Source organism: Psittacula echo (genome assembly GCF_963264785.1).
Source record: "Psittacula echo genome assembly, chromosome: 22".
NCBI classification, from domain to species: Eukaryota; Metazoa; Chordata; class Aves; order Psittaciformes; family Psittacidae; genus Psittacula; species Psittacula echo.
The window spans coordinates 5,397,211-5,528,641 of record NC_137758.1 but is presented as its reverse complement, the minus strand read 5'-3'; the positions used below and the strand labels follow the sequence as shown (position 1 = coordinate 5,528,641).

The following is a 131,431-nucleotide window of genomic DNA, read 5'->3' as shown; positions in this document are numbered from 1 at the left end:
AATAAGGCACTATAAATATCAGTGTCCCTCTCAGAAGCAAGGGGGGTGCTGCTTTCAGCAAGATGCCTTGCAGCAAACCTAAGGCTTGAACTTGCACAGAACTCCCCTCTGATCAGTGATGGGCTCCCATTATCCACAGCACTGCCTCTTCGGATGTGACATTTTCCTCCAGCTTCCCCAGCCCGATTCAAACCCCAGCCACAGAAAGGGAGAATTTACATCTCCAATTCCTAGGCAATACAGTCCATTAGGTTTAACAAGTCAATGAACTTCACATGTAACCTACAGCAAGCATCAGCTCTGTGGCTATTCACTTCAACTGATTACCTCGCTCACTATATCTAGGAGCCCCTGGCGTGGTCATGGCAACTGGTTTTGCTTAAATGCAGCTGAACAGTGAAGTTAATTTTAGATGAGGTGAGGAGGAAGCTGGTGCACCAGGAAGCTCCGCAACTCAATTCCTCTTCTCAGCTTCTCTAATGGAAATGGCTCTGCCCTCCAGCTCCTTTGCTGTGCCCTTGTAGTCATGCACCAGGCTCCCAGTGTTTGCACATCCCTGTTGGGAATGGCACGCTTCAGGCATCCCTGCACCAGAGCAGCCACGTGCAAGTCCATCACTCATCCATAAGCCCTCCAAGGCACCAGCACATCACTGGTTGGATTCCTCTCCTGCAGCCAGCCCTCCTCAGAGCTTCTCTGCTCAGCTTAGTACACAGGCAGGGGGGAAAGCAGATGGTGAGGCTCCTCGCATCCCAGGGTAGGTCCCTAACCCAGGTAGGCTGGCTTGCCCTTCCCTTCCAGCACTGCATACAGCACTGACATTGTTTCCTCCTGGTGTATAATAAAGGTGTCAAAAATGTTTTTAAAAGCCCAGGCCTGGGTGGTCATGCCCCAGCTCAGTGCACCCACCTACATATATTATAGAATCATAGAATCCTTTATGTTTAAAGAGACCTTTAAGATGAAGTCCATCTGTTAACTGATGTGAATATTCATATCTTAGCCAGGAAAGCCCATAAATAAGCTAGAAGTGACCTTACACTTAATTAGTACTTTGGACTCAGGAAGTGTATTTGGTTGCTCTCAAGAGAATGAAGTAAGTGGTAAATGGGCAGTTCTTGGAAGCAAACCTGCTTATTACTCAGGTCCTTCCTCCAGCGCAGCAAGCAGAACAAGGCAGCTTCCAAGCCCAGTTTTCCAGGTCTTATCCCCACCAAGCCCCTGCAACGCCGAGGCCAGGTTAGCAGAGCTTCCTTGGCTCTTTTGGGCTTTCTGCCTTCTTCACTGCCTGCTCCTGCGATGTTTCTGGCTCCCTGTGCTCACCCACACCGCGCCATCCAAGGAGCACCCACACAGTCAGCCCTGGGACCCTGCTGCACAAACATCTCCTCCCTGGGCTGCTCTTTTCATCATCTCAGCTCTTTCCCCCCACGTAACCACACAGAACCCAAAGGAGGGGCAGCTGCTGCAGGCTCCAGCCGGCGCTCAGTCCCTGCACTGTGCGCTCTGAGCTCCTTCAGCACCCAACACAGGCACTTGCTGCAAGTGCTGATTCCAGCAGCACCCACCCTACAGCCTGGCTTTCTAAGAGCAAGGTATCTCCTCCAGCAGGCACCCTGCAGACCCATGGGTGGGCAAACAGATGTGCATCACCTTGGTGACGTGCAGAATAGAGCTACACATGTGGTATATGCAGACAGTCATGCGTTAGAGTGTTTGTTATACAGCTACGCACTGTTAATCATCACTATTAATACATACATAGATACACTCACATAAAGCAATACTGAAATAAAACCAAGACCAAAGCCTGCCTTGCTTTAGTTCCAAACTGCTGCCTAGCATAAAACCCATACCTGCCTGCACTTAGCAGTGTGCATTTACTTCTAAAGCTCAGTATCTACTCAGTCAGCAGCCCTGCCATGCCTGTCGCCCACCACGACCATGCTCAGCTTTGCTTTTGGTTCTCAGCTTTTCCCAGCTCCAGGGCTCTGAGATGGGCTGAACCAAGCCCTGGTCCTTGCTGCTGACAGGAGCCCATTACAGAGCCCATCCAGGCCAGGCCCTCAGAAGAGGAGAAATAACCAGGATCTCTCCAGTAATTCCAGCTAATGCCAAAAAGCAGGAGCAGAGAAGCAGCAGCTGCTACAGACTCTTCCAGGAGACAGTTAAAATACAGAGAAACCCATTGAGATTGATTAACCAACGTTGTGATTTGTAATTTTGCTTAATGCCATTAAAGAAAAGCATTGACCATTTGCTCGGCAGAAAGACTGGCAGAGCACCAGGCTTTTGCGTAATGAATTCAGAGGATTAATCCTATTAGTCTCCCTCCCTTCCCCCGCTCCTCAACTTGTCTGAAGATGAAGCACAGATGCAAAACAACCCAAGCAAACACATTGGCTGGGCTGCATCTGATATCTCCTGACCTTTGTGCTGGCCCTGTGCGATGGCAGAATGACTCAGGAGGTGAGGAGAACAATGCTGATGTTACCACAGAGCCGAGGAGACTGTTCCAATGCCTCCAGCAGCTGAACCACACAGAACAATAGGGAAAAACCTGGTGTGGCTGAGGAGGCACAGGGATATTATTAGCAGGTTACACGCGGTGTGTGTGTGTGAGTGGGGCTGCACCCCATTGCATGGCACTGTAATGCCCTCGATGGCTCACATGCGTTGGTGTGGTCCGGGGGTTCAGCATCATTGCAGAGGGCACCTGCAGCCCAGTGCTCTCCATGGAGGGTGTCACCACCCAGAGCTCACCCTGACCAAGCAATAACAACAGGGGATGTGCAGAAGAAGGGCTGAGGACCCCTCTTGCCTTCCCTCCACACCTGAAATGCCAGCACAGAGCAGGGTTGGATGGGAACAGCTCTGGACAGACCTTTCTGCACCCACCAAGGCAGCAGTGGCCCAGTGCTGCTGCCGGGGGACAGACCTGGAGACCCTCTGAGCAGCACCCCAGAGCATGCTCCCTGCTGCCCTGGTCCTGCAGCAAGAGGTGCTCATGGGTTAGGTCTCACACCAGCTCCCATTTTGGAGCCATCAGAAAGGCTAAACCAACTTCCAGAGCTTCCCTTATCTCTGTTATGCCGGGGAGGAAATCACTCTCCTATCCCCAGCTCCCTGGCCCTCCAGCTACATGGACAGCATTGCTAATGCTCTTTCCCCACGAGCAGGGGGAGGATGTTAGCTGCTTCCCTTTGTGGTGCAGCTTGTCACCTATAGACAGCATCACGTTAGCTTCACATCGTTACATGTGACAAACCTCTGCATTAAGAGCCATAAATATTTATATAGCATGAACAGAGACAACAGAGCTGACACCACGAAGCTTGGAATATCACTTACAACTTCCCCAGTAACACTTGTGTGGCCCCCATTGGGCACCTCCTCCCCAGCAGAGCAGGAACATGCACCTCCAGGCACCGAGGGTGACAGATCTCAGCTAGAACTGACTGTACAGTCCTTCCCTTCTCCTCCAAGGACATCCCACACAGTCAGGCACCAGCTCCAACCAAGTAAGTGGAGAGCTGAGGAAATCAGGACCACCTACTACAGACACACAAACCCAACTGCACTGGTGCACTGCAGGCATTGACTGCCTGCTGTTAGCCATAAGGATGCCTTTCTGCTCATTGCTTCACCTTCCTTAGTGGCGTCCCAAAGTCAGACTTCACAGCAGTACCTGGTGGCTACCGGTTGCTCCCAAATCCAGCCAGACATGCTGAGATGAGCCCTTTTGGGAGCTGCACCTCCCCAAAAGCTCCTGCCTGTGCATGGGCAACAGTGCTGCACCCTCCCTCCCTCCCATCTAAAGGCTTTCCCTCCTTACCACATCACACACTTCCAGAGAGCAGCTCAGGATCACCACTGCAGCTCCCACCCTCAGTCTTCTGCAAGAGCTGGGACCAAGCAACACCAAGAGCTGTGGGTACCACCATTGCTGGCATGCTCAGGAGGGGGAACACGGGCCCCAGCACTTCCCCAGTGCTGCACTGAGGCTCTGGCGGTCCAGCAGCAGCATTAAGGGAAGCAGCTCCTCCTGTGCAGCAGCTTTATTTGCAGAGCAGCTCTCCCACAGGTGCTGAGCGTCTTCATTTCCAACACTTCTCAGGTGTTGGATGTCAATCTTGATGAAAGCAGAGCTCAGACTTTGTGTTCTTTTCCATTAATAGTTTACTAATGAACTTCTTGGCGCATGTGTGCGAACAAACAGCCAAATTCAAAGCAACTTTCAGAGACGGTTCCGGAGCGTGCATTCAGAGCTCACTGCCACGAGCATTCAAGGAGCCATCCCGCTGAGGAGCAGGGGCACAGGAGGAGTTACCAATCCCCAGCTCACCGAGGCAGTTCATGCTGCACATCTCCCGTCTGCTGCTTGTGCATTAGCCCCTGTTTAAGCTCTTCCACAATTGATTTTTAAGAGAAGACCTGGCCAGGAAGCTCAGAACCTGCTCAAAAGCAACTTTCAAGCCAAGGTTTGTCCAGAAAATGATTTCCTGTGAGGCATTTACCCTGTTGGCACAGGGTGCCCAGAGAAGCTGTGGCTGCCCCATCCCTGTCAGTGTTCAAGGCCAGGTTGAACACAGGGGCTTGGAGCAAGCTGCTCCAGTGGAAGGGGTTGGAACTGCATGAGCTTTAAGGTCCCTTCCAACCCAAACCGTTCCATGGTTCTATGAGGAGCAAACATCAGATCCTTCCCTCCAACCTTCCCCAGCTTCTTTATCATGTAACCTCAGGGCAGTGATGGTTGCAGTGTCCAGGGAACCCTTGCCACTGGCCCATCCCATCACTGATCCGTGGCGGCTGCCGATGCATCCAGAGGAGTGAGCAAGCACAGAGCATGTGAAGTAATGAACATTGCTCCTCGCACCTGCCTCAAGGCTGTTTACACAGCTCCCATTAATTTCTGGTAACCTGTAATTATTTTAGTTGATTCTTTCTGTATTTCATGCTCTGTTTGCTTCCAGTCACAGGGATGTGAGCAGCGCTGCTCACTGCTGAGGGGATGCTGGGGCTCTGCAGAAGAGCAGATCCCAGAACCAGTGGTCACCCAGATGCTCTCCAGCCACCCCATGAGCAGTGGCCACTCACTCCCCTGCCCTTCAAGCAGGGCAGCAGAATTGTGGCTTCAATGGCCAGATTCCTTCCTCCTCTTTATCTCACATATGTTTTTATTTCAGTGGGCTTTAATTTTCCCCCTTCTTTCCTCCCTAAAGCAATCAAATGGCACCTTTGCATGGGAAATCAGTGCTTTCTCCCCACACCATCATGTAAAACCAGTGCAGCCCAGAACATTCCCCACACTGTTGAGAACAGAACCAGAATGCATCCCCTGAGCAATCCCAGTTGGCCATTATTCAAGCCCCATTAGCAGTTTGTTCTTGCACAGCCCATGCTGGAGCTTGGCTCTCACCTGGGAGCAGTGGGGAAATCCTGGCCGCGATGGATGCTCTCCTGATTTGGAGATAGGTAAACCTTAGATGTATTCATTTTCCTGACCCATTTAGTGGGCTACCTTTCTAATTTCCTGTGCCTTTTACCTCTTGCTTTCCTGGGAATGCTCTGCTGGTGCTGCAAAGGAAAGGAGTTATTATTCAGAAAAGAAGTGGGAGAGATGCTATAAATGTAAAGCGCAGGAGCAAGCTTTAATCATCCTCATCATTAGTTAATTGCCGTAGACTGAGTCCATTCCAAGGAGAACACAGAGTGTTAAATATAGATGTAGAGCCGGGATCTATTTTTGTGATCGGATCCTGCTGCTGCTCTTCCCAAGGATGTCAACACCGGGGACTGTCAGAAGAGCGTCAGCCGCAGTCAGTGGGACGTGGGCTCCTACCCAGAGCGGGTGGGAATGTGCTCGGCTCCAATGGTGCCTGACAGATGAATGCAAGGAGGATCCCGCTGGATTCCGCACTCAGCTTTTGGGGAAAACCTGTGGAACACCTCGTTCTGACAGCGCCTTGGCCAAAGTCACGTCAGGGGATCAGGAGCTGAGCCAAGATCATCTGAATCCTGCCCAGTGCTTTACCCGTCAGTTGGCTTCCTCCCCATAGAGAACCATTTGAATCTATTCCCTGGGCCTCAGACTCCCAGAAGCCCTTGCTCTCCCCATTGCACGCTCCCCAGCTTCAGAGCCCTTTTTGTCCCCCCTGTGCACCTTTGATCCGTGTCCTCTCTGTGCTTTCTCTCCTCCTCTCTCCTTCCTCCCATTCAATGCACTCCACTGAACGTTTCCTTCTCACTTAGCGTGGTGGCACCCGTGAGGAGCAGCTGCCCGTGGAGGGTTTGAAAGGTGCTGAGTGGCTCCGTCCTCAGTTACTGTCCAGAGACTTCTCTGGTCCAGCACTTGTAAGAACACTTTCCCATTAACTCCTCCTTTGCAGAAGGCTTTGCAGCAGCGCTGAGGATGGAGCAAGATGCTTTTGCTCCAGCCCAGGCGCAGGGTGGTGCAGAGCAGGGCCCTGTTTCTCCCTCCAACCACCAGATTAGCAGAGGCTGCTGGAGCTGAATCCCTTGGCAGCGCAGGCAGCCGGGCTCGTGGCTCCAAGAGATAAACCCCAAACTAATGCTTTTTCCCATGGCTGGCAGGGAGGGGGGTGCTGGGCTCCCCTTATCTCATAGCCATAGAGAGGGCAGCATTGCCCTTCCTGTGCCATCCTGCTTGGCTCTGAGCCTTGCTCCAGTGTCTGGCCGCGTCTGGGGACAGGGTTGGGACAGAGGAACAAGCGCTGCCTGCGCCTCAGTGTAAGGGAGTGGGACAGGGCAGGAGTCAGCAAGCATGCTCATCCTGTAGCGGGGACCCTCCTCATGGTCCTTGGGGCCCAGAGTGCAAGTCTCTGAGCACTCCAGCGCGTCCCAGCAGTGATGGAATCCCTGTGCTCACCCAGGTTTTAAACCACACGGGATGGATGCGTGTCCATGCAGAGCTGTGTGCATGTCACAGCGGGTGACACCAGCCACGGTCACACAGCGTGCGGCACAGCCAGAGCCAGGGGACGTTTGTGCCTGGTCCCCACGCAAGTGAGCTGAGGGTGCTTGGTCAAACCCGAGTGTGCAATTGTTTGTGGTTGTCCGAGCGTGTCCAAGCAAGCCCGTCCTTGAACAGGGACTGGGGAGAGGAGGATTAAATGCCAAGTGCTCTGCGGAGCTCTGCCGCGGGCTAATGCCTGATGTATTGAGCCTGTCGGGCTATTGACAGATACCTGGGCTCTGACTTTGCTGCTCGCTGGCAGCGCTCCTGCACTCCCAATTCTGCTTCACTGAGCTTCATCGTGTCCTGGGCTGAGACCTCAGGGATGCTGCGTGTGCGCGAGCACACACGTGTTCATGCGTGTGCAGGCAGGCGCATCCCCCCAGTGCGAGTGCGTGCACGCCTGGATGCTGGGCACTGCTCATGGTGTTTCTGTGTTAACGTACAGCGATGCTGCTGCGAGCGTGGCTCTGCTCAGCAGGACCACGTCTTCATGTATGGGCTCTGAGCGCAGCTGCTTCCACTTGGAGCAGGGACCCTGGGGCGGTGAGCCCTGGGTAGGGGAAGCCTGGTTAAGCCAATGCCTGGAATAGCTGAGCAAGTCCCCATCAGGAACAGCAGAGCTCACCCGGGGATGCCCAGGGAAATCAAACCCTGCTCCAAGCAACACAGGAAGGGCAGTGGAGTCCTTGGGAGATGAGGTCCAAGCAGGAGAACTTGAGTCTAGGAGCTGAGGAAAGGGGTTTGCACATGGATGTCCTCTCCTCCTGTACCCTGAAACCTGATGCATTTGGTGCATCACCAACAAACCCAGCTGAATGAAGGCATTGCCATGGCACTTTCTTGACCTCTCATCATCCAATGAGCCTGGTGATCATCTGAGATACAAAGCCCCTTTGAGCGAAGCACTGCTCAGGACCTGCCAGCTTGGAGCTTGTTTCCAAACCATTTCCATTTAGAAGCACAAGAGCTCCTTCTAAACCACCTTGAGCCCCTTGTCTCTGGCCACCTTTCCTTCGCTTGCTCCCTCCCATCATTTCCCTTTGGAAAATAGCCCATCTCTTCCTTAAATAATGGCATTTCTTTGTACAACTGCAGGAGCTTTAATGCTTCATACTCACTTCTTTCGGCAAAATCAAATCAATTTACCCACAGGCTCCTGATTTCCTTGAGGTTTTGGGGTTTTTGCTAGCATTGTCCTTAATGTTTCTTATGATTCTTTGATCTGACAATCAAAGGGATCCCTTCAGCTGCTCACACACACACCAGGATGTCGGCAAACACACGATCCATAAAATATACAGCATCCTTACACAGGGATTTACATAACACTGACACTGAAGGCATCAAAAAGAATCATTTATCAGATTTAGGAGCAATTACAGCAATGGCTCTTATGGAGGGGGAGGAGGCTGGAAGCTGACAGCAGGTGACATGAGCTGGTAAATGCTCTCTAACAGCTCCAGAAGTGACACTCGTTCTGTTTTACACCTTGCCAAGAAGTTCCCAGCTACCAGCAACTCCAAACCTCCCCACGGCCCCTTGTTTTCCATAGCCTGAGTGACAGCAGGTTTGCAGATAGACAAGAGCTGGGGCTCTGCATTAAGCATCTTTAATCTCTGCAAGCGCCGGCGAGCCCCAGAGAGGGAGGACGTGGGCTGGCTCTTTGCAAAGGATCTTGCAGCTGGATATGGCTCCAAGCATGTGTGATGCTCCAGTGCTCCAGCAAGCGAGCGAGGGAGGTGGCGTGAAATGCCATGGATTAGGGCAGCATTCAATCATCTCTCCTGCATCTGGGAAATAGCATTCCCAGCAGACAGCCACCAGCAGCAATTCAGGTCCCACAGGGAAATCTAGGGCCCAATCCACATCTAACCCCAAAACTAACTGCATAAAGAAGGCCAAACCTGTATTGCATGTGCCAGATTTAACAGCATGGCCTTATAGTGCCAGGTAATTATAGATCTGTGGGAGATTTGGGGCTACCGCGCGTCTGGGAAGGCAAGCAGCAAATGAACCAGCCCAAACTCAACAGTTTGGGGTAGAGTTCACACTTGTGAGCTCTTCTCTTTGGTGAAGGTCTCCTGTCGGGAGCTGAGCAGGGGACTCACAGACATGGCTCTGGTTGTACATCCTCTCTCCTATGCGCCCCGTGGTGCCAGAGCCGAGCACCCTCAGCACAGCAGCAGGATCCACTCCTGCTCAGCCCAAACAAAACTGAGGATAAATAATCCCAGAATTTGTAGATGCTTGGTTGCCATGGCAACCGCGCTGCCTCCTCCTCCTCCCTCGCTGCCTGCCAGCCTTGGAGCTGGCTCCAGCTCCCCCAGCTCCCATCTGCTTTCCAGGGCTGCAATCTCGCCCCTTCCCCTGGATCAGCTCTGGCTCCGTGTCCAGCTCATGCTGTCACTGGGGTTGGTCCTTGGCACTGGGCACTGACACATCCAAGGATGCATCCCATGCTCTTGGGCAGCTCTAAGGCAGCTGCGATTGTCACCATCACCCCATGCTCTTCCCTGTGCTCAGCCCATCTATTACCCGGAGCTGGGAGCAGAGTGGGGGCAAAGGGCTCATTCTGCCCAGCCTGGGTAGGAATCAGCCCCTTGAGACATGTGAAAGCAGCACAAATATGATCTAGTGCACCAAAAAAATCTCAGCTCCCAGGTTTCCTCTTCCCTCTTTGCACATGCGGAATGTGCATCATCCTCTTAATTCTGATGGGTTTTGCCTTCCAGCCATGCTTAAGCCAGCTCACAACAGGCAGGGAGAGCGATTGCTCCCACTCCACTTCGCTGGCATGAATGGAAATTGAGATCAAAGATGTCGGGGGGTGAGCCCTGGTCCTGGGAGAACCTCAATGCAGCTCGGAGGTGATGCTCAGGTCCAGTCCTGTCCCCAGCAAGGGCATTCAGGGCTGTGCCTGGCTCAGGAGGCAGCTGAAGCAGGGTCATGCTCTGCTGCTCCTCCGGGAGGGTCTGAGCCAGCTCCAGTCTGGCTGTGGCATCACTGCCTCTGGGAAGAGCTGCTGTGAATCCCTCCTCAAAGGCAGCGCCGGTGCTCCGGGGTTTCGCTGCACGCTTGGGTCCTGCTCAGTGCAAGCCAGGTATTATTTATAAGAACAGAAAACAGCAGAAACAGGGAGAGGGGAAATCCCAGAAGGCTCCTGAATGTTCAGGCTGCGCGGGAGCAAGCAGCCGCTTGGATCAGATCTCAGCCTCCTGCCCCTCGGAGGACAGGGGGCATCGGTGCAGGGAGCTGAGCCTCAGCGGCACCGCACTAACAGAGATCCACAGCCCAGTCCCACCCATCACACCCTGCTGCCCATCCCTGGCAGTGTTCAAGGCCAGGTTGGACACAGGGGCTTGGAGCAAGCTGCTCCAGTGGAAGGGGTCCCTGCCCGTGGCAGGGGTTGGAGCTGGAGAAGCTTTAAGGTCCCTTCCAACCCAAACCATTCTACGATTCTCTACTACTCCCTCTCACACAGGGGCCGTGGTGAGGCAGAGGACGAGGACGGACAAGGGCTGCTCATAGATGAGTCATTTGCAGTGATTAAAAAGGGCTCTTGTTCTATTATAAAGGAGCGGTGGAAGGATGCCAGTGAACATAACCTCTGTGAGTGCTGGAGGAATCATTCTAGGGAGGAATTAGCAGCACAATATTAGTTGCAAGCAAAGAACTTAATTAGCCGATTCAGCAGAGATTCCAATTTAAAAACAACCCAGGATGGGAGGAAGCCTTGTGCTCCCCTCTGGCTATTCTGGGGATGGGGCAATGCAAGGGGAGCAGCATCTCTGCATGGGGCTCATGGTAAGCCTGATACAAGCCAGGGAAGAGCTGGGAGGCTGAGACTGGTGGGAACGGGGAAGCTGAGGACCATGACCGGAGCCCAGGGGCATGGCTAATGAGGGATCTGTTTCAGTGAAGGAGGCAGTGCTGTGGGGTCACGATGCAGCAAACCCAGCACTGAGCCTGTGGGGTCCTGCTTGCAAGGGGCCAGGCAATGGCCCCAGCATCACCCAGCTTTAACACCCTCTGGGCTGTTCAGAGGCACCCCCAGCTCCATCCCTGCTCCTCTTCTCTCTTCTTCCAGCAGCAAACGCAGTGGCCAAATGTCCATCTCCTGCCACATGCTGGGTCCAGTGCTCAGCCCCCAGGGCTGATGCCAGCAGCCTGTGAGGAGTAAGCATGGCCTGGGGATGGGGATGGGGATGGGGCAGGTCATTTCCCCTGGAATCCCCACTTTCATGTCCCTGCAGAACCTTGGGAAAACCCAACAGCAGGACACAGCTCGGTTTTCAGTCTGGAAGGCGGGAAGGAAGCAGCACCCTGTGAGGAGCAAGCAAAGCCTTGTGGAACCTGCCCTCGAATGGAAAGGGGAGACAAAGGGACGCGGGGGAAAGCTCCGTGTGTGTGTGCTTGTGTGCATGCATGCGAGTGTGCGCGCATGTGCATGTCTGCAGGCATGTGAGCGCAGGAGCACACGTGCCTGCAGGTGAACACACGTGTGCGCTGAGCGTGTGCGCGTGTGAGCTCATACATGACCCATGCATGTGTCAGCAGCGCCCATGTGTGCACAAGGGGAGAGAAGGTGGCTCCCATCGCCATGGAAACAGTAACAAATAACACAATACATGGGGACACGGCACTGCCTCTGCCTCGTGCTGGAATCCTCCCGCTGAGCAGCATCAAAATGCAGCCGGGAGCAGCGGGGTCCCTGGACCACACAAACCATCACTTGTGTTCTTCCCTCTTGCTCATCCGCTCTCATTTCTGCTGGGTTTCATGGATCATAGAATCATGGAATGGTTTGGGTTGAAGGGACCTTAAAACTCCTCCAGTTCCAAGCCCCTGCCACAGGCAGAGACATCTTCCATTAGAGCAGCTTGCTCCAAGCCCCATCCCTACAGGCCCTTGTCCAAAGGAGTTTCTCTCCTCTAGGTGGGATTTGCTGCTAGTTGGGGCTGATGTCCCCAGGTAGGGGGCTCTAGCATGATCCTGCATTGGGTGGGAGCTGGGCATGGAGAAGGGTCCCCACTCCTATATCCCTGCAGAATGTTGGGAAAGCAAACTGAAAGCACACAGTTAACTTTGCAGTCCAGAAGGAAGCAGCTCTCAAAGCACCATCTTCCCAGCACATCCCTTCTACCTTTCAATACTGATTCTACACCTGGGAGGAGGCAGTGGAAGAGGTAGCTGGACCTGGGAGATGAGAACACGCAGACACCAAAGGTGTTAATGATGCGCTAATGAATGCAACAAGTTCAGCTGCAATGGGCTGATGCTGCAGCCTTTTAATTACATTCTTGTTTGGCAATAAAAGAAACAAATCTGACTCTTAGAGCAGCACATAGCACTCGAGTTCCTATTTGCTGCACTGGGTCCTCCTTTCCTTACCAGCGAACACTGTTCTCTGTAGGAAGTTTATTTCCCCTTGGACCAATCTCCTGCCTGCAAATTGGAGAGTGGGAGGGGGTGAAGCCAGCGAGGAGAGGGAGGGAGTCACATCAAATCCCTGCCATGCAAGGCACATTCCACATAAAGGCCACCTCATTCAGCCACTGTGTTCATTCAATGGGGACTCCATCAGGTTCGCTTCCCCCTGTAACTCGCTTCCCAGGGTGGCTGTAAAGATGAATAAGATAAAGGGAGCTGCTTCTCCTGTGCTCCTGGGGCTGGCAGAGGGAGTCAGTCTTTCCTGGGCTTTAACTATGGCTGTTTCTGCATCTTTATAGCATGGCCCCTGATTTACAATCGACTTTTATAGTGGCTGTAAACCAGCCCCAAAGCAGAGAAAGAAAGGAAGCAGAAGAACATTTCCCCTTCCCACCTGACGTGGGGTGTGAGCAGCCAAGAGGGCAGGCTGGGGCTGCTGCTTGGCTGTAAATGGGGAGTGGGGTTGACCAGGGCTCTGTGTTCCTGCCTGTGGGAAAGGATGGGGCTTGGCACTGATCTCTTGAAGGAGGCTCGAGGCTGGGGGTGAATGTTCTTTAATCAGCCTGGAATGAGCTCCTGTGGGTAAGGACAAGGACAGCCCCATAACCCAGGACACCCACCTCTGCCTTGGAAAGGAGTCCTGAAGAGTCCGATTTCCTTTGCTGCTGCAGACTCCTGGTGTGACCTTGACTTGGCTGTATAGACCCAGCGCTCCAAATGTATTTAGATACCAAAATCAATGGGGGCTCGGAGGTGCATGCTCAAATGTCTTTATCGATCTGGCCCTTACTGTGCCTCCTTTCCCTGGCTCTAGAGCAAGCTTGGCCTCCTGTCCATGGCTGAGCAGTGCAGGGGTTTGCTGCACCCCAGAGCCAGCACCCCAGCACTGACTGATCCATGGCTTTGGGCTTGTCCCCTTAGCCTGTGGCATCTGTGCTCCCCCTGGCTGGGAGGAGATGGGGGTGTTTGTGGGCAGTGTTTAATAGGCATGGATTGATCTCAAATGATTTGGATATTGTCCCAAAACAAGTACTAAAAAGACACTATAAAACATATTAAAAGATTATTAGGGACATAATAGTAATAATAGCGTGTTAATGGTGCTTGATACCACAGGGCAACGTGCTGCTCCATGGAGGAGTCACTGGTCTGGATCAAGTGAGGTCAGCATTCACACACCTTCCACTGGAGCAGCTTGCTCCAAGCCCCTGTGTCCAACCTGCCCTTGAACACTGCCAGGGATGGGGCAGCCACAGCTTCTCTGGGCACCCTGGGCCAGCGCCTCAGCACCCTCACAGGGAAGCTCCAGGGCTCAGGCTGTGTGGGCTGGGTTTCACTTGGCATTGCTGCCAAAGGAGAAGGCTCATTGATCCAGCAGCAGAGACCAGCAGAGCCCTGGGCATCGGGGGTAATGTGCAGCTGCCCTGCCTCGGGCAGCAGGGATGCTGTAATAACTCAGGAGCAGCCAGAGCCAGCCTGAGTTATGGCTCTGTCCTGCACCAGCGATAACTCACTGCCTGCTGCTAGGATGTGATTGGGTTTATTCTGCACAGGAGAGATGCGGGGGGGGGGAAGGGGTGTCTCCTCTTTGGCTCCGGAGAAGGGGCTGCAGCAGCTTTTCCCAACACCTCCGGGGTTTATGACTCCATCGCGCTGCCTGAGGGAGCTGCTGTTATGTCCTTAAATCATTAAAGAATAATAAGAACCGTGACACCAAAACCAATTCCCATCTATGAATGATGCCGACGGGAGCTGCTCCTGCTCCCACTGGGAGCTACCAGAGTCAGGCTTGGCTCGGCGGATGCCTGGGAGGAAACTGCTGCTGGGAATGTATCCCACCTAAAGCAGCCCTGCCACGGGGCACCAGGGACTGGGGGAACCCTCCAATTGTCCCCAGGCAGGTCAGAGCAGGGTCCTACCTGCCCCTGGCACAGGGGGCTGTGGAGACCCTGGGATGCTGCCTTGGCCCCAGGAGTTGCAGTGATGGGAAACCTCATTCCTCCTTAGCCCAGCTCTTTGCTCCAGGTGCAAGACATGAGAGCTGGAGGGGTGGGATGGGAGCAGCCCAATGAGGTGAAACAGGCCCTGGGATAAGGTGCTGGAGACGGCAAAGGGGAGATGCTTTGATGACTGGGTGTGTGTGAGCAGGCTAGGCTTGAAGGAAGGAGAAACTCCATGAGCTGTGGTGATGCCCTCCCAATCTAGTGCTTCTCCATAGCCCTGCCTAAGGGCTGCTCCCCAAGGAGTTCATGTTGTGTCTTGAAGGGTAAGAAGGTGAATGTGAAGCTCCTCCCAAGGCTCCGTGTGTTAACTGCTGCAGGTAAAACATCACCTGAGCCTGCAAGGAGCCGCTCCTGCAGGGGAAGTTTTTACCCCTCACACCATGGGGATACTGTTCCAGGTGACCTCAAGTGCAGAAGAGGCCCAAGAACTGCTGAAGCAGCAGAGACAATGAAGGAGTGCTCCCTCGGCTAAAATCCCCTACAATTAGAACCTGGATCAGGCTGTACTCATCTGCCCGAAGACAGCATCTCGAGGGTGATGTGCATTACTCATCATCTGCAGGAGCTGCCCTAGTGCGCAGGAGGAGCCTGTTTACGAGCAAGGTGTTAGACACAGGAGGCTCAGGGCCACCCGAGGCCTGCCTCTCCCTCCCGGTAGCATGGTACCCATGTGTGGAGTAGGGGGATGCCTGTCTCTGTCTCCTTGTCTCTTCCCTTGCTGGCAGTGGATGTGTTTACATCAATGCCTCTCCTCCTGCACCTAAAACAAAGGGGGAAAGCGGCTTAAACCATGACACTGTCCTGTGTCACCAGGAGTGAGGTGACTTTAGTGTCCCCTTCCTGCATGTGGTCATAGAATCCCAGGGAAGAGCTTCTACCTAAGATCCCATCCCAATCTCCCCTCTGGCGGGTTAAAGCCATTCCCCTTGTCCTGTCCCTACAGGTCCTTGTCCAAAGCCCCTCTCCAGGTTTCCTGTAGCCCCTTTATGCATTCACTGAGTAAGGGACCTGCCTGAGGCCACAGGGAGTCTGTGGCAGAGGAAAAACTCAATTAGTGCTAAGAACAAACAAGCACCTTTGAACCCCCTGTAGTTGGAATGAGAAGTGATTAAATGACCTGGGCTTAACAGCCTTGTTCAAGCTTCCACCAAGCCTTGGATGAAAGCCCTGAGCAGTTCATCTGGGTTCAGCTGTTTCTATGGAGTTCTCTTGTTATTCCAGCCCGGAGCGAGGTCTCTGCAGCACCGTCTGCTCTGATCGATGGTGCTCTGGCAGCTGGGGAGGGAGCTGCTGCTCCTGCCCCGTCTCCTCCGGGCCCATGCTTGGGGGTGATGGGTGCCCTGGAACAGTGCCCAGGAGCCGCAGGGCTCTGCACAGGGACCCAGCCAAGGGCAGGAGCATCCTGCAGCCACGTGGCTGGGGCTGGCAAAGCTTTCCCTGCTCCTCCCTGAGCTGAATCCTTCCTCTTGTGGCTGAGCCAGGAGACTGAGCCCTGGGGCAGACAGGTTGAGAGCGGCCATCAAGTACCCAGTGATTACCTGTGCCCTTGGAGCAGCCGTACTGGATGCAGCAGCCTGGGAGGGCTCGAGGTGCCTCCTGCGCTGCGGGAGGTGCAGCTTTGCCCTACTGCTCACACAGGCTGTGCGGGTGATGCTGCTTGCACACAGGGATGCAGCACTGGGATGGCCACCAAGTAGTTTGCAGTGGTTTGGGGTGGCTGGGGGCCTGCTCAGCCCCTGGGCCTTGAGTTTGGGGTGGGGGGGAATGTGATGTGTACAAGGCACTTGCCCAGAAGCAACCCCAGCCCCTGTCCCCTCTAAGTACCCCTGGTTCTGGAGCAGCAGGATGTGGGCATCAGTTTCTCCAGCTGCCCTGGAGCTCCATCGCATGAGAAGTGCCTTTCATTGGGTTCTTACGGGGCTCCTGCAGAAGGAAGAGGCATGACCCTGCACTCCCCAAGACTTGGATAAAGCCTCACATTTCACCCTGTGCTGTTTGAAAAGCCAGGAGGGGATCTTCCAGCTGAGCCCCCTCTCTGACTCAGTTTATGCTGCGAAGTGAGGCTAACATTAGGCATGTGTTCCCAGTCAGTATCTGCATAAACGCTTTGCCGAATGGGGGCCAATACGCCAGAACATCACCCATTTGGTTTGGGCTCATGGGCAGGGATTTTATGTTATTGAAGTCCTGCCAATTAAATCAGGTCACTCCAATCTCTCCTTTCTGCCTCTCTGGCTCTCTCACATGTTTGTGTCTGTTCTCCATCCCTGCGCTCCAGCCCACCGCCACAGGCAACTGCTCTGGGAATGAGCCAGAGCCCAGCTCTGCTCCTGAGCATGAAATGGGGATTCAATGGCCACTGTGGTGGGGGCATCCACAGAGCTCTGGCACTGCTGGATGGGGCTGGGAAAAGCATTTCTGGGGAGAAAGTGCTGGAAAGCAAAGGGAAGCTGGGCTGCACCCACCCCAAATCCTGCCTTGGTCAGAGCCTCACAACCATGCCTGACTAAGCCACCTCTCCCTGCATCACACTGAGTGCCAAGGTGGATGGAGTCTCCATCCCTCACCTCTCAAGGTGAGTCACAGGAAATCCAGGCCCACAGATCTCTCCCTCTGAGACACAGCAAAACAGGAGGCAGCTTTTCCCCGGTGTTTTTCAAGGTTAAGAGCCTCTGAGCACCCCTTTCTAGGGAAGGTGACCCAGGGGCAGCATGCCTGACCTAGGAACCCAGCCATCCCAAGGTGCTGCAATACCCATGGGGCATCTGTTCTGTCAGCTCGGGTGCGCTGGGGACGGGGTAGGTGCGAGAGATCCCCAGGACCACACACAGCCAGATCTTTCCAAGGCAAAGCAAGTCCTTTGGGTGCTGGTGGGCACCCACAAGCCCACCCTGCTGAGTCTCCCACTTCCCTCCAGACCATGCAGCATCGTGGAAGAGCAGCTTGTGGGGAGAGAACCCGAGGATGTGCTGCAGGTGCCGAGGGCTGTGAGCTCAGCCCTTGCCAGACCTTTTCCTATCTGGAGCTCGGCAGCATCACCCCGAGGGGCCGGGGGTGCCGGGGGACCCCTTGGGTGCTGGGCAGAGCCGCAGGGGTTAAGGGCGCAGCCGGCAGGAGCGGATTCAGGTGGGAGGCTCGTTGTGGCGACAGGAGCCGAGTGAGGAGGAGGAGGAGGAGGGCTGGGAAAGGGAGGGGAGAGGAGGAGGAGGAAGAGGAGGGGGCAGCGTTTGCAGGCAGCGGCTGCAAAGGAGCCGGGCGAGGGGAGAGGGAGGTCTCTCCCTGCTGCCTCCGGAGCTGAGGGCAGCCGCAGGGGTGGCCTCCAGTCCTTTGCTCCCCACCACAAAGGGACAAGGACGGACCCCCCCCAAACCGGCCTCGGGCAGGTCCAGCGCACCCCGGCCCTTTGTCTGCCGGGGGGCGCTCTGCGCGACCCAGATGTGCGGGCAGCTGAGGCCGATGCCACCGGCGCCGGGGGACGGGAGGAGAGCCCAAGGGTAAGTGGGGCTCTAGCCCCAGTGAGCGCTGTTTGGGGGGCGGTGGTGACTTTTGGGGGGAGGGCTCTGCGACACGGAGCCGCTGCTCGGCAGTTTGCGGGGTCGGGGTTTTGTTTGGGTTCATTTTCCCCTTCTCCTCCCAGAGGAAGGGGGTGAGAAATGGTGCGTGTGGGATGTAAGAGACGGGAAAGCGGGTACAAAGGGGAAATGCGCCCCGCACCCGTGTGCGCTCCGGGAGGGAGGCAGCCGGGAAGAGCTGGATTCCCTTGGCATGGACGGATGCGCGGTCCTGGAAACTCTTCTGGGATCGAGTCGATCCCCACCGAGGCACCGATGGGAACGTGGGGTGACCGTGACGATGCCGGAGGGGGGAGATTGAGAAGGAAGCGGCTGGGAGCAGCGCCGCGTGCTTTAACCCCTCCGGGGAAGTGTGGAACGAGCGAAGTTGAGTGCAGAGAAGAGGCTGCGTTAAATGAACCAGCCTGGTCCTTTGGTCTTCCCCCTCCTCCGAAGGGTGATGGCAAAGCAAGCCCCGGGAGCAGCCGTGTCGTTGTAATGTGCTGGTTCTGATCCCCAACCCTTTCGGACCCCCTCCTCCATGGTTGCACCCACCTGCACCCCTGGAATCCCTCATCCATCCACTGTGGGTGCGTGGCTGTGCCCCTGGGAGAGATGAGGATCAGGGCAGGACCCCTGTGCACCCTTGTGCTGACCCTGTCTGGGAAGGCTCTGTGTGTGGCTGTCCTCGCCTCTCCCTGATGTTTGGGCAGGCACCGGCTCTCCTTGCATCCTCTTGCTTCACTCCAGAGCCTGGAAAAAGGGATTTGAGGGCTCTCAGCAATGCCCTTTGCCACCCAGGGCTTGTCCCGGCCTGGCAGTGAGACCCCAGAGGGAAAAGGAAAAAGGGAAAAGGACCCTTGGAGCAGTGTTTCCCAGGAGGCTTTTGCTGGGAGTTGAAGGCAGATGCTGCTGTCAGCTTTGGGCATGAGGATCTTGTTCCTCAAGCCATGACCTAGCAAGGCTGGGAGGTCAGAACCATACACAGACGCTGCCTGTCTCACCCACCTCATGTTGCTGTGTCGGTGCTGAGCCAGGACCCAGCCCTGCCGTTGCTTTGGGGGTGAGCATCCCTGCTCCCGCGGCACGGATGCGGGCAGAGCTCATAGCAAGGCTGAGAAGCAAACATCTTGCTTCTGTCTCTCAAAGCCCGAGTGCGGCGCAGCCCTCGGGTGATGGGATGGCTTGCATGGGTGGCTCCATGCAAGTTTCCCAGTGCGCTGACTGCTCCCTGCGATGGGGCTTTACCTCTTGCAGGTGCCCATCAGTCCCTGGTTCATGTCTGGGATGTGGGGCACTGTCACCCAACTCCCACCCTGGCTCTTTGTGTCCCTGGTCCTGCTGGCCCAGCCTCTCTGCTGCGTACACAGCTCTCCTTTCCCCCTCTATAAGCATTAGGGGCTGGTTTGGCAGGTTGTGGCTGTGCAGGGCAGGGCTGAAGCCCACATCTGGGGGCGAATCCCTGCTCCTCGGCCATTTTAAACCCCTTCCTTTGGGTGGGACCTTTCTCATCTTCTGCAGTGTAAAACCGGGAGCTCAGCATCAGCTGCCAGGGCTGAGCTGTGCCAACACCCATCGCAGAGCCTGCCAGCTCCCGCTGGTGCAGTGGAAGGGGGTGGTGGGTTAGGCAGGACCCGAAGCTAAACTCATCCCACCGCATGAGGGGTGCTGGAACACCAGGAATCCTCTTTCCCCACAGCGCTGCACATTAAGCTCTGTAATTGCCTCCGCAGGGAGCCGGGGCAGCCCCTCTGCTCAGTGCTTCAAAGGCGGTGCTGGGGAGGCTCCGATTCCCAATGGGGCTCCAGCAGCTCGCGCCAGATGTGGCTGCTCCTGCTTTGAAGAGCGGCAGAAGGATCGGCCCTGCTCCTCGCTGGAGCTCATTGCTGCCATTTAGGGATGTGATCCTGAATTTCCTGGCTAGAACACAGGGATGGAGGAAGGTCCAGAGCTCGCTCCAGGGGGGCACCTGAAAGGTGGAGACTCCACCACCCCACCAGCACCAAACACAGGGAATGTGAGCACAGGGCTCTCTTGCTTGCTTTATTCCCAGCAGAGGATGTATCACTTAAACCACCTTCAGGGCTGGTGCTGGTCACTAAATGCCTCCTCCTTTCTGTCCTAAAAGCTGCCCATGGGATAACATTCCTGTTGGCACGTGGCTTATTTCCTAAAGAGCAGAGATGCCAGCCCCGGACCCCTGTGATCCCCTCTGTGCACACAGCAACTCACCACCCCCCTCCCTTCTTGCTCTCATGTCATTTTGGCCAGGAAACACCTTAAGGGGCTGTTTCACTGCCCTCCACCCAAGACAAAGTGCGAGGCCTCCGGCCCTGACCCCTGGCTGCTCTTCCTTTGTTCTGCATGGGGCGGAGGGCACCCCACGGCTCTGGTTTTTCTCCTGAAAATGGAATTGTTGTTTCCCTCCGCTGTGCTCTGCATCAAAAGCTGCGGCTCTGCCCATCCCTGGCTGGGGAAAGCCACCAGACAGGGAATCAGAGCTGCTGCTGAGCTCAGTGCTGTCTGCTGCTTGCTGGGAGAAGAGCATCAGGAGAAACATCACAATGAGGTGAGCTGAAAACTTCTCCTTGAGATGGGAGCTGGGCGCTGTTCGTACGGCCCCGCGCCAGGCTCTGCCTTTGAGCTCAGGCTTTGGTTGCTGATGCTTTTGAGTTATGAACCCAGGACATCCCCCCTTTGCCCTTCTGCCCACGGCCCCCTCCATCCATTCCCACATGCGTCCCTTCCAGCATCCCTCTGTGCTGGATCAGCTGAAATGCCCGACTGTTCCAGGACATCAGCCAGCTCATAGGTGGTGAGGGATATGTGCAGGTTTAGTGGCTGTTGACGGCAGAGAGTATTTTGTGATAAATATATTTATAGTGGGTTTTGTAAGAGGCTGTTCCAGTGAGTGGGTTTTAGGAAGGCGATAAATGGCTGAGAAAACAGCTCTGCTTGCACCTCGGAGCAGGAGGGAGAGCCCCAGCCCCGCTGCCTTCCCCCTGCCATTTTCCACTGTGGTGGTGAGCACCTGGGGCTCTTGGATGTGGGAAATGAGGTCCCACAAACGGCGCCATCCCCATCAGGGAGGGATGGGGGCACAAGTAACCCCCCTGTCCCCTCGAAGCGTGGAGCCCTTGCGGTGGGTGCTCCCCAGGAACTGTTTGCAAACACGCTGCCGAGCAGGAATTGTGTCGGCTCTGCTTGGCGCCTAACGCTGAATAACAAACAAAAAACCGGGAAAACTGGGATCCGTTCCCAGACAATTCACAAAGGGCTTTAATTGGGACTTAAGTGGTGCCTAAGTCTGGTGCTGGCTCTGTGCACGGGGGGTGCTTTTAACCCAGCCAGGGAAAAGGGACAAACTTAGTCAATAAATTACTTCTGATAAATTATTCACTGGCTCTACTTGGAATTAATGCCAGCTCCCCCCTCCAGCAGCAAAGAATGGCTCCAATGGCTCCTGACCCCATCCAGGCTCCCATCAGCTTTCAGAGCCTATCCCAGGTGCTATCAGAAAACCCTATTTTGTGGCATTTACAACCAGCCATAAAACAAATCACTCCAAGATTAAACTCGTGTGTGAGGTCGAGCTTTGTCCTTCCTGCTGGCCAAAGCTGAGCCTGGGTTTGGGTTCTGGTTTTGCCACTGGGTCCTGTGACACTTCCTGCTTGCTTGGACTGTAAAAGCCTTCATCAGCGAGGAATCTGTAACCAGCTACAGGGGGTTCCCATTTGAACCAGCTTTTCCCAAAGGCAGAGATGAACCAACTCCAGCTCCCTCCTTTGGGGAAAGAAAGGAAGAAAGCAGCTTTGCCCCAGAGCCCATCTCTGCTCTGTCCTGTGTTCCAGCAGGACCTTGTGGCTACAGATCAACAGCCTGGGAATACAGGGGGGGAAATTCAAAGGAGAAAAACCACCTGAAAAGGAAAAACTGGGGGGTTTCCCTATGTGTGCAACATGAAAATGAACCCATTTAGTGTGTGCTGGACCCAGCATTTCCATTGGGGGTTGGTCAGTTGTTATAGTAAGATTATCACATTTAATCAAACCGTTTGGTTGTTCAAACCAGTGTCTGGCAGCGCATAGTCCCATCCTTCCCCTTGACTGGAAAAGCCCATTTGGACTTTGGACTCGTTGTTCCAAAGAGGATCTGCAGCATTTGATCCGGCTTCGCAAATCGCCGCCGTCGATCAGAAGCTGCATTTCACAGTGGAGCTTCTTATTCCCATGGAAAATCCTTCTGAGTCCTGTTTCTGAGTCACTTTCCCAACCTCCCACGTGCTGCCACAGTGCTGGGGCCGGGCACGTTGTCCCGGCACTGCACTGGCGCAGGGCTCTGTGCAGCTCCAGCTCGCCCGCGCCAAGCTGCAGCCCATGGCTGCTCTGCTTCCCACCCTGCGGCAGGGCTCAACCCCGCAGCCAGCCCTTGGAAGCACCAAGGAGCAGGTCCAGGGTGGGCTCCATGGCGATGCTGCTCGGTTGGAGCACTGCGCCCGAGTCCTGCTCTGTGCTGGAAGAGTTGTTGTTCTTCCCTGCCCGTGAAGCTGTTGCTGGATAAGGCAGAAGGGTTTCAGTGATGCTCCAGCTTCGTGGCTCTTGAATGCTGTTGACTCCCTCTGTGCTGCTTAAACATCTCTGGGAAGCCGCAGACCCCCTTGTCCCCCCTTCCCTGGCTGCTGTTGTCCTCCCTGGCTCAGCAGCCCCATGCTGTGCTTTGCTTTAGTTCCTTTTTCTAAGGATGAGAAGCAGGGATGGGGCAGGGCGTGAGGCCAAAGGCAGTAGCGGGTGTGCAAGGAAGGGGCGATGGGCTCTGTCCTCATGGAGCAGCCTCTCCCGGCACATGGCGTGGGCTGATACAGATGCTTGATGCCATCTGATTTTTCCTGGTGTCCTTGGTGCGGATGCTCTCCTTGGGCAGCACCTGGGAATAACTGCGGAACTGAGTGGTTCCTAAAGCAGGGAGGGGTGAGTTTGCAGCCAGGGTTGATTGGGCTGAGTCCTCCCTGTGCTGAGTTTCACTGAGGAGCAGCTCAGTGTCCCACCAGCGTGGCTGGAAACAGGACATGGAAGTGGCATCTCAGACCCCACCGATCGGGGTGTTCACACAACCCCTCTTGCTCCTCACAGGGCTGTTGTTCTCTGTTTCTCTGGCTCCTGCCCCCTAAAAGCCGTTGCTTCCCAGACCCCACGACCCTCCCTGGCCTTCCATCCGCCTTCCAGGGAAAAACCAAGCCATGACTTAGCAAAGCACCAGGGATGCTGTTCCCGAAGCTGGATTCATCACAGGGGCACACCCCACTCGCTGCTGAAGGCCCCACACACCCCACCGTGCTGAGGCACAGGCAGCCACTCATTCCCCTCTTGCCCTCGGGGCTGCAGGCAGCCAGGAATTGCCTCTCCCTAGCCCGTGCTGCTGCAGGGTTGCCCCACGGTGCTGCTCGCTGCTCTCTGCAGCAGCCCGGGATGACTAAGAGGCAATGAGCCACTCATCCCCATCGGAAGAGAGCTAATTCTGGGAATAAGCGGGAAGAAAGCTCCCGGGGGGAGAGGCTGGGTGTGAATTCAGGACAAGTGGGTGACATTTCCGCCAGTCACATGCAGCTGCGGGAGGGGGGACACGCGTGGGACCGTCGAGGGCTGTGATTCCCGGCTGATGGAGAGCAGCATCTTCTGCTCTGCCCATGCTCAGAGCTTGTCTCCTCCTGTGACAGGCGGCAAGCACAGAGACCATGTTTTCCTGTTGCATGGCAGCCCTGGGAACTGGGGGCTTTGGAATTAGCATGGGAAAGGGAAGCAAAGAGACTCGAGGGTCACTTCTTGGCTCAAAGCTCTGGCTCCAGCGCAGCAATGCCAGGGTCTGGGTCGCCCCAGCTCCTCACAGCATTGGTCCTGCAGGATAATTCCCTCTCCACCAGTAATTCCCTTCTCCCTTCCTCTGCCCCCAGGCTTCCAGCAGCCACTGAGATGATTTTAATTAAAATAAATCCATGTGGGGTTTGCCAGGAATAAGCCCAATTCCTCACCCGTGAAGGGTTCTTCCATCCCTTGGAGCACCCTGCTCTAGTGGAAGGTGCCTGTGGCAGGGGTTGGAACTGGATGAGCTTTAAGGTCCCTTCCAATCCAAACCATTCCATGTTTCATTCTGGGGAGGGACCTTTAGCAGCCGCCAAGGGCCCTGAGGTTCACCTATGGGCAGTGGGACCCTAATGCAGGAAACTTGGAGATTTGAGGGCTGGGCGCTGGGTCCTTCCCATGGCTGGGTGCAATGAGAGATGTGCAGCCCCTTTGGCTCATGGTGCCGGAAGGACCATCGTGGTTTGGGAGGAATAAACCATCCCCATCCCATTGTAAACCACCTCTGTGGTCTCTGCTGGTGCCAAAGCCTCACTGCTCCCCAGGGAGGGGCTCAGCAACCCCAGGCCCCATAAGGGCAGTGCCATGGAGCCACCCCAACTTCCCAAGCCCTTCCTAGCTGGGGTTCTCTGGGCATACCCAGGGCTTTGCCTCCATCCCCATTGAGCGGCTCCACGCCTGAGGAGGGGGTGCAGCATCCCCAAAGCCGTGCTGGCAGTTGCTATGGCAACTGTACATTTTTCTTATGATTCCTAATGACTTTTTGCCATTTGCACCAATCTCCAGCTGCTTTTCTGACTGCTGGAGGTTGACTCCTCTCCCTTCAGCCCTAAGAGCAGGCACATCCTAAGTGGGGCCAGAGCCTGGGCTGGGCTGGGGGTGCCACTGTGGTGCCTCCGGCTTCAGGAACAGCATCCCTGGTGCTTCACAGGGAAGATGTCCCCTGGTGAACATCTGAGCTCTGCCTGGGTGAACCCCAGCACAGGGTCTTTTTGCCTTCACCCAAGGGCCAGGTCCTGGTTGCTGGACCTGGGCTTTGGCCCTGGGCTTTCCTCTGTGTGCTGCACAGGAGAAAAAGCATGGAGGGTAAACAGAGACCCAGGGGACAGAGCTACTGGCATGGCCAGGACCAGCTTCATGTCCACCCCTTTAATGTCACGCATGTCCTCCTTCTGGCTGTCGTGTCCTAATAAGCTGCTGAAACATTGAGTTTGCAGTTACTGCTGAATTGTTTAACCCTGAGCAGGAATCAGCGTGCGCTGAAGCTCCCATAAAAGCATGGGAAGTCTTGGGAGCTCTCGGGGTCCGTGACAAGCTGTTGCAGCACAGGGGCTGGGGCCTGTCCCCTTTGTCTGATGGGTTGTCACCAGCCTGGATCTGCTCTTGTCCTTGCTTTGTTATTGCTGGATCTTCTCTCCTCTTCCCCCTGGCCTGCAGGCACTGAGCTCGGCTGCTGGATGCAACACAGGGAAGGGAGAACTGAGCTGTCCCTGGGCTGTCCCTGGGCATCTGCAGCCCGGAGGGGTTTGGTGGAATCTTAAGGCAGCTCTAGGGTCATCCTGGCAACAGAGCACAGCTCCTCGGGATGTGGTCTGTGGCAGGAAGCAGGATGGGATCCAGGTCTCTGTCGGGCAGGCTCAGCTCCTCCGAAGCATCCTGCATCCACAGATGCCATCGGGATGCTCTGTTGTGTCACTCCATGGGGTCCTCAAGCCCTCAGGAGGTGCTTTATAACTCCAGCCCCTTATCACAGCTATGTGGCCTAAGGAGGCCTGAATGTGTCAGCAGGATAACAGGGTGAGATCCCCTGCAATTAGGAATTACCCTGATTTCACAGTGCTCAGAAGCTGCCGCACCCATCCTGACCTTCCTTCTGCTAGAGACCAAAGGGAGCAGGGCTGGGCTCTCCCCCTGTTGCATGTGTGATGTGACTACATTCTGCCCCCATCCACTGCTGCTGCAGTCACCTGCCCATCACTTTGGTGGCACCAAACCCTGCCCGTGCCCCTGCCCATCCCAGCCACCAGTGGGTGTCCCTGCAGGATGTCCCAGGCTCCCTTCACCCCTGGAAGAGCACTTTAAGCCATGAATGGACTGGAAAGATGGAGCTGAGCCCCCCAGTGCCAGTCCCTGGTTCCCCAGCACTGTCTGTGCAGCGTTCCCTGCCTGCAGCAGGATTGCTGAGCTGGAGGAATACTGTTTCCAACAGCAGGCACCTCTAGAGAAATAACAGGAGAGATCCCACCGTGGATTAGGGTTTAATTACACCCAGGAATTCATTCCCTTTCTAAAGCTTTGTTTAATAACCTGTTCCTCCCCACACCCCCTCCCCTGCTGAAGGAAGTGTAAAGAGCTGTGATTTATCCCTCTGAAGGGACTAACATCAAAACACTGGGATGGCAAAATGTTTCTTCCTAGCATATCCCAGGGGGACATTCTGGAGCAGCTCCTGCCACCCCTGTGCTCCAGCCCCAGCACCCTGGGCTGCTGTGAGCCGCCTTCCCCAGCGCTCCCATTGTCTCACTGGGAGTTAGTGCCTTATTCCAGGGATTTTGCCCAACAGAAGAACACGGATGTGCCCTCCCTGATCTCTCTCCCCTCTGCCTGTAGCCCTGGTTGGCTTTACAGCTGGTCTGTGCAGCACCATGCGGGTACCAGAGCTCAAAATCCTTTGACATTGCCTAGAGCATCCCCACACAGAGGATGCTGCCCTCAGCCTTGGGGTGGGTAAATGAAGGGAGGAGGTTTCGGAGGCTGTTCTGCAAAAGAGCCAGCCTTAATGTCCACCCCCAGGCTGTGTCAAGGGGTATCCATCCTCCCTGTTAGCGTGTGGGTCTGCCAGGAAATGTCACCGGGGATGATGCAGCACAGGCAGCATCTAGCCATTGGTCTGCCTGATTTAGGGCCTGAGATGCCCACAGGCTGGGATGAGGCCCAAGCCTTTGTGCTGGACAGGATGAGGACACTGGAGTGTCCAAGCAGCCAGGAGCAACACAGAGATGGACAAGTTTCTCTGGGCTTTAACATCTTGAGACAGGAAGGCTCCAAGAGCCTGCTGCAGCTCTAGGCATGCTCCTTGTTTGTCTGATTGGAGAGATGAAGAAATGAATGGAAGAGATCTGAGCATCCCTCTTCACCCGCAGCTCGTCTGCAGGACTGGCTTTTCAAGAGGACTCAGTGTCCAGAGCTTCGGAGCTGTCTGCATCCTCTAGATGAGCACATGGGAGACGATTCCTTTGCAACCCCTGTCCCAAATGGTTAACAAGGAGCTGTTTCCCTGCGGCGGCGGTGTTCCCTCCCACCGCAACAATCTGCAGGGTCTTTCCCTGTCTCTGCAACGTGCAACAGAGGGAAATGGTTTGTCATGGCAATATAGATCATCATTTCCTGGCGTGCACCTGTGTCTCCAGCACACACAGCGCTGCAAGGCACAAACACACAATTGCAGGGATTATGAGCTGCTATTGCTGTCGTGTTGCAGCTCAACAGGCGTGTATAGCCACAGGAGCTACCACATCCCAGCCCCTGGCAGCCGCCTCGCTCCGTGCTCTGGGCCAACGGGAGCTGCTTGTGGCTCAAATCAGCCCAGGGATAAGGATCCCTGGCTCCTGGGGACCCATCTGCAGGGACAGGAGCTGCAGCCTGTGGGAGATGCTCTAGAGCTGCATCGTTGTTTGTGTGGGATGCAGAGGGGCCAGGCGGGGAGCAGGGGCAGCAGCAGGGCTGTGATGGTGGTACTGTGGTGGGGAACCAGGCTGAGATGTCCCCTGCTCCCACAGAGATGCTCATGAACCTCACAGCTAATCAGCAACATGGGGAGATGGGGAAGGGGAAGGCCCCTCTGCTGGGCAGTGATGGGGAGGGGATCGCTGAGGGCACATCACAGCAGATGAGTTCCTGCGGGAGAGCCACGCTGCAGCCTGCAGGACACGGGGCTGGTGCGAGCCTGGGCTCTGCAGCCCCCCGCAGAGCTGGTGCCCACACAGTGATCGCCGTGGCACACAGGAGCCTGCCAGGAACCCAGCGGGTGGGAAGCTGGAGCGAAGGCAGGAGCAGGAGGTCTCAGTTTCCGCTGAAACCCGGCACCTTCCCCCTCTCTGGCAGCCCCATTAGCAGCTATAAATACACCCGAGCGCTCACAACACCCTTTCCCGAGCACCCAGGGGATGAGAACCAAGAAGGATGCTCTGAAGAGGGAGGTTGATTGATGGGAGCTGGGCTTGATGCAGCGCGCTCGGTGCCGGATGGATGCCGGAGCCGCGACGGCTGCAGCACTCACCCGCCCCGGTGTGAAGGGAGCTCTCCCCAGCTGGGGGGTGCAGGCAAGGCCCCTGTGCCACCATGCAGGATGAGGACCATGGGTGCTGTGGAGGCAGCAGGTCCAGCACTGCTGTGCCATAGAGCAGGGAGTTAACACAGGGTGAGCCCAATGAGGGGCTCTGGGGATCTGGCAGCCCCTGGGCTGGTGATGCCCGGCAGTGCAGCCCGCATTCCTGACTGGAGCTCCCCTTCCTCAGCAAGGTCCAAAGCCAACCCACCTGGGACTTGGAACAATGAATTCCCCCGCTGTGCGCACGATCAGGTTCAGAGGAAAACAATTAACCGGTCACAAATTGTAATTGTCATCTTGCTTCTGATTTTAATTTGCCCTAATGAAGGCTAAGTGATTCAGTCTCATCTTGCTCTTCCTTCCCGGGCCCCATGGCCCTCAGGCATCCCTGCCAGCAGCAGGACCCTCCCTGGGCTGGAGAGTGCTGGGGGAGGCCGAGGAAAGCCATTAATCCCTATTGAGGGCTGCTTGGTTTCAGATCTCATGGCCAATAAAAGTTGTATTTAAGGGAACTGGCTGCCTGTGTCCATGCTTTCTGATTTGTCACAGCCTGTTTGCCTTTCACGCTTGCCCTTTGAAGCAGGGACTCTCATTTAATCTTCATCTAAACCAACGTGGTTTTGTTCCCCCTCCCTGGCTTTAACTCCCCGCTGCTTGTAGGTGTCTGCCTGCCCCCTGCTCTCCCCACCCCATCCCCACCTCCCCGGCACATCGTCACCCGCAGCACCTCTTACATCTCGCTGTGGTCTCTAATGAATTCACAGCCTCACCGAATTGCCTTTCACTTTAATACTTCATTGAGATTGAAGAAGGTGGTTGCTGGGGCTCGAACACTAAGTGGGGCTCTGGCAGAGCTCAGGTCGGAAGCTGCCTGATGCCAGAGGAGCAAAACCATCCAAGTTTGGTGAACTTTGCGTAGCTCCCGAGCCTCGCAGCCTCCCTTCCTCTCTTCCTCAGCAGGAAGCGGATGCAGGAGCTGTCACTGGGATACAGCAGCCCCAGGCGCTGGATCTGTTCACACATCGCATCCTTCATCACCGAGAAACCCGGCCCCGGCCGCCTCCTGCTCTGCAGTTTCTGTGCATCACTGAGTGCAGGGCAAAGCAACAGGCAGGGAGCAGGTTCTGCACCGGGGTCTGCACAGCTCCCCCCCAACCGGCACCAAGGGCAGGGTAATTCTAACACAAGCACTAAGGGGAGGGCTCCTTCACCCTGATGGAGAGCCTGAGCCTCCTCTGGGGTGAAGCACTGCAGCTCTGTAATAGCAGCAATTAAAACTGCAGAGGGAACGAGGTGCTGGCAGGCGGTGATTACCCGGACTGGAGCAGGAGCTCTGATAGCTTTGTTTTAAAGAGGAATGGACTTTCTGAGACCCTTGGATGGACGGAAACCTGGTTTCAGGACTTCTCCAAACCCCATGAGGTTGAGTGGCCTCGAGCCCCACGCTGGGACATGGCCGCTCTGCTGCCTCACCCCGTGAAAAGCAGCAGGCGGGGAGCTGAGAGCAGGAGCAGGACACGTCCCTCCTGTGGTGCTGTCCCCAGAGCTGGATGCAGGATGGGCAGGGCCTCCCCTCCCTCACGCTCTGGGGATGCAGCCCCGCATCCCCCCTAGGCTGCCCCAAGCAGCGGTGCCCACCTGGCGCAGGCAGCTCGAGGTCACCAGCGCTGGCCCCGCTGTCACTGGATGGGGACTGGCAGCTCCGGGAGCTGTCACTCAGCGCTGGGGCTGGGCAGCAATCACGTAATGATGGGGCCTCAGTCAGGGCCAGGAGGAGCTCGTTAGAGCCTATTAAATTGGTCAGGTCCTGTGCGGTGCTGAGTGATGGTGCTTGCCTGGGGGGGTTGAAGCTCTGCTCATTAAGCCCCAGGTTAATCGTTGCAGGTGTTTTGCAGGCAGAGGAAGGGTTTGGCAGCTCTGGGTGAGCTGGGACTTCCCTTTGCTGTTCTGAGAGCTCTTCCCTGCAGTGGGCTCATTCTGGGGAGTCTTGGGGCTGTAAATCTGCACCCTCAGAGGAGCCTGGCCCCACCTGTGTCCCCTCAGCAGCGTCTGTTCGAGCTCTTCTCTCCTGTCCCTACCCTGCTTGGTGCAAATACCCTGGAGGTGGCTGCAGAGGAGGCACAGGAAAGGTAAAGTCCTTTATTGTGCTCTGTGCTGTGCAGAGGAACACTTGCTGTGGTGCTGCTGCTGCTGCTGTGGGTTCCTGCTTGGAAATGGTTCTTGCCTTTCCCTTCTCTCTTAGTGCACAGGCACACGCTCGCCTGCAGCCTGTGTCGGGCTTATCTGGCTTTTTACAGCCCTTCTATATACCCATAATGACACATCTGAAAGCTGCTCTGAAAACAGCCCCTCTCCCTCCTCCCGCGCTGGAAAGGGATCAAGATCCACTCGGAGCTCAGTCATGCGGAGAGCAGCTTCTGTGCCTGGTTGGAAGGCAGTGTTCTGTCAGCTCCTTCCGAGACAAGGCGATGGCAGCTCATCTGTGTCCTGTCCCCCCTGCCTGCCCATGCAGCTCCCAGGTACCCTGACTGCAGCAGCACCCACCCAGGGATCCACCCCCCCGGGGATGCACCCACCGGCTGCATGTGCGCTCCTGCCCACCTCTGCCATGGGGGATGCTGCATCTCCAGGCTCTGGGTTGGGTCTGGAAAGGGAATCTGGGCCGTGCCTCAGCAAATCTTTGCTTCTAGAGAGAGGCCACAGCCACTTTCCCTCCCATCCTATGCACTCGGCCGTCACTGTGCCAAGTTGTCCTGCTGCCAAGCTGGGAACCCTTAAGTAGGTGGGACAGGGGCAGCAAATGTTCCCAATCCTCTTCCTGCTCCTATCTGGGGTTTATCATTATTATTTCAGTTTAGCTCCCCTTTGAATGACAACTCTCTCAAAACAGCTCATTTGGAAATGTCAGGTCCGTTCTTGCTAAGTCATCAGTCACTGTGATCGGTGCTGACAGATGCCCTGCAACAGTGCTGCGGTATCTAATATACTGAGCTGCAGTCCTTTGTAATATCACATTAGTTTATTTATACAGCATGGCATGAAATCTCTCCTTTAGCAAAGGGGGAGGGAGGGGGGGATTAACCCTTCCAGTGAGGTTTCCATCTCTGCGTGTTCCACATGGGAAACCAGGGTTTAGTGTGGCATTTCCATCACTTAAAGCTCCTCATCCCACTGGAGTTGAAGCAACTGCAAGATCCCGGATCATGATCTTCTGTAGTAGCATTGGCCTGGTGAGAACGGCCACTGGACTTCGCTCCTGACTCATGTACCTGTGCACAAGTGGGATGTGCTGCATCCTGGCAGCCAGCAGTGAACATCCTGGGCACCTCCATTGCCTTCCCTCCACACTTGGACTATATGGCAGGGGCAGGGGTGGTGCTTTAAGCTCCCCCTTCATCTTCCCTTGTATTTATGCAGTGCTTGGCCCCATGCAGGTCACGGCTCCTTGGCATCCTGCCTCCTCTTGCTCCTGGGTAGCTGCCGTGGTTGCCAGGAGCAGCATGGCAAAGCCCACTCTGAGAGCTGCTTCCCTGCAGCCCCTCATCTGCATCACAGAGCCTTTGTTTGCTCTCATTAACGTGTCTGCGAAGTGCCTGATGTGTGAAATATCCTCGTTATTGGCTGGAATTGGCAGAGCCATCTGGGAATCGCATCTGCTCTGCTCCACAGGCCGGGGCACTCCCCACGAGCCTCTGCTGGTCTTGCTCAGTTTCTGGCTTGCAGCGAGCAAAGGGCTCGGGCTCAGCTCCTGGACATGCTCCTGTAGCCAGAAACTATGAGTGGGTCGAGCCACGGTGTCACCCATGGGTGCCTCCATCCCTGCGGTCCCACCAGGCAAAGCAGGCAGAGATTTCTGCTGGAGCAGGGCTGGGGCTGGTGCCTCCAGGGCTGGGGATTCCCGGGATTCTCCTGCCTCCAGGGCAGTTCTGAACTATGGGAGCTGTTCCCAGAGGGCGGAGGAGCTCAGCAGTGCTGGGATGCTTCCCCCACCACCAAGAGCAATGCCCTCGCCCCCAGCATGGGCCACACTGAAAGGGTTTGGCTTGGAAAGCACCAGCAGAGCCCATTTTCCACAGGGGACTTTGCACCAGGTTGTGCTCTCTGTGGCATTGATCTCATTTGAATCTGCCCAGCTTTGGCACTGCTGCTTCGTGTCCCTGCTGCTTTGCACCAGCCAGGATGTGGCTCTGGCCACCTCCATCCTGCCGGGAGATGCCCACGGTGCTGCATGTGTGGGTTGGGAATGTGGGGCTCTCCCAGTGCAGCATTCCCTGTGCTTGCTCAGTATCTGTGCTGGTGGAGGGACCAGACCCGGTCCTGGGCGGCAGGTCCGTGGTGAGCTCATTAGGAAAGAGCTGGAGGTGTTTTCCAGACACTTCAAAAGCTCACCTGAATTATTAAACACTTTGCTCTGCAGCCAGTGGGGAGGAGGAACCGGGAGAGCTCATTACCGGGCTGGGAATGGCTCTCAGCCACAGCATGGTGGTGCCAGCACAGATCCCACTGTTGGGCACGCTGCTCTGGGCAAGGGAGATGTGTTCTGTGCCGCTGACCTGGGCTGCGTGGAGCTGAGCCTGGCCAGGAAGGTCCTAGGAGGTGGTGCCTGTGAGCTGGTGGTGGCTGCAGAGCTGGGAGGTGGGAATGAAGCACAGCAGATGAAGGTGTTGAATGGGTTTGGGATGCTTGGGGCATCCTGCCTTGCTGGGACCCCTCTGTGAGTGCTGGGGCTGGCACATGGAGCTCCCCACCTGCCTGGCTGGGACCTCGCTGATCACAGACAGCGTTTTCTAAAGCCTCTAGGTGCTTAAGGAGGCACATGCGATTTGAAAGCCTGCACTAAGCTCTTGGAGGCTCAGCAATGGCTTTTGCAGCTGAAGAGCTCTAAATTGGTTGTTCCCACTCAGGAAGAAGATGCTGGAGATAGCTCTGGAAGCAGTGGCTCGGTCGGGAAGGGCACTTGGCAGGCGGGGGATTATCAGGGAATAGATAAAGCAGCGGGGCAAAGGCAGTGATGGGAGCAGAGCCTCCAGGCTCTACTGCCATGGTTTGGGGGTCACACGGGGAGCTGGCTCCCACCCCAGCACAGTCCCTGCCACTGTGCGCAGCCACAGTCCCAGCGCTGCTCCCCAGTGAGAGCCTTGGCATCAACTGCTGCTTGCCAGGGAGGAAGGGAAGGGGCAGGGAAGAAGATGAGGAGCAGGGAAGAGCCCTGAGGATGAGCCCCATGAGGAATAAACCTCCAGAAAGCCTCAGCTCCACTGTGAGAGCTGGGTTTTGGAGAAGCTGCTCCACAGGGACCCCAGCTCCTTCCTGAGCATCCCTGGCAACAAGGCACCCGGTATCCCAGCAGGATGGGACTGTGCTTATTCCTAGGCAATGAGTATGGGACAAAAAGCAGCTGCACGGGCAGTTTGTGACTGAGCAAAGCCAAATCCTGTGTATTCCAGGCTGAAGGCTGTGCTGGAAGATGGCAGCAGCATCTCTGGGAAGCCGTAGGAACTTGTGGGAGCATTTTGGAGGCAGGCAGAGCCACTGCAACCCTTCCAAAGCCTGGAAGCAACAGAAGAGCAACAACAGGCTTATTTCCCAGCCTTCCTCATTAAAAACCATCCAAAGGGAGGGAGAGCAGCATGCAGATAAGAAGCTCCTGCATGAGGCTCTGGCAGATGGGCTCGATAGCGAGGTGCAGGCAGTGGGTTGCTTTGTACACTCCCGGCAGCTCTTTATCTCCTGGCTGCCTCCTCGACAAGCAGAAATGATGCTCTCGCTCTCCCTGCCAGCAGAGCTGCAGGAGAAGGCCACAGGCAGCATCCCTGGGTCTCTGTGCAGGGGTTCCCCATGCTCCACACTGGTTTGCTTTAACCAGGGGGGAAGCTGCAGGAAGGGCACAGCCTCCCTCGCTGGAAGCGGGCAGCAGAGCCGAGCAATGCACCCGGATCTAATGAACGGCCTCGAACAAACAAAGTTTCTCCCCTTGCAGCCGCTGAATGAAGCTGCCTAATGCTGTGTGTGGCCGCAGCACGCCCGGGGTGCGGAGCAGGGTGTTGCCATGGTGCAGGGCTGCGCTGGAGCATACAGATGAGGGATGCTGCTGGGTGCCGGGGGAGCTGTTGCCACGTTACGGGCTAGGATTCGGTGTCTCTCCTTTATTATGGGCTGGCTCCTGATGTGTGACGTGGGGGCAGAGCTCCCGGTGTCAGGATCTTTGCTCCAAGCAGAGGAAACGCTTTTCCACCCCGGTGCTTTGAAGGTGCTTGCACAGAGATAGGAGCAACTGGGCCCCTTCACCTACGGGAAGTGGGGGATGTGTTTGGTTTCCAAACCCAGCAAGCACTTGCTTTGCCATTGCCTTGCATTGCCAGGCTTGTGAGGGCTTGGGAAGAGCAAACCTGAACTGTTTTGCCACAGTCCCAGCATGGATCTGAGAGGGGACTGAGCCCAGCAACCCTGACCCACAGGTTACCCTGGCCATGCCTTTGCATGGAGCAGTTTCCCATCAGCAGCAGGAGCAAATTAAAGCCCAGGGCACAGGAGAGCAGGGCTCAGCCAAGCCTCCACTAAGGCCTTCAGCTGCATCGAACACTCTGGTGTTCCAGGATGTGATTAGATGATCCCTCATGGGGATGAGAATGGCTTTGCCCTACTGTAACTGTACTTGGAGATCTAGATCAGGTGGGCTGCATCCTGCCCTGTGGTGAGGAGGCAGTGATGGGGATCCAGGGACAGGCATTGATGGGGACCAGGATTTAATGCAGCATCTCCCGTCAGATAGATGATGTAGGAATGTTTCTGGTAACAGCAGTGCACCCTATTTCTAACTTTTACAAGTAATTGATACAGAACTCTATTTAATTCCTGCTTTTATCATCTATAAAAGTGAAGCTTTTACACAAAGGTTTAAATGGGAGAGATGTGACCTCAGCCTGGGGACAAACCTTGCTATGTGCCATCACAGAAGGTCCTGATCTAAGAGCAGCCAGGGCTGAGAGGTGAGATGAGGGCACGGTGAGGCTGTGCCGCTTGGCCTCATGTTGTCTCTGTGCAGAGCGGCTGGACTGGCAGCGTGCGCATGTCCCTGGCTGCGAAGGACACGAAGCCCAGGTCATCCTCATCCTCCCATCCTGGGATCCTGCACTTCCTCCTCCTCCCGCGGGCTGGAGCAGGCCCGAGCTGTGCCATCGAGTAACAGGCAAAAGGCAGAGGGTTTTCCCACAGCATCCATCCAACCGCCGCGTCCCGTCCGCCTCCGGCGGGGCCCGAGACAGGGACGCGGAGGCTCAACAGGCGCATGGGGAGCGACGGGCACGGCTCCGGCTGCTCAAAGCCGTCACCCAGCGGCTCGGCGGGAGCTCCGGGTCCCAGCGGAGGGGCCGGAGTCGCTGCCGCCGGTGGGGACACGAGAGCTGCTGGTGCAGAGGAGCCACGGGCAGAGCGGGGTCCCCCTGAGGGTGCCGGGCGCCCATCGCCTCCCGCCCGGCAGCGCTCGGCGGGAGCATCCGGCTCTGCTGGCCCAGGAAGGGAGAGAGAAGGGCAGGAGCGCCCCGGGCTGAGCTGCAGCCGTTTATCTCCAGAGCCAGGCTATTGGACAGGTGAGGGAGGGAGAGAGGCAGGGGGTGAGAGCTCCGAGACCGAGGCTCCTTCTGCCGGGTGATTTATCTCCTGGCTTCCTCCAGCAAACTTGCTGATAAAAGACTCTTCCCTTCCCTGGCTCCATCAATTCTCATTCTCAGTGCTTTTCGAGTTGGTTTTTTCCTTATATACCCTTTCCTTGGGTTTCTGCTGACTGCTCCTGCAGCTGCACACCCCCTGTCTCCCATGCTCCCCATCTCATCTCCATCTCCTGGTGGTTTCTGTCCCATTCCTTCTCCTTCTCACCTCTGCTCCTCTTTCTTTACCCCCTTGTAGCACTTTCATTCCCCCTTATTCCTTCTCCTTCCGTATTTCTCCGCTGTCTCCCCCTCTCCATCCCTGAGCACACCTGCCTGGGGTGGAAAGAGGTTCCCCATCAGCAAGTGACACCACAGACGATATCATGGCAAATTCAGGCTGGTGCCACACGGAGCCTGGCCCTGAGCACTTTGTGCCTCATTTCCCTGGGTAAAACCCTCACCAAAGGCACGCTGGGGCTCCAGCACCTTTGCAATCCCACTTTGCAGTGAGCTGCATGGAAAGGAGATGGGAGAAATCCAGCCTTGAGTGTAGAAGTCACAGAAATGCCCTGGGAAGGTGAAGGGATTGGGTACATGCTGAGGAAGCAGGGAAGAGCCAAGTCACATCCCTGGGGTGGGGATCAGGGGAACAAAAGGCATCAGAGGGTATTTTCCACTTCCCCATGTGCTGGGGCACCACAGGGAATGTTCCAACACCCCCTGGAGATGTATTTTTGGTACAAAACAGCAGAAGCAGCAGAGCAGAAGCTTCACCCATCTCCTGCTGTCACTGTCACCGAGCCCACGCCAAGGAAGAGCCCGGAATAGCAGCCGGGGGCTGGTGGGGAGCTGGGACATGGAAGCTCTCCAGAGCCCAGACAGGGTGTCCTGGTCGCACCTCACCCCAGCAGCCCTCCCGCTCTGCCCCTTCCTCCTCCTGGCTTCTCCAAGGCTCCCGTTATCCCGGGCAGCGTCTCCCACCGCCTGCAAGGCAGCGGCTGTGTCCTGGGGAGGAGATGCAGGCTGCCCCTGCGAGACCCCGCTCACCCTCACAGCCCCAGCCTCATCGCTCTATTCATTAGCCCCAGATCTCAGTCCTGCCACTTCCCTGCCTTGCTCTGAGTCTGTTTGGGGAGAAACCAAGGATTTATGGGGGGGTCAGCTCCATTCCTCCTGAGCTCTGTCCTGCCTGTACCTTGTACCACAGGGTTTGGAACAAGGTGCTTTTGCTGGGCTCTTCCTCACAGCCCTAAGGAAACAAACCCCCACATTCGCTGTGTTACTGTTTTGAGGAGAAAAGATCCTGTAATACTGTATGGCCGGAGGGATTTACAGTCACAGCAGTGCCGCGCACTTAAAGAGAAAGCTGTGGGTCCATCAGGAGGATGCAGGAATCAATAGAGCCTTCCCCTGCTTTAATGCTGTTTCTCCAGGAGATGCTTTAAAAACTGATGCTCTCGCAGCAGGGGATGCGCGGGATCGATTCTGGCGCTAGGTGTGGATGAGGTGATGCTCAGTAACCTTTGGTTGGAGCTTTCCAGGGAGAGCAAATGGGGATAAAACAGAGCTGGGGGGAGAGGAGCGTTCCTTCCCCATCCCGGCTGGGTTTAACGCTTTCCTTCCTGCTGTGGGGGAGTCCTTTAAGCCGGGAGAAGCTTTGAGGCTTGGTTTAATTTGTGTCAGCCTGGGTCAGGAGAGCCACAATGCATCAGGAAGCAAAGGTGGGGAGGGAGCTGGCTCTTGTGAGCCCCACGGCTGACAGATGGGAGGTGCCGGGGGGCTCCTTCCCACCCCAGCCCCTCACCAAACACCCCACAGAGGAGCCCCGACCCCTTTTCCCTGGAAAGGGTGCGAGGAAATGGGGCAAAGCCAGAGCTGCACTCAGCAAGGGGGGGGTGAAGGGGATTCTCCATTCCCCAGGAGCTTTGAGTGAGCCCCATCAGTTTCCTGCTCCCAGGAAACTGCCCCCACCTTGGGCCAGTGCTTGAAAAGGATCTGGGGGGCTTCATCCTGGGGGTTTTGGGTGGTTGCCTTGGGTGCTGCGGCTCCGTCATGTAGGGGTTGTGCTTGCTCATGTGCTGGTGGCCTTGGGCAGAGCATCTGTGGGCTGGTTGCGCTCAAAGCCTCTGGGACGGGAGGGCACGGCTGATGCCATGGGTATAAAACAGATTGGATGGAGGTGCTGGTCCGTGTTGAGGCCGGGCTGGGTGCTGGGGAGGCTTTGCCACACATATGAGGCTTCCTCTAACACAATTTGTTGTGGGGCCTCTTTCAGGAATGACCTTGAGGAGGAGCCCAAAGGATGCAGCCGGCTGCAAAAATGAACCATTTGGGGAGGAAGAGGAGGCGAAGCCCTGAGTGAAGGCTCCAGCCCTGGTTGTGATGTGCTCTGGGCAGGGGCGGCCAGGCCGGGCAGCCGGCAGCAGGGGCTGATCCTGCCAGGGGCTCGCATGGAGCATCCCATCCCGCGGATGCTGTTCCCACCCTGCTGTCGTCCCATGCCCCGCTCCGGCGCTGCCCTGTGAGCGCTCCTGCCCCGGAGGGAGCTGGTCCCCGCCAGCCAAACATGAGACGCTTCCCAAGCAGCTCGCTCCTGCTCTGCGTGGTGGCCGCCGCCGCCATCCCCATCGTGCCCTGGAAGGTGAAATGCCCCCCGCAGTGCGTGTGCCAGATCAGGCCCTGGTACACCCCCCGCTCCGTGTACCGCGAGGCTGCCACCGTGGACTGCAATGACCTCTTCATCCCCGCCGTGCCCCAGGACCTGCCCCAGGGCACCCAGACCCTGCTCCTGCAGAGCAACAACATCGCCAGGCTGGAGCAGAGCGAGCTGGGCTACCTGGGGAACCTCTCGGAGCTGGACCTGTCGCAGAACAGCTTCTCTGACGTGCGGGACTTCGGCCTCCGGAGCATGCCCCAGCTGCTCAGCCTGCACCTGGAGGAGAACCGGCTCTCCCAGCTGCCCGACAGCAGCTTCCCGGGGCTGGGGAACCTGCAGGAGCTTTACCTGAACCACAACCAGCTCCGCAGCATCGCGCCCCGCGCCTTCGCCGGGCTCGGCAGCCTCCTGCGCCTCCACCTCAACTCCAACCTGCTGCGGGCGGTCGACAGCCGCTGGTTCCAGATGCTGCCCAGCCTGGAGATCCTCATGATCGGAGGGAACAGGGTGGATGTGATCCTGGATATGAACTTCAGGCCCTTGGCCAACCTGCGGAGCCTGGTTTTGGCCGGGATGAACCTGAGGGAGATCTCGGACTATGCGCTGGAGGGGCTGCGGAGCCTCGAGAGCCTCTCCTTCTATGACAACAAGCTGGTGGACGTCCCCAAGCGGGCGCTGCAGCAAGTTCCTGGCCTCAAGTTCCTGGATCTGAACAAAAACCCATTGCAAAGGGTCAAGCAAAGCGACTTCACGAACATGCTGCACCTCAAGGAGCTGGGGCTCAACAACATGGAGGAGCTGGTGTCCATAGACCAGTTTGCCTTGATCAACCTCCCCGAGCTGACCAAGCTGGATATGACCAACAACCCCAAGCTGTCCTTCATCCACCCCAACGCGTTCCACCACCTTCCCCGGCTGGAAACCCTCATGCTCAACAACAACGCCCTAAGTGCCTTGCATAAGCAGACGGTGGAGTCCCTGCCCAACCTGCAGGAGATCAGCATCCACAGCAACCCCATCCGCTGCGACTGCGTCATCCGCTGGGTCAACAGCACGGAAAACCACATCCGCTTCATCGAGCCCCAGTCCACGCTGTGCGCAGAGCCCCTGGACCTCAAGAGGAGGCACATCCGGGACGTGCCCTTCCGGGAGATGACGGACCAGTGCCTGCCACTCATCTCCACCAAGAGCTTCCCCTCCCGCCTGGAGGCGGCCCACGGTGACAACGTCTCCTTGCATTGCCGAGCTCTGGCAGAGCCCGACCCGGAGATCTACTGGGTCACCCCTTCGGGGGTGAAGCTGATTCCCTACAAGGAGGATGGGCGGTACCGGGTGCATCCTGAAGGGACGCTGGAGATCCGCGGGATCTCGGCTCTCGAGGCCGGGCTCTACACGTGCGTGGCTCACAACCTCGTCGGGGCAGACATCAAGAGCGTCAGCATCATGGTCAACCGCTCCTTCCCGCTCAGCGAGGACAGCCTGGAGCTGGTGGTGGCGGACGTCCAGGCCTACCACATCCTGGTTGCCTGGAAGCCACATCTCAACACCGTCTCCTCCAACCTCACCTGGTCCAGCTTCTTGCTTAGCTCCAACTTGGACATGACCAACGCAGCGCGGATCCCCATGGGCACCCACACGTACAACATCACCCGGCTCCACCAGGACACAGAGTACTGGGCTTGCCTCCACGTGGCCTTTGTAGACTTGCAGACCAAGGTGGCTTGTGTGAGCGCCAGGACTAAGGAGGCTGCCCCGCGCTACCTGCTCCTGGAGGGCAGGCGGAGCATCCTGATGGTGCTGGTCCTCTGCCTCCTGCTCCTCGCCGCCGGCCTCGTGGCTCGCTATGGCGCCGGGGCAGCACCAAGGGGGGCCATGGCCATGCGCGTGGTCTACCCCCCCTCCAGCCAGCCCTGGGCTCAGGGGCAGCGCGGGGGGCAGCTCCTGGCTGTGGAGGTGCAGGCAGCCCCCCCGGACTGCTGAGGGCTGCTGTGGGGCTGCTGTGGGGCTGGGGGGGGGGGGTTGGGGGGTTTCGGGGGTGGTGGGGCAGGGAGGGAGAAACTATTTTTTACCAAAAAGCCCTGAACTGAACAAAAACCCCCGGGAATTCCATGGATGTGACCTCGGGTCGATGGGAGAGCAGCGGCGCTGCCCGAGAGCTGGCAGTGCCGCCGCGGGGTCCTGATGCCGTCCGGATCCATGTGCAGGGTCTGGATCTGGGCACGGCTCCGGAGCAGCCGGGAGAGCTCAGCAGGGCCCGAGGGGACGATGCCCTGAGCGGTCGAAGAGCCATACAGGTGATCAGAGGAGCACCCCTTCTGTCCCATGTCCCCTGGCACCACAGACACTGCAGCGGCGTCGGCTCCTCCGCTGGACACTCCCTGGTCTGGAAACACAAAAAGGCCTTTTCCTTTGGGATACATCTCCTCTTTGTTCCTTTTTTGGGTCGTTTTTTGAGCATTGAGATAATCGGCCACAACCCCCCCCGGCACCTCCCTGCCCTGTCGTTGGCTGGAGGGAAGCAGAAGGGAGAGGAGGGTAAAATAACAGTGATGCTGATGGTGACACATCTCTCAGTTGGCATCCCCACGGGGCTGGCTGGAGCGGGTGGGATCCTGCATCCCAGTGTGAGCTCAAAGCTGGTTTGTGAACCTGTGGGTGATGTTGAAGAATAAAAAAAGAGGAAAACCGGGAAGAAAAGGGAGGGGGAGGAATTTGCTTTTCTGGTCTTGTTAAAGGGAAAAAAAGGAAGTAAATCCTTTGTGTTCTGGTGTGTGGCTGGAGGGCTTCATGGTAGGAGCCCCTTGCAGACACTGAGCGCTCTGTAGAACAGCCCCTGCATCCCTGCGCTTGTGAAGGGGAGGATGCACCGGTATCCCCTGGGATGTGCCAAACCAAGGGATGCAGTGAAGCCAAATCTGATGCTGCAGATCTGATCAGCTCTTCCTCTCCCTCGTTCATGTGAATGAGCCATCCCTTTGCTTGGGCCTGCACCTCACCCCTGCCTGTCAGAGGGTGGCTTCTGGGCTGGGTTTCACGGCAGCCCCAAACACAGCGTGCCTTTACCAACACACACGAGAGCCTGGTGCAGTCCCGTGGTGTTGGCACAGTGTACACAGAGCTCGGCCAGCAGCTTGCCCAGGGTCCTGCCATGGGAAAGACCAGGAAGACCCATCCCAGCCAGCCCTGGGGGTGATGGGGTGAAGGTACCCCAGGAGTTGGTGTCTCCATGCAGATGTGGACTCCCTGGAGTGGAGCTGGTTGTGCCCAGTTGCTGGGGCTTTGAAGAGTCCAGAGGACCTTGGCACAGTAAAAAGGCAACTCCAGTTAGAACAAGGTGGTGGGGTTTAAGCAGCAGAAGGGATTCAGCACTGAAGTAGCTTCACTGGCCACAGGGAGCAGCAGGCTCCATCCCAAGGCACTGTGCAGGGATGCAGCTCTCAGAGATGCTCAGATGAAGAGCAGGGGTGGTTCCATCACCTCCTGTCCTCTCCCTCCCTCCCATCCATCTAGGATGTCAAAGGCCTGTTTGGGAAAGGCTTCTCCTCCAGCCTGTCCCACCAGGTCCCACCTCGGGGCACTGGTTCCTCCCCCATGAACCACTCTCCTGAGCTGCTCCTCAGGTTTAACTTCGCTTTTTTCTTCCATAATGTATTTATTGCCTTCATTTGAGGAGAGACAGAAAATTCCTCATTCCCCTGCTTCTGCCCCTCTCCCTCCTCCTCAGTGCAAGCAGCATCGTGGATCTCATGCAACTGAGCTTGTCCCAGCAAAGCCAAGCGACAACATTGTGTGCCAGGCTCTATTTTAAGCACCCAATAAAAGTGATTTTTGGAGTGGTTCCATCACTGTCTCCTTCTTTCACAGAGCCCTTGGACCTGCTGAGGGTCCCATGGTGGAGATGCCCAGTCCTCTGTGCCCACCCCTGCCTGCTCCAGAGGCTTGATGAGCACCTATTGATGAATGCATTAAGGAGTCAAGGCAGGCCTCTCCTCACCAGCACTTCCTCAGGGATGATTTAACTCAAACCACCCCTCGGGCAGTGCCAGGGGTGATCCATGTGGATGATGCCATTCAGATGAAGCAGCTTTCAAAACCTTTAGGACAATCTAACTGTCAATGTCCAGGGCAAGCAGCTCTCCTTCCCAGTGCTGCACCCCCTCCCACCCTTAGTGCTGATCTACAGGTGGGGAAACTGAGGCACAGGGCTGCTCAGTGATTTACGGTCTTCATAAGTCCCTTTTCCCCTTCCAAGCACATCCTGAGGTCAGGAGCACTTCTTCAGCCTTTCCATCCAGAAGTCACCAAGGGAAGGAAGAGGGGATGGCACAGAGGTGATTGGAGCTCATCATTCACCAAGGAATGGATTCAGCTGTGTTCAAGTGGGTAATTGAGGCTAAATTCAGGCTGATGGGAAGCAGCAGGCTGAGAGGGGTGGTGGTACGGGGCTGTTTGGAACATGAGGCTAGAAAAGTACTGACCTTGCTGGTGTGATCCCCATTTGCAGGGGAGGCTGTTGTGGGTTGGGTCTGTCCCACAGCACCGGGGCCTCTGGAGGAGCAAGGACCTGGAGATGTCAGTGATGCCAATGGACCGTGGGTGCTTGCTGCTGGGGCTGCTCCTCCTGCCCGGGCAGGCTTAAATCCTTGATTCAGGACCCAGTGTGCACTGGGGGCACGTTGGGGTCTGACCCCACAGTGAGTGAGGGTGTGGGAGCCTCCTGCTTCCATCCTGGCTCTGCTCCCAGAGCAAATCAGGTTGCTTCAACCTGGCCTTGAACACTGCCAGGGATGGGGCAGCCACAGCTTCTCTGGGCACCCTGGGCCAGCGCCTCAGCACCCTCACAGGGAAGAGCTTCTGCCTAAGAGCTCATCTCAGTCTCCCCTCTGGCAGGTTCAAGCCATTCCCCTTGGCCTGTCCCTACAGGCCCTTGTCTCAAGCCCCTCTCCAGGTTTCCTGCAGCCCCTTTAGGCACTGGAGCTGCTCTAAGGTCTTCCTGGAGCCTTCTCTTCTGTATTAATAGGGAATTACAAGGCAGAGCCCAGCTCAGTGGCAGCAACAGCAGGCAGGGAGTGTGGGGCTGCTGTGGGGTGAGGAGAGCCCCATCTGGGGGCTTTCCCCAGGGCTGGATGAGGGCTCAGGGAATACAAGGTTTGGGCAGGGACTCGATACGGGGAGATGTGGAGGGGGGGGCAACAGCCAGAGGAAATGGTTAAAGATGGAGTGGGCACCATCGCCCGGGTCAGGGTCCTGTGGAAACCCCCCAGGGCGAGCAGCAGCTTTGAGCTGCCCTGCCGCAGGTTTCAGCCTGGCAGAGTCCAGCTGCTGCTCTCGGAGCCGCTGCAGGGCTGGATGCGGGCAGCCAAGAGGCACCAGCCCTGCCTGAAGCTGCTCCTCGGAACAGGCAGGGAACAAGCAAGGGCAGGACTAGAAATACAACTGGACCTGCCAGAGGTGCCCGGGCTTCAGGGAGCAGGGAACCAGCTCTGCTCCTCCTGGCGCCGCAGGTGGAGTTCTGTGGTTTACCTACAAAGCCATCGAAGTGCTCTGCATCGTGAAGCAGCATCTCCTTGGCAAGAGATCTATCGCTGCTGGGTCTGTGTGGGGCTGGGTTCCAACAGACAGGCAGAGCTCATCTGTCTCCCAGTTACATTTGGCTTCCTGGGCTCCAGCAGCACTGTGAGCCAGGAGGAACCCAAGGAACGCCAACCACCACCTATGGGACTGGCGTCCCTCACTTGTGCCAGCTGAAAGGTGAGGTCTGTGTGCCCCGGAGCTGCCAGCACCCTGCTCTGTGCCCTGCACGGCTGGTGGGTGCCCTCCTGTGGTGGTGATGGGCCCTGGCAACCAACTGGGAAACAATCCAGCAAGTGCTGAGCACCCTGGCTAAGGAGATGAAGCCAAAGCCATTCCCCTACTGTGGCTCCTGATGGCTTCCACCATCTCCTACCTTCCTGTAGGGAGACATGTCCTGGGAGGGATGGGAGGTCAATCCTCCCTCCCTGGAACTGGCGATGCAGGAAGATCACAGGTTCCTTAACTGGGAACAGGCCTTGCCTGAATGGTTTTCTCCGAAATAGCACAAATGAAAGACAAAAAACCCCAAATTATCATAGAATGCGCTCAATTTAATTAATTTCATTATGCACAGGACACAAAACGAGCTCATTCTGCGATTCATGCCTTACTTTCAATAGTGCAAACACAGAGATGGTTGGTTGATGGAGCAAGCAGCGTGGTATGCTGTTCTACACAAGGATCTGGGAACAACGGGGGAGCTCCGGCAGGAAATCCCCCTTTCCAGCCAGCAAGTCTTTAAGCCAGAGGTACGACATGTTCCTGCCTTTGGGCTGCTCCTCAGATGTGGTTGTGTATTCTAAGGGTTGGAGATGCCAACGGTAACTGCAGAGTTCAGTGGGCTGCATCTTCCTGAAGCACCCACTCTGTGTAGCAGGCATGGGGTGTCCCACACATGGGTGGGCAGCAAGTGCATGTCCCCAGGGCAAAAAGAGCACAGGGAAGCAGGACTGTGATCACAAAGCTGCCTGTGTTAAGGTGCAGAGAGCAAAAGATGGGATGTGTAACCAGCCTGCAGCAGATGGCCAGACACTACCATGGACTTGGAATTCCACCTCTTCAGAGGAGCAAGGGAAAGTCCAGTCACTGCAGACAGGTAACTGAAGCAGGGCTTCCAGAGCAGAAAAGCTGCTGTCCCAAAGGTCATCTGTGCTTCTGGAGCTGTTCCAAACACAGTTTATTACCCCTGTATAATGTGTGGGTCTCGTTCTTGCTCTTGAGAAGACTGCTCAGTACCAGATATAATCTATGCTGGATGCAGCAGGATGGAACAGCCCCTGGGAAGCTGCACTATGGTCTCCATCACAGTCATGCACCAGAATAGATACGTAACAGTCAAAAAGTTCATAGCTGTCCTCGTGGTAACACTGCTCAGAGTAAGCACTCTAGGGGCTGCTCCAAAGGATCTTTGTACCTCATGTAGCGGCTTTCTTTAGGCTAAGCTGGCTCCACAATACATCTCAGCAGAGGGATGCTGAGGTTTGTGAAGAGCTGAAGCAAAGGCTGCTGTGTGTCAGCAAACAGTCACTGAGAAGAGTAAATGTGACGTGTGTACCCCTGGCTGCCAATACAGAGCATTTACCTACACATGTGGTTTCATGCTGCAGAGCACTTTAATGTGCTCAATGGCACACTACAGTTCCCACACCGAACTTAAGTACCCACCAAAGGAAGAATTTTGCTGGTTCTGGGGATAACTGGAGGCAAAAGTGGCTGAAAAGCAGAGGGATCAGTAAGTGAAACCTGACCTACAGCATGCTTGTGCCAAGAGACCTCAGCAGGCTCCTGAGGAACAGCAACCAATGTCTCTGAAGACAAAAAGAGCAGTGAAACAGATAAACCTTTTTAGTTCGGGCATTGCCAGCCAGCTCTGCTCAGCACTGCTCCTAGGAGATGTGCTGCAACCACTGCTGGAGGTTACCAAGGAGCTCTCCTCTCATATTGCACTTCATAGAAACCCACTGTGGAGAAGAACTCATCCGCTATGAGACATCAATGGAATATTCAGAGAATTCAAGTTCACCCCCTGAGCCCTGAATTCATCTACCTGAGACAGGCAAATGTTCAGCACCTCCAGAAAAAAGAGTTTCTGAATCGGGACCCCACATTAACTGCCACATCTGGAGAAAAGAGGTGACAACACTGCCTGGTCAATGTCCCGTCTGTGCTGTAAGGTCAGGGTGGTCACTGCATGCTTTGAGCTGCATCACCCACACCTCAAGTCTACCCTTCCTAACTAGTGCCAGAAGAGCAGCTCTTGGTACATTGCTACTTATTTAGACTTAAGGCAATAGAACATTCTTCTCTCCTTTCCCTACATTAAACCTCTCCCCAACCTCCAAGCCCCAGCCACAACCTGGGCAGTTACAGCTACACATGGTGTGCTTGCACTGCAATAGCTTATTCTTCTATAGGAAAGAAAATCAACAATAACATCATCTTATGTCCACTAGTATTTCAGCTAAAAAGAATGAAGAACTTGACACATGTAGGTTGTAAACACCATGGTTCTACTGAACAAGAAGTCACAGAGATTGTTACACTCAAACTTATCTTGCAATTTGCTTTTTATCCTGAACTGCCACACTGAAAACAACTTGATAATGGGAAGTGCACACAGCCCTCGGAAGGGTCTTGGTAGAGACATTCCACCCCATTATCGGAACTTAAACGCTCTGGACCTTCTGGGTTTTGGTCACCACAAATCACCTGCTTTTCAGTGCAGCGAGATCAGAACAATTCCCTAAACCTGCTTTTAGCACTACATTTATGTTTTAGAAGCCATCGGAGTGAGGGGGAATTCACAGCATTCAGAAGTGCCACAAAGTGCCACCCTGTGCCCTGCGGAGCCTGAGAGCCTCCCAAGGACAGGAACTACCCGGCAGGAACTCCCTTCGGTGATTCCACACTGCTGATCTCAGCATGACTAAAGTGCATCACCAGCAACTGAACAGCCCTTTAGTTAAGGGAGCAATAAATCAGCTTTTCCATGTGGATTGATTCCCATGGACTTACAGATAGTGCACCTAAAAACCAGTTATCATCCAACAGTTAAAACACAACTGTAAATAACAGCCAACAACAACAGTCTAAAAGTACAGCCAACAGAGAAATCATCACAACACTACACAAAACATGAAGTGGATCTGACTTTTGGCAGTGATAGGCAGTAATTGTATATAGCACCTACTCTGGTATCTTTGCAGAGGAACGACTTTGCCATTGGGACCTTTTGCTGGACAGGATCCGGGTGTCCCATTGCACCCCTGACCTGCGGGGCTGGACCCATACATGGAGTGTGGAGACAAGGGGAACAGCCTAGAGAAGCACCAAGGTATGAGCATCACCTTCTCCTGTTCTGTCTTCAGGTGTGCTTTTTAGACTAGAGAGGGAATTCTAGAGATGATGAAACAGGGTTTATTCTATGCACTGTACTGAATGCAAACGCCTGTGCACCTGAATGGTGAAGGCACTATTGCTACTGTTGCGTGACATAGGCCCTCCAAAGCCCTGCAGAACAGAAAGGTTTGAGCACACATTCTAGGATGTGATCTCGGACTGACACCAAGCACAGCCCACAACCTAACCAGCTGCAGTCAGTGCTTTAGACAAATCACGTTTTTTTTAACTCAAAGGCTCATATCCTGTCTTTAAAGCCACATCACGCTCTGAATTGAGTATCCTTTATCTGATGAGGCAGACAGGAGCTGAGACAGTGCTGTAAGCACAGAGCTATGAGAACATCCCCAAACATGCACAGAGCTCTCAGTTAATCCAGCTGGCAGACTAGATTCTGAGCTAATGCTGGACAGGCTTCAGCAAAGCTCTGCTAGGTGACATAGAGCTGGATTTAAATGGGAAAAAGAAGAATCAATAGCAATGAAAAGATCCAATATCAAAGCAAAATGTAACAGCCTATGCTTCTGCCATCTGATCTGGGACCTGAGATAGCTATGGATTAAAAATCTGGGAGGGCTTACTTCAAAACTGGTAGCAGAAGGACCTTCACCTTATCTAACAAACCTACGTTAACCACACACAAAAGAATCAGAAGCCAGGTTATTTACTTCTCACTGCCCTGAGGAGAACTGATGCTTGGACCCTCTTTCCCACCCTCCCACCCTCTTTCCCACTCTCCCACCCTCTTTCCCACTCTCCCACCCTCTTTCCCACCCCTGCATATATCTATATATACGTATCTCAGATGCAGACTCCCCCTTTCAAAGGCATTGCACAGGGTTTGACTCACTGGAGAACAGCACTCCAACAGCCAAAGTTCTAACTCTTTCCAAAACTTGCTTTCTTCAAGAGCCAGTTGTCAGAACAGAGCATCCCAGTGACAGCACTGAGCTGAAATCAGAACATTTAGACAACTTCAGAGCTGGGGTGGTGAGATACCAATGTGCCAGTCACTCCCTGCTCCCCATGGGCTTTAATTTAAATGGACATTTTGAAATGTGGATGCTGCTTCATTGACTATAAAGGATTCCTCCATTGTTCTTGGTCAGATTTGAATCTTACTTCTCTTTGGTATTCCCTGTTCCAGCTCTGAAGTTAGGGTTGGCGTTGAGTGCAAGGAAACCTGTGTGCACTCTTTTGGGGGAGAAGGCCTGAACTGGCACAACTACCCCATAAAGATCCTGATCACCATCTCGATGTCTTTCCTGCATACTGGGCAAGGTGATCTCTTTTTCTTCAGCATCTTTGCACACTTGAAACAGGCCACAAGATGAGCAGTCCTTCCATGGACAATATTCCCATCCCGTGGTCTGTGATGGCATAGGAAGCAAGGGTTCAGCAATTTTTTGATACTCTCTAAAGACTGGATTTCCTCCTCCTTTTTATGCTCAGTGAAATGCAACAAAGACTCCTGGCTTTCACATTCCTGTGACAAATCCAAAGACTCAATAGAGCTGCGGGGATCTACATGTGGTTTGGTTTCTACCATGTACAGCTCTTTGGGTTGGCCAACTGGAGCTGAAATAGTCCTTCGGCAGTCCGGGACATCAATCCCTTCATCATCCTGTTTGCTTTGGATACCGTCAATGCTGGACAGGGAAAGAGAATGAACCAGTTTGGGACAATCTGAGTACCAATCTTTCCGCAAGGCCCAGCAGCGGTAACAGTACCGTTTGCCTGGAGAGTTAAACTTCTTGCATTTGGTGCATTGCCAACAGTCCTGAGGAATGAGTGAGGCAGACAAAAACAGCAGAAGTTAGAGTATTCCTGCATACAACTCATTTCCTCTACATAGGAAAAGCAGCTAAGAAGCTTCATCAAAAAAGGACATTTAATACCAAGCATAAGCTGGTGAATGTGTGATTGCTGGTTTGATTATCAGCAGCTCGAAAGCTTGAAGAGAATCTGGCCACCCCTGTGCATTTTACAGATGCAGATCTCAAGCATTAAAATGTGCCCTTCCTCCCTCCCAGCCTTCAGCACTTTGGAAGAATACAATGTTCTCAAGCTGTGCAGTTTATTGAATTTTTAGTATCTCACTCTAAATTCAAGGGTAGAGCTCCTGGAATCAGTCAGGAATACATTTCCCAGACTCACTAATCACTTAGCATCTGCTCAATCTGTACAACTAATAGCAGCTTACTCAACTACCCCATGTAGCAAAGGCAAGAGCTGCCCAAGTTCAGAGCTGTGATTCAGCTGTCCAATGCCAGGGACATCTTAATTTGTCAAGGGTGCACAGACTAGAAAATTAAGCTTAAAACTTAGGGTGCCCTCAGCAGCAAAGAGCATCATGACACACCATTGCTGACTTACAACAAAACCTCAAAAGGCAGGAACAAGACATATGCAAGAATACAGATTTTATGTCCCTCAGTATGAAGGAATTCAGGTGAGGAATGGGGTAGTAGAAAGAGGTGACAATCCAGTAATTACTGTTTATTCTATCTTCCCACCTTCTTCATTTAAATGGGAAAGAGCTGTGGTCTGTCCTTAGAGAGCCACTGCAAGGGCAAAGACATTACAGAAGCAGGTACACAGGCTCTCCTCCTGACAACGGCCAAAGTATCAGCAAGATGGGGTGCAGTGAGAAGTGGATTCTCTAATCCCAAAGGTCAAGCCAACTTCTCTACATTCCTCAATGTAGCTTATAAAAAAAGCTGCTTTTGGCTTGATTTTTTTGAGGGGTTTTTGGCCTTTGAAACTCATACAAGAATCAGCTTCTCCTACCACAACCAGCAGCAGCTGTAGGATGAGGTTTTTCCCACTACAGCAAGGATGCAGCACACTCCAAGCAAGGAATGCTGACCTAAAGGACGCCTACCTCAGAAGCAGCTTCTGTATCTGTGTCATCACTTAAGCATTGAGAATCTTCAAAGTCATGCAAACAGATATCCTCAGTCACCTGGAAAGAGTGGAAGCATTGTTAAAGAGGTGGAATCATCTCCATTTATGGTGGCACTGTACACCAAAACTAAAAGGAATACATCATCACTGTGATAATTAAGTCATTTCTGTAAGTGAATCAAAAGCCATTTTATATACTGAATCTATTCCAAAACATTACTAAGTGTTGCTAGGCTGAGTTACAGTCATGTTCACCTGCGGTCAATTCAAACCTCTCCCTGATGCACACAAGAACATTCAAATGCACATACATAGGCACCTGAGTGGTCCTACTAATTTCCATGGAAGAAACGCAATCCTTTTAACACCCATAACCAGTCTCACCCTTTCAGCTATGGATGGTTATAGATTTACCTCCTCCAAAACAGGCACAGTACCATGAGATCAACTAAACAAGGCCAGGCTGTGGAACCCATGCACTGTGGCTCTTTGAAGAGGTACCTTTTGGTCACCTTCTTTCACTTCCTCGCAGTCAACTGCTTCCACCTTGACTGCAGCACAGCTCTGATCCGATGGGCATTCATTGAGGAACCACAAGTCATCAGTAGTATCTGAAACAATGGCAGTGTCTATGTCCTGTTGGAAAAGAAACAGGGGAGACCACTCTGAGCTCAACATCAGTACCAGCACCACAGCTATCACACCTCTCCCCTTCTCCTCACTAACAGCCTGCTCAGCCTTGGGCAGCTTCTCCAGTCACCCATGGGAAGGACAGGATTCCCCCTTCTAGCCGTAAGCTGCTGGCCACCACACTACAGCCATCTGCACACAACCTTCAACCCAGAAGACGGGCGACTCCTGACATACAACCAATACTCCGAGTGCAGAAGGATCTCCAAGGGCTGAACACAGCCTCCCAAGAGCACCTATTTTATTTCAGAGCACTAAAGGTAACCATCCACCTGATACGAAAGGCTGGGACAGGAACACACAAGGGAGAGGCTGAAAATCCTGGAGTGGGAAGGGGAAAGAAAGAATAAGAATCATTTATTTACTTGGAACCCAAAAGAGGAGAGGAAGAGAACACAGCACACCTATTTAAAATGGCTACACACCTGGTTAGTCTGAATATCTGTTGATCCATTACTTCTGGACTTGTAATTGCTTCTGAGGTTGCCTAAAAACCACCATGGAAGACCAGCTACATCCCATTCCTCAAACACTAGGTCCAGTTTAGGCTTCTTGCTTTTAGAGAGGTTTTCTATTAAGTCTGTGTCTGTAAGAGCCAAGTAGAATCTAAGTCATGCCACACCTACATTATTTAAGAGACCAGCAGAGCAAAATTGGGCCCCATCTCATTTTAGCAATCTTTCTTGCTCCTTCTTACAACCAGTTACTCTACGAGCTCTGGGATTTGTATGAGTGCACTGGGATTTTACATCTGCAACACATCTGTACTCATGCATCTCCCAACAGTCACTGCACAGCCAGTGACTGTCAGAGGCATGGAAGAATCCCAGTGCTCCCAGTGTCTCTAGAACAGTACAGGTCCTCTTCAGCTTTACCTTAAGACTCAACACAGAACCACGACCACTTCTTTCAGAGCTGTAACCAAGTCAACACTGAGCCTTGAATGACTTAAGATGCAGACAGAACTGTTTCAAATTTAGTTCAAATTCCCAGTGATGGGAGCTCAATTCTCAAACTTGCCCCAAATGAAGCAGGAAGGCAAGAATCCATCCTCCATAAGCCCATGCTTCAGCCTCCTTTTTAGCCTGTGTAGTTTAGTCTATGATCCTAAACTCAGCAGTCTGAATTTCAAGATAACCTTGAATCTATCTCTGTTCAGTGCCAAGAGTTTCAAAGGCACAGACAAGGACTGTTCCTACCTCTTTTGTACTTGTAGCCAAGAAAATATCTACCACTCTCATTTGATCTGGAAACACCCACTCTTGCAAAGAAGATTTGGTTTTACACATTAGGTTCCTTGATATGAGGATGACATGAGAACAGAAAAGTAGAACAACAGGAAAATTGCTTCCATAACATCCAGCAATTCATATGAGTGAACCAGCAAGAAATCCCCAGACATTAAAACAAAGGAAATGTCTAAATATGAAGGAGCTGTATTACACTTAAGCTGGGGAGAAAAAGCATTCCATTGTTATTCAGTTCCCTGACTGGTTTGCAGGTAATGACTGCAGCCTGCTCAGGCTATGTTCTGTGTAATCAGAGCAGAGAGTCCCTTGGGAAGATAAATGGATGCAAGTATAATTCCAACATTTACAACACCCTTCAGCAAGGTCTGTGAGATTTTTCATGGCACTGTTTAGTGACAGATGTGTTTTTGGGGCTTAACCTGCCATTTTATTCAAAGTGTTTGTTTATTTATGAGACCAAATAGCCAAGCTAGACTACACATCTATCATCAAACCCCTCTGGCGAGCATTTGCAGTTCTCTCAATCTTTAGCATAAACCTCTGATTTTTAAAGATTATATTCGACAACAGGTTTTCATTAGTCTCCCAACACCCTCTTCCAGCATTTTGCTGATGCAGAGCTCAACGTGTCCCACTGAGAAGCAGCACAAGAGCCTGCACACACTGTGTTACTGCAGAAGAGCTGGCACGCACCTTCGTAATGCTCACATTTTTGCTCTGAGGTAGACAAAGCAGCAGGATTGCTTTCACCCTCCATGATGCCAGGGTCAGAACCTTCTTGCTGGCTAAACTGCATGAAGGAAGGAAAAAAGAGATGTTAGTCCAGCAGAGCTTACAGGGACAAGGGGATGTAGCACTTCCATTCCGAGTCACCAGCTGCAGTACAAGACCAAGAAGTTATGAAAGGTTTCTGAACAACAACTACACACTATTAACCCTTTAAGAAGGCTAATGCATCTGTATCAGCACAAACAATACACTTGCAACCTAGGAAAAACCTTAAGAGTGGCAAAAGTTCAAAAGTTGCCATCTTAATGCAGTGACACCATCGTCTTTTCTGATTCTCTGGCCCCCAATGTGAACAGACACCTCCCAGATCAGACCCAATGAATCCCACAATATACTTGGATATATTGAATGTGCAAAGATTTTTCCTAGGTTTCAGATTCTGCCTGAAAGCTTCTGAAAACAATCCTCCTAAATATAAAACTTGGTCACACATTTTAGAAAGCTGAATTATTTGGCAATTCCTACTCAGAGAAGGGGTGGGAGACAGTGGGGGAAAGACATGAAAATACAGAGCACGCTGGCAGAACTGAGGACTAGAAGTGCTACACCCCGAGAAACGCGCTCAGAGACTGGTACTCTGTTATGAAGAGAACAGAGAAGGGTCACTCTGTCCCTGCTCTGTGGACTCCCAAGAACTTTTCAGGAAGGTGAGGACCTGGCAGCCAAGCAGCACAAAGTTCTGGCAGTCCACCATGCACAGGTACAGAGAAGGGGCACTCTGTACAACAAAAGAAACCACCAGGCAGTGGGTTTACCTTCAGCTGGTCTTGGCTTGGCTTATCGACGCTCTGTTCCTTTGCGAGACTCTGTGCAGCATCTAGATGGCAGGTAAAACAAAAGAAAAAACCTTCCCTGGTAATAACCATTCTCACAACACATGGTCTTCAGCAAGCAACCAACGAGCCAGGCTTGGCAGACCTCAAAGGAACCCTTTCAGAGAGCTCTTTCTTCCTTAAGAGAGCTGGCCATCTCCTAGAGAGGCATTACTCCAGTTCCGCTAGGTACACACAGAGGCATTAGCCTATGGAATCCAGAGTCTGTGCCTCCTTGGAGATAAAGCTGGATGGAAACTCACAGAACCTCGTTCTTCCCAAGGTGAAAAACTACTCCTTTTCCTACCGGCTGTCCTGCCATCACAAGCTCTAAGCCCTTTCTGCAAAAGATCTGCATGGAAGCAGAAACCCAGAGCAACAGCAGAGTGTGGAGACCTCGTGTGAAGGCTGGATCAGATTCATGCTGAAGAAGGTGAACAGAGAAGAGGAAGACCTTTATAAATACCTGAGGATACCACCTCCTGCATCTTAGGCTGAAACTGAGAAACACCCTTCTTAAAAGTCTGGGCATGAAGAACAATTCCTAGACTACAGAAGGGAGAATTCCATGCACAGGAAGCTCTTCCCTGGGTAACTGTGCAAACATCCGGAACACAATTTAATCCAGATGATTACGCTGGCCCCAAGCATTAATTAAAAGGCCAACCTCAACAGCAAGAACATTACCAGAAATCTTCCTACACAATAGGAGAGCTGCACTTGTGAAGTCTACCCTTTAAACGGAATGATGTGCTAGAGAACAAAAGATGGAAAGATGGCTCCTGCTTGATCCCCTTTTAATCCAGCAGGGAAATTCCCTGCTGAATGCCAGGCTGGCAGGAACAGTCCCATTCAGTCATGAATCGTAGCACTGACAGACACTGGTACCTGCTGCAATAGGCAGAAAAGTGGACCTCAAAGTATCCATAAAATGGACCAGAACACAGAACCACATGACATGGCTCTATCTCACATGCTCTGCTCTCCATGCATTAGTTCAGCTTCCCTGTCTTCCTTTCCATCACCCTACAGCTGCTGCAGTCACTGATTATTTAATACTTGAAGGAAAACAGAAGCCAAATGGCTCATCCATAAGTGGCTTGGCTCTGCAGGGGCATTAGAAGAGGTGAAGACTGATCCTTCTAACATGACAAACTATAATGCAATAATGCAAACTAGCCTTAAATACTGTGTGGAAAGACACTCCACTTACTGGAAGGCTTCCTTTCTTCAAGCCAACACATACTATACAAAATGTCCTTAAAGTGAGATATTCCTGAGTACACCTCAGGTGAGTCACTTAAGTAGAAGCTTGCCAAGTACGGGCATCATCTGATAAAGAGCATTCTGTCAGAGCTTCCTCTTTATTATCAAGATGTTCTGCAGTCCCTTGCTTTCCACAAGTGTACTTAAAAGTGGGCGAGATAACCTGCAAAACGCTGGGTTCGTAAGCTCTAATTTAACTAATGAATACAAGCAGCTATTACGGAACATGAAGACCTCTTCAAGCTCTATGGCACTTCCAGTTATTCCTATGTTGCAACAAAGGTAAAACAATACCTAGAGTCATCTTACCTATGTATTTGTCAAAGGTCTGCCAAGAGTGTTTCGTTTTAGTCACACACACGCACATACACACACACAAGCAGACACAGTGGTATAACTCAGGGATCACTGCCCTAAAGGAAGAGTGCTTCCTTTGGCAGGTTTTAAGGTAGTTACACCAGAACTCGCACATGCAGCCACACACACTCAGCCACAGGCACACACCAAGTAGAAGGGGAGAGGGCAGCAGAGGAAAGGGTTTCACTGGGATCCACATACACTGCCTGTAGGGAAGAGGCCAGGGCATCACCAGTGAAGGGAACAGCACTCACACAGTTATCCTGCAGGTAACGTGTTTAGACAGAGTCTATTTAGGAAGATTCTCCTATATAAGCAGCGAGAGGGACCTCAGAGGTACCAATGCATGGCTCAAAGCAGAGGACTGAGCACTTCAGGGCTGTGTTTTCTCAGTTTCTAAATTTGCACAAGCCTTTGTATACATGTGCAAATGCAGACTAAGCCCGTATGAAGAACCAAGTCCATGCCATCTGCTGAGAGACCTCAGGAAGTAGGGCACAAAACTCCACAACTCCCTCGTGATCTGCACACTTGCAGTTTCATCAGAAGTCTTTTTAGCCAATGAAGATTACCACCCATACAATGGGCTCTGGCTGCAAGGAAGCCATCAGCTGAGATTAAGTTAAGAATAAATCTTAATTTATGAATAAAGGGCTTTTATGTAGATAGATTCAGTTTCTCTTATGAGCTGGGAAAATAAAAGTCATCTTTAAAGGCTCAAGTGTTTGACTAAAGTCCAGCCCTCTCTGGCTTGCAGAATCAGGCTGGGTTTCCAGCACTCTGATATTGTCTCAAGACTATTCAACTATAAAATGAGGTGAGAGAAAGAAGTCACAGGCAGCCACGTTACTCAGACAGTTAACTGATGTCGTATCACAGCTACTGATGGTGCACACACAGAAAAGACACAGACTCAACGATATTGTCTACTCAAAGCCTTCAGCAGCAGTTTGCTTCAACTTCAGAAACATTTCTCTTTTCTGAATATCATTACTTACCCAAGTTACATCAACACTACATTGAATATACTTGCCCATACTGTGACAAACCTACCTGCCACTGCAGCAGAAGTCAGGTTCCGTTTCAGCATCTCATAGACTGGGCTGTGGGAAAGAAGGTGCCCGTTGAGTATATCCACAATCCCAAACACCATTCCAACCAGAGACTGAAACTGTCTTTTATTATCCAGACACACTGGAAACTGCAGAAGAGGTTTTTTGCTGCTTCTAAAAGCTTGCTACAGAGAAGTTAAGCTCGGAAGTTAACTGAAGGATACAGATTTTTACTCGTGGGAGATCAAGGGCCTGACAAGATGCAGAAATAAAAGGGGGAAAAGATGTCACCTTCAGCAGCTCACTGCCTGCACCATTCAGAACAGGCTCTTGATAACAAAGGAGCTCAACTCAAACTTGTCAAGAGCATTATCAATAAGCCACTGAGCAGGACACTTGGTATTCACAAGGTTTATCCAATGATGAACAGCAACAGTGACACCAAGAGTTTCCTGTCACCGCAACCTCGGTAATACAATGTTACAAAGGTGACTTTTTCCTACCTTGGATCTTTCACAGAGAAGCTCTCCAGTCCCAGCAGTTCTCCCAGCTGATCTCCTCCACAATAGACCATGTGTTGCTGCCTTTTGTCATATAGCTGCCTCACCATGATATACTGTCCTAGGTAACGCATAACCTGTGGACACATAACATACCATTAGCCCTATCTGCAGCTGAAACCAAACCACAAAAGACCCTGTAAATTTGCTTTAGTTTCTGAATACTTGTATCCTGCTACCCTATAGAGAGTGTGAGTCAAATTGTACCTGCTTTTTATGCACATCTGCAAGTTGTTGGTGTCTCCCAACCAAGGGCGAGTTATGCTTTACCATATTGCTATAAGGTTCGTAACTATTAACACTTGACAAGAAAGAAAAATTAGTGCATTGGTATCACAAAGAAGGATGGAGAGGAAACATCCTCTGAGAGCCCGAGGACACTGCCAGCTACAACAGATTAGACTTAACCAAGTTAAAACATGAGTCTATACAAGTAACCTGCATTTAATACTCAACTCTCCCCATTTAAACCATTCAATTTGGTTTTGCAAAGTTTTTTAGGAGCTAAATAAGTTATTTTAATGCCTTTAAGTATTTAAACTAAGCCATGGGGCTCTGCAGGAATATCTGGCACATTCATAATGAAAACTCTGTGCATTTAATTCTTTGCAGACAGGATACTCTTGTAAATCACAGTGTCATGGTTTTAATCTTGTACACATATTGCATTTTAAGCCGAAAAGAAATGAATTCTCTGAGGTTTAGCTGACAGGCCATTTCAAAGGAAAGCTGGAAGAAAAATGTCAACAGGAATCCAGTTCTTGAGGCTTTTATGCACTGAGCAGAGAGCAAGACAATCGAACAGCATCTCCTGCGCTCCCTTAGGGATGTGGCGATCCCTCAGGGATGTGGCTATTCCATGCCTGCTTTCTCTAAAGACCATTTTTCCAGGATAAATCATTTTCTTCTATTCCAGTTCCTCCAGGGGCTTTCAAAGCCATTTATGATCAGCCCTATAGGTAAGAGATCCCTCTTTTTCCAGACAGGGCTTCAGAGTACTGAAAGCAGCCAGCCCCACCCCTTCCTCACAAAGAGCCATCTGCCAAACAACGAGGGAAGAGCACACTTCCAGTGCCCCAAAGCTGATCCCACCTCCTTCAGCGTGAAGGTTTCCCCCTGGGCACCTGCAGCCTGCAGAATCTTCAGAAGTGGCAGTTTGGGCCGCACCTGAAAGAATAAACCACAGAATTTGGTTTGAATGACCCAAAGCAGTGAGAGGAAGCCCCGTGACACGTGAGCCTGGTGTCACAGCCAGCAAACTCAAGTGACCAAGACACAGCAAGCACAGAGCTGACAAGCCAGGGCCCAGTTGGAGGTCATGGGAAGCACTGCTTGCCTCAGGCTAACCTGCTGAAGGCTGGGATTCCTTTTCACAAGGAATCTGCACAGACAGCTAGCTCTAAAGGCTTTAATCACTCACACTGTCCCATTAACTTTGATGTCATTCATCCTGGGAGGGAAGACTGGAAATTCAGATCCTTGGTATGTATGGAGTCCTGAGCAGTTACTAACCAAATGTAGTGAGTCATCTACTCAGGAGCAATGATGGTGCATTCACATTGCCACTTCAAGAGCAGCCTGCCTGAATTTCCTCAATTAATGCAGTGAATAAGTGAGATCTGCTCTGTACAGACCTGTGTATTTATTAGGCTCCATGAACAGGCACATAATAATAAGAGTGAATCAAACAGAAGGTGTGGTTACTGAACACCAAGAATGAGAACCTGCATTTTCTGTGCAGCTGTCATAAAGAAATCTTTCTTTCCATAAAATCTTTCATTCCATAAAACCTTTCATTCCATAAAATGAATCTTTCATTCCATAAAACAGAAAGCACCCTGGGAACGATGCAAGTGTTCCACAAGCCCTTTAGCTTTCACTCACACCCCCAAGCAGCTCCGAGTAGCAGATGATGCTATATAAAACAGCACCAAGTTTTAAATAGCTTCTCACTCCCCCCCCATCCTGCTACTTCATTTATTCCACAAGAATTCTAACAATTCCTAGGAGAGTGCCACCACATGATCCTTTGCCTTGTGCGCCCACTGTTCTTTGAATGCTACACAGTTGTGTACAATGTTATACACTAAGGGATGCTTCCCACGCTGAACCTCTTTTGTTCTCCTTGTCTATCAGATTCTAGTGCAGGAAGATATTTCAATCTGTCTCAGGATAGAAAGCCTAGTCCTCAGCACACCATGTTCACTGCTGTTTCCTCTGCACTTTGAGCAGGTTTATTCTCTCAAGGCATGTCATCTGTACCAGCTGTGAAACTCTTACCCATCAGTGTTAGGTGGGTTCACTTGTGTCTCACACCCACCCCTCTTTTTCTGCCTATATAAATGCAATGGTAAGCCCAACTTCCTTTCCTAAGCAGCAGAGCCTGCCTGTAGTCCTCCATCTCCTTGAGAGACAGCCTGAGCTGCAGCACCATGCTCCTGCACGAGGTAAGGGGAGTGGGGTTGGGTTGCTTGGTGTCAATGTAGTTTATCACTTGGCTCTCAGATGGTGTTTGGCAAGATATTTCTGTTTTCTGAAATGTGAATGTGTCTGCTTTGCCTGCTTTCTCCTTACTGTATTTACTAAATGCATTTTCAAGCTCAAACAGAACAGCTCATGTCCAGCCCCAAGTCTCTTTCTCAAGAACAGCTTTTCTCTAGGAAAAAGCTCAGCACAGCTCAAGTAAGTGCTTGTTTCAGCACATGATTTTAATAAGAGGAAATTATGTGTTTGCATTCATTCATTTCTCTAATGACCACTCTCAAATGGATTTGAAGTAACTTCTTGTACATCTCTTTCTGATTAAAGAAGCAACCTAGTTAGCTTGCTCATTTTAAAATGAGCCCTTAGCTACCACAGTAAAGCCAAAATGGAAGTGTTTAATCCACACTGCCTGGGACACTGAGTGGTGGCAATCAATATTTTGCTACTAATATCAGAGCCTATTTACTTTTTGCATGCAGAGTAAATTGGCTAAATAAGCATATCTGACTTGGCTACATTTCAAAGCTTCTAAATTAAGCTTCAAATGGGAGGCTCTCTACTTCCCATCAGCTTATTTCCACTCCTGCCACATCCCTTCATGTTGTGGAGATGGTTTGTACAATGAATTGGCTCTGGAAGGCTGGATGCCTGTCCTGGAGAAGCACTTTAGATGAGATTTTCCCTGTTATCTGCATGTTTCTCTTCTCTGACTAGCTGTCAACATGGTACTGAGACACACCTATCATGGTGACCTTGGCTCATGGATACAACTACCTTTTGTTCCAGGGAAATTCTAGAAATAGTCAATAAGAGGAGTACTACAAAACAGGCATTACTGACTAGACAAAGGTCAGCATGCAAGGTTACAAAGCCCTGCTACAACTGCTACAAAGAGCCCAGCATTAAGGGGGATGCTCCATGTAGAATACTTCAAGTACAGGTCCAGCACAAAAATACGTATTATACAATTTCTCCTCTGGCCAATCTGAAGTGCAGTTTTTCCCTCCTCCCCCTTTAATGTTCATAAATCATTGGTCTGATAGTGAGAGTAACACAGCTCCTCCGGATAAAAGCCCTACTCCATTAGGCTAAATTCTTCTGACTTAAATGTACCCAAAGAGGTTGATGGAAGAAATTGCTGCTTTAGTGTGGAGAAAGCAGTGAGAGTAAATGGGAGAGGCAATTACCTGGTTAGCTTGTCCAAGTGCTATTCTGCAGGCATTCTCAGCTGCTGGATGCTGGGCAGAGCTTGGAGATGTCATCGTGGCAGTGATGAGCTATTTAGAGCAGAGACCTATAAATGAGAGGAATGTTCATGTACCAGCAACCTGGTCTTGAGTTTAACCACTTCCACTTCTTAGAAGCTTCAGGAAATGAGTGTTTAAAATTAGCCCTGCATGCATCTCCTTAATGGCTGCTGTATAATGCTAATGTTTCTGTGCCCCTAACGTGCTCTGTTGAAACTGGATCTGCTTTGCCTTAGCCAAGCTGCTTCCAGCTACCCAATGGTGGACAAATAGCCATGAGGAAATAACTGTGACCCATTTCCTGTGGCACTGCGGATGGTGTGGCTCTGCCCATCTCAAGGAGCAGCAGCACAATCTGGTGAGGAATTTGGGGACCTGCCAGTCTCCATCAGGCTCTTGACAAACTCTTAATGTGGTGAAATCCTGCAGTCAAGACGTGGGGGAACAGAAGCTGAGTCACAATCAGCCATAAGGGAAACCTTCAGATTCCAAATCACCAGACAGCAACCCCCTGATTGCCCAAAGGAGTGGTCAGTGCAGACTGCAACAATTAACACATTCCCCACTTGCCTTTGCCAAGGGCTGAAAACCTGCCAAAAGCTGCAGCAGCCTCCATCCCAAATGCCCAGATGCAGGCTCTAAACTAACAGTTTGAGCAGGTGAAAGGATCATTTCCTGGAAAGGAACAAAAGGGGAAGTCCTGCAGCTATTTGAATTTGTCAAGCACTATCAGTTTCAGCACCACCCAGGGAGCACAGCTTCATATGCAGAATGATCTGTAATGACTCATGTTCACAGCACAATCCAGTTTGCTCCACCCTGCACAACACCTTTGAAAACTTCTTTATGCTTAAAGGATGGTGTCAGTTAAGCAGCCACTGCAAAAAGTAACTTGGTTACAAGAAAATCTCCATTTCAGTGTGAATCTGGTTGCTCTTCTGCAGGACAACATCAAGAAACCCTTCGGTGAGCTTAAGGCTGGAGTATGTGATGAACTGAAAAGAGTGGCTCCTGAATTTGCTTATGCAGATACAACTTTGGGAAAGCTTTTCCACGTGCAATCTGGCAGCAGTGCCAACTTTTAACTACTGCAGGAGTTCAAATCTGAAGGCAAACGCTTTCAAAGCAGTATCTATGTTCTTTACAGAATTTCCCAGCTACAGTAAATGAGTCTGTTCTTACATTAGCTACAACAAATGGGAGCCAGTATGAGCAGCTACATTAAAAGTGAATGTTTGCAAAATAACCAGACTTCTGCCTGAGGAATGTAACCAAACATCTCCATGTAGACTAAACAGGCTGAACAGGCAGCATAGAGACTTGGTAATGACACAGACCTGAGCTCTGGCACCAACTCAAGTTACTGAGCACTGGTAACCATCCAACCCCATTGCTCCCCTGCCCCAGCTATTAAGACTGAGTTGCAATGAGTTTGTTAGAAGCTGCTGATAGTTCTTACAGCATTACATTTCTCTGACGTAAGGCAGTATCAGGAATAAAATCATTCCCAAAGATCAAGCAGATCTAAATATTTAGGAAAGCTTAATTAAAGCATGTTCAAGTTGGAAAAATAACATTGATCTAGGTAATAACCCAAAATAAGTGACATAACAGCTAAAATTACTTCCATGCTATCAGTGCCTTACCTTTTAACCAAGGTTTCTCCTTGATGTTGCCAAGCACACAGCACCACGAGCTGCCCACAGGACCCTCCGTGCTGTGCAAGCTGAGCTGTACTTTGTACCAGCCAGAGACCAACTCACCAACCCTGAACTTCTCTGCTGGCAGGAGGAGCACGAGGATGGGCCTGCTGCTTCCCTGTGCTCCTGCAGCGCTGGAGCTCTGCCTTGCCTGGCTCAGCTCCTCGGGGCTCAAACTGCTCCTGCCTCTAACTGCTCGAGTCAGAGGGGGAGTCACTGAACACATCAGCTGCTGATAAGAGCTTGAGCTGGTGTGAAAAGCAGCCAAATGGGAGAAAGCAGTGGCCTTCCCTGCCCTGCCTTTGGGGAAAGGGACTGCCACCCCTGGGTGAGGGAGTCAGCTCAAGATCACTTTAACTGTTTCAGTACTGGGTTTATTAGAGAAAGGCAAATTCGTGCCTTGCCTCCTGTCATTATCTCCCCTCACAGCCTGGAAGCACCCGAACTCACTTGCAGCCAAGTGAACACAGCTCCGGTGAATTTACTGCTCTTCCCCTCTACACATGGAGCTGCATCTATAAGAAAACGGACACTGGAGCAGAGTAATGACTCGGAGGAAGCTGTGAATCACCAAGGAGTCATGAACCAACCGTTTCTTTCACCCAAGCACTTTATATGGTCATGCTTGAGACACGGACAAGTCATCTGCCTGGTGTGTGAGGAGAGCTGCTTTCTCTCCAGAGACCAAAACCCCACTAGACCGCAGCTTGTGATGCACAGTGAAAACAGGGAGTGTAGACTAGACATTACTTGCATCTATGGCCTCTGATGGCTCACTCTGGGTTAAAGTCTGATGGGTTTGTCCTTCATCCTTTTTCATGCTTTCAAAGAAAGCAAAATGTCTATTGAGAACAAAGCTGCTGTCCCATGTGCTGCATCATGCAGGAGGGAGGCTTTAACCAACCAACTCACGTGGCAACTCAGAGCTAATGAGGTTGGCTCCTCCTGGTGTGAGTCCCTGGGCTTCTTCATGCCTGCAAATCCTCCTGCCCACCCATCTCACCTGGCTTGTGATAGAAACCCCATTTCTCCTCCCTGCAACTCCCACCTTACTCCATCCCTAGCTCCATCAGGGATGTCATAGTGCTTCCAGGGCCACAGGTTTCACCTGCTCCCATCACTGGGCTCCCAGCAAGTCCATACATGCCCTCTGAGAGCTTCACGATGCCCCCCCTCTGCCCAGCAAGTGCTGCCTGGTCCCGGTTCCACTCCAAGGGACCTTGCAGTAATGCAAAGCCACTTGTTTCCTTTTCTTACTGGAACAACTGGTGTATAAGCATCAACTAACTGCAAACCATGAGCTGTCAGACAACAGTAAGCCTTGAGTTAATATAAGCTTAACAGACAACACAGAAGTGTTCAGCAGGAGCAAAACTGGGTAACGCTTGGAAGTTCGGGAGCACGTTTCTGATGGGCAGTGGCCGCACGGTCACAGCGTGCCCCCAGCACAACCGGGCAGCAGGATGCTGCTGCCGAGACGCGGTTTCTCCAGTGCAAGGGCAGGTTTTGCTCTTGCCTTTAACACTGGGTATCTTTCGGGGTAGTTTCTGCCCATGAAGCCAATTTTGACGCAAAAATGCTCATCCCGGCCCTGCTCCCCGGGGGATCCCGTCCGCCCCTCAGGCGCCAGCAACGGGGATCCCGCTGAGCTCCGGCCCCGCATCCTCTCATCCCGCACCGCCCTCCCAGCGCCGTCCCCCCGAGGCGGCCTCACCCTACAGCTGCTCCATGGGCACCAGGCCGGCCGCAGCCCGGGGCCGGGGGGAGAGAAGTAGGGGACGGGGCCCCTACACCCCCCGGGGGCTCCTCTCCACCATCTTAGCGCGGCCTCGGGCGCCGCTTCCCCTCACAGCCAACATGGCTGCTACAGCGCTTCCGCGGGGCACCGGGCCCGCGCCGCCGCGCCATAGAGCGCAACGGAAGTCACCCCTAGAGAGGACGGAGGGCCCGGACCGGGAGCGCGCCCGCCATCCCCGCCGTGGAGGACCGAGCGGAGCGTGTCTCCCTGCCCCGCGCGAACCCCGCTCCGGAGCCGCGGGACAACGTGCGGAGCCGCCCCGCCCGGCCCAGTACGAGCCCCTTCGGCCCGGTACGAGCCACCCCGCGCTCCTCCCTCGGCTGGGGACGAGCGCCTCCTCCGCGCCCTCGCGCAGTGATAATAGCGGGCCGGGCGTTCTTGCCGCAGAGCCCGGATAGCTCAGTCGGTAGAGCATCAGACTTTTAATCTGAGGGTCCAGGGTTCAAGTCCCTGTTCGGGCGCCTTCGGTTTTTCTTCGTTTCTTTTATTGGGGTGTATTTATTTATCCCCCCCCGCGGTGCTGCCTGGGACCCACGGGCGGGAAAAGCAGCTCCTGCCGCGGGGAAAAGGGTTTTGAGGAGGGGAAAAATCGTTGTAAAGGGAAGAGAAAAAATAAAACCGAACGAAAAGCAATCGCCCGAACAGGGACTTGAACCCTGGACCCTCAGATTAAAAGTCTGATGCTCTACCGACTGAGCTATCCGGGCTCTGACAACTGTTTTTGCTCTGCCTGTACATCCCGCTGCCCACGCGCCCCATGGCTGCCCTCACCCTCCTGCCTGCCCTCTCCTGCCTGCCCTCTCCTGCCTGCACCCTCCTGCCTGCACTCTCCTGCAGCCCACGTTCCTTTGGACACTCTCCATCCAGGTCACCGATGCCACGGTGATGGCACAGCTCGGGGTGCCAATAACCCAGCAAGGGCTGTTTCCCTTCTTGGTCCCTGATGGAGGTGTGGGGTGGGCTGACGGGCAGAGGGGGGTCCTCACTGACACCCGTGGGTCCATCTGCCTCTTCCCCCACAGCAAAGAGGGTGCAGTGGGGATGGCTGTTCTGAAGGGGGTTAGGCAAGGTCTGAGGAGGACAAGGAATCATCTGACCAGGACAGGGGACACTGCGGTGTGATTTCTGCAGCCGCCCAGCTCAGCTCCATGATTCCCATGTGGTTTCACAGGCAGTTGTGGTGCTGGTTGGGATCATTCTTCCATCAGGGCCTGCAGGTGCCCATCTGCACCAAGGACCCCCCATGTCCCAGCTCCCTGCATGGCGTGGTGAATCCCGCCACAACCTCTCTCCATCCTTCCACCTCCTGATGAGGGATCTCCAGGGAAGCAGGGAGGCTGGAATTACACTCGGCCACAACTCAGCCCAAACCACAGGCTGTGACCCGCAGCCCTCCCAGCGCAGCCTGTGGCTCTCCAGCGTGGTGCTGGGGTTTTGGGGGTGACCATAACCCCCCTGTGAGCGCCTAGCAGGGCTGGCTGCCCGCAAGAGCACACCACATCCACCGCTGCCCTGGCGCCGGTGCATCCGTTACCCATAGCGCGGTCCTGGGGCTGGCTGCCGCTGTGGGAGCACGTCCCCAGCAGCCGGGGGGCTCTGAGCATCCCCAGCGGGAGCTCTCGGGTGTCTCGGCAGCGCAGCGGGGCACAGGGAGCTCCGCTGTGCGGGGAGCCGGGAGCGTCGCGGGCACGCACGGGGGGACCCCGCTCCGTGCAATGCGGCGGCCCGCCGGGAGATGGCCCCGCGCCGCGCTGCGCCCCGCCATTGTCCGCCGCGATCCCTCCTCCCTTCTTCCTCCTCCTCCTCCTCCTCCTCCTCGCGCCGCCGCCGCGGCGCGGCCCCGCCGCCGCCCGGCCCCAGCCCGGCCCGGCCCCGCCGCCGCCGCCGCCCGCTCGGAGCAGGTAGGGCTGCGGGGACCGGGGCACGCACACAGCGGCGGGGCGGGGGGCGGGAGCGGGCCGGAGGGGCCCCCCCGCGCTCGCACCGCGGCTCCCCCTTCACACAATGGTAACCGTGATGTAAATATCGGTACGGGTCGGTACCGAGAGCGGTGATTTCACCCCTCGGGGGGAGATGGGCAGCGCCACCCCGAGGCTCCAGCACAGTCCCGGGACTCCGGAGCCCCCCCATAGCACTGGGGCGGCGCTGGGCGGGGGGATAGGGAGGACCGGGAGCGGCACCTCCGGGGCCGGACCCCGCGCTCCTGACCCTGCCCGGGAGGGGGAAGGATTGAATTGAGGTGATTTTTACGCGCAGAACAATGAAATGGAGCCATCAAACTGCAAAGTTCCTCATCTGCAAAGCGGGGGGGGGGGGGGGGGGAATGGGGGGTCCTGTCCACTCCCATCGTGTTAGAGACCCCCCAGCGGGGTGGGGATGGGGACATGGACAGGGACAAGCACAGGGCACCGAAGCCACGGGGGGCGCTCCCGGGATGCTCCAGCTGCCCCTCGGGGCCGTGCTCTGCATCCTGAACTTGCTCACGCGTGTGTTTAGGAGTGAACTCCAGAGGTCTGGGAGCTCTTACCCCTGAGCAAGGGGATGGAGCGGCTTCCCCGCAGCTGCTCGTGTGTGTAAGGCCAGGCAGGACCTGGGCCGCTGTGAACCAGCACTGCTGGGATCAGGGAAAATCAGTGCTTTCCTCTCAGAGGGCAGGGATGGGCAGCAGGGAGCTGGGGGCTGATGGAAATAAATGGGATGCCCAGCACCTGAGTTAACTGCACCAGCAAGATGCCAGCCCCACCTTGCCTCGGGAGCACCATCCTCAATACCAAGTGAAGCCAGACCAGGGAGAGCATCCATGCTGCTGCTGGAGGCCAAAAGCAGCCAAAAAGAGCTGCTTCTCCAGGCCAGCAGCCCCGCAGCCAGGCACCAGCCCTCCTCACACACTAAGGTATGAGTAGGCGCTCTGTGTGTGTGTGCTAGCATGGCCTGGTCCATGCTAAGGACACACGTGCAGGCAGTGCATGCCAGCACCCCAGCTGTGGGGCAGGATGGAGCGATGATGCTGGGGCTCGCAGCATTCATGGCCCCATACCAGGTGAAGGGTTTCCCCGTGCACTGGGTGCACACAGGCGTGTGTCTGGCTTGTGCCTGCGGTGTCCTTGGGCTGCAGCTCTCTCCCACCCTGCAGGCACAGCAGCACTGAGCAGCATAAGGACTTGGTTCCTATTGCAGACTGGGTCGTGCAGTGTGGGGCCAGCCAGCACCCCCCCCCCGCACCCCCACAGGCTGTTGTGGGCAGAGGGGTGCACCCCAGCGGCTCCAGCACCTTGAGGCTTGGCTGTAGGAGCGGCTGGGGCAGGGAGAGCCCTGCGGAGCGTGTGGCACCGGGACGATTGGAATCATGGCAGCAGGATCCATTCCTTGGGCCTCACCCGGGTTGCTGGGATGCAGGCAGGGAGGGCAGCGCAGGCAGGGAGAGCAGCGTGCTGCTGCAGGCTGTGCATGAAGGGCTGCAGCCGGTGGGTGCACACACACCCGCGCTGCCGCGCAGGCAGACGCGGTGCCGGGGGAAGCAGAGATTTGCATAGGAGCCGAGCGCCGGAGCTGCAAACCTGCCCCCGGTATCCCTTGGGGAGGCTGAGCACCGAGATACATGGCCCTGGGGATGGGTGCTGGGTGTGGGAGCAGCGAGGGTTGGCTCATTCCCAGAGTCTGGCTGTGTCTGTGCTCCCCGAGCCAGGGAGGAGGAGGCACCGGGTGTCTCGGTGATGGGGATGCGGCAGTGGAAGGGTCCCTCCCTTGCTCTTCCCTGTGCCCCCATCGGTTTGCCGGTGCTGGGTGAAATGCAGCATCTCCTATGGAGCTGAGTGCGGCGCTGTCTCACGTTGCTGCTCAGGAGGGCTCTGATGTCCCCTCTCCTTCCCCTACGCCAGGCTGGGACACCCCATTGTCCCCTCCATCAGCCCCATGGTGGGCTCAGCTCCAGGTAGTGCCTCTGCAGAGCTCCCTCCTTCGGCTGCCCCCAGTCACGCCGGGGACGTTCCCATCGCAAACCCAACCCCTCTTCCCAGGGCAGGATTTCCTCCCTAGGGGGGAAATACGTATTAAAATGATGGAAGAGCCTTTGGCATCGTCCAGCTTCACATCCTGCCTGCCCCGGAGAGCTTGGACCAGGCTGGGCTTTGCTGGGCTGTTAACAAGGAGACGGATCAGCTGGAAGAGGAAGGAATTCCTGCCATAAGGCAACAGGTTGGAAGCGAGTGGCTCCGACTGTTCCCAAGGTCTGGTGCGTGCAGGATGGCAGCTGCCTGGGGTTGTTTTGCTGCACAGAACGAATTGGGGGTCTCCTCACTGCAGACCTGCCCCGGCAATGGGAGGTTTTGGGGTGCATGGAAGGAGCCGTGTACTTCACACCCAGCCCACAGGGACCCCGCTGTGGGGCTGGATCCTGGGGGGCAGGGATGAGCTCCAGGTCCTTCCCATTACCCTGCGGGGGGGAACCAGCTCCAGACCCCCTCTGGAAGCTCCCACAAGTTCCTTGGCTTGTGGATGGGAATAGACAGAGCTGCCTGGAAGTGTCTGTTGGGATCAGGTCTGGGAGGGAATGGATCCATTCACACTGAGGCCCTCTGGAGGCTGGGTTTTGTTGGGTTCTGGGTTGTGCCGAGTGTGGCTCCAGGGATGAAACTCCCTGAGTTTCAGTTTCAGTTTCCAATTGGACTGAGAGCAGGTTCCCTTTGGAAGCTGCAGTTCCAAACCAGGGTGAATATCGAGGCTCACCCAAAGGGGTTTTCTTGGTCACGGTGTTGCTTGGGAGGTCTGAAAATGCTCCATTTCCATCCCATTTTGGAAGGGAAGCAAATTGAGACCAGAGAGTTTCCTCTGGAGCAGGAGGAGCTGGGGCTGTGGTGTTGGCGCTGGTGGGGGACCCTGGCAGCCTGTCCCCCTCATGTCACCACCTGTGTGGGGCTGGCTCTGCCTCACAGACCTTGGAGCATCCCCGCTGCCGGAGGATGGCCTCAGGGATGCAATGCTCAGTGTTCCCAAGGCAGGGAAGCCGCCGGCATCCTCCTGCCCAGGCAGGAGCCGCAGGGAATGCAGCCCTGCTGCAGGGGAGCAGCAGGATGCATGGATGGACCTGCAGCCCCAGAGGTGAAGGCTGCTGCTTTATCCTGCTCAGGGCCACTCCTCCCTCCACAGGATTATAAACGGGTGTGAATTGTGTTCCTGAGAGGCACAACCTCCATCCCCAGCTCCCACGTTGGGGATCTCCCACTCCAGGGCTCACTCTGCTCCTTGCCCTCAGATGGTTGATGGCTTCCCAGATGCTTTGGACATCTCGGATCTGCTCCCACTGCAGCTGCTGCGAGGGGAAGGGAGGGAGGGATGGGGGGAGATGGGGGTGCACAGGAGGCCCCTGTGGCTCTGTTCTGGGCTCCTGTCCCCATCCCTGGCTGCAGCCTTGGCTCTGCCATGGGATCCTGTGGGATCCTGGGAGATGCCGGGAGCTGGGTGCTGAGTGCCCCGAGTTGCACCCGAGCTGATGCTCATCTCTTTGCACAAGGGCTGGGGTCATCTCTGTGAGGGTGCTGAGGCGCTGGCACAGGGTGCCCAGAGAAGCTGTGGCTGCCCCATCCCTGGCAGTGTTCAAGGCCAGGTTGGACACAGGGGCTTGGAGCAAGCTGCTCCAGTGGAAGGTGTCCCTGCCCGTGGCAGGGGTTGGAACTGAAGGAGCTTTAAGGTCCTTTCCAACCCAAACCATTCCATGATTGTCAAGGGCCATCCCCACAGGAAGGCTGACTCCGTGCACCTGAGTAGCGCATGGATGGGGAAATATCCCTCACGCAGCAGCAGTTCCTGGTGGGTCACACCAGAGATGTGCCTCTCTCTCTGTGTCCCTGCGAGGCTGCAGCCTCCCTTAGGGTGCGAACTGGGAAGAAAATTGTGTTAAACTCATTCAGGGCTTAGGGCAAAGGGGTTCCAGGCAACAAGGGGGTTTCCCTCCTCGCGTCTCCATGGAGGGTGGGATCCCAGGCGGGATGGATCCCCTGAGGCTGACGTGACCGTGGCAAATGCCAGGAAATTCCAAGTCAAAAAATGATCCCTGTTATTAGCAATGGGGTTTTAAAGAAGTAGAAAATCTGCTTGTGTCTGCGGCTCTGGAATTCCTGCCTCAGGAGCTCCCGGTCCGGAGTCATGTTTGTAATGGGATGGGCGTTGGGTGGGAACAGGGCAGGACCCTGAAGTGGGAGGTGCTGCTTGAGCCCTGGTCCTGCTCCTGGCCAAGGACTTGGAGGGCGACCAGGAGAGGTCGGGGCTTTTCCATGTGGATTTGCATTGTCCTGGTGCAGCTGGGGAGGGAAGGGGCTGAGCCACCTGCTCGAGATGCTCTTCTCTGGCTGGTGTTGGCACCATGGCGTTGCTGTGCCTGGTGCAGGCTGAGCCTTCCTCCCCATCCCAATCGCTATCTCTGACTGTATCCACAACCCTATCCTCTCCCCATTTCTGTCCACATCCCTGTCTCCATCCTCATCCTTATCCCCATGTCTATCCCAATCCTCATTCCCGCATCCCGGCTGCCCTGGTGCGGGTCTGGCTGCATCCCATCGGCACACGGAGCCTCAGCTCGCCCAGGCGGGATTGTTTCTATCAGGACCTCAGTGAGCTGCCGATGCTTCTCTTGGAGACAGGACTGGGGTTGTGGCTTTGTCAGCCACCAGAAATGGGTTTCGTTTTATTGCTTTTGGGTTAAAAGCACATTTTCTTTGCTCAGCCTCCAGGAGCACTGCCAGCCTTTGGGATTCCTGTTTTTCCAGGAAAAGCCCACAGCAGCCGGCAGGGACTGAAGTGCTGGTGAAGGGGAACATTTCCAGCCTGTTGGGTCTCCCTGGAAGCCATTTTTCCAGTTGGAGTCTGAGCTTAACCCTCACCTCTCCCCATGCCCAGGTGGCCGGCGGTGCAGCATGCCTTCCTCCTGACCCTGCGCCCGGCAGGAAGAGGTCCTGGGTCCCGGAGCGATGTCCGCCACGCGCGGCAATGGGGAGCACTGGAAGTCCCTGGAGTCGGTGGGCATCAGCCGCAAGGAGCTGGCGCTGGCCGAGGCGCTGCAGATGGAATATGACGCGTTATCGCGCCTGCGGCAGGACAAGGAGGAGAACCGGGCCCGGCAGCGCGGGGACCAGCCCCTCATCTCCTGGGACGAGCCCGCGGACAGGAGCGGCTGCGCTGGCATCAAAGCGGCGCGGGGCCTCTCCGGCTCCGACCCCCTGCTCAGCTACAACGGCCCGCTGGTACCCGACGGTGCCCCGGTGCCCGGAGCGCCCCCCAGCGGCCCCAGCCCTCCGCCGCTGGACCCGCAGCCCTGGCTGAAGGGGCCCCTGGCTGGGGAGTACCTGTACATCCTCGAGGGGCCGGGGGGGGACTTCCTCGGGGAGCCCCTCAACGGCACCGAGCCCCACAACAGCGGCGGCAGCTCCCCCAAGAAGCTCTCGCCGCCCCCTCTGCCCCCCCGGCACCTGCTGTGGAGCTCCCCCGAGGGCACCCAGCGCTCAGGGAAGGGGTCCCCCCCGTCCTCCACCAAGGGACCCCAGCCCCGAGACATCAACACGTTCTTGGTGGCGCAGGAGCGGGCTCACGGGAAGCTGCTCGGGCGCCGCATCTCGGAGGAGGACCCGTACGGCATCAACGATGCCATCACCTGCCTCAACCTCAAGTCCACCTACGAGTCAGAGGTGCTGCGGGAAGCTGCCCGCGGCTGGAAGGAGGGCAGAGGCATCTTCGAGAAGGAGCTGAGCGGGAAGCCGGTGGCACGGAGCAAGACCATGCCCCCCCAGGTGCCCCCGCGGACGTACGGGTCCCGCTTCGGCAGCAGGAAGAACCTGGTACCCAACAAGAACCGCAGGATCTCCAGCGATCCGGTGAGAGGCTTTTGTCTTCCTGGTGTGGGGCTGGGGTGGAGCTGAGGCAATGGAGAGCTGGGAGCCCAGCACGAGGTTGCAAATGGGGCCGTGGCATTCACTGTGTTTCCTTTGCTCAGGGTGGGTTTTCTTTGCCCCATCCCTGGGGCTCCTCAGTCGTGTTTGCACCATGGTCAGAGGCACCCATGCTCTGAGATACCATCCCTGGGGGTCAGTGAGCCCTTCCCAGGTTGTGCAGCTCCCCAAGGGGGTTTAGGATGGTGCAGAACCCTCCAGGGGGGTGATCCAGGGCCGGGAAGCTGAGGACAGGAGCATCCTGCAGCTCCAGGGCACAGGAGCCGCTGTCTCGGGCTGTGCTGCAGGGGGTTCACAGCAGGCTCATGTTGAGGTGTCCCCACATCCTCTGGGAAGAGCCGGGGATCTCCCCGCAAGAGCCAGGCCATCGCTTTCCTGCTGGGCTCGCAGCGGCCTTCCTGAGCCCAGCTCCCTTCGTCCCCCTGCTGAGCAGCCTGCAGGATGTGTCCCCTCTGCGCGCGAGGTGCTGGGGCTGCTGCTGCCTCTCCTGGGGGCTGCTGAGGCGCCCGTTGCTGGCTCTGGCTCAGCTCATCCTGCCCTCAGCACGAGGAGGGCATCAATGAGGGGCGAAGTCACCTTCCTGTCCCTGGGGAGCGGGGACACAGCTGGGGCCGGGGGGGCTGTGCGGGGCAATCGCGGCTTCCTCAGTGCCAGGGGCTCCTTGTCAAAGAGCATCAACCCCATCCTTAGGGGCTGCTCTGCTCCCACCTTGCTCTGCCTCCCCTGCCTGGGTTCATTGTCTGACAGCGGGGCCATTGTTCACTTGTGAAGAGCAATGAAGGCCCAGGGACCCCCGTGTGCGGGGAACCTGCCCTGGCACCGCAGCGGCAGGGCATGGGCATGGGCAGGGCTCTGCCAGGGATGGGGCAGCCACAGCTTCTCTGGGCACCCTGGGCCAGCGCCTCAGCACCCTCACAGGGAAGAGCTTCTGCCTTATCTCCAAGGTGAACATCCCCTGTTCCAGTTTGAACCCACCACCCCTTGTCCTGTCTCTACCACATCTCCCCAGCACTGCCTTCCCCCACTCATAGCAGCACCGCATGCACACAGGCTCTGGGTGCCCGGTGCTGTAGCAGGGAGATGTAACCGTGGGGCAATGGGCTGCAGCCCCCCATGGACACTGCAGCAGGGTCATGGGCTCGTGCTCTGCCCCACAGGTTGCCCCTCGGCCTCACTCCTTCGCCAATGGCTACGAGCTCTTCGAGGTGTCCGAGGAGCGGGACGAGGAGGTGGCTGCGTTCTGCCACATGCTGGATGTGTGAGTACCCACATGGGGCTGGAGCCTCCTGCTGCAGAGCGCCCCACAACTGGGGCGCTCTGGGGGGCCGGGGTGAGCCCCAAAGCAGGGCAGCACCCCTGACCCATCCCTGCCTCGCCAGGCTGCGCTCCAGCTACAGCACCAAGGACTATTCCCTGACTGGCCTGGTGTGGAGCGCAGTGAACCTCAGCCCCGAGCAGCTTGGCCATGGCGTGAGCCTGAAGGTGACGGTGGTGTGTGACAGCCTGCGGGAGCCCCTCACCTTCACCTGCGACTGTGAGTGTCCCCTTGTCCCTCCCACTGCAGCGATCGGGGGGAGCCCCAAGGGGAGCCCTCACTGCCAGGTGAGGGTTGAGGGGGGGTCCCACCACCCCTGGGGCCCACGGTGCTGCTGCTCCTCCCCGCAGGCTCATCCACTGTGGACCTGCTCATCCACCAGGCGCTGTGCTACACGCACGATGAGCTGCACAGCATCGACGTCGAGGACTTTGTGCTCAAGATCTGCGGCTTGGAGGAGTTCCTGCAGAAGTGAGTGTCGAGGGGGGCACACAACACACCCTCAGCATCCCCGGGCTCACACTTGGCTGTGCTCGGCCCATGTGTAGCCACAGCAGGGTGTGATGGATGGCCGGGGCTGATCCCAGCAGGAGCCTCTCCGCTCTGTCTCCTGCCTCCCAAGCCATGGTGATGCTCTGGTGTGTTGTGGGAGCATCTCTCCCGGTGGCAGGGTATCCGTCACAGTGACCCCCGTGTGCCAGGAGAAAGGCCTGAAAACCAGGGAGCTGCCAAACAAGCTCTTTGGAGAAGCATTAAGAACAGCCGCCTCATGATCGGAGTGGCAGAGCCTGGCTTTTCCATGTTCCTGTGGGAATTACAGGCAGAGGTGGAAAAGAGACGTGTCGGGAGCAGTGTGAGGGCACAGAGCATCAGGGCTGTGGTGATGGGGATGGAGACCCGCACAGATCCCTCCTTCTCTTGCTGCCTGTCCTGCGGGAAGGCTGCATTTCCATAGGGGTTTGGGGGTCCTGCAGAGGAAGGTGCAGCAGCCTTGTGTGCGAGGCACGCGCCGTCCTCCCCAGTGCTCGGTGCAGTGAGCCAGCTCCTGCTGCTGGAGCGCTGCCCTGGGCCTGGCCGGGCCATGGGAAAGCTGTGGGAGCTTTGCCATGGGCTCCAGGAGCTGCTGGTTTAGGCCCTAAAGGGGCGGCTGGGAATTGCTCTGCCTGGGAGAGCCTGTGCGGCACCGGAGCAGAGGGCGCAGGGAGCCAGCTCCTGCCTCTGGACCCCGGCACGGCTGCGTGAAGGGGGTATTCCCATCGGGAGTGCCCATCTGTGGGACGGATCCAGCCAGCTTGGAGGGCTTTTCCCAAAGGGATGGACCTCCTGATCCTTTGGCTGGGAGCAGCACCCTGGGCACGGAGTGGGGCGGGCCCTGGCGAGCGTTTCCCCAGTGCTGCTGGATCTCAAAGGAGCTTTGGGAAAGCCCTGGGACATAAATCCCTTTTGCACCAGTCTTTTCTTTCCACATCTTCCTGTGGCTGAGGAGATGCTGGAGGTGCCAAACCCCTCCCTGTGGAGCCAGTCGGGCACTTGAGCCCTGCAAACCACCCTGAGCTGCTCCCCCTTTGCTTTTTGCAAGGCACAGGGGGAGCAGGACCAGGTAGGGGGTGCAGGATGCCACTCCCAAGGGTGCCTTTCCCAACCCTTCCACCACTTCTTGCCATTGCCACTCCATCCTGCCTGGAGCTCCTGTACCCCCTCAGCACCTTGCCATGGCTCTGCTGCAGCAGGGCTGGATCAGCTCCAGCAGGGCTTCCCATGCTGGTGGGCACGGTGGGACCAGGCTGATGCAGCCAGAGCATCCTCCAGCTCCTTGGGTCCACACTCACTTCCCACACATCCGTGGGCAGGTCCTGGCAGGATGGGCTCCTCCACACCCTCTCCTGGCTCCATGGTGCCAGCTTTTTGGAGGACACAAGGGAAAGAGGGAAAACAATAGCTTATTCTTCACGTTTCCTAGCGCAAGCGACTTGGTGGCACAAACATCCCTTTGCAGCCAGGTTGAGCCCAGCCAACGCTGCTCGGCTGAAGGGTGTTGGGACGGGGGATCCCAGATTGAGTTTTGGGGCGTCCAACGGGATGGAGAGGGGCTGTGTGCTCACCAGGAGGGCTCTGTCCCTGCAGCAAGCACGCACTGGGCAGCCACGAGTACATCCAGCACTGCAGGAAGTTCGACATGGACATCAACCTGCAGCTGATGAAGAGGAAGGGGCTGCGCAGCGACCTGGCCCGAACGGTGGGTGCCCCCTCTCCCCCCAGGTGTGGGGAGCAGAGCAGGGGTGCCCCGGCATCTCCCTGCTGCAGGAACACCCAGGAATGGTGAATGCACTCTCCCCATCTCCAGGCAAACGATGACCAGAGCCCCTCCACCCTCAACCACTACATCCACCTGCAGGAGAGGCCCATCAAGCAGACCATCAGCAGGTAGGGAGGACACAGCAGGACCGATCCCCTGTGCTGGGTGCCCGCTTGGCCAGGGCTGAGCTTTGTTGTCTGTCCTCTAGGCAGGCGCTGAGCCTCCTCTTTGACACCTTCCACAACGAGGTGGATGCTTTCCTGGCAGCTGAGGTGAGCAGCAGGGACCAAGGGGGCATTTTGGGAGCCACCTTCCCTCATTCACTGCAGTCTCTTTCCCCTTTTTGTTATGAGGCTCTAAGGGTGCATCAAGGAAGGGTAAAGCCATGACAACAGGGGAAACAGGCACAGACTGGTTCACCTTCCCCTTGGCTGCTGGAGGCCCTGCCTCACCCCTGCTTTGCCCTCCATAGGGAGACTTCTCGCTGAAGGCAGAACGGGTGATCCAGTCAGTCATGGCCATCTGCAATGCCCTGGCTGCTGTGGAATCCCAGGAGATCACAGCAGCCCTCAACCAGATGCCTCCCTGCCCTTCCCGCATGCAGCCCAAAATCCAGAAGGTGAGATGGGCACTTGCCACCGGCGGGAAGCGCGTTCCCACATCGGGCTCCGTTCCCAGCTTCCTCCCTTCACACCACATGGAAAATTCCTCAAGAGCTGGGAGCAGGCGCTGCCTGGCCCCGCTGCCTGTCCAGGCAGGGTCTTCTTACACAGCTCTGGCTCGGCGAGCGGCTCCCCGCAGGGCTCGCTCTGATGCTGCTCTGGTGGTTTCTCTTTTTTCCTCAACAGGATCCAAATGTTCTGGCCAAGAGGGAAAATCGAGGTATTTGTGTTCTCCTCCCCCCCTTCTGGGCTCAAGTTCTTGGTGCTTTTAATCTTCAACCTCCTTCCCCCTCATTTATTGAGGCCAAAAGGGTTTGGGTTTAAGAAAGGAGGGTTTCTGGAGGTGATGGAGGTTGTTCCATGAACCCAGCAAAATGGGAAGCCTGAGATTCTCCCTCTCAAACTGCATTGTCCTGGGGGGGACTGCCCAGGGTCCCTCCTGCATCCTGACCCCAGCCCAGTGGGATGCAGTGGGGGGCAGTGGGGGTGCCACCACCCCACACCATCCATGTCACCCCTGCAGAGAGGATCGTGGAGAGCCTGACGGCCGCTATCCTCAACCTGGTGGAGCTCTACTGCAGCACCTTCAACGCGGACTTCCAGCCAGCGGTGCAGGGCAGCCGGGAGCACGGCGCGGCGCGGGAGGCTCGCCTGCTCTCCTGCCCGCTCGCCTTCACTGTCTACGCCACCCACCGCATCCCCATCACCTGGGCTGCCAGGTACAGGCCCTGCCAGGACCCCGCTCAGCCTCCACATGCCCCATGTGGCTGAGGAGCTTGTCCCTGGCCCACAGAGAGGGATAAAGGTGGATTGAGGTGGGATCTGAGGCAGAAGCTCTTCCTGTGAGGGTGCTGAGGCGCTGGCACAGGGTGCCCAGAGAAGCTGTGGCTGCCCCATCCCTGGCAGTGTTCAAGGCCAGGTTGGACACAGGGGCTTGGAGCAAGCTGCTCCAGTGGAAGGGGTCCCTGCCCGTGGCAAGGGTTGGAACTGGATGAGCTTTAAGGTCCCTTCAACCTAAACCAGTCTAGGATTCTATGGTTCTCTATCCAGCAGGCACAGAGGGAATAAGAGCTAACTCGCCCCAAGCCTCCTAAAGGGCAGGAATATTGGGATGTGGTGCTCAGCAGGCAGTGAGAGTTGCTCGCAGGCAGCTGATGCTGGAGCTCCTGGGCAGGAAGGGCTCTGCTGTGCTCACCAGTCCCAACCCCACGCGACCCTGGGGATGCAGCATCACTGCCGGGCTCAGCATCACCCCAGGGATGTGACAGATGGCCCTGGCGCAGCAGGGCTGGGCTGCCCTCGCCCCACACCAGCGACATGCTCCTTTGTTCCGTTCCTCGCGTGCCCCGTACCCGCTCCCAGCCCCGTGCAGGGGGGACGCGGGGGTCCGGGTGTGCGAGGCACCGGCGCCAGCAGCAGCCGCCCCGCCGGGGACCCCTCGCCTTTGTCCTGCCCTTAATGTATTCCCCTTGGTGAGTGGCTCCGAACAAAGCGGGAAGCCTGGGAAATGCCGGCATCCCCTGACCCCGGCCCTCCCTGGATTGTCGCTCGGCACCTGCCACATGGCAGAGCCCCCCCGGCAGCCCCCGTGTGATGGTATGTGTGGTGGCATATGGTTATGGGGACACAGTGCCTGGCGCTGCACCCCCTTCCTGGCACAGCCCCTTTCCCAAGCCCAGCTTCAAGAAGGTGCAGCTCCCATCCTCCCCACCCCACTGCTGCGGGTCTGCCCCATGGCGAGGTGCACCTCTGGCTCACAGCTCCCCTGCCCCAGCTGACCCCCCCCCTGGCTCACAGCTCCCTCTGTTCCTCTTGCAGCTACGAAGATTTCTACCTCTCCTGCTCCCTCAGCCACGGTGGCAAGGAGCTGTGCAGCCCCCTGCTCACCAAGAAGGCCAACGTCTACAAATACCTCTTTCACCTCATCATATGGGATCAGCAGTAAGGCAGCACCCGACCATGGGGTGGGCAGGGGGGGTCCTGGTGCCCGACCCAGCCTTCCTCATGCCCTGCTCCTGCAGCTCCTCTCTGCACCTCTCCCTTGGTTTTGGGTGTTGGAAGCTCTTGTGTCATCCCTGGGAATAGCAGCAGCCCTGCCCGCCCTGGACCTGCGTGTTTGCACCCGGGAAAGGGGATCTGCGCCCAGAATAGCTCTGGGAGCGGGCAGGGAGGCAGCGCCGAGCCCGGGCCGGGCATTCGCAGGGAGGTGGGGATGGGACGGGGTAATTTTAGAAGGTGCCGGTGCCCCCAAGGACAGGCGCCGAGCGGCCGGCGGGGAGCGGAGCCGTGCCCGCAGCCCCATCCGCTGCCGCCCATGGCGGGGATGTAGCTGCCGCCCTGGGCTCCCCGGCAGCATCGCAGAGGAGCCTCAGCCCCAGGGTCCCACGTAGCCCCCCTTGGCCGTGGGACGAGGTCAGTGCGCGGTGAGGACCCTTCATGGCACTGGGGTGCGCTCCCCAAACCCAGCCGCACCCTGCCCGTGTCATGGGACCCTCATCCCGTGCTGGGGGCATGCAGCACCCCCAGTGCCAGCAGCAAAGGCGCCGTCGGGGCTGGGCTCTCCGGGGACACACTCGGCATCCGCAGGCAGGGACCGGCCGGCTCATGGGGAGCTCGGGTCCCGTCCCCGGCAGGGCTGAGCCGTGGCTGCTCTCCCGCAGGATCTGCTTCCCGGTCCAGGTGAACCGGCTGCCGCGGGAGACGCTGCTCAGCCTCACGCTCTTCGCCGTGCCCGTCCCACCCCCGGGGGGCTCCTCCGACACCAACAAGCAGCGGCGCGTCCCCGAGGCCCTGGGCTGGGTGACCACCCCCCTCTTCAACTTCAGGCAGTACGTGGGGCACCCCCGCGATGGGGCACGGCCGGAGGGGGGGCCGGTGCCTCGGGGACAGCATCACCGCAGCGGTGCCGCTCTGCTGCCCTGGGGCCCTCACCCTTCCTTCTCCTCCAGGGTCCTGACCTGCGGGCGGAAGCTCCTGGGCTTGTGGCCGGCGACCCAGGACAACTCCAGAGCCAGGTCCAGCGCCCCCAACTTCAACCAGCCCGACAGTGTCATCCTGCAGGTCTGTCCTGGGGGGTCTGGGGACACCCCCCACACCGAGCCCCATGTGTGTGTCCCACTCACCCTCTGCTCTGCCCCAGATCGACTTCCCCACCTCTGCCTTCGAGGTGAAGTTCACCAGCCCGCCGGCAGCTGAGCTCAGCCCCAGGTACGAGTTCGGCAGCCTGGGGGAGGAGGATCAGCGCCAGCTGCGGGAGGCCATGCAGAAGAAATCTCTCTACTGGTAAGCGATGGAGCCGGGGCGATGCTGGCATCGCCCTGCCAGGGGGGACCCTGCTGTGACACCCCAGGGGGTGTCAGTGTCTGACCCTGCTGGGCACTGGGAATGATGCTGGAGCCTGGTGGTGTCAGAGCTGGAGTGCCTGGGCAGGGTCTTTCCATTCCCCCCCAGGGGATCAGCTGCCCGGCCTCTCATCCAGCCTGGCACAGGCCAGGAGTCACCCAGCACTGGTTATAAGCAACAGGATCAAGTGTTGGCAGCTGCACCGGGATCCACTGCACAGAGCAGGGCTGACCTCGTTGCAAATCTGCCCAGGGGTCCCTCAGGGGACAGCCAGGGATGTCCCTGCAGCAGCTCAGTCACCCCCGGGCATGGGTGCTGGGCTCTCGGCTGTCCCCTGGGACAGGGTGCAACGTGGGGATGAGGGGAGCCCCCAGCATCCTGCAGCCCCGTACAGAGCAGCCCAGGGGGACGCAGGCAGGATCCTGCTGTCCATCGCAGAATCATGGCATGGTTTGTGTTGGAATGCCATCCCCTTCCTTGCCCCAGGCCTCATCCTTGTCCCCTCTCCCCAGGCTGATGGACATGGACCGCAAGCGGCTGTGGGAGAAGCGGTCCCACTGCCACGCGGCACCCGGCGCCCTGCCCATGCTGCTGGCCAGTGCACCCAGCTGGGAGTGGGGCTGCCTGCCTGACATCTATGCCCTGCTCAGCCAGTGGACCCACATGAGCCACCAGGATGCCCTGGGGCTCCTGCACGCCACGTAAGGCACGGGTGGGCTGCGGGTGCTGCAGGGATGCGTGCTTTGCAATAGGAGGAGCGGTGCTGGGAATGCTGTCCCCATGAGGCCTGTCCCCGCTGCAGGTTCCCAGACCAGGAGGTGAGGAGGACGGCTGTGCAGTGGATTGACTCCATCTCCGACACCGAGCTGCTGGACTACCTGCCCCAGTTGGTCCAGGTGTGTGGTGGGACAGGGATGTGCCGTGGGGTGCATGCCGGTCCCACTGTGCCCCAAAACTATCCCCACTCCAGGCCCTGAAGTATGAGTGCTACCTGGACAGCCCGCTGGTGCGCTTCCTCATGAAGCGAGCGATTTGCGACCTGAAGATCACCCACTACTTCTTCTGGTAGGTTACGGGGGGCTGAGAACAGTGAGGGGGGGACCCTGTGGCTCTCCTGACCCCTTCCTGCCCCTGCTCCGAGCAGGCTGCTGAAGGATGGCCTCAAGGACTCGCAGTTCAGCATCCGGTACCAGTACCTGCTGGCGGCTCTGCTGTGCTGCTGCGGGAAGGGGCTGCGGGAGGAGTTTGACCGGCAGTGCCTGCTCGTCAGCACGCTGGCCAAGCTGGCCCAGCAAGTGCGGGATGCGGCACCGTCCGCACGGCAGGTGGGTGCTGGGGTCATAGGAGAGGGTGCAGGAGCGAGCTGGGGTGATAGGAGGGGTCCTGGGCTGTGTCTCAGCCCCCCTCGTCGTGTGCCCACCCCATCCATGCCCATTCATCGCTGCCCACCCACCCCGCAGGGCATCCTCCGTGAGGGGCTGGAGGATGTGAAGCAGTTCTTCAAGGCACACGGGTCGTGCCGGCTGCCGCTCAGCCCCAGCCTGCTGGTGAAGGGGATCGTGCCCCGGGTGAGTGCTGGAGCCGGGGGGCTCGATGGGCTCCTCTCCCCCCCCAGCTCACCCTGACGGGCTGTGCCTTCCTCCCGCGGCAGGACTGCTCCTACTTCAACTCCAACGCTGTCCCCCTCAAGCTCTCCTTCCAGAACGTTGATCCCCTAGGAGAAAACATCCGCGTCATCTTCAAGGTGAGCCCGGCTCCCCTGGTACAGCCCCGGCCCCGTGGGGCTGCCTCAGCTTTGCCCCCTGGCTCTGATGGATCTTCCCCACGGGCTCGCAGTGCGGAGACGACCTGCGGCAGGACATGCTGACTCTGCAGATGATCCGGATCATGAACAAGATCTGGGTGCAGGAGGGGCTGGACATGCGCATGGTCATCTTCCGCTGCTTCTCCACTGGCCGTGGACGAGGTAACCCGGCATCAGGGCATCTCCGGTGGCATCAACCTCGACATCCCCTGTTTCAGTTTGAACCCATCACCCCTTGTCCTATCACTACAGTCCCTGATGAAGGGTCCCTCTCCAGCATCCTTACATCCTTCAGACACTGAAAGCTGCTCTGAGGTCTAAAAATTGCGATGCTCTTGGGCTAGTGACAGCACAGGAGGTCCTGGGGCTCTGCTAGAGAGGAGCTGCTGTGGGTAGCTGCGATCCACTTTTGGATCTGAACCCAGCAGCCCATCTGTAGGAGCATGGCTTTGCAGGCTGTCAGTCAATGGCTGGGGAGTCAAGGGCTTTGTGCTCGGGCGGGCTGGGGTCTTGGCACCCCTCAGGAGGGATGGGTGCTCTCACGCTGCTGTCTCAATGCCAGGCATGGTGGAGATGATCCCCAATGCCGAGACCCTGCGCAAGATCCAGGTGGAGCATGGCGTGACCGGCTCCTTCAAAGACCGGCCGCTGGCAGACTGGCTGCAGAAGCACAACCCTGGGGAGGATGAGTATGAGAAGGTGAGGAAGAGCCTGGCAGGATCCCTGCTGCTTGTGCCCCACTCTGCAGGGATGCGACCCCCTCACGTCCCTTTCTCCACTGTTGGCTCCTTCCCTCCCTTCCCAGGCTGTGGAAAACTTCATCTACTCCTGCGCTGGCTGCTGCGTGGCCACCTACGTGCTGGGGATCTGCGACCGGCACAACGACAACATCATGCTCAAGACCACGGGGCACATGTTCCACATCGACTTCGGCAGGTTCCTGGGCCACGCGCAGATGTTCGGCAACATCAAGAGGTGAGAAGTGCCCCCAGGGTCTCCATCCCCCCCGCCTGGGCTCTGCAGCCCCCTCTCTTTGTGACCCCTGCTTGGGCATCACTTTCTGTCCCTCCTCGACACAGGGACCGGGCACCGTTTGTCTTCACTTCGGACATGGCGTACGTCATCAACGGCGGGGACAAACCCTCCAGTCGCTTCCATGACTTCGTCGACCTGTGCTGCCAAGCCTACAACCTGATTCGCAAGCACACCCACCTCTTCCTCAACCTGCTGGGGCTGGTGAGAGCTGGGGCTCTGCACCCCTTCCCACCAAGAACAGTTGAGGGTTCCTCCTGCCACCGCCCGCCCTCATCCCTGCCTTGCCTCCCAGATGCTGTCCTGTGGCATCCCCGAGCTCTCCGACCTGGAGGACCTCAAGTACGTCTACGATGCCCTGAGGCCACAGGACTCTGATGCTGATGCCACCACGTACTTCACCAGGTAGAAGGCATTGGGGTGTGCTGGGGCAGGAGAGGATGGAGGGAGCCGGGGATGGAGGCACCGGCTCAGCTTGGCTCACTGAGCGCGTGGTGGCCTCGTTGCAGGTTGATCGAGTCGAGCCTGGGCAGCGTGGCCACCAAGCTCAACTTCTTCATCCACAACCTGGCGCAGATGAAGTTCACAGGCTCTGATGCCCGCCCGACCCTCTCCTTCGCCCCCCGCACCCACACCATCAAGACATCCGGCCGGATCCGCGACGTCTTCCTCTGCCGCCATGAGCGGGTCTTCAACCCCAGCAAGGGCTACGTGAGTGGGGACGGGCAGGGACAAGTGAAGGGGCTGCCTGGCTGGCCTCTCTCCTGGTGCTCCTCCCCATCCCCGCATGGGTTCAGGGCATCCTGTGGTCCCCACCCCACGTCCCATCTCTCTGCAGACCTACGTGGTGAAGGTGCAGCGGGAGGGCCCCGGTGATGTGGCCTTCGTGCAGCGGAGCTTTGAGGAGTTCCAGGAGCTGCACAACAAGCTGCGCCTCCTCTTCCCCTCCTCGCTGCTGCCCAGGTACCCCCACAGACCCCCCCAGACCCTTGGGGCCCCCCAGCACCCCCGGACTCTGCTCAACGTCTGTCCCTGCAGCTTCCCCAGCAGGTTCCTCATCGGGCGGTCGCGGGGCGAAGCAGCGGCCGAGCGGCGGAAGGAGGAGCTGAACGGGTACATCTGGCACCTCATCCATGCTGCGCCTGAGGTGGCAGAGGTGCGGGGCCGGGGGGTCCCTGCAGGGTGGGGTGGTGCTGGGGGCACCGGAGAGGTGGGAAGTGCCTGGGGGTGAATGCACCACATCCAGCATCAGTCCCGAATAGTGCAGGATGTGCTCGCGGCTAATGTCATCTCCTTGCCCCGCAGTGTGATCTCATCTACACCTTCTTCCACCCCCTGCCACGGGACGAGAAGGCAGCCAGCACCAACCCAACCCCGAAGGCAGCAGGTAGGGGGGCTGGGGGCAGCGCTGGCATGGTACAGGGTGAAGCGAGAGGCTCCCATCCCACCCGCGTCCCTCCTCTCCTCCAGATGCCACATGGGCTCGGCCCCTGGGAAAGGTCGGTGGCGAGGTGAAGCTCTCCATCTCCTACAAGAACAACAAGCTCTTCATCATGGTGATGCACATCAGGGGGCTGGTACGTGTGCGGTGCCCGGTGGCAGTGAGGTGGAGGTTCACCCCTCTGCTGTGCTCACAGGGTGCCCCCTGCTCTGCCCCACAGCCACCGTTGCAGGATGGCAATGACCCAGACCCCTATGTCAAGACCTACCTGCTGCCTGACCCCCAGAAAACAACCAAGAGGAAAACCAAAGTGGCCCGAAAAACCTGCAACCCCACCTACAATGAGATGGTGGGATGGGGATGGGAATGGGATGGGAATGGGATGGGGATGGGAATGGGATGGGGATGGAGATGCAGATGGGATGGAGATGGAGATGGGGGATGGAGATGGAGATGGGGGATGGAGGTGAGGATGGGGATAGAAATAGGATGGAGATGGGGATGGGAATGGGATAGAGATGGGGATGGGGATGGGATGGGGATGGGGATGGGATGGGGATGGGGATGGGATGGGGATGGGGATGGGATGGAGATGGGGATGGGATGGAGATGGGGATGGGATGGAGATGGGGATGGGGATGGGATGGAGATGGGGGATGGAGGTGAGGATGGGGATGGGAATGGGATGGGGATGGGAGGTCCCAGGGCATCTGTAGTTGAGGGTTTGCCCCGTTCTGCCCTACAGCTGGTCTATGATGGGATCCCGCGGGGGGACCTGCAGCAGCGGGAGCTGCGCCTGAGCGTGCTGAGCGAGGAAGGCTTCTGGGAGAACATCCTGCTCGGGGAGGTCGGCATCCGCCTGCGGGACCTCGACCTGGCGCAGGAGAAGATGGGCTGGTTCGCCCTGGGGTCCCGCAGCCACGGCACCCTCTGAGGGCCACCAGGGGGGCTGGGGACCCCACGGCTCTGCCCGCCCTGGGATGTGCCCGTGGGGACCGGGCACCGATGGGTGCTGCTGCGGGCGGCTTCTCTTTGAAGTTTACCTTGTGTCAAGGGAGCAACGCGGGGCGGGAGGAGGGAGGACCGTGGGGACGGGGGGACTCTTCCTTTGGGATATCTGTATTGGAGTTGTTTTCTAAGTAACGAGTAGCGTGAGGCTGGGCACCGGGTGGGGAGGAGAGGGGAGGCGCAGGGAGGTTCAGAGCTCGGGGTACAGCTCCAGCCAGGACATTCCTATCCTGGGGACGTCGCTCCCAAAGGTGAGCGGTGTGCTGGGGCTGGGCACGGGGCCGGTCCCATGGGGCTGAGCCCCCAGTACCATGAGGACAGCTGGCGCCCTGCCCGTGCCCATGCTGGTGGGACACCCATCATCACCCAGCTCATCCTCCATCCGTCTCCCGTCCTCCCTTCTGCCCCGGGGCCGAGGCTGCTGCGCCGGGGCAGGTTTGGTGCCTGTGGTGCTTTGTTTACAGCAGGAGCTCCGTAAACGGACGAAAAGTTTCTCAGGATCGAGAAGAATGAACTGAACCTTTATATTAAAAGTTTTAACTCTTGGAGCTGGAGCTGGGGGGAGCCGGAGGGGGGGGGGGGGCTGGAGGGATGGGGGGGCTGGAGCCGGGGCCCTGCTCCCTCCACCAGGGGGCGTGGAAATGAAGAAGTGCATCGTGTGGTGTGGGCCCTGCCTGCACCCCTGCCTGCACCTCTTGCGCCCCTGCCTGCACCTCTTTGCGCCCCTGCCAACACCACCACCTGCCCCCGAGCCCAGTTTCCCCGGTCCCAAGCGCTGCCCCGCTGCACACGCAGTGCCGCGGCCCCCACAGCTCGTTCTCCCGGTAACTCCCTCCCGGCCGTGGCTCCCCGCACGGTGCTCGCGGGGGCTGGCACCGGTACCGGGGCTGAGCGAGGTAACGGGGCAGAGCCCTCCGCCACCGCAGGGGGCGCTACCGCCTAGCTCCCGCTGCCGCGCGGCTGATGCAATCCGCGCGCGGAGGGAGGGGCGGTGCCCCCGCCCTGGGTTCGGCCTCACGTGGGGGCGTGGCCATCGCTGTGCCCAATGGGCGGTGCTGGGGTCTGTGACGACGGGAGCGCCTGCGCAGTGCGGGGCTAGTGCCGGTGCTGCTCTCTGGCTATTGCCGCCATTTTGTGTCAGCGCCCGCAGCAGGATGGAGTCAAGCAGCCGACGGGAGCCGCCCACACCCTGGAGCACCGCAGCCCCTGCCCGGAGCATCGCTCCGCACGCACCGCCGCGCCGCCGGGAGCGCTGAGCAGCACCCTCTGCCCGCGCATGGAGCAGAGCGGCCGGGAACGTGATGGCCTGGGGTGGGCCCGGCTGGGCTTCGCCGCGGCCTGGCCCAAGCTGGCCGGGCCTAGCGCGGCCCCCGCCGGAGCCTCGCCCCAGGCGACCTCGCCCTTCTCATGGCTGCGGCTCCTGTCGCAGTTCCTGTCCCCGCCACCCGCTTTGCTGCAGCGGCTGCTGCCCGGCCCCGCGCTGAGCAGCGCGCTCTGCCCCGCAGCCGGGCAGCCGCCCGCCAAGGGCCCCCCGCTGCTACCGCCGCCGCCGCTGTTGTCGGAGCCGGCCGCGCTGGACTGGGCCAAGGAGACGCTGGAGAAGAAGCGGGAGGACGGCGCGGAGGCCCCGCCGGCCCTGTGGTGTAGCGAGCTGGTGCGGAGCCGCCTGCTGCCCCTCCCCGTGTTGCGAGTGGACCTGTACGTGCGGGGCCCGGAGCAGGGCCCGGGCGGCGGCTCTGGAGAGAACCATCTGCCGCAGCCGCTGCGAGCCGAGGGCTCCGCCAAGGCCGGGCTCCGCCGGGGCACGTTGCCCGAAGCCGAGTTCGTCCGCAGCAAGCGCTTGGCCTTTCTCCAGCCGTGGCACTTGGGGAGCGGGGGCCTGGCGGTGCCGGAGCCGGACCACGGCTACCACAGCCTGGAGGAGGAGCAGCAGCAGCACCACAAGGGCGGTTGGCAAGAGGAGGTAGAGGCACGGCAGGACCAGCGGTGCGATGCTGGGGAGTTGAAGCGGCCCCAGGAGCCGAGCGACACGGGGACACGACCTGGAGGTAGTGGTGCCTTGGAGCAGGAGGGGGACCGGGGCTCAGCCGAGAAGGGGACACTTGAGGGGGAAGCCTTGGGTGAAGAGGATGGCGAGGACTCGGAAATAGGGCGAAACCTTCCCGTTTTGGTCAGGCCCGCCTGTTCCAATAAATTAATAGACTATATCATAGGGGGAGTTTCCAGTGAGGAGGAGAGTGCGGATGATGAGGAAGACTGGGATGGTGATGACGATGGTTTCGATAGCGAAGAGGAGCTCCCCTCGGATGCAGACTCCCGTAGCCAGGACGGGGAGAGGCTTCACCTCTGGAATTCCTTCTATAGTTTGGATCCGTACAACCCTCAGAACTTCACAGCCACCATTCAAACATCTTCCTGCGAGCCGGAAAGGGACATGTCAGATGTAGAAGAGGAGGAAGACGATGATTGTTCGTGGGTAGAGGAGTCCTCGGGCTCTCCTCACCCCAGTTCTGAGGAGGAATGGGACTGTAGCAGTGGGGATGAGGCAGAAAACTTGAAGCTTTGGAACTCATTCTGTACCTCAGATGATCCCTATAATCCTTTAAACTTCAAGGCAGCCTTTCAGACAGCAGAGAAGAAAGGGACGCCTGGCTCAGAAGGAGCAGAGAGGCCAAGTTTGGTCATTTCTGAGTGTAGTCCCTTAACTAACTGGGGGGGGCAGCTGGAAAAGCCTGACGGTGGGGTCACGGTGCTGCATGGCATTCTTTCTGCTGAGAAATGTCCAAGTTCCAAGAGGAAAAAGGTACAGATTGGGGTTTCGGGTTTGTGTTTTGGTGATGCTAAAATAACCCCCATTGCGCTGTGGGTGGGTGAGGGGACTTGGGTTTCAGGCACGAGCATACCTCTGTGAGCTCATGGTCTGATTATTTGGCTGAAATGAGTGTGCCTCATCCTTTACACGTGATGGGAATTTCACCACTCAGTGACGTGGGGCACTTCCTCGCGTTCCTTTTTTAGACTTGAAGTTACGTTTTCCTCTGAAGGGGTGGTTTTCATTCTGTGTTTGTTGTAAATCTCTGTTGTGTAGTTGCCATCCTCAGAGAAACAGTTGAGATCTATGATGTAAGTTTTTCCTTTGGAAAGTACCTGTTGGAATAACACTGATAAAGTACTTTGGGACCTTTGCATGTGCATAATGTAATCCAGGCTTAAAGCTTTCAGAGTTGGGACAAGCCTGCTTGAGTTACAGATGCCTTTTGGAGCAGGAAGAACTCTTCTGTTGGAGGTTAACACAATAATACACTGAAAAGTTTGAATACAGAGTATAGTAATGCTCCTGTTTTCATCATTGTCATTTCAGTACAATCTGGAGCTGGGCTTTTGAGCACAAGCTGGGAGATTAGCATGATTCTGAAGAGTTTGTGCGTTAAAAAAAAAGGTCTTTTAATACATGTGCCAGGATTAAAGTAAATAGGAGTAACCTAATTGCGTGTCCCTTAAGTTCTGTGATGCTACACATGGACTGGGTGGTTTTTCAGGGGTGGTGTCTGAGTCTTGCCTGATACTTCAGGCATTAGGATGAGGAAGAGCTTGTGATCCAAGCCTCAGGATAATACACTGTCATGTAACTATCATGTTTGCTTTAGTGTTCTTACAGCAAAGAGATTTGTTTGCTCCTTTAATTGAGAGCCTAGCTTGGAGGTGACTTCATACCTGTCTTTGCTGGGGCAGATGGTGCTTACAGACGTCATGGATCTCACAGGACAAACTGTTTGGTTTAATTTAAATGGAAAAGACTCCCAACAGTTCCTGCAGGAGGTTTCTGTGTAACTGCAATAGGGCAGCACTGAGGAGCTCTGCTGTAAGCTCAGCCTGCACCTCCTCAAGGCTTGCTGCCTGTCAGGGATGGAGGTTACACAGGAGTGATGTTGTGATTGCTGTGTGGTTTGATTCTGTGTAATCCTGGTGAAAGAGCCGTGACCTAGATGCAGGAGTTAACATGACATTTTAGCATCCAGTAATTGTGCCCAGGGGTGTCTTAGACTGATGTAAAAAGGATGTAAGGTGGGAACTCGCGGAGGGACAGGCTGATGTAACAGCTCCCTGTGCTTGAAAGCACATCATTAGAACTGTCTGCAAAACAGAGCTGAGGTTGCCAACAATCTTCAGGTCATTCATCCTGTTTCCTATCTGGCACCTTACAATCACACAGCAGCAAAGCCATCAAACCCAGGAGCGTTTTGTTTTGCTTAAGTTACCGGTGCCTTGACACTGGAGGATGTGGGCTCTGATGCGTCTGCTCTCAGAGGTGACTGCAGTCCTTTGGGATCACCACACTAGATTTAAATGACTTCTGGAGGCTTTCACAGTCTCTTGTGGCTCTGTCCTCAGCTGCTGATTATTCCTGGAGGTCATCTCTTCCGTAACTGTTACCTCCATGTTGGAAGTTGGCTTTACCACAAAAAGCAATCTCAATACACTTCCATCTGTGTTAGCATGAACTGAGGCTTCTGTGTTAATAAAACATAGGAATAGAGCAGCAAGTGGTTTGTATCTCCCCATGTGTTTTCTTGACCTTCCAGAACTAGCTGTCCTGCAGCAAATCCCCTGGAGCCACATGTAAGGACAGTGTTTGGCTTCTCTTCAGGAATCGGTCCTAGTGTGAGAGCTGCTGGATGCTGACAGCTCCCTAGTTTGTCTTTTGGTTTTGTAGCTAAATGAAAAGCAACACAGAATTCAGTAAGAGCCTTGAGTAGTCTGGCTTTTGCTTATATCTTCATAACAGAAGGACTTAAATCTTTACTATAGTAGTAGTCTAACCACTGTCAAGTTTAGATCCTGAGCCTATACATTTGCTTTCTTAAAATAGCTGAATAGCTCTTAAACATAGTGAGGAGTGAAAGGTTTTGATGCCTGTTTTAAAATGCCATCACTTTGATTCCGTGTCCTTTTCTGAACTGAAATATTCGGAATGTGAAACCAGCTCTGAGCGGATGGGTTTGTTCCAGTCATACAGCGATGAGTGTTGCTTCCTTCTGTGTAACCTTGTGTGATTCGTTATCCTGGTGCTGACTCACGTGCTTGGTTGCTTCACAGAACAATGATTCCTCCCTTTCTTTCTTTCTTTCTGAAATGAAAGCTTCAGCAATGGGAGGTGGTGGCTGGAGGGTATCTCTGTAGCCTGAAGTGCCTTGGCATGTCCTAAGTAACCTGCCCACACTGTGGCTGTGTAAGGTTATAACCCAAGTGCTGGTGGCAGGGGTGTTCTTGAACAGGGAACATGCTGTGATCTGCCACCAGCCTAAAGAGGCCTCTGAGGCTAATTTAGGAACTCTGTAGTAGCTTAAGCTCAACTTTGGAAGCCAGCAACTGGTTGTTTTTAAAGCTGAGCTGCCACATGCTCTGGCCTAGGTAGCCTCTCAGAGGCTTTTGGCTATTTTTGGCATTTAATAACTTCTGTTTAGAAATAAAACCTTGTGCAAATAAATACCAAGCTCCTTCTGTGCGAGTGCTTGGCTAATGCTTTGCGACTTGTGTTTTCTAGGTGACCTTCCTTGAGAAAATTACTGAGTATTACATAAGCAGCGAGGAGGATCGGAAAGGACCCTGGGAAGAGATTGCACGGGATGGATGCAGGTTCCAGAAACGGATCCAGGAAACAGAAGAAGCGATAGGATACTGCTTCACAGCAGAGCATAGACAGAGAGTATTCCGTAGACTCCAAGAAACCTACTACAAGAGGGTTGATCTCTTCTAGCACCTTGTAGTTTGCGTGGCCCTGAGCACTCATGAACGTCTTCAAAACAAGTGGCAGCTGCATGTGCTCTTCTGAAGTGGGGAGAGAAGTGGGATTTTAGGACTTTTATCCCAGTTGGAATATACCTGTGTCCCATTTTGATATCCAGACAAAATCTTTTGAGTATCATCAAGGGTAGGGGTGGTATAATTGCATTCCTTTTAAGTAACACTTGAGGGACAGACTGCTTTAGGTTCAGTCCATTCCAGAAATGCCTTGTCTGCCGTATGTTGGGAAGTGGTGACTATTCAGTTGGTTTTTTTGCACTTTGAAAAAGCAAAACCTATTTTGAAGGAAATATTTACGGGGTTCAGAACCTAACTCTTGCAGTTTTGATTTAAAGATTCCAGAGGTGTGTGCTGTTCTTGTGGCTCTCCATTTCCTCTGACTTGTGTAAAAGCCTCAGATTTCGTTAGCTAATGTTTGCTGTGCAAAATGCCTTTTAAGATTCCAGTTTTGCATGTAATGTACTGCTTGAGTGTTAGTGTGGTGCTTTGGTATGTTACTATTCCAGTCTAGCACACTGAGGGATTCAGGGGAGCTCTGGTGCACTATGAGCCCTTTGGTTTATCCTTATTTAAACACATACCTTTACCCAGTACTGTTCCAAAGGGTGCTGGCTGCTTGTGCACCAAATCTCTTTGCTTTCAGGGCAGTGAAAGGCCTCATCCTGATCAATAATTAAAGCTTCATAATATGTATAGAGGTTGATTGAATTTAGGTAGCCACGCACAGCCCCTAGCCCTTTAGTTAACCTTAGAGGAACTTCTCTGTAATGGATTCTGCTTTCTGAATATGGATTGAAGTGAAGGATTCTTCATTATTTCTTGTATCCAGTGTGCTCATTCTGGTACTTGTGAGGAGAATTCTCTTTAACTTATTGAAATCTAAGACTACAAATTGCTGTGTTCTTTACCAAAAGCCAGTATTAATACCTCTGTGCATCTGCACTTTTGTTCATCTGCTACCAGAGTAACATTTCATGTGTGGAGTCTGGAAGGCAGACACTCCTTATTTATGTTCTTAACTTCCAATGTTTAATTGTTGTTGCAGTCACTCTAAGAAAGCAGCACCAGTGGGATATGTTTGGACCTGAAGGATGTTGTGTGGCTGGTATCCAAGCAGGTATGAGGTTGGAATAAATACCAAGCATCACAGAATTCATCTCTGTTCACATGAAGTTGTGTGAATAAGTGATTTGCTACTTGGTTCCTTCAGCTATTTCCCTTTTTTAAGGGGGAACCCCCCAGAACACTGCAGATTCATCATGTCACCACTTCTCCCTGCTGCAGAGGGTTAACTGAACTACAGTAGTTACCATATGATGTTAAAATACAGCTGATGCTCAAGCATTAAGAAAACAATGCAGCAATGTTATTTGCCATCCCCATGGCATAGAAAAAATACTAACTGGGTTCTCCTTTCCTACAGTTAGGGTTTTGAAATTGTAATTCTAATGATGCCCTCAAAACCTGTGAAATACCTTTAATTTGGAGATCATTTGCTTGTATCACATTTGATAACGGGGGTTCTGCTTTTTAGTTTAGGAAAAAAGCATGTGGGATGATCAGTGGGGAAAAATGGAGAATTTGTTGACTTCTGGTTCAGGTCTGACTGATAAGTAAAGATGCTGTTCATTGCTCTTGGTAGAAGACACTGCAGTGGTTTTCCTGTGCTTCTCCTAGTTTCCTTGCTCTTGGAGAACTTGGTGCTTCAGTTACTCTGGACAACTTGATTTACTGGTGCTGGGAAGAAGCTTTAGAGTGGTGAGAATTAACCCTGCAAACATTGATCTGCTGTTTGCACAGGCTTGGGAAAGGCTCTACCTGGGAGTGAACCGAACTGACACAGTTGGGTATAAACTTACATTAAAACCTGTTACTTCCAGAGTGCTTCTGATGTTAAGAGCTTTTTTCCAGCCTGCAGTATTCTTACTGAGCCATACCTGCTTGGGTCAGCTTTCTTCTCTCCAATCTCATGTGAGATGTGTGAGATGAGCAAAGGTTAACAGTAAGTTCATCACCATAACCATCACCTGAGCCAGATTGTCACCGTTGTCCCTCTCAGCTGTGTTCCAGTGCTCGTACAGGATGTTCTTGCAGTGGGACAGTAAAAACTTGTGAACTTTAAATCAAAACTGTAAGGATCAGATTTTATTTTTATATAATTTAGAGAAGCTTAGAAAAAAGCAACGCTCCGTGTTGGCTTTCTACAGATTTTAATTGATTTGTGTTGAGTTTGTTGGGGTTTTATATCTAAAGTTCTATTTCTGTACATAATGAAACTATTGAGAACTAATCCAGGAATTGGAATAAAGATATTTGCAAGATAAGGCCACCTTGGTTTTCTTTGGAAGGAGGTTGGAAACAACCAGATAACTGGGATTGAAGGGGATGGCAGTGACTGAGGTTCGGCTTCGAAGGTGGATCCGGATCGCTTGTGCCTGAACGGGGAAGCTCAGCACTGAGATTGTCTTGTGCGTGTAAGTACTTGGGGGGGGGAAAGAGGGGCGCGGCAGCCAATGGCAGTGCAAAGGAGGAGGGACCGGGGCGGATTGACGGGAGCGGCAGCCAATGGCAGCGCCGGGACTGGAAGGCGGTACCAGCCAATGGCAGTGACGGGGAGGACCGGCAGGGGCGGATTGACGGGAGCGACGGCCAATGACAGCGCCCGCCTGTGGCAGCGGCGGGAGGGCGGACCGGGGCGGATGGACCGGCGCGGCGGAAAACGGCGGCGGAGGGGAGCGGCGGCCAATGGCAGTGGAGAGGAGGGCTAAACGGGGCGGGACGTTGGTGCGCCGGCCAATGGGAGTGCCGGCCAATGGCAGGGGCGGAGAGGCGGGACCGGTGCGAATTGATGGGCGCGGCAGCCAATGGCAGCGCCGGGGTCGGAGCGGACCGGGGCGGGCTGGCGGGCGGCACGGGGGCTGCGGTGCGTTCTGACCAAGCCGAGGGGGCAGAGCCCGAGCCCCGGAAGAACGCGATACAAACGGGTTCAGGCGAGGGCGCTGCAGCAGCCTCTGAGCCCGGGTCCCTCCAGGAGGGGAAGCGAGGAGGGAAGGAGCGGGGTTTGTACTTCCCGCCTGTAATTACCGCGTGGGGCGCGCTCCGGTCTCTGCCCTGAGGGGACGGGATTTGGGTGCGTGCAGGCAGCGGTTCCCTGTAGGAATAAATGATCCTCTCAAAGCTGGCCGGGAGCCCCCGGCTGTGTCCGTGCGGTCCCGTCTGCTCGGGTGGCTCCTGTGCGGGAGCAGTGAGCTCCTGTCTGAATCCCTGGGAGGGTCAATCAGTGCGTGTCAGAACGGCCGCCGGTGGAACGGATCTCCAATGCAACGCCTACGGCAAAGAGCCGAGGGTCGCTGCTTTGTGGCTTTCTTGGGTTCCCCTTCACCAGCCGCGAGCATCCTGCAGAGGAGCCAATGTGCAGCGAGGGCTCCGGCTGCCTTTGTCCCGGATCGTGCTTTTCGCTTTCCCTGGGGACTGTGGAGGGTGCTGGGGTCTGGGGTACCTGAGCATCGCTGCTTGTTGGGCTGGTGGCCCCGTGCCCTGCCCGGGAGGCCGTGGCTGGGCAGTGGCAGGGGTTATCTCCATACACAGCGGTGTTATCTCCTCCCAGAATGGAGGTCAGTGGGAAATAGGCTAAATGGGACCGCTCCAGTGAAGTTGCTGCTTTCCTTCTGAGTCTGCAGCTTCTTGTGCTGCAACTCTTTCATTGCCAACTATTTCTCCTCTGTAAAGAGGAGCCTCTGTGAGTACTGATCCCTTCCAGCTCTCTTTTTGCACAGTAATCCTCTTTGGAAGGCGATCTGGAGAAGTGAATTGAGAAGTTCTGTCAACAACAGACGAGAACGGGAGATCTTCTGCCTAATTTTACCCTCTTGTTTAATTCTCAAGGATATTGGCTTTATCTTTCTTTCTCCTTGACTCTTCTCCAGCTCACAGGAGCTATTGATGAGGTGAAACGGTTCTGCGTGTAGTATTAGAAACAAGAGAGCTAAAAAGAAGAGTAGGCAACTTAAACAAGTGTATTATAAAGATGCTATTGTATTGAAACATGAAGGGGGGGGGTAGTTTCTCCATTTAATACTTCCTTAATGGCTGGCTGGCAAGGATAATCACAGGCTTTTAACTTCAAATAGGTGTTTCTGCCCACGTAACATCTGGTTGAGGTCTAACTCATCACACATGAATCAGTAGGCAACAAAGGACTGTACCCAGGGCTTGGCAGCAGCAGTGGGAGGACGCTGGAGCTTGGGCTGATCCCAGACGTGGCAGGAGGGACACAGACTGGCAGAAGCTTGCTGCTGGTCCTTGGCACCCTCTAATGCAAATGTGGAATAAGCAAAACCGGCTTCAGCAGGAATGTTTGCTTGGGGCTCTGTGGCAGAGAGGGAGAGCTCAGGTTGGGGCTGCGTGGGCTTAGAGCTAAACCCATCCCTGCGGAGCGCTGCCAGCAGCTGGAGAAGATGCAGAGGATTCCTCTGGCAGCAGCATCCTCCTGTTAGTGGCAGGATTAACCCCAGCTCTGTGGTACTGTGGGTGTCCATGGGCTCAGGGATCTACAGGGTAGCCCTGCGGCTTTCAGATCGCAGGGCTCCCATCCACCCTCCCTGCAGTGCACCCAAGCCCTGTCCTGCCTGGTCCGAGGGGTGCTCAGCCTGGCAGGGGAGCATCCCTTGAGGTCCCCTCAGCCACGGCCATCGCTGCAATGGGGGCAATGCTGATGCTGAGCACACGGGGCTGCAGCTGTGTCCAGCTGTGCTCAGCTCCCCCCCACTTCCCTCAGCCCTGCTGTGTGGGGCCAGAGCAGGGCTGGGAGCCAGGAGCCTCGGGGGGATGTCCACAGCTCAGGGCCGTGGGGCTGGGCGGGGGGGGGGAAGGTGCTTTTGAGCACTTTCTTCTCATACACCAGGTTATTTTGTTTTCAGGTCAGTGAGAGGGCCCTTGGCTGGGACCCCTCAGAGTTCCTCAGCCCTCTGAGCCCCTGTAATGGGCAGTGCAATGGGCCCATCTGATTCTACTTCTCCCTGTATCCCCATCATTGAGTTAACAGCACTTCAGTGGCAGCCCTCACTTCAGTGTCTCTTGCTCTTCCTGCAGTCACTCATTGTTAGACACTGTGAGACTAAAGCTGTAAAGAAAGGGGATAAAAAGGAAGGGCTGGGAATGCTCGTGGGTGCTTCTGTTGCTTGCAGGACTCAAAAGAAAAGAGCCCATTTGCTTGCAGCCTTTGCAGTGACCAGTACCTGGTTTGTGAGCATCTCCTGCCCCGGCCTGTATGCTCAGCAGCCATGCAGCAGGAGGTGGCTTGGGACCACTCTCAGCACACTGCCAGCAGCCTGGCACAGCACACCAGGCCCTAAACTACTCTGTGAGTAATTATTACACAGTTAAGAGCAGCTCAGAAAGTGAGGAGCAAGAAATCAGCTTCCCTAATCCCGGAATGGCATTTGTGCTGGTCTCAGCTCCTTTCTGGAGTTCTAATCCCTCTCCAGATGAAAGGGGAATGTTTGCACTTGAAGAGGGTCTCATCTCCATGAGTGTGACCAATCTGCTGGAGCGGTGATGGCAAACACACAATGGTTTCCTTAGTCCCTTCTCAAGGCATGTGGCAAAATCTCAGCATTTCAAATGCAAGGGGGGGGTTGAGCCATGAAGACGTGGGTGTTCGGCACTAACGTGAGATCCAGCAATGCAAGTGACAGCCAGCATTGAGGGGAAATTGATTTTCTGTGAGGAGCAAGCATTAAAAATAGGAGCTTTGTGTCAAACCCCACATCTGTTTTGACTAAATCCTGGATAACAAGAAGAATGGGTAAAAGACAGAGCTTATACAGAGAGCTCCAGAACCCAGGATTAAAGAAGAAAGGATGTGAGTGAGAGAGTGCAGTTAATGATTGCCAAGTGCCATCCTCACACCCAGTGGGATTGCTGTGGCCTCTTCTGGGTGCACCTTGCTTACAGGTGCTTTGATCTGCAAACCTGCGAGAGACACATCCAGTTCATGGCACCAACCAGGCTCAGGCCAAGGTCCAGGGCCTTGTGGTCAGGTTTGGAGCCATCCAGCACTGGAAGTTGATCACTGTGCATGGCCAGAAACTCTTTCCTATCAGGAGACCTGGAACATTCCCAGAAATTATTGGTGGTCTTGGAAAAGGGCATCTTCAGAGCTGTCCCTGCATAGGAGCCTCCAGAACAATTTGTGCTGGAAAGCTTTAAGGTCCCTTCCAACCCAAACCAGACTGGGATTCCCTGATTCTTCTGAGCAGCTCCCCAGGGGATGTGCATTGACTGTCCCAGGACAGCCAAGAATTCCGGAGGTGATGGGCTCAGGATCGTCCGCTCCCAAGCACAGTCTGCCCTTGCAGTGCCTCGTACCACGGCAGGGTCTGTTATTATCACGCATTGCAGCATCCGCTGTGATTGCTGCACCCACCTCAGCCCACATCTCACACAACTCCTGCGTTCGCCAGAGCAAGTATTGCACCAGACAGGGCAAGGCTTACAAATAAAACCATTTTATTGAGTTTCTGCTTCTCTAGCATGTGACACATGGAGAGTTAAGACACAAGGTGTGATGGGGAATGATGTGTTTGTCCTTCACTCGACAGAGGGTTCCTCCTACGCAGAAGAACAGCGCAAACAGATCCCCTCCTCTGCCATTCCTGATGCTCGGTGGCGTGTAGGAAGGTGGGAACTGAAGCGGACCTGGAGACTGGTGGATGCAGTTGCCGTAACCTGCTGTAAGGAGAGGCCCTGCCTTTGCTCGCAAGCTGAGTTTGGACTTGAAGTTGCATTTACTTGATTTAACGACAGTGGAACACAGAGCACTGATGGATTCCATAGCTCAGGGGAAAGGCCACCACGAGAAGGTGTCCAAACCCCACAACTGTCTGATAACAGCGGCTGATTCAGCTGCATTTGCAGACTAGTACTTGGGGTCTTAGAACTGCATTTGTGGCCTCTGCAGCCAAACAACCACCAAAGATTCCTTCTTCCCAAAACTTGCTCTTCCTCCAGGGTTTGGGCCTTAGAAACATTTTTCATTAAGGAAAATCCCTCTTGGTCATCCTCTATTACCAGGATGCAATAAAACTTAAAGAAAGATCCAATGTTCATGCAAGGATGTCACCTGTTTCTGTGACCTCTTCCCCCCTTTATGGCTGAACCCCACCAGTGGCAGCGCAGTTCTTTCCACTCCAGGTAAGGTGGTGATGTACGGGGGGATGAGCAGCAGCTACAAGGGGGTCTTAAGAAACTCTTCATGCAAGTAGCTCTAAGGAGACTTCAAATACAGGGGAGAGAATCAGGTTTTCCTCCCTGAGGAATCAACAGCACTTTTTTCTCTATGGATACAGGGACTTGGGACACACTGCACAGACTTCCACAGCTCATCAACACCTCGATAGGAACAGGAAACCGGGGAGCAAGCTGCTGGGTTCGGGCTGACCATAGGAGTCTTTCACTGCTGCTCTTCCCAGCAGGCACAGACAGCGCAGCAGGGATGTCCCCTCCGCAGGCACCCCTGCTCGCTCCCAGCACCTTTGCACCGTTCCAGCCTCCAGGCACAGCAGCCGCTATTTTACACGCTGTTTTACAGAGCTCTTGTCTCAGCCCTTCCTCCTCTGGAAGCATCCATACAGTGAAAGCCACAAAAAGAACATCACCTTGGAGACGTATTAAGACAAAGACGGGTTGACCACAACACAGGGTTCTGCCTTTACTCACGCAACAACAACCAGACAAAGTCTCGCTGCTGCCGCTGCCCCTCAGCAAGAAGCAGCTGAGGCCGCGGTCCAAGGGCACGGGTGACTTGGTTCGGTCCCACGCCGGGGCCGTGCTCCGGGTCAGGGCGTCGGGGGTGGTTTAGGGGAGGGGCAGGAGCCCTGGCTGTCAAAGCTGGCGGCGCGGCCGTGCCACTGCGGGGAGACACAGAGAGAGCGGGCTCTGAGCGAGCGGGAGCCGCGGCGCGGGGAATGCCCCGTCCCTGGCAGGGCCCGGGGCCAGGCTGGACAGAGCCTGGGGCACCGGGGTGCAGTGAGAGGCGCCCCCGACCATGGCTGGGGTTGGAACCGGGTGATTTGAGGCCCTTTCCAACCCAAACCGTTCCGTGATTCCCACCCCTTTCCCACGCTCCCTGCCTGCTCTGCTGCAGATTCTCTTCTCTGCAGCATCTTTCAACTTAACTGAGCGCCTGCGTTTAACCACGGAGGGGGAATGAGGGAGCAATTGACTTCATTGCCTCGTAAACCCAGGCGCAGGCGGGAGGACTGCTCGCAGAGGAGGCAGCGCACACAGGAGCAGTGGGTGCTGTGGAGGCAGAGCTTGCTCTCGGGTCAGCTTCCTGCTGCTCCCTGGTTTAGTGCTTTTTGGTTCAGAAAGCCTGGCGGGTGATTTTCCTCCACAGAAGCCCCTGTGCCCACTAGGCCAGGGACACTTCCCAAAGTGAAAACCACTTCAGTGGTTGTAGCAAGTATGGCTTTTACCATGCTTATGGGTCATGCATTATCAGTGATCTGCCTTAGGGGCTATTAGAACCATTCAAAGCCATCGCTGCTCAAGCTTTTGAGCACTTGCCCGTCTCCCCATCTTGCTTTATGGCATTCAAATGACCAATGATAGACATCCCCTAGAGACAACAGGAGGCACAGCGCTTCCAGTGCTCCCTTCTCCCCACGGATCAATTCCCTCCTCTCCTGCATGAGCAGAAATCCTTTGGCTCATGTCAATGCTCTGACGTGTACAGATTTCACTTGTGTGGCTGGAAAGTCATTCAGTAACGGTGGCCCTCCCCGGGCCAGGCCTGCCCGTGCAGCACACGGAGCATGGTCCTGTTCCTCTGGAGCCAGCTGGCAGAGCCTGGCTCTTAGCGTTCACTTCACAAATGTGCATTTTGATGGCTAGAGATAGGGGCAAGAACCGGGCCCTTTGAACGTGGTGCAAAGCAGCTCACGGTGCAGGTCTGCATCACACACACATCGGGGCTGAGCAGGAGTCGGGACTGGAGGAGCTGGAAAGCTTCTCCCTCCCAGCACCTGCCCTCAGGTAAGAGAACAGCTTCTTCTCTGTGTCTCCTCTCAGATGTATTTGCTAAAAGCCCTGAGGAACTGATAATGGGGAGAAAATTTCCCCCTGAGAATTGCCAACAGAAGAGCAGAGAAGCAGCAAGTACCGTAAAAACGGGCTTTTGGCACCTCTCTGCATCGTTCTGCCTCTGGTTACAGCGACAGCGTCGATCATGCAAAGATGTGATGGAAACTCTTCCAAGAGCAGGTTCAAGTGACCCCTGTGCCTGAGCAGCCCGGGAGTGGGTTCCTCCTTTTCATCAGGGAAGGTGACCCATTCACTGTGCAATTGAACAGCCGGGAGCAGCTCAATGCAAGTCAAACATGCCCCAAAGTCTGGAGGAGTCCGGATTTGCATAGCTTTAAAGATAAACGGTTGCTTTTCATTACAGGCATGACTTGGCCCTCAGCAGCGGGTTTCATCTGTAGCGAGGTTTTGAACAGCTGAGTGCCCCCGTGCTGAACCAGAGGCGCTTGGCTACATGAAAGACCCATTTTGCTTCTCACTGCTGCTGCTGCTGCTCTCTGAGACCAGAGTTTGTCTTTCAGAGAGAACAGAGAAATCTCCAACTTTCACAAGTCCCCTTCAAGATGTGCTGTAATTTTCTATTGCTTTTTACAGAGCCATCGCTTTTAACCTGCCTGATGGATGCTTTGAGAAGTGCAGAGGAAATGGAATTGAAGTACATTGGGGAGGTCACGGTGGGACCTCGGGGCTGAAAAATGGGAACAGGTTTGTGCTGAGGACAAGAGTTTATTGTGAGGATAACTGAAAACCCCATCAGGAACTGGGATTCTCGTCTTCTGCTCACAAACTCTTCCAAATGGCTGCGCGAGGACAGTGCTTAGGAGCCTGTAATTAATGATTCATTTGCACATGTTCTGTCTCTAACGATGATGGTCATTACAGAAGCACCGTCATTATGTTTGGTTACTCACTGCTGATAAATATGGAGCAACCAAAGACATGGAATGTAACTGGAGCAAGCTTCCCTGAAGGCTCCAGCAATGAAAGAGACGAAAGGGCAACTCCTTCATAGAGGAAGGGCTCGAATCGTGCTGCCGAGCCAGGAATGAGGGGTTTGGGATGTGTTAGCGCTGCGGCCGTGGAACAGCCCCAGTGCTCCCAGGGTCTCATGTTAAGGAGCCGTGCCCACAGCACAGGAGGAGGCTTGGCCCGGGAAGCACAGCCCCAGGGGCACCAGTGTCCGTCCATCCCAAAGTGCTGTGGTGGGAGCCGGGGGCCGGGGTCAGGCCATGCTCCTGATGGAACACGGCCCTGAGGGAACATTCCTGGGAGCATCACCTGAAGCTGGGACGGGGGCTGCCCCATCCCTGGCAGTGTTCAAGGCCAGGCTGGACACAGGGGCTTGGAGCAAGCTGCTCCAGTGGAAGCGGTCCCTGCCTGTGGCAGGGGTTGGAGCTGGATGAGCTTTAAGGTCCCTTCCTATGCAGGGCAGGATGCCTTCCTCACCCAATGTGTGGGCATCCAACACAGAGCAGCACTGAGCAGCTCTGCATTCAGGGGTCATAGCTCCAGTCACCCGCTCCTCAATTTATGCACTCAGACAGACAATTCATTCCCAGCCTTTCTGCTTTCAGTGTAAGGTCAAGCACTCAATCAGGAAAGACACTGATGTACAGCAGAGGCCATCAGCAATCCCTCTGGCAAAGAGAGACAGTCATGAGGATCAGCTAGAGAGCAAACGCTCCATTTGCTGCTGCCCGGCTGCAAATGCCTTTGAAGATGAAGATGATGAAGAAGAAGGCGACTGCTCAGGATTCCAGCACAGCCTGAGCTCCCCCCATGAAGAAAGGAGGGTGGGAAAGGGAGGGAGGGTCAGAGCTTCTCCCTCAGCATCAGCATCCATGTGAAGTTGGAGCAAGGAGCTGGCAGCCTGGGGGCCGGCACTGATGGAGTGTGACCCTGCATCCCACCACCAGCCGCTCTGTGCGTGGGGACCCTCACCTGAGGGTATGGGACACAAAACCCAAGCTGCTTTCAAAATGCACACACACACACAGAGAATGATGCGATCACTCAGAACCACAAATCCCGTTTCCATGAATTTCTATCCTGTTCCGTCTGGTTGCTTTGCTATTCTTTAAGGGACTTGCAGACAGTGCTGAAACTTGAAAGGGCAAATAACTAAAGGGAGCCTTTGCTGGCTGGCTCCGGGGAGCAGCTTACGGCAGAACTACCAAACGAGATGATCAGAGGCTTTGTTCCTTTGCTTTTGAGCAGAGCTCCTGACCTATGCAGGGGAGGGGAATATGATTCGCTCAGGTTGTTCTTCCAAAGTCTGCGGGGCTCAGCAGAGGTTTTCAAAGTACATTTGAGCAGGTGGCTCATGTGAAATGGCTCCTGGGTTCCTCTGGGCTCTGCCACAATGGTTGTGGGGGGTTTCCCCCATTGACTATCAGAAACCTCACGGGAATCTCTCTGTCCATCTCCCACCTGCAGCTGAGGAGCAGCGCGGTGAAGTCAACTGCAGCAGGAGGAGCTCCTGGCCCCGGCTCAGCTGTGGCAGCCGGTGCCGTGCTGTGGGGTGCTGCAGACGATCAGACCCTGAGCTGGTGCTGGATCCCTGTGCTCCCCATGGTGCTGTGCGATGGCACCCGCTGCCTGCCCAGACAGCTCCGGCTCGTGTGTGTGATGCCGGTGCACTAGCATGGAAAGGCCAGTGACAGCTTGGTGCTGCTGCTCAGCACCCAATGCACAGACCGCGTTACTGTCAGAGGAAAGACCTGGTCTCAAAGATACATAGGGTTTGGTGCATGCTAAGTCAGACTGGAGGATAACCAAACCAGGAATCTGCCTTCCAGTGGAGCTCAGCAGCTGAGCATCAAGGGGGAAAAAAGATGCTTTTTGTTTCGTACTCTGGCTCTGAGGGAAAAAGTGTCCTTAGAGCAAGATACAGCGAGAGGTTTTATTGCCTTTGCTACAGTACCATTGGCCACAAATGCTGCCTTTCTTCTCATACCTGAAGTGTCAGTGGCACTTGTGCCAGTTTCTGCATCTCTGCATCTCTCCCCTTCAGAATTTATGACCTAAATCAGGCAAAGCCCCAAAGAGCTCTATGGGAGGGTGAGAAAATGGAGGGCAAGGAGGAAGCTAGAGATGGTCAGAATGGTACCCAGGCGTTTCAGCCCTGTTTTATCATCTGGGGCTGCATCAAGTGAATCTCCTTCTGGGGAGATGCTTAAAGCAATCCCATTTGTTCTATTTATTCTCCCTCAAAGGCTTAGGGATGAGTCAACAGCAAAATCGTTTAGGATGAGGAAATGGAAAATTGAACTGGGTGATACCCCTGGGCAGTCGGTGCCGCAATCAAGCAGCGCTCCCCTTCCTTACTGCTCCCAATCCCTGATTTAGAAACAAAAAGGAAAGAAAGAAAGACAGAAAAAGGCAGCACAGGAAGAGGCACATCTGTGAGCTCAGCCCCTCTTCCTCCTGCACGCTCCAGGAGCTATTTCCAGACAAGACAGAAACGTTTCCTGGAGTTCATTTCTGGTGAGAAAATTCCCTCAGCTCTTGTCAGGAAATCCCAAGGAGCTCTCGGGGAGCCTCGCGCCGGCTCCCTCCTGCACAGCTCATGCGTTCAAAGGGAAGAATAACTCCACAAACCTCTTTGAAAGACTTCTTCACCTCCACTAATGGATGCCAGTGCGCGATGGGCTTGCGTGGGTACGCCAGCATCTCGTTCCAGTGGTCTCTGCCCAGCCCCTCGGCATTGACCCCCACACGGCAAACCCCGATGATCTCGTTGTGACCCACTCTGAGGAGCAAGAGAAAAGCAGCAGCGTTGTCACTCAGATCACCTGTACTCTGCTGAGGCTGCTGGCCCTGCGGTGCAGGAGGGCCACAAGATCCGGTGTAGTGAAGAGAGGCTGTTGTGATGGGCAGATCCTGCTGCTATCAGTGTGGGATGATGGTTTGCAGGGCAAGCAAATAGCAAAGGGGAACACAGTCCTCACTCAATAAAATGCAGTAAAGCAAAGGACCAGCGTTAACCAGTTACTATTCTATCAGGTAATTCTCCATCACCATAAATATCAATGACACTTTAACAATAAATCACTAGAGACACAGTGATGCCACAGAGCTGTGCAGTCACAGCCCTGACACTAAGGAAAATGGCTGTTGAACAGGAAAACCTGCATCCAATGGGATGTTTTGCCCTCCAGCCCTTCACAGCCTCCCACCTACCGATCATAATCCATGACAGAGATGAGCAGACTGACTTGATCCATGTTCTCCGGGGGAATGTCAAAGATTATTGCTTCATTGTAAGTGGGATTAAGTGTATTTTTCTTTATGGTGGTTTTCTTCTTTTTCAGTCTTCGCCCATCACAGAGCAGAGACACTTTGACATACGGATCTGCAGAGGAAGAGATAGGAAAAGGCTTTCTGCTTATGGAGGTTTCTTTTGTTACCATCACCATATAGAAACAACATTATCAAAGGGTGACTGTAAGCCACCATGAGCCAAAGGCGCTCTCAAATGTACTTTCAAGAAAATGGATGTCTGGGTACCAGCTGAATCCACCATTTCTTGTACTGGAGTGGGTGGTGATGGGAGGCCCAGGCCCTGGAGAACCAGCCATGCAGACTTCCTGGAAGGACGAATCAGCCACTTCCATCAGGTTTTGGGAAGGGTCTGCAAGCGTAAGGAGGCCTCACCTCAAACCAAGAGCCAGTATCCATCGGATGACAATGGGCACTCAGGCATTCGAGCTTGCTTTAATTGCATGGCCACAGATAGCAAACCAGTGCTTTCTCTACGCAAAACTAGAACTTGTCTAAGAGAGCACAATATAATGCAGCGTTTTGGCAACCTGAACTTTTGCAGGGATCCTTCCAGAACTATCCAATTGCTAACATTGTATAGCAGAGTTGCAGTAAGGGAATTTTAAAGCCCATTATCCCTATGTCAAAGAATGAGAAAGAAAAGGTATTAGAGCAGCTCTGCTTCCCACTGGCGGATGCTGGCAGAATGCCCTCAAGTTACAAATAGCTCCTGTTCGCTCTGAGGGCTGCTCAGGCCATTTCAATGCATTTTCAAGTAACAGCTAAACGTGCAATGTCTTCTTGCAGAAACACTGAGCTGGCCAAATCTGAAGTCTCAACTCTCAGACATTTCAGATGAGATCAAGCTCCAACTGTGTAGAAACACTGAATGCAAAGGGCTCTTACCATATTGTTAGTGCTTTTTGTACAAGTCATCAATTAAATTCAAATACTGTGATGGTGAGCTCTGGAAGAGAAATTGCTTTTTCGTGTTGAGATCCAGGATTTGTGCATGCTGTGTTACAAGCAGACTCTTTGGAACTGTGGATGCAGACAGTCTTCAGGTGACTTTGATCCTAATGTTTGAGTACTGGTCACTGTGCAGGGGAAGGAATATTCCCATGGGATTTATCCATGATCCTTTCCTAACCTTGGGGTGAAATGGTTGATTCTGGCTAAAGGGGTTATGTGATGGAGAATTCCCTACTCACATAGAACTGCCAGGGTCAGTATCTGTAATAGAGCTGAAGCAGCCAACCTGAGAGATGGATCAGAGCTCTGACCCTGCAAACCCTTCAGCAGGGATGGGAAAGCTGCATGTGTATAATCACCTTCCCTGGAGTCATGTCTTTGGGAATGGGATTTAAAGATAATTCTACTTTTAAGCTTCTGTTCATATTTAAACCACGGACAAAGCTTTGTTGGGTGTTTGTGCCATGATACAGCCTCGGCATCGACAGATGCGTGCCCACTATCCGTTGAGGCTACCTTGACGGAGAAGGAGGAAGTGTGGATGCTATGGGGTCCTTCTCAGTCATCGAGCACCCACCTGAGTAGCCAGTGATATCCATAGCTTTGAGATTCCTGCATTTAATGACAGTCAAGGTGAGGCGACCTGCAGTTGGCAAATAGCACAGGGAAAACATGATCTCCCCCAGGTCCACGCTTTCCTTTAATGAAACAGAGAACATGATATTGGAAACGTGCAGCAACCACCCACCACGCCATGCTTCATGCAGGGCTCACGCAGCACTCACACTGCAGCAGGCTTTGCTCTCCTGTCATTTTGATGTGTTTGACACTTCACTGCTGGGAGGTGCTTCCAGTGTACCCCAACATTACCTGGCTAAAAGGAATATAGGAACAGGAGAAAAAATGTGTGTCCAGATGTTACAGCTTCAAATCATAGCTAAGGACCATTTTCCACTGCCTCGGTGGAGTGTGTGCTTCCAATTGCAGCGTCACAGCTAATGCTCTCCTCTTTTTCTGCTCCATTGCTTACACAGGAGTGAAGTGAGATCTAACACCAAATGAAGGCCATTAGGAAATCACGTCAGCCTCAAGTTTTGCTTGAATGGACAGCATGGATATTCCAGTGCCCAGTGTGTGACGCTAACATCTGTTTCCTCAGGTGGAGGAACGGGGTACAAACACAGACCACAGGAAGGTGAGACCTTGTACACTGCAACAAATGCAACAAGTGACTTTCTAGGACACTCTAGTAATAGGGGTTATGGACTTGGTTGGTGCCCAACACATCACCAGAGAGTGCAGCGAATGCACTGAGTGACAGTGATTTCTCTGCAGCTGAGCATGGATCACTATCCCGTCACAGACCAGATCAGAGCTCATAACAGGTAAGAACTAGGAAGGACCCCATTTACTGGCAATTGAGCTTTTAGACTGTGACCAGCTTGGACCAGCAACCCCTGCGAGATGCCTTCAGAGAGCAAAGCGCAGTAGGAGGCACGCATGTGTTTGTATGGGAGCAGGGAATTACCAGCAGGTGGCACCCAGGAATGTTTGGTGCTTTCTGCATGACAGAGCCCAATACAATTTGCTCTTTTAGCACCCCATAAAACAACATTTATAGATCGCCCTTAGCACCTCTTGTACACGCAGCCTTACCTACTACACCTTCTAAAAGCCCGTTCCATCATTGCCTTGCTCATGGGAATTCAGAAGAAAACAGCAAAAATCCAACCCAGAAATACTATTTCAGCTAGAAAGCAGGAACACGCGAAGTCAGCAGAAAGATTCCCAAACACCCCCCAAAAATGAATTAAAGGAAATTATCTTAATTTGTACATACAGATCTCACATCTGTAGAGCAAACAACCCATCTATTTTTGGAAAGAGAGTGTTTGATTCGTTTCAATGGCATATAATGATCTGCTGAAAAGAAATTGTAGCTCTTAGTAGTAGAGTGATGGAACTAGAAAGACAAGTAAATGCACTTAAAGCTTTGCTAAGTGTTAGGAGAATAGATCTCTTGATGGCTGAGATTTGTGCCAAATTATTTCCTTCTCTGGAAATATCACAACGATGTGACATTTATTCCATGTGCAGAATACTGATGAACATCACAGAAAAGTCTTGATTCTTGACAGGGCTTCACTTGACTAAAAACTGAATTAAGAAGCTTCTCAAGCATAGAATGCACTAAAGACACAGCGGCAGTGGGTGTTTTCTGGCCAGAACAATGTGTGACGAGACTTGTATCTAAATAAACATTGTCTCTGAAGGCGCTATTTGCTGGTAAATAGGAACTTGATACTCTCACCCACTTGGAGTTCCTCCTCTGATCCCTCTCTCTAGTGAGCCCACAGCATCCTAAACAGCTTGCCTTCCAATGCGACAGAATGATCTCGAGTCCCAGCCTCGCCGTCAGTAACTGCTAATGAAAGCCGTGGAAGCGTTTACTGAGTTCTAATTCCGCCGCCTTCAGTACCTCTTGATGTGCCCGCTGGGAGGTGAATTTCTTGCTTCACAAAATATTACTAAAGGTACCTTATGAAGGGACCAGGATCGTTCCCATCACACATGAAATTGCTTTTAGAGCCCCTGCAGCTTCTCATTCACGGCTTCATTTCAGCTGCAGCATCTTGGCTGTATCGGGTGCCCCGCATCATGCTGCTGCCTCGGAGGCTGCTGAGCTCTCTGAAACCAGCTTTACCTCTGGTGTCACTGCACCCCGAGAGCTGACCCGAGCCCTGCTCCTTGCTGCCCGGCTCCGATGTGGCCAATGTCAGAGGACAGAGCTCAGTACTTCGCAGAGCCTCATTCATTCAGTGTCTGAAAACGAGCACTCAGAAATAGCGCTGGAGAGGACAGTTTGCTTCTCAAACACGGCACTTCTTGTCACCTTCAGACGTATTCTGCCACTTCTAACATGAATTGCTTCACATTGCACAGAGCTCAAAGAAATAACTCTGCACTGAGGAGGTGCTTTGCAAGGAGCATCTGCAAACACTGACACTGCATCAGAGCTGAGCTTGAGGACTGGGCTTGCACCTTTCCATAGGATCCCAGCCTGGTTTGCATTGAGGGGACCTTAAAGCTCCTCCAGTTCCAACCCCTGCCACGGGCAGGGACCCCTTCCACTGGAGCAGCTTGCTCCAAGCCCCTGTGTCCAACCTGGCCTTGAACACTGCCAGGGATGGGGCAGCCACAGCTTCTCTGTGTTCACATGTCCCCAGCTCTAGTCAGAAACTGGAGCCATTCATCACCACAGACCTCACTGATGCTAGAGGAGAACTGAAAATGCATATTCTGAAATGATGGTTAGAAAAGGTTCTGTTCTCAGAGAAATGAGCACCTGAAGCTCCCTGTGTGCCGGCTGCACTAACACTGTGTTTGCAGCGCAGTGCAGCAGCACTTGGCATCCACACAACACACTGGCTCTGCTCTTCGGTGCATTCTTTGGTCTGTGTTTTGAAGGGACAAGGGCAGGAAACCTTGGACACAGACATCAGCAGAGAGCAGCCCCATATGTGACTGTGAGAGCACTTCCTGGACATCATCTCAGCTCTATTCCTCTCCTTGCACTGAGAGGACCTGTTCAGGGTATAAAATGAACATAAATCGGTCTTTGGCCTCCTTGCATTAGGTCAAAAGATTTTTCTTTGCCACCATAAACCCAGGAGGGTGAAAATCAGATCCTGTAGGTCCCTGATTTCCTTGCAGATTATAGACACTGGGACATTTCCAACATTCATATCAGTACTTCCTAGGGAATAATGGAAGCTGTGAATCAATAAGCTCTGCAGATTTGAAACCAACAATGTTTCACTGATTCACAAGCTGTACACTCATCAATTCAATAGTTGAGTGCCAGCTATTTGAATCATTGCCTAAGTGTGTCCCTATCTTCTAACCCACACGATCGATCGAATGTATTATTAGTCACCCACGGCTTTCTTTGGGTATTATGAAAACTGTATTTACCCTTCTCATTTGTGATTAAACAGAAGTGTCCTTGGGTGTGTGAGAACTGACTGAGATGTCCCAATATTGGCCCATTCCCAAAGAATGGCACAGGAAGGATGAGGGGACAGAGCCAAATGTGGCACTTGCCATTCCTGTGGGAGGTCTGCAGGGCTGCTGCACGACGCATCTTGGACATGATGTTGGCTCTGCTCCTCTCACACCTTCTTCAGAGGCTTTTTCCTCACCAAGCCTCCTGTTGGTGTCTCTCGCCCTGGTTTTGTGTTGGTTTTGGTTGGTTGGGTTGTTCCCATTGAATTAATTCACTTCAGTAGGAAAACATCCCCTATTTCCTGCAGAACCATCCCAGCAAAACAGAGAACACACCCAGGTTAAGAACCCCACAACTGGCTGCAGTGGGGTGTTTATGTGCTTTTCCTGTCCCAGTTTCATTCCTGCTCACAGGTCTTTCCCTCTTCAAGCTCTCGAAGCTTTGCCACACTCTTTGCTTCATAGAGCAAGGAAAGGAAAACCCCGGGATTCCACACCAGGCACATCACAGCCCGGCAGGGCTGAGTCTCAGAGGCAGAGCAAATGCAAACAGGCAGATGCCCCCACAAGGCATCCACACGTGTGATGCACCTCGTTCCCCTCCCCGCAGCCCTTTGCCAGGTGAACGATGCACCCGACGCCACTGCTTTCCCTTTCATTGCCATTCAGTAATGATGACAGACACGGCTGTTTGTGGGCTGGAAGCCGCGCGTGTCCGCACCCCGCCACAGCGCCGCGCTGCCGGTGGGTGATCCTCCGGAGCAGACACTCACCGTTGTCGCGTACTGAATGTCCTGCCAGATGGAAGTCTCCCGGGAAAGGTCGGAGGCCTCAAACAGGTTCTCCAGGATGACTTCTCCTATCATGTCGTGCCTGGAGAACCTGTCGAAGTCAAAGACGCTCAGGTGGAGCTTCCTGCTCCCCAGCTCCTCGTGGGGCACGGGGAAGTGGAAGGATTCATCGAAGGTGGGGTTCAGAGTCTTCCTGTGCACCCGCGTCTGGAACTTGCGCTTTCTGTCGGGCAGGAGGTAGATCTTCACGTAGGGGTCGGAGCTGCCGCAGAAGTCTTTGGCCGGCAGGTCGAACGCCCTGAGGATGCGCACGCTCAGCGTCTCCGTCTCGTAGTCGTACTTGAGGGTGAAGTTGATTTTCCCACAGGTTTTTGCTGCCTCTTTTTTGGGGTCCTCGGAGTCAACAGATTTCTGCTTATAGAGCTCGGGTTTAATGCGTCCGATGCTGGTCGGCTGCTCGGCCACAGCCGACGCGTCCATGCCGTAGTCCATGCTGGACACGTGCATCTGCCGAGGAAGGTGCCTCTTGAAGGAGATGTGCCTGCAGGAGGAACACACAACAGCTCTGTGCTTGCCAAGGGTATTTCTCTCCTTTGCCTCCCTTACTAATGCTAAGAAAGCAGGGAGAGCATGGAGTGCTGCTGACTGCCACGCAGGAGCCACGTATAGTATGGAAGTGAACACTGCGGGAACACCGCCGGTGCTCGCAGGAGCCGGTCCAGCACATCTCCTAACTTCCAGAGTATCTGCAACAAGGTGCATTATTTCACCTGTTACACGAGAAACTGCAAACAGTTAAATATATGAGACCCAACAACTCCTTCACCAAGTCCCAGTCCACTATGGAGACTCATTCCTGTCCTCAGGCCTTGCACTTCCAGGAATCATAGAATCACAGATACCGGCACTAAAAAGCTTTTAGTGAGAGAACCACAACGAGCTCAGAAAGTTACGTTTTAGCCTGGGTATTGCTGCTTCCAACAGACTCTGACCAGAAACGATAGATAACTCCTGATGGAGAGGGATGCAGAGCCTGATTCAGAAGCTGTCTCTTGCCTTGCGCTCCCCTTCAGCACAAGGCAAACTGTGTGTACCAAAGCTTTATCTAAGCAAAGCACAAGAGCTTTCTGTGGGCTCATGGCATTATTTCAGATTATCTGGTGTTTACAAAAGCAGTTTTATGAAGCCATTTAACCATACTAATAAATTGTACCGCCAGAGCAGTAGCTTCTGGTCATACCCAGTGCTGGAGCCCTTGCTTCTTCTTGGCAGGTTCCTCAAAGGCGTTTTGACCTGGGCTAAGCTGGGCTGTGAGTCAGAGATCCCAAACCACATCCCTGGGTCTGGCTGCCTGCCTGCAGCTCATGCTGGGCTCTTTCGCTTGAGAAAGTGGGTTTGAAACCTTCCCACATGCACCTCAGTCCCTCTCTGCTTCTCCCCATTCATTCAGGCTGAGCTTTCTTCTCTTCCCCTGGAAACTTGCAATAAAAGCAGAATGAGCTCGTGGGTGACAGAGGCCATCGGCTGCCCACAAAGCAGTGCAGCCAAATAAGAGCGTGTGGCACAAGTGTAGGTAGCACCGTGGCGACATTAACTCCAGCTTCTTCCACCAGAAAGCTGTGGCCAGGGCCTTATCAATCCTGCAATACCATGGCCCATCCGAGCAGTGTCTGCTTGCCCCGTCACGCTCTCACATACAGCATGGGCACAGCCAACAGAGCAAGCAGAAGTGCTGGGTGCAGCCAGGAGCCTGCGGTCACCCTTTCCTGTCCCACTTTCTCAGCCTGATGTCAAGGAGAAGGCACCGTATTTCTCAGTGCTCTTCCCAAGGAGGTGTCCCAGGGTCTGTGCAGCCTTACCCTGGTTCCCTCAGCGTGATGCTGACATCTCTGTCCCCGGCTGAGACAGACTCGCATGGGGCGCAGCTGGTTCTAGGCTTGTGCACTGAGCGATGCGTCAGTTCTGCTTATCTAATTGTGTCTGCTGGGAGCCACAGCAACGAGGGAGAGCAGAGAGGTCTGACTGTGCCTGACAGCATCCCATCAGCAAGGCTTCAGCCTGCCTCTCATGTTCCAGCAAATTACAATAGCCAAAGAGTTCTGACAGCTTGACACAATGAGGTCAGGTCACAGTAACAGGGATTGAATCCTGGTTTCTTTCAAAGGGCCCACAGTAAGCCAGTCTTAGCACATTAATTGGTTAATGACACCAAGTAATCCGGCATGTAGGTGGATTTTCTTTAGCCACCCTGAAGGTATCTGAACCTCAGGCTCCATTAAACAGCCACCGTGAGGCGCAGCATCCCTGCAGAGCATTGCATCCCTGGCATTCAGCCTGGAGAAGGGTCCAGGAAGACCTTAGAGCAGCTCCCAGTGCCTAAACGGGCTACAAGAAACCTGGAGAGGGGCTTGGGACAAGGGCCTGTATGGACAGGCCAAGGGGAATGGCTTTAACCTGCCAGAGGGGAGACTGAGATGAGCTCTTAGGCAGAAGCTCTTCCCTGTGAGGGTGCTGAGGCGCTGGCCCAGGGTGCCCAGAGAAGCTGTGGCTGCCCCATCCCTGGCAGTGTTCAAGGCCAGGTTGGACACAGGGGCTTGGAGCAAGCTGCTCCAGTGGAAGGGGTCCCTGCCCGTGGCAGGGGTTGGAGCTGGAGGAACTTTAAGGTCCCCTTCAACCCAAACCAGACTCCGTGATCCCGCTCACCTGGTGGAAGATGCAGGCTCTGTTGTTTGCCGCTGGATCCGCGTGCGCCGCATGATGTGGTCCTTCATGGACATCTGGACCTCTGCGGGGATGTCTGGCGATGTGTGGCTGATCTTCACCGCTGTCTCCAGGAAACTGATGGCACCCGTGTCCTTGAGCTTGTCTGCCATGCTCTCCTTATTGCAGCCTGCCTCGCTCTGCAGGACGGCCAAGTTAGAGGATACGGCCTTGTTCCTCCAGGGAACCCAGCACAGCTTCCAAAAGAGAAACAGGAAAGCTGCCACCAGGGCCAGTCCACACACGATCACGATCACTGCAAGGAGGCTGACGGAGAGCTCTGCCAGGGGAGAGAAGGCAACAGCCACAGGGAGAGGGAACAGGGAAGGAGAAGAGAAAAGAAACGAAAGATGGTGAGAAAGCCATAAGTAAAGGAAGAAATGTTCCAAACTGACTTAGATCATGACTAACGGGGAGCTCTTAGCAGGTTCTGCAGCAGGAGTCAAACCCAAGTGAGCATCCCCTGCAGATCAGGACCACTTCCTGCCCCAGACACAGCCTGGAAGAAACACGTGTCTCCAGATGGCGGAGCTGTGAAGTTTCACACCATGATGCTTACACTGGCCATAAAACATCATCCTTGGTTTGTTTCCTGCCATTGGCAAACTGCTGAGCCTGAAATCGAGAGGAACTGCAGAACTGGGTGATGGAAACAAGCGGAAACTGCCTTTTTGCTTTGTAGCGCAGGTGTTCAGACACTGTATTAAAGCATCTCTCTGCCATGATCCTGGAAGCAGATTGCTGTTACACTGTCAGTGCTCACATCTTGTCCAGATGTGCCCAAGGGGAATAAAAAGTAAATACCAATAAAGAGGAAACAAATCACAAGCTGCTGATGCAGTGGAAGCAAACACAGAAGGTACAGAAAGTACTACACATTCCTCCTTATTCTGGAGAGCATAGAAGCTGCCTCTGTTCTCTGATGCTCTGAGTCACTTTTACCTCATGCTCTGCATTTCAGCATTTCAGTCTTTTTCTGGAGAGGAAAGAGCTTCCACAGCTCTCAGCATCAGGAAAGGATGAAGCTATATTGTGTGTATATAGATAAATACATGATCCAGGCAGAGAAATGATTCACAGCACTTCAAAAAGAGAAAATAGTGGCTATTTTTAGTTCCTTTCTTACAGGATATTAATTCCCAGATTGCCACCCAAACCAAGAGCCAGCCAGAAGTTCCTGCAGCTTTCCCTCTCCCTCAGCAGCCTCCTGTACAGGTCGGACTGCAAATTGCATTTGCTGCTGTAACTCCAAGGTGGGAGCATGGATCACTCCTGGGGTGAATAAAGAGGCCCTATCTTATTCAACGATAGATAGGATTGTACAGGTCAGGAGCTGAGCTTCCTTCGAGATCTGGCTAAATGTGTTCCCACCAAAGCAGAGAGGGCAGAGGCACCATTTTCCCATCCTTTAGGTCTTGGAATTGTGCCCAGGATAGTCAGTGTCAAAAGGTCTCATCAGAAAACTGAAGAACCCAGTGCAGACACCTTTGCTATCACAAAGGGAATCGTTGCAGTGCGGAATCCATCACTGCTGGGAGCTGCGCCGTGACTGAAAAGTTCCTGTTAAGACACCTCTGCCCATCCCCAGCAGCTCTGCTGCCGCGCCAGTCTCATTAATGGGAAACATCAGAACCGCTCCGTTAGCACCTCTGAAAACCTGTTGCCAGCTCAAGAACCGTCTGAGTTCATGTCACTTCTTGCTGAGCTGGCATTCGTAATGCATTTGACAGGATTCACTGCTACTTTCATGCATGGCCTCCTCTCCTGCCTCTGACAGCTCACATGAAGCACACGTAGAAGGGATCAGGATTTTACAGGCATTTTCTAAGCATCTGCCAGGGAAGAGCACTGGTTTGTCTGAAGATGACATTGAATTTGCCAAGACCTTTTTGTGACTTATTAAACTGAAACACGACTTGGACAGAGTTGACCTTAATTGATGTAATGAGCTTTCTGGTATCAAGTTACTGCTATGAAAATACCTGTATTCAAAATATTATGTTTTAAATGTCCTTTCGCTTACAAGACACTGGAAACCCAAGCTAATTCCTCACCTAACAGAAAATGCCGCAGGGCCAGAGGTTGCTTGGATATTTCTGGCATGGATGGACATAACGCTTGTTCTCCAAAGAGAGAACAGACTAAAAGGAGACCTCAGCCAAGGGAAAGTTTAGCTCCTCTGTTGCTGTTATCCCACCCTGTGCAGCATTTGGAGACAAGGCTTCCTGAGCAGAGGGTAAAGAAGGGTGAGGGATGAACCATTCTGTGGTTCTATGGTTCAGTGCCTGCGTCCAGCATCCAGCAGTAAGAAGGGCTTCGTCTAACCCGGAACGGCACAGGAACAGTTCAGCCTCTGCTTTTTCCCAGAGCATCACTGCTGTTATCGTCCTGAGGAATGTCCTGTCTGAGGAAAAATGCAAGAAATACATTTCTGCTCTGTTCTCCTTTAAAATAGTACCAGAGAGTTATTTGTCACTTTGTTATCAGGTAAGTGGGCCATAGAAGTACAGAGCAGCTTCAGCCATTCCTCACCCTTGTCTTATCTCACTTGCTGCTGGTGCCTCATCCAAGCCCAGCTCCCTTGAAAGAAATTGCCATGTTGGAAAATAGATTTTGTTACAACTTGTAATTGAAAAGATAAAGCTTAAAGAAGGAGGTGGCAAATACAAATTAACATGGTTATTTTCCATCCTGCTCCCCCCTGGGACCAAGAGCTGCTTCCCAGAGGAACCCTCAGCTGGAAACTGCTTTTAGCTACAGAGCAGCAATGACGAAGCTCTCGCATGACTAGCAAGGAGGGAGGGAAGAACAAGCAACAGGAAAGACATGGATGTGGATGTGAACATTTACCTGCATGAGCTGATATACTTAGGATAAGTCACCAAGCTCTTATTTACCCAATGAAACAGAGACAGCGCCTTCAGGGATGGTCTGCCTCACCTATGAAGGTCTTTTTGAGGCAGAGGTTTAGCATGGTATGTAAAAGCAAAAGTGCAATAGTGACTTTGTGACCCCTTACATCTCTGTGTGCACTCAAACCCCTCAGAGAACTGAGACACTGCCCCTACATCCCACAGCAGTGTCCCAGAAGTGCCCATCGACAGTCACCACCAGCAGTCCTTGTCCTGCACTGCAAAGCAGAGACCTTCACCAAAAGCATTTCCACACCAGGAGAACCAGGGCCAGGAATGAGCTTTTGATGAGTTGTGCCACAGATTTCCCACCAGAGCAACTGATGGAGAGAGAAACAAACGGAGCTTTCTGCTACTTTCCCCCAGGACAGACGTGAGAACATTGCAGGAAGGGCTGTGGATCATGGTCTTTGCTCTGCTTTCTGTTAGAGAGCAGGAGAAAGCCATACCTGAGAGGCTAATGGTAAATGATAATTTATCACCACTTATGCAGTAGGAGTTAAACACCAAAATTGAGTCAATGGAGATGCTAAGCTTCCACCCCTGCAGCCTGGCATAAGGCAAAATAATGAATCAGCGTCTTCAGAGACAGCATAAACAGCTTTGACTTGTTACAGAAACAACAGTGCCCTTTGGTTTCTTGTAGCAGGAGCAGTTCTGTTTGCATCTACTAGTTGTGCAGAAGGGATCAGGGATGAGGGCAGTGGGAAGCTGCCCAGGTGATGCTCAAGAGATGCTTGGCCCAGGACTGTCCCTCTCTGGCAGAGGGCAGCAGGGCAGCACCCTGCTCCCAGAGCCATCAGGAGCAGTGGCGAGACCAGCATGAGAACGGGGACATTCAGGGACACTCCAGGTCAGTGCCAAGGGACACAAGCTGAGAGACCAGATCATATTCAAGCATTTAAATACAAACAAGGGTCACGACTGTGGATATTTGACAGAGGACTCCAGCAGTGAAATGCTCTTTGATGGAAGAATCTCACTGCAGAAAAGACCCGAAGCCAAGAGTAAGCAATGGGGATGCCAAGAGCACAAAGGGGAAGATCTGTTACCTCTCAACTTGACCAGCAAACAATCTTCCTTCTCTTCTGACTTCTTGTGTGGTTTTGCTGGGTTTGTAACATCTCAAAAGCTGGTTCTTGAATCGTACCCAAAACCCCTCACAGAATGGCTCAAAGCTATAAAACTCCTGAGAAGGCCACTACTTCCTACTGCCTTTCAGATAAGAGATGAGACGGAACAGGGCAGGACAAAGGGGCGGTGGAGCAATTGAAAACTGTAACACTTCAAGAAATATAGGCAAGGGGGATCATTTCCTGGCTAGTTCACCCCCCCGTGCACTGAGGGAGCCGCTCCACAGTGCAACCATCCCTTGTTTCATCTTGGATGGGAGCTAATTAAGAGAATATGGTGGAAATACCTTTCAGCTTCATGTCCCTGCTGACTTCCTCATACCCAAACTGAGATACCAAAGGGGATAATTAGCAAAGGGCAAACAGAAAACGATTACTAATACGACAAAGCCATGATTACAGCAGTCTATTAGCTGCAAGACAATACTGGTCTAATTATGGCAACACTGACTTTTATTACCGTGAAGTAGCTTGAGCTCCCATTGAAGAGATTCATGTGTAACTCGAAGTTTAATGCGAACAGTTATATTTAATATCCTGAAGAGGTAATTTAGCTTTCTTTCCACCCACTCCCTACAGAGAAAACGAAACATGTTTGATGGCTCCTGCAGTGCTCCAGCACCTATTAGTCATTGCAGCGACCTGTTGGATTTAAACAAAGTTTGAATGCCAGGAGTGGAAGTTCCAGGGGGCTGAAGAGATTGGATGCTATAAGTGGAGGCTCGTGCAGGAGGAGCTCAGCTGCAGCAGACACCAGGACTTGATCTGAGCCTCCCCAGACCCCCCATGCGCTGGGCTGCACCCCTAGAGCTGAGCAGCAGCTCAGGGAGGAGATTCTGCCCCTCTGCTGTGCTCTGGGGGAATGTTGTTCTATTTCTGTAGGGCTTTGGAGGGATCATGCGTTCAAATGATGGATTACTGTAAGAGTCATGGCTGGAGGACAAGACGGGCAGCTCTGGGGCTACAGAAGACCACGTGAGACACCCACTAACTCTGATCGAATTTTCTTCCAGCTAAGGAACGTCAGCGATGTAAGTCTGATGAGCTGATGGCTGCAAATTGGCCATGAGAAACTGTGGTGGATCTTGGATGCCTGAGGCAGGGGCAGAGGCGAGCACAGAACACCAGAGGAAAAGAAGAGGTTTCCATTAAACCCTGGCTATAGACATGTTTATTTGGCAGCATCATTCAGCACTGAAGCTTTCCAGAGCAAGGAGCAGGGACCAGACGGAGCAGAAACCGAATGTTAAACCAATGCAGCAGCACTAAAACACGAACCACAGCAAAGCAAGGGAACTATCCCTTTGGGAACACAGCCTGGAATGAGCCCTGCAAGGCATCATGGAGCAGCAGCAAACACAGCAATTCTGAGCAGGAAATCTGCTGCCTGATCCATCGTGAAGGGCTGCACTGGATGAGAGGTGAGCTGCAGTGCAGCAGCGCGCAGCGCTCAGCCACCTCCTTCTCCTCTCTCAAGCATGCCACAGCCAAGGGAATGGGGACACAGCAAACCATAGAATAGACTCATAGAATGGTTTGGGTTGGAAAGGACCTAAGATCATCCAGTTCCAACCCCTGCCATGGGCAAAGGTGCCTCGCACTAGACCATGTCACCCAAGGCTCTGTCCAACCTGGCCTTGAACACTGCCAGGGATGGGGCAGCCACAGCTTCTCTGGGCACCCTGTGCCAGCGCCTCAGCACCCTCACAGGGAAGAGCTTCTGCCTTAGATCTAACCTGCACTTCCCCTGTTTCAGTTTGAACCCATCACCCCTTGTCCTATCGCTACAGCCCCTGATGCACCCACTGACACCCTGCTCACGCCAACAGGAGCCTGGGCTGTTTGTCAGGGGGACAGGGACCATCGCCTGGCCAAGGACGGTGCCGCATCCTCAGGGTATGTGGGAGAGGAAAATGAAGTCACAGAAATACTTGGTAGCCCCAGAAACAAATCAGGGCGGGTTTATCTCCTCTAACGTAAGTGCAACCCCACGGATTGTTCCTCTCCACTGTCCAATGCAGGACAATGGTGTGAAATAGAGACCCTGAGAGACTCCTGCACTGTGTGAACCCTTGCACAACCCTGGGACACTTCACAGTATCTCTAGGTGGAGGCCAGCAGTGTTTCCAGCTGCTTTTTGCTATGGGGCATGCCCAGATCTTGTTTCATTACTCTTTCAGTGCTCCCACAGAAGCCAGGACAATGAGAGTGAATGGAAAACAATGCGAAAGCAGGAAGAGTTTGCACAGATTGCTTTACACTTTCACACTCACTTCATCATATGCAGCTCAATGGCAAACTCCCCTCTCCCACCAGCAGAGGGGTGGGAATCCTCATGAGATGAACGCTGCAGACATTCAGAGCCTCCGAAATATCCCTTTGGAATCTCTGCAAACTCAGCCTTCGCCTTGCACAAAGCCGAAGGGAGATTTATCCCATTCCCATGCTTCCGCCATCCTTGGACACTGAGTCTTGTACTATCAGCTCCCACCAGCTTCCTCCTGCCAGTGTGGGCTCTGCAGGAACCCAGACAGAGCCTCCTCATCTCATGTGCACAGCCAGCTATGCGATGGGCGATAGGCACAGAGAGACAGGGATGCTCAGACTGGCTTTTGCCAAAGTTTCAGTTAGAATAAACTTCTTAAACATTAATTTGCTGCTAGCATGGGGTTCCTGCCATGCAGGAGCTCATTGGAATGCAAACTATAAGCTTCAAAGGAAAGGATGAATCAGAAGCTATTTTGAGAGTAATTATATAAGATGATAAAATTCAAAGCGTCTCATTGTTGCACGTTAAGGATGAAGACAACCTGCTTCATGAGGACACATTGCAGGGATCCTCCTATGCCTCAAGCAGCTACGAGCTATGGACCAAGTGCAAGCAGCAGCCTCACAACTTCCATCCAGGCAAAACTTCCTGCATAAGCAATGCCAGGGCTTTCTTCCCTATTCACTGTAATTCTTTAGGGAATGCAATTCTTACACATGGAGGAATAAATAGAACATAAGGCATGGAAAACTTCATGGGAAGTTTTGTTCCTTTAACAGTTTGCCAGTTGCTGTCCTGGAATCCCTGTGCAAATTTATATATCTCCGGTTCAAATTATAAATAAGGAGAAAACAGCGAAACAATAAATTTGCACATGGAATAAGTAACTATTGCAGCAACTGCATCCAGAGCCACAGGGAGCAGCCTGGGTGTGGGTGCAGAGGGAAAACTCAGTTTCCCCATGGTGTGATGGAGACTGTGGCAGCTCATTGCTGCAAGAGGACAGGGCTGTGGGACCAGCCCCTGCACCGTGCCCTGCCTGCAGGGAGAGCAGGGAGCAGGTTTTATTCCTGCTTACAGAGCCAGGCTGCAGCTGAAGCTCCTGCTGTATCTTGGCTCGGAGGAAGCAGGCGCAGGTGGGAGGGCTGCGAGCTGCTCGCTCCCATGGGGAGGGCACTGTCCTTGCTGCCCCCCAGCCCCTCGGGAGGGACCCTCCCAGCCGATGGGCTGAGAGAGCTGATGAGACAAGTGCATTAAAGAGGGACAAGGTGGGGAAATCAAGGCTATCATCCCCTTTGCTGCCCGACGGCTTCAGTTTGGTGCTTCCGTCACCCAGGGAACAGACGGCAAATGCCCTCGCAGACACAGAGGGAGAGGCATCAGTTCTGCTGAGGTTAGAAAAGCGGAAGAAAAGCTGAACAGAGTAATTCAGAGGGAAACACTGAAGGTGATTTTCAAGTGCAGAGCCAGCAATGAGGTACGTTGGATGAGGCCTTGGGTGCCATGGTTTAGTGTGGGATGTCCCTGCCCATGGCAAGGGGGGTTGGAACTGGATGATCTTAAGGTCCTTTCCAACCCCAACTATTCTATGATTCTATGACACACAGGTACTTATAGATCATTGAAAGAGAAAAACTAAATACATACATATGGAAATGCACAATACACTAAACAAAGGAATGCAATGGAAGAGGGGACCTCGGGAGCCTGGAACTACTTGTGCTTTGCTCACTGAAACAGAATGGAGAAAGAGTTAATTGCAAAAAAACCCAGAATCAAAGGATCATGAAGAGCTGACAAGCAAAAGACATCTGTGTACCTGCTACATGCGGGAGAAGTCTCTACCACATCAGGCTCTGAACAGCCAAAACAATACCATGAGGCCTCAGTGAAATCTCTGCTAAGCAGTAACAGCAAATAGGAGTGAGAGTCAGACACTCCTGTACTGACATCCTCTTCCTCGTCTATGTATTTAGAGACAGACAAACGAGTTCTGTCCAGCCACAGGACTTTATGGATTTGAAGACATCTTGTATAGAGGAAAGAAAACCAGACTTCTGAGCTTAGAAAGACTGCCTGTTCCTTTCCTTAGTCACCTTCCTCCAGACTGAAGGTGAAGGGTGGCTCAGTGAAAGCTCACATAAGCCAAATGTCTTTAAAGCCCAGATCAAATCATGGCTGACAAGGATTAGAATCAGAAAAGAACTGGGTGGGAAGATCCAGCCAAAAGATATTGAAACACCAAGGTCAGTGCTGGAGGCAGGTTTAATGTGCCACCTACCACCTTGGCTGTGGGGCTGCTAGGATAACGCCAGGCCCCAGTCACACTGGCTGTGCGGAGCAAGTCACTGTAACATCTGGAAGAGCTCTCTCGCACAGCTGGCAGAGCCCTGGCAGGCCCGGCTCAGCCTGGGACTTGGGGCGTAAACTCCCTTCTTCCACCATCGCCTTGCCTACAAGTGGCTGTGGGCTTCGTACACAACAATTGGTCAGCTGAGACCCTTACCAATATCCAGAGAAAATAACACACCTTACACTGGCCATGCCCCAGCAGAAGAGCTGCAATGGAGGAGTCTGACCGAGGGCTTCTGAAGACCAAACGTGTTGGTATTCAGTGGTTATCGACCCTCCAGGCTGCATCAAAGGCACGTTTTGTTACCCAAACTCTTGCAAGCAGAAGGGAACTCGGAGCTGTCAGCCATGCAGCATTTCTGTTGGCAAAAGTGACAAAAAAACAAAGACAATGTTCCAAACCAAAGGAAATATTCCCCAGGGATTTGGGACGCTTTGTGTCTTAATCGGTTGCTCTCTAGAGTGTTATAAATGAGATAGTAAGAGTTGTCATTGCTTTGTGCCTAACTGATGGCAATCAAATGAACTATTACAAGCCACACTGCATACAATTACAGTACACGGCTGTGTGCTAATCCCATGACATTTTAGCACAATATGCTGGAGCAACATCTGTAAACAACTCAGCAGCACTGAACGCACGCAGTGTCCCTGGGCTGAGGCTGAACTGAGCATCATCTTCCTGCCACGGTGTGACCACGAACACACAGGAGCTGAGCCGAGCACTGAGGATGCGCCATGGAATCCTGCATGGGGGAGAAGTCTCTATCCAGACCTGCTGACGCTGAGCAGAGCTGGACAGAGAGCGAAGCACCAGGACACATCTGGGAAGCAGGAAAACCACGGGCTCACGATGCGATGCAAAAAAAACGAGCCAAAGCTTTCGGCTGTGACTCTGTTTCCATTAAATGACCACAGAGCCTGGACCTTAACATTTCCCTTCAAAACCCTGGCCAAAGCTGTGACCGCTGCGAGGGCCCAGGGGCAGCAGCACTTCAGTGATGGCTGCACCAGAGCGGCCGCGCTCTGCCCTTCACTTCCCACAGCGAGGTTCAGATGTGGGGAAAAGCTTCACTGCGACTCTCTCCTTGACCCCATCGTGGTGCCAAACCCCCCTCAGACAAGGTTGCACTGAAGAGATCTCAGGATAAATGAAGTCCAGCTGGGAGCAGGGCGAGGGTCTCTGCCCATCCCCGCCTGCAGCTCCAGAGGGTGACCCTGCCGCAGCCGCTGACCCGCATCCCCGCACAGGCAATGGGCAGCCTCCGGCCCTGTGAGCCCGGAACAGCTCAGCCTGGGGAGGGCAGAAGGCCCCGGGCATGGACAAGGTGGCCCAGGAAGCTTCCCAGAGGGTTCCCCTTTGCTCAGTGACCGCCCCCTCCAGGGACACGGAGCCTCTCCAGTGCAAGGGAGCTCCTCAGCTATAGCAAACCGTGCTGGAGGAGCCCTATTGCCCTATGGATATCCAAAAAGAGACAGAATTCAGCCAGAACTCCCTCAGCTCCAGATGCTGCAAGGACTGGGTGATGCACAGATCCCTGGCTGGAAATTAAAGCCATCTAGACCCAGTATGATCACGCAAGCCCATGTCACCCTCTTCCTCTCCCTCACTTGCTATGCTGAGAATACCTGGCACACAAAAGACAGTCTGCTTTGCATGGCAAAGCAGCACCGGCTTGGTTGAAGCAGGATACAGAGCAGCCGAGAAGGATCCTCAGCCACCAACCTGCGTGGGACCGGCTGCTTGGTACAGAGACCCGGCACTGAAATGCTGCAGTTGTTATGGAAAGAGCATTTCTTTGTTCGAGCCCTGCTGAATGATAGGGAACTTCCTCCCTGAATGGCTCTGCTCCTGTCATTAGCTCCTGCTGCTGCTTCCATTAGCTTGTAACAAAGAGGGATCTTTAACCCCTGAAATGTACCACATAGCAGCCGGAGCGCCTGATCCGACAGAGCGATTCAGTAGATTCCAGGAACCTTTCTCCCTTTCCCAATGACTCCTTTCGCTCTGCACCACGCAGCTCAGAATCCCTGTAGCACGAACCAGATTCAGAACTGAGCTCTGATAACTCTGAGCAAATGCTCACAGATGCCCAAGGGATGAAGCACTGCATCCGGAAAGAAGGTATTTAAGGAGGTGCTCGCTGTGCTCACCTAACACTGTGTTCTTACATGGGCGCATGCATTTCTTTGCAGCAGTTACAAACATGCATAGAAAATCAGAGTAATACTTACATTACCTAAGACAGTGTTGTGTTAGAATTGTCATTCCATGGAACCAAATAGTCTAGGACTGTATGGCTTAATGATGGTTCTGAAAGGGCTTGTATGAACCGAGTTTCTGCCATCCTGCCTTTAGTCTTCGCTGCACAGTTTGCTGTGATGTTGTCAAACACTAACCTGCTACAGCATAACAAACTGAACTAAACATAAAGGTGGCCTTAATCAGCATCTGCAGGTTCCCTGTGCACTGCTTCACCTGCAGGATAACTTTCTTGCTTTCCCACTGACATGGAAAACGCGCAGTTAATGTACAACGACTCCAAAGATCCCTTCTCTGTCCCTCCAGGATGCCATTTTGCAGTGTATAAGTATAATTAAAACCAATACATGGCAGAGGGACAAATCACATCTCTCGCAAACAACTGCCAACATGTCTGTTGTGTTAGTGAGTCCACTGGGTTGAAACAATAAGGGCTGTTGCAGACAAGCTTCCTGATTTCACAATATACAGAGAGGAGGGAAAAAGATATATTATCATCTTCGACACAGAAATAACAAACATTAAAGCTAGAAAAAGCTGCCTAACCCACAAGAGATGGAAACCTGGGGTCCTAAAGCATGAATATGCAATTGTACCTAGAAATGAGAACAGTGTGAAGAAGAACAGGGAAGATAAACAAGGACAGCTGAAACTCCAGTTAAATGAATACATGTATCAGACATGAGACCCAGTTCTAGTTCTGCTTTCCCCTCTGAGCAATGACTGCACACATGTGGGGCTGTGCGACTGTCAGCGAATGCCTGGTACGTGCAGCAGGCTGTGCACATTACGCTGCTCGCACTTCAGCAAGCAAAGATGTTAAGCAACAAACACCTGCAAACACGAAATACCAGCTCCTTAGAGTCATGCCACAAAATAAGGGGGGAGATCAGAGCCGGGCTGTGCCCTGGTTTGAACCAGCTCCAAGCACATGCTGCCTTTCAGTGAAACACAGGGTGAATACTAAAAGCAGAAGGAAATGTTTCACCAGCAAAGCCCGAAACTGCTGAAGCCAAAGGTTTGTGAGGGAAAAGAGGTTCCAAATGAGAAAAAAAGGCAAAAAAATGACCAAAGTAACTCCAGAAATGTGCACTTACCCCCGAGGTGTCTGCTCCTCAGCTCCGTCCCTGGTCACTGTCCTCAGCCTGCTCACATCCTCAATTAACACCAGCAGCAATCTGGCTGCCTGTTTCTATGGAGTTGTAGATGCTGATCCCTGACTATGCATGAGGCTACTGCAGCTGCAATGGAACAGGCTTTGAGGTCCGCAAAAACCCCTCCAAACCTCATCAGCCTCCCTGTACTACTTCAGGAATGAATCAACCAACAGCAAGGAGGCAGATGCAAACCTGAATCTATGCAGAGAGCTCCTTACATTGCTCCTAAACACACACAGCTCCAGAGGTGCGTTTCATTTACCAGGACCATCACAGTGCATAGCCAGAGGCAGCTGTAGAGCCTCAGATCCGCACACAATACATAAGCAGAGACACATGTTCACAGGCAGCCTATAAAAATCCATTTTCCCTACATTTACATTGCTGGTTTTAACCTTATTTTAATATAGGTTTGCAAACCTTCCTCTGGTAGCAAGGTTTGAACCTGACACCTTCAGGATCAGAGCCCAAACCCGCTTTACTTGAGCTAACAAGCAAATCTGCTGCTCCCAGCTCGGGCTGGCTCTTTCCTGCTGCTGGACCAGACCCTTGGAGAGAAAGGCAAGATCCATTTCCCAAGCGCATCACTCCGTGACAAGGAGCATTTTTGCCCCGAGGTGTGTTTCCCAATGGAAACACAAGTTTCAGTGATAACCAGTAGCTTTGACCAGGTGGTATAAACATGTTTACAGTGGTATTAGCTTAAAATACACTTGATTCAGCGAAGTGTGTCCTTACAGCTGGGTAAGTAAATTCAGGACTTGCCCATATTTCACAGACAGTGACTGCAGGCATCCCGTATCAGTGAATGGGCATGTCACCAGTTTCCCATTAGTCAAACTGTCCTATCCAGGGATGAGATTTTTCCCAAGAAAGCTGCTCCATAAGCAATTCCATCGTAGCAAAGGGCTCTTTCTGCATCAACATTCCTCCAGTGACTAAACCCCTCTATTGCAGCACAGATTCACCCCTCTTTCTGCCTGCAGCAAGAGCACTCACGTACTTGTGGGTTTAACATTTAGCAGCATTTCCGGAGCGCTGGGAGGGCGCTCAGCGTGGTACGAGATGTACTCCCTGCATCAGGGAGTTTAAAAAGAACAGTTCACACAAAGGGCAAAACACTGAATGTGCTCAGAATTATGGCAAGATTCGAGCTGGCACAGTATGCTTGGAAACAGGCACCAGCGTCAGGTCTCTTCTGCTTTTGCTGTCCTTTTTCTTGCTCTCTCTTTGGTTTTGTTATCAAGCACTAGAGCATCCCACTGGGGTGAAGCAGTGCGCGAGGAAGGCTCTGAGGAGGGTACACAAACTGTGCTGAGACCAACAGTGATTGCTGTGCACACAGTCCTATGCTGTGTAAAGACTGCAACGCGGCTGCACTGCATCCATTGTATCCTGTACTTACGCTATGGGGCAGTGAAGCTTTTAACACATGGATACAGTGAGGCAAGAAACCCCAATTTATGTTATAAAGTCACAACATGGCAGAAATCAAACCCAGGGGGCCTGCTCCTGGATGTGCTCTGATCCTGGTGTAAATTCCCTCCCGTGCTGATGCAGCATCCTTTAAATGAGCAAGCATCACACGCCACAGGCTCCAGTCACACTCCATCAGCTCTGCATGTTCATTTCAGAACGATCATTTAGTGTTTAAATCTCTCTGTGGAATCGAGCTCCCATCTCTGTACCATTCCCTGCTTGGCAGAACCTACCAGGACTGGCTGGAAGCCTCTGTCCACAGCCAGATGCACAGGGAGCAGGACCTGGTTCAGGCCAGCACTGGAATGAGCCAGTAACATAGTTCAGACCAAACCAAGTGACAATGTGAGCGTGCAGAGAAGCACATAGAACACTTCGTGATGGGGAGAGCTGCGGCTGGTACCCGGTGATGCTGGAGAATGGAGCAGCAAGGACCCCGCGCAGGAGCAGTCAGCGGAGGGCTCGCTCCACCGCAAGAGCTTGTATTGAGCCCTGGGGAGCAGCATTCGGCTCCCTGTTTTCCAAAGACCCTGGAGCCTGCTGGTCTCCAACAAGCAGCTCTGCTCCCATGGGCAGAGGGATGGGGTGACAGGGGGTGGCTGGCTGTGCCCGTTGCAGTGATCCCATGGGTGCTTGCCCTGGGCTCCCCTCCGTTGGCAGCCAAGTACTTTGTGGTTCGCCAGGGCTTGTCCACAGATCCCCCCAGCTCTATCCTAGAGCACTCACTGCACCTCCAGGGCAGAGAAGGGATCTATCCGTTTATTTAAGGCACACCTCCGCGGTGGTAAACGCTGTCCCTATGTTACAGGCATTTTCACTGTCTACAGCTTATTCCTGTGTACTAAGTCACACTCAGAGCACTGCTGCACAATGGCTGAGGACTGGCAGGGAAGAGAACTATCAGATGGAGGGAGCTACGGGGGAGGATTTTAGATAGGCACAACAAAAGGATGCTGCATCTTGCTCGATCTCAGGGCCCACAGCCAAGAGATCAGTTCTATTCCTGGCACCGCCACGGGCCGAACTGCAGGCGAAGCTCGCCCTCGCATCCCTCTGACGCATCGAGACCAAACCCTTCCTCATCCCAATACCTGATTGTTCTGACACACTTAGCTCCCGGATTACCCACCAGCAGCAGCCTGCAGTGCTCCTCTGTGGATGTACAGTAATGTATGGCATACTGGAGGAACGCTGCAGCTCTATTTCTCTTCTTGACTTTAAGTAGGAGAATCATCTATTGCATAACCCGAAGTACAGAGTCAAGCAGCAGCCACTTTATACACGGCAGCACTTTCCACATTCAGTCCAAGATGGTTTTAAGAGAAATAATCACTTCATAAAACCAAACTGACATACTCGTATTAAACTACTCAGTAACATCCTTACAGTCACAGTTTTTTCCCACTTTCAGATGCAGTTCAAGGCTAATGATACCTGGGTCATTTCTTTGGACTCGGCAGCATCCCCAGAACATATTGCTCTCCATTTATACATGAAACAACATAAAAAGCCAAACTACCTCAGAGGGTCTAACAGCAAGCAGAGCTGGGCAGAGGCAGCCCTGGCTCCCAGCTTTGGCAGCACTGGAGGGCTTTTGTCTGCCTGCTCACAGACGGCGTGAACTTCATTGGGGTGCTTGACAAGCCAAGCTGAGTCAGCCATTAGCTAATAGGAAGAGGCAACAAATTGAGAGGAGCCACTGACTTCACATGATGATGATGATGACAAATAGGGCCAGTTCTACTCCAGCCTTGGCTGCCAAGGCTGTGCTGTCCAGCACAGGTACCAGGACTCGTGCCGGTATCGTACCTTGTCTCAAAGCTGAATCACTGCTCATCTCCACACCACCTCTTTCTGAGGAAGGACTTGCTGGATCTGAGCGTAGGACTCCACCAACCAATTTGCTTAACACAAGTCTTCAGTGTAAAATGGACAAAGCACAACTGGCAGACTGACATTAACATCCAGACACTAATGGGAAAGGTCTCTCAGCACCGTCACTGTGACATTAGTTAACTCTCAATGCAAACAGATTTGTTTCCCTTGCTGGAGCAGTTTTATATCCAGGCATTTGAGAAGTGTTAGTACCCATCGAGCCCAAGCAATGCCTTCAGTGCTGTCTAGACATAAAAATGGGCCCAGTCATGCAGAGCAGAGACAACAGTAATAGCTGATAATGCACCTGGTGCAGGCAGCCAGCCCAGCATGACTTGCCCAGGGCACTGGGCAAGAGGCTGATGCTTAAACCAAGAGCAGACAAAGGTTTGAGATGTTAGAGGCAAATGATGATGTAACCACAACCTGAAAGCGAGGTCCTGAGCAGGCTGCAGGATAAATGCAAACCTCTCGTATGACAGCAGGCAGACCAAGAGCAGAACGATCAGAACAGGTCCATTTTGGTACCAAAGTACCAACCGACAAAGCAATGCAGCGAATTATTTGCAATAAGCAGCTGCACTGGATGCAATGCAGAAGGATGGTACCAGCAGTGGCCAGAGGCCTTCAGGACAAGCAGCAGTAAAGCAAAGTCATTGTAAGTTGATGATGAAGTCATGAGCAGAGTGGGATGTGAAAGGAGGATGCTTGTTAGGCAAAACAGTGCTGGAAGCACCACTGCAAGCAAAGAGACGGCAGCAGCCCAGCAAAACCTGAGCTCTGGGAGCCACTCACACCCGGGGTGAGACACAAGCAGAGAGGGGCAGGAGAAACCAAAGGAGGGTGACACAGAAAGCCTTGGGCAGGGACTGATGGGCTCCTGTGCTGTACCACAGCTCTGCTGGGGTCCTCGGAAGAAGGGAAGGAAAGCAATGCTGTGAAATCAGGCTGGGTTGGCGGATCACTACCTACAGAAACCTTAACAGAAGCCCTTGATGCAGATGTTCCAGTCCACAAACAACTTACAACGTGTCACCAGGAATGCTAAACAGTGTGGGCTTTTGGTTTTTGCTTCTTAGCACTGGGCTGTGAGCTCCCTGTCAATGTCTTCCGAAGTTACAGCAGGAGACAGCCTCTCTGAAACAAGCTGGGAGCAGGAGCGCACAGAACAGCAGCTGCTTCACAAGAGAGAAATACACCTTTGTTCTCAGATCCATCTCTGACATGGCAGAGTGTCTCCCTGGCTCTACAGGCTGACGAGGAACAACCTCAGGCAGTTCTTAGGGCAAGTCAACCAAACACATGAAAGTACATTAAGATCCTTTACTGGTGAACAAAAATCACTGCAAGTCACTCCTTTTCTCAAACTGGGACAATCAGTCCCTGTCCTCTCAGCTACTTACATAGGCTTTTTACTACTTTTTGGCTTATGCAGGACAGGAGTGTCTGGGTTTTAAGCATAAGGAGCTTTCACAGCAACTTTACCTCATGAACCACCTCCTCACCAGCACGTCACACCCCCCTGTGCACCATCCCCATTCAGTTACCCCATAGGCTCCACTGCTCCTCATCAACAGGTGAGGCAGCACTTGCACCCCAAGCTTCACATGGAACACACGTCAAGGCAAACAACCCCCTGGGTCTTGCGAACATCCCCCTCCCTTGCAGGGTCCTCCTGGCTTCCTCCGGCTGCCATCACAGCCCAGCTCGAGCACAAGGACCAGGGTACTGTACCTGGCTCGGAGATGATCAGGCTCTGGTCAGAAGGCAGCAGGAGGAATTCCCTGCAAGTGTCCAGGGCCAGGCCAGGCAGGCTTTTCTTCTGGCACAGCTCGGTGACAATGCGGATCGCCTTCTGACAGCGGCTGTCATCCTTGGTACCGCTCATCTCCCCACCGCATCCTCTGCGCTCTGCCTCTGCTGTCTAAGAAAGTCAAACTAGGTGGAGAGGGGCTGTTCACTTTCAGTCACACACACGGATTTGCACCCGTTCCAGCCTCTGGCATGGCAGCACCCTGAGGGACACCCAGCGCCAGGCAGCGCTCCAGCTCGACCAGCCCTCCTCAGCATTCAGCCCAGGGATGTCTGCTCAGCCTCCACACATCACCGCTCACTGCGGTCCTGCCAGCGCTCCTGATGCCTTATTGCCTCTGAGATCAGATCTGTTTGCTGCCAAGGCGTGTTCCAGGCAGAGAACCTCCTACCACATCCACTTCTGTGCCCTCCGTACTACGGTGTTAAAGCTGCAGCCCAGAGAAATCTTGTTTAACCCTTTCATTGCTGCCCCATCTCTGTTCTTCAGGTGCAGTGTCACATCCCAGCCCCGGAGCAGTTCTGCAAGCGCAGTGAAAGCAGAAATCTCCCGGTTGAGCACAGCACATCATCAGACAAGAGAGACAAGATGCTCCCACCAGCACCACACAAACTACTTACAACTGCCAAAGGCAACAGAAGAAAAGCAGCAGGTTTCATCGATTTGTTTGTACTGGTCCTAACACAACTACAGGCTACAGACGGCAGCAGAGATTGAGAACACCATTGAATTTCATAATTACACATCTTTTAGTATCATTTTCTGCAGTATTTGTTAATGCCTATTGCAATTCAGCAGAGAGGTCATGGCACACGACAGAGCTGTGGTTCTGAACAGGGGATCTGGCTGACAGGCAAGGGAGAAGCAGCAATTGTGTAACAGGCAATTAAAACCGTGTACAGCAGAATGATTCCGTGCAGCTCCCGGAGCAGAGAAGCCAGTACAGAGATAATGAGCAGAGTGGAGAGCCAGCACCACCACATCTCCCCAGCACAGCAACAGCTTTCGCTTGAGCCATCAGAACTGGCACCAAAAGAGGAATTCCTGGAATACATCAGTCAAGTATCGCATCTGGAATTGGAATTTACCTTAAAGAGATTTCAACAGACCAAAAAAACCCTGAACCAAAGCCTTAGAAAAGGTTAATGTCCAATTGAGGGCTTGAAACATGGAAATCAATAATAAAATCCAATTAGTTGGGAAAAAAAGCTGATTTCATTTCAAAGATCAGACCAAGAACCTTTTACTTTTAAATCTAAAGCCACCTTGGGTCAATTATTCACCTTCGTTTCACACCCAAGGGCTCCAGGCTTGCTGGGCAGC

At 54.0% G+C, this 131,431-nt stretch overlaps 5 protein-coding genes across 10 annotated transcripts; 3 read left to right on the top strand and 2 right to left on the bottom strand.

Annotated features, from left to right (window-relative positions):
* Positions 1-38,363: 38,363 nt before the first annotated feature.
* Positions 38,364-40,433, top strand: LRRN2 (leucine rich repeat neuronal 2; the record flags this gene model as incomplete). The annotated part of the gene is made up of 1 exon (XM_080633055.1): positions 38,364-40,433. One exon carries the CDS (start codon positions 38,364-38,366, stop codon positions 40,431-40,433), a length of 2,070 nt encoding a protein of 689 aa, XP_080489181.1.
* Positions 40,434-48,239: 7,806 nt separating this feature from the next.
* On the bottom strand, positions 48,240-60,888 carry MDM4 (MDM4 regulator of p53). 3 transcript variants are annotated; one of them, XM_080633022.1, is made up of 11 exons: positions 60,781-60,888; positions 58,202-58,276; positions 57,053-57,186; positions 56,551-56,600; positions 53,818-53,879; positions 52,967-53,063; positions 51,449-51,609; positions 50,835-50,969; positions 50,311-50,391; positions 49,157-49,206; positions 48,240-49,075 (listed from the first exon to the last, which is right to left on the bottom strand). In XM_080633022.1, exons 1-11 carry the CDS (start codon positions 60,853-60,855, stop codon positions 48,652-48,654), a joined length of 1,344 nt encoding a protein of 447 aa, XP_080489148.1. In that variant the 5' UTR covers positions 60,856-60,888; the 3' UTR covers positions 48,240-48,651. The 3 variants fall into 3 exon arrangements, with proteins under 3 accessions (XP_080489148.1, XP_080489147.1, XP_080489149.1); XM_080633021.1 differs by having other exon boundaries at positions 48,240-49,206; XM_080633023.1 differs by having other exon boundaries at positions 48,240-49,206; positions 58,234-58,276; positions 60,781-60,843.
* Positions 60,889-71,300: 10,412 nt separating this feature from the next.
* On the top strand, positions 71,301-85,101 carry PIK3C2B (phosphatidylinositol-4-phosphate 3-kinase catalytic subunit type 2 beta; the record flags this gene model as incomplete). Its single annotated transcript, XM_080632982.1, has 32 exons — positions 71,301-72,200; positions 73,433-73,533; positions 73,655-73,809; positions 73,941-74,061; positions 75,715-75,826; positions 75,935-76,014; positions 76,095-76,158; positions 76,359-76,505; positions 76,735-76,768; positions 77,072-77,267; positions 78,367-78,489; positions 79,209-79,376; positions 79,497-79,608; positions 79,688-79,830; positions 80,403-80,591; positions 80,693-80,786; positions 80,861-80,955; positions 81,035-81,215; positions 81,351-81,458; positions 81,542-81,634; positions 81,727-81,856; positions 82,257-82,393; positions 82,500-82,669; positions 82,774-82,930; positions 83,022-83,131; positions 83,236-83,437; positions 83,565-83,689; positions 83,765-83,882; positions 84,032-84,113; positions 84,197-84,303; positions 84,388-84,516; positions 84,913-85,101. The coding sequence occupies 32 exons, from the start codon at positions 71,301-71,303 to the stop codon at positions 85,099-85,101; spliced, it is 4,872 nt and encodes a 1,623-aa protein (XP_080489108.1).
* Positions 85,102-86,286: 1,185 nt separating this feature from the next.
* On the top strand, positions 86,287-93,304 carry PPP1R15B (protein phosphatase 1 regulatory subunit 15B). 4 transcript variants are annotated; one of them, XR_013958368.1, is made up of 4 exons: positions 86,287-87,978; positions 90,721-91,107; positions 92,026-92,097; positions 92,658-92,724. XR_013958368.1 is itself a non-coding variant. In XM_080633174.1 (3 exons), exons 1-3 carry the CDS (start codon positions 86,452-86,454, stop codon positions 90,931-90,933), a joined length of 1,575 nt encoding a protein of 524 aa, XP_080489300.1. In that variant the 5' UTR covers positions 86,287-86,451; the 3' UTR covers positions 90,934-93,304. The 4 variants fall into 4 exon arrangements, 2 of the variants coding, with proteins under 2 accessions (XP_080489300.1, XP_080489299.1); XR_013958367.1 differs by having other exon boundaries at positions 90,721-92,097; positions 92,658-93,304; XM_080633174.1 differs by having other exon boundaries at positions 86,287-87,223; positions 87,389-87,978; positions 90,721-93,304.
* Positions 93,305-98,818: 5,514 nt separating this feature from the next.
* Positions 98,819-130,183, bottom strand: SYT6 (synaptotagmin 6; the record flags this gene model as incomplete). Its single annotated transcript, XM_080633080.1, has 7 exons — positions 98,819-98,890; positions 103,665-103,815; positions 104,247-104,418; positions 105,877-105,997; positions 110,078-110,636; positions 112,799-113,135; positions 130,030-130,183. 7 exons carry the CDS (start codon positions 130,181-130,183, stop codon positions 98,819-98,821), a joined length of 1,566 nt encoding a protein of 521 aa, XP_080489206.1.
* Positions 130,184-131,431: the final 1,248 nt, after the last annotated feature.

What these genes read in the sequence shown, in the direction of transcription:
- MDM4 (XM_080633021.1), bottom strand. Translation starts at nt 60,855, where the DNA reads ATGACATCTCCAAGCTCTGCCCAGCATCCAGCAGCTGAGAATGCCTGC. An exon ending in CACTTGGACAAGCTAACCAG is followed by an intron (nt 58,277 to 60,780) that starts GTAATTGCCTCT and finishes TTATTCTTTCAG; the next exon opens with GTGCGGCCCAAACTGCCACT. An exon ending in GACTTCTGCTGCAGTGGCAG is followed by an intron (nt 53,880 to 56,550) that starts GTAGGTTTGTCA and finishes CCTGCCATCTAG; the next exon opens with ATGCTGCACAGAGTCTCGCA.
- PPP1R15B (XM_080633173.1), top strand. Translation starts at nt 86,452, where the DNA reads ATGGAGCAGAGCGGCCGGGAACGTGATGGCCTGGGGTGGGCCCGGCTG. An exon ending in CAAGTTCCAAGAGGAAAAAG is followed by an intron (nt 87,979 to 90,720) that starts GTACAGATTGGG and finishes TGTGTTTTCTAG; the next exon opens with GTGACCTTCCTTGAGAAAAT.